This window comes from Marmota monax, unplaced genomic scaffold (genome assembly GCF_021218885.2).
Source record: "Marmota monax isolate L192 unplaced genomic scaffold, Marmota_monax_Labrador192_F-V1.1 WCK01_AAM20220418_F8-fsc00043, whole genome shotgun sequence".
In the NCBI taxonomy this organism is placed as follows: domain Eukaryota; kingdom Metazoa; phylum Chordata; class Mammalia; order Rodentia; family Sciuridae; genus Marmota; species Marmota monax.
In genome coordinates, this window is record NW_026691982.1 from 537,233 (window position 1) to 681,411 (window position 144,179).

Below are 144,179 nucleotides of genomic sequence, written 5' to 3' on the forward strand. Positions count from 1 at the left end.
GAAGGGCACCTGTCTGGGTTTCTAGCAGGTTAGTTCATTGTTTGAGAGCACAGGTTAGGAGTCAGACAGAAGTGATTCTAACATAAAACTCCTTTTTTTAATTAGCAGTAGAAGTTGGGAAAACTACTTGACTACAGTTTGAATAGTTTTATTTGTAATATAAATAAATGTAAAATAAATTATAAACTAAATAAATGTAAACCAATAGGTCTGATTGCTCCAGACATATTGCACTGGTCTGTTGACACTTGGGGCCATCTAATTATTTGGGTAGGACTGGTTTTGTACATTAGAGAGTGTTTAGTGGTCTCAAGGGCTTCTATTCAGTGGGTGCTACTAGCACCCCTTTTCCCTCAGTTCTGAAACTGTTGTAAACAACATTGTCAATATCCCCAGGAGGCGAAAGCAACCCTGGTTTTGAACTATTGGTCTATGAGAGCAATTTTAATTCCTTCTGATGGCTTTCAAACCTGGACAAGGTGGAAAGATTGGACTTTGTGAAAAATCAGGTGGACAAACAAGCTGGGAAATGAGTCATGCCCAGAAGGATGAAATGCCAAAGGACATACATGCACTGGCCAATTGTATATGGGGTTCCTTAGGGATGTGTGATTCCTGTTCTGTCTTAGCATACATTTAAAGATTCTGAACTGTAGACTTTGGCCCTAGAGCCTTCATATTGGATGTTCTTTTGCTGGAAGACTCCCTCCTGAGGACCAGTAGTAGCCCAGTCACCCTCTCTCGCTCCCCCATCTCCTTCCCCTTTCCTTGACCAACTTCTTTACAATGTTCTTATCTCAGCCAAACATTATCTCTTGAGTATCTTCCTTAGCTGGATACTGCTTCTTGGGTCCTGAGCCACTTAGTCATCTATTCCTTCCTCTAAACAAAAATTTCTTAAGAAATCTCATCTTGTTCATGCTTGTATTCCCAGGACCTAGCATAGTATTTATCACATAGTTAATAATCGCAAGGTATTTATTGAATAAACAATTGCTTAGCAGGAAATAACCAGACCTTGAGTAATCATATTTATATTTTGTTTAAAAATCTCTATATTTCAGCTACTACTTGGAGTCAAATACCACATTATATATAGAGCACTCTTGAAGTCATGGCTGTTTCCTTATAACCAAAGAAAGTGCTAACGGATTTGGAAGTAACCTGATTAGTACAAAAGAATTGAGGAATGAAGCTAAAATCCACTATACAATGTGAAAATTAACAAGGGTAAACCTCACTTTGAGTTGAATATTGTTCTGTTGTGCAGTTTTTCAAGTTTGTGCTTAGAAACAGTTTTCTACATTTTAGTCCCTGATATTTATTGTTCTGCTCTGTGGGCCTTTTGGTTTGTTTGTTTATTTTTTGTTGTTAGATCTATGTGTGCCCAGTTTGCCCTGAGGGAAAGGATGATACAGAATTCTCATCTGTCTCTGTTACTATGTATTACTACTCAGGATACATCAAGACAAATGCCATGTAAATAAATAAAACACTCCAGAAGCTTCAGCTCTCACTGTGTTAAGCAGCAGAAAAGAAAAAGCAAATGTTTTAAGTTTTAAGAGATAGACTGAATAAGATGCTGTCATTGTCTACAGTATGGAAGAAAAGGAGTATTCTTCCCAAGCATATGTGAGTTGGCATTGAGGATTAATAAAATGTTATTGGGTCTTGCTTTGTTGTATGTCTGTAACAATGCTTATTTAGTTTTATTGTAGCTTGGAAGTCTCAGTTCTGTTGGGCTGAGTGCACATATTCAGCCGTCAAGCAATAAAATTAATCTACTGAAAGGAGTATAATCTTTATTAGCTGGGGGTAGGCAAAGCTGTTTCATTTTCTATTGCCTCAAGGACTCATTTTGGTTAATCTCTTTCTGGTTTCTCCAATCATATGTAGTATAAGTAAAATCCAGTCAAATTTAGCTTCTAAACTCCACAAGAGGAAACCCAGTCACTCTCACACACTAGATTTTGAATTTTAGATAATAGTCCTTTTGCCCCTCAAACCTCCAAGTCTGGCTCTTCACCTGCCCTGGCTGTATCCCTGTCCCTAAGGTTTCAGAGATTGCACTGAATGTTTATGATAGTTTTCCATTATTCCTAATTTACTAAGAGCAAGACTCTGACTCTTGCCACCAAAAAGGCCTTATCTTAGCGATATTCTTTTTTCTTTCTTTCTTTTTCTTTTTTCTTTTGGTAACAGGGATTGAATTAAGGACACTTAGGCACAGAGTCACATCCCTGGCCCTTTTTATTTTTCATTTGAGACAAGATCTTGCTAAGTTGCTTAGGGCCTTGCTAAGTTGCTGAGGCTGGCCTCAAACTTGTGATCCTCCTGCCTTAGCCTCTGAGTCTTTCTAATTTGTAGCAAAGTGTAGATGCCAATTTTACCAGTAGCATTCCATTGGAGACATGAAGCTCTGATTAGATGAACACTTTCAAAGATAGGGCTCTTATCCTACTCTGTATTCATAGCTCATAGAGCAATGCATAATATAAATATTCCATAAAATGTGTTTTAATTAAATGAACATGGAGGACTAAATGAAAATTTGGTATAACTGTGACATTCATTTTGTGATTCTCCCAATTATTTCTATTAGTGAATCACTTTTACTTGTTTACTCATTTATTTACATCTTTAGATATACAGTACTTTATCTTGGTATTGAGAAGAAGCATGCATTTTGGCAGATAAATGGTAGATAAGGATACTTAAGTGAAAATTACTAAATACTCTCTTGACCTTTGTTTAGGGCATGGCCAAACAGCTGCTGGACAATTTTTAATGTTTTAAGAAAGTCTGGTTATCAATTCTTCGTTTTGTGCTTCCTTTTTGCTTTTCATTTCTGCAATTTTTTTTTCAGGTGACTGGATTGGAGGAACTTCATTGATGCACAACTGACTCATTCCAACTGGACTATAATGTGTTGTTATGTAAATTAGACAGGAGGAGAGCTGGTGTTCTCATTAAACTTCTAACTTAAAGACAAGTGTGGAGTTCTAAAAAAGAACATTATAGGCTACTGTCAAGTTCATGGTCTTTGAGTGTTTTCAGTTTCCATACACAGCTCAGGTGAAGTTGGATGTAAAATAAGCTGAATAGACTAGCTTTTCTTTCACCCAGATGGCAGGTCATATCTTCCACAGAGAATAGTCAGTAACAACCAGAGCTCCCCATGTCTGCAACAAAATCACCCCTTCTTTTAGCTCAATTGCCATGGTCCAGAGAATTGGTCCAATTTTCCTTTGATACAGATCCTCATTGAATAGTGCTATACTCATATAAATACTGACTTTTCTGTAGCTAGTTGTGGAAAAAATACTAGTAGAGTAGAAGGTAGACAAGGTCAGGGTGGAAAGACAGAATTGAACTTTATTTCCTGAAGTGTAAAATGTCATGAGACATTGATATTATCATCTACCTTGGTGCATTTGTTTGCTTTGACAAGTACTCAGGAAATGATGCATTAACATACTTTACCAATCTTGGAAAAGGTGAAAGATATCTAATGAGTTTTGAGTCATTTTGTCCATGAAATTCATAATCAAAGCCAAAAAAATTTTGGAGCTATAAGAAACTTTAGTAGTTATACAATAATTATTAATTTGTCATTAATATTAATATTTACTTCAATTCCATCTTATCCAAACATCTCACTTCATTTAATATGTGAGAAATAATGACTTCAAGATGAGTTAATATTAAAGTTAATTGAAAGTTAGTGGCTCTACTCAAACTTTCTGAGTATGTGACACTAATATTTCCTCAGGTTTCTTTGAGGTTTGTTGACAGATGACAAGTATACAAAATATATTCATATATTTACTTGAATTTGTAATATCAAATGTCCTTGAATCTTAGCATTTGCACCTTTGGGGATGAGTTCATTGCTCTGAGATCAGTACATGAATTAATTGTTGTAATTGGCATATTCATCAATGTTAGACACTTACTCTGGTCTCTAGAGATTTCTGTTGAAAAATAATTTTGTAGGAGATTGTGAAAAAACTTCACTGGAAATTGAATAATGGATAAATAGACCATTCAGAATATGCTCTCCCTTTATAATATTTAATGTCATTAAAAATAAGTTTTAAAGATTTTTGGCTGAAGAAGTATACAAGAGGATATTTATAAAAAAAACATTTGAACTAAAACATTTTATAAGGACATTAATTTCAAACACATGCACTGAACATTTATCTCAGACAAAATCTAGAATGGATATTTAGTTATTAAATACTTAAGTAATAATTCCTAGAATATCACATGGATTCTCCAGGATAATCATTTCAGACTAAACTTGTCTATCTTTCATGGGCTTACCTGACTGAAGAACTAGGAATGTATAGCATTTAAATGACAAATGTGTATAGGCATTAGCAAAACATTTGATTTTTTAAAAGAAGTTTTAATAAAAGAGACTAGCAAATTATGGACCAGATTTAAAACATTAAATATATTTGATAAGAGTTGAATAACTTTACTCAAAGAGTCTTCATGTATAATAATCTAATATCTATCGTGTATTAAGCACTTACTATGTGCCACCATTGTCCTAAATATATGCATTATCTTACTTCATTTTTAATGTAACCTATAAGAAATATGTTGTCATTTTACATAGAAGGAAACTACAGATTAGAGATTAAATAAATTTTTCCAAAATCACTCAAAAAGCAAAAAGTGAACAGAAGTTGTTCGACTCCAAGGCCCTACTCTCTGCCATTGAATTAATATCATGGAAGCAGAAGATTGACTAATGTTGCCCTTGACTTTGCTTAGTTCAGATGAACTTCTTTCTAGATTGAAATATGGAGGGCATGCCTTAATGACATATAATTATATAATTTTTACTTAACCTATTGGTATGAAACTATGGATTATTTGTATTACTGATAGTTTTGCTTATTCTATTAAGAATATTTTATTGGGCATTTAGCTTTAAATACCAGAACCATGCTGTAGAATAACATAAAATGGTATTATTAACATGAAATGAACAAGATGAAATTTAAGGACAATAAATGTAAGAACTAGCCTATGGGGCCAAGAAAACAAAGTAAAAACATGTGATAGAAACAATATGTATGTCACATATATTGAAAAAACTTGGAGGCTTTAGCTCACAGTAAACTCCAAGATATATAACCTTTTGAAATTGGTGCTTAGGGAACATCTGTGATCACAGGTTCATGAACAAAACCACAGAAAAACAAAGGGCATGGTGCCTGTCTGTGCATAGATCAGAGCACTTCTAGAATACTGTTTTAAGTTCTAGTTACCTTAAAGCAATCAGCAGCAGATGTCCACTTGAGATTGCTAAAAGTGTTGAAATCATGTGATAGAAAAAAAAAAAAAGAATGTTTGGTGGGTAGTGTGGGAAGAACTTTATAAATGGTTTTAATCACTAAAAATATTTTCAAGTTGAATACTTTCAAATATTAGTATACAAAGTATAAAGTTGGTGTGTATGAATGATTATTAAAGTAAAGCATTTTGTTTTAACATGGGAAAGATGCTTTTAATAGCCATAGCTATTTCAAGATGGCAGGTGCCATGGCCACCTCATTATGAAATGAATGTTTAGCCCTACAGATATTTAAGCAGATGAAGAACAAGCAAATTTCAAACATTTGGTAAAAAAAACAAGTTATCTCATCCTTGAGAAACCATTAATTTTATGGTAATCTACAACTTTGGATAGGGTGAATGGTGCTATATAATTTTGTAGACAATCTCAAAAGCAGCAAGAACAGACCAACTTCTATGTGTCTTTCTAAGCTGTTCAGCCTATTCAGTTTCTGGTGCAAAATATTTTGCATATTTAAAAATAGGGCTTTAGAAATATTTGCTCAGAATAACAGTGCCCTACCCTAATGAAAAATTCCTAGACTTTAGATAAATAGAGAAAACAGGTAACTTTGGAAAACATTTTGAAAAACATGGCCATGTCATATATCACCTAGTATCTTCTGATTTCCTTCTTTTTACTTTATCTTTTTCCAATTTCTGTCTGAAATGAATTGGTAACAACAACAACAACAACAACAAAACATCTGAAAGCGAATGTTGGGAAACATAGTTGTTTTCTTTCCATTTATACGACAGATAGCTTTTGGTATATTATCAAGTCTATGAATATCCATGAGAGTGATGTGTTTATGGTATTCTGAATGAGTGGGTGCTCTCCAGTGTGATTCAATTCTTTCTCCTCTTTGGGGAGCACACAGTACAAGCAAGCATTGGAGAAAAGTATCAAAAAGCGGTCTGTCTTTTGACTTTTTGACTTTTCCTTATTCCCTTGCAGCAACAATCATATTCCTCCTACCAGACTCTAGGACTTGAATATGCAATTACAGCCTGTTGTCTCCAGAGTAATTATAGTCCAATTTGACTTGTTGCACAGCCACATGACAAGAGTGCTGACTGTCAGGCAGGGTCAGAGATCAGCCATTACACCATGGTCGACAGGCCATGGCCTCTTTGGGAGTCTGTGGAAGGTTCTTCTCAGCTGTGGGGCAAGTCTGCAGCTGTCTGAGCATCTCTTCATATGACTTTGGATGAAAACGTGGACTGTTTCATGACACAAGTTCCCAGCATGCAGTTTGACTTCTTATTTTCTAATCAAAAACATGAAAATCATTCTGAAGTGAATGGAGCTATTTCTTTTGTTTTCCATAAAGAAGAATATATATATATATATATATATATATATATATATATATATGCCAACATAAAAATATTATATTAATTTTCTTTATAAAATTAAAATATAAAAATGCTACTTGAAAAACATTAATATTTTTCATTAGGATGGAAATTGATGTCTGTTAGATATGAGAATAATTTGGATACAAACAAATGAATTATATTCACAGACAGAAAATCTTTATATGTACTATAAAGAAAGAATCATAAAAACATTAGTAAAAAAGCTTATTGTATGTCAGTTAACCAAATCCTAAAAACAGGAATATTTCTTATATAATTTTTCTTCTGTTTTGACTAGTCTAGATTTAAATCTCTGATAAGATATCAATTCAGATATATTTCTAGAGAAAGATTTGCTGTTATGGGAAGATTCTTCATTCCCATTTTCAAATATTTGAAATATTTAACATAATTGATCTTCTACAAACTTTGGGGAGACTGCTGATGTAACTCATGGTAATTTATTTATTTTTTCCTGGTAATTTAAATGAATGACACTAGGAGAAAGTATAATTGAGAAGCTGCTCATCAAATTTGTAGATGTTACTAACTTAAGCAAGAGTGCCAATATTCTGGAAACCAGATGGTCCTGAGAACGCTTGTTAATCTAAAAAGGATGACATTTAGTAAGGGCCAATATAAAGTAGAAGGGAATAAAAAAAGCTTAAAGGCAAATATATTAGGGAATAATGACCTAAGAAATTTAGTAGTAGTACACTTAATAGGTATTGTAACTGAAATGATTTTATTAAATATGCTGGTGCAATATCATGATCTATCCAAGAAGACAGACACCAAGAAGTGTTTCTAACTGCTATATTCTACATAAGGAGAATGTTGTGCTTCATTTCTACCCCTCTGTTTTGTTATTTCATTCATGTCAGATAGCTGGAGTGCACTCAGAATTCAGGCCAGGATTTTAAACTCTAGAGAGCCAGGTGGTAATCAGAGAAAAGTCCTTTTCAGGTTACCAGGCTGAGGGAAAGACACTGAAACCAGGATGTAGCTTAATACTGAGCAAGCAAACAGGAAGTGGACAGTAAGAAGCATAGGCAGGCTGAGTTATGTTGCCATGGCAGAGTTGAGAAAGAGGAAATGAGACTCAAACTGTCAAACCAGAAAGGTCAGCACCTGGAGTGTGTCGGAAGCCCATAATCCAGTGCTTCGCCTGCAACAAGGGAATTTGAGACAGGACTATTTCAGAGTTCTGGTTGCATGCCCACCTTCACCTGATCCTGTATGTTAATGCTACACCATTTCCAACATTTTAAAAACGTACCTTTAATGAAGGTTTGCTATGTGCCAAGTCATGTTATAGGGCTTCATTCATTAATTTCTCCATTCATTCCTTTTTTAATTGATTTTATTTTTTTAAACACTCTACAGTGGAATGCATTACAATTCTTATTACACATATTCCATTCATTCTTTTAATCTATAAATATATATTGAGTTTCAAATTTGCCAGTTACTGTGATAATTACTAGGACACAATAGTGAGTTAAAACAAACATGGTCTTAGCTTTGAAGATATTAATGATACATTGGTACAACTGAAATAAGTATACATATAATTTAAAATGAGGCAAGTGCTATTAATAGAAAGGGGTGCAAAAATCATTAAGAATCATTGGGTACACAAAGGCTCCAAAATACAAACTAAAGGGGTGCACAACCTTTTCAATGAAATATTAGAAAATGTTTCACATCTAAGGAATGAGATAGAAGTTCAAACATAAGAGGCATATAGAACTCCACATATCAGAATCTCAATAGATGCTCTTCAAGACACATTAAAATGAAAATGTCTAATATACAGAATAAGAGTAGAATTTTAAAAGCTGCAAGAGAAAGGTAGCTAGTCCCATTTAGATGTAAACCAACATTTAGATTTCAACTGATTTCTCAACCCATATCTGAAAAGCCAGGAAAGCTTAAGATTAACACATACCAAGCTCTGAAAGAAAATTAGTGCCAACAAAGTTTACTATACCTAGCAAAATTACCCTTCAGAATTGAAGATGAAATGAACACCTTCCATGACAAACAGAAACCAGAATTAATAATCACAAAACCTATACTACAAAACATACTCAATAAAATATTTCATGAAGAAGAATTGAAAACCAGCATAGAGATGAATTACACTAGAAAGAATAGTCAATTAAAGGAAGTCCAAATGTGAACCAAACATGAGTAATAAAATGGCAGGAAATGAAAATTATCTCTCTATAATAACATACTGGAAAGCAGCATGGAGATTCATCAAGAACTAGGAATGGAACCACCATATGACTCAACTATCCCACACCTTGGTATATATCCAAAAGATTTAAAATCAACACACTACAGTGATGCAGCCACATCATGTTGACAGCAGCACAATTCACAATAGCCAAGCCTTGGAACCAACCTAGGTGTCCTCATCAGATGAATGGATAAAGAATATGTCGTACATATACATAAAGGAGAATTACTCAGCCATAAAGAATAATGAAATTATGATATTTGCCAGTAAATGGATGAAAGTGGAGACTATCATGCTAATGAAATAAGCCAGACACAAAATGTCAAAGTTTGAATGTTTTCTCTGATAGCTAGTACAAAATAAAAAGAAAAAAAAAGAGAGAGAGAAAGCAGGTAAGGAGGTGGGAATTTCATCAAAATAGAAGAAAAATTGGTAGACAAGATGAAGGAGATTAAGGTAGAGGGAGGAGGGACAGGATAAGGGATGAACAGTGGAGTGAATCTGATCTAACTTTCCTGTGTACATACATGTGTATACCATGGTGAATCTCATCATCGTGTATATCCACAAGGCACTAATTTAAAAAATACTCTAAATAAATAACAGATTAGTAGAGCAGAGGGAAGAGAACAGATGGAGGGAGAAAAGGCGAGAATGGAGAAATACTGGAGGCTAAATTAAAGCAATTATATTCCATGTTTTTATAATTATGCAAAAATATGCCCTAATGTAATATATAACTAAAATGAACCAATAAAAAAAGGGATGCTAGACACATAGGTTCCCCAACTTGGTCTGAAAAGTTCTGCAACAAGAAGGGTGAACTGGAAAGAACTGAGAGAAGAGGAGAAAATGGTACTCTGGACAGCGAACAGCTTTTGAAGGACCTGAGAGCCAGGGAGGTTTTAGAAAGAATCACACAAAAGGGGATGGAGATATGGAAAGAAGTCAGATAGCACAGGGCCTAGCAGGGTATCTTGAGGAGCAACAGGAAGCTGTTGAGGGTTTTCAAACACTGATATCACATCACCCAATATTTCTGAAGATCCCTTTGGCCATCTTCTGAAGAATGGATTGGAATGAATGTGTGAACTAATTGAGAGACCAATTGCTTGGACTGTTTAATAGGCAAGGGATGGAATTTCATTTAAGGTTCACAACCTGGTAGGATCTTCATTTTACAGAGGAGTAGACTTGCAGAGGTAAATCCTCGAAGTCACATGCCTGCCACATGAAAGACAAAACTCTTGTGTTACATCTTCCTGGTCACACACTCAGTGAAATAAGTCTCCTACAAATGTATTCCTGGAACAGAAGGTTAGTTTCCATGTAGATCAACTTATTGATTTATGCAAATAATATTTGTTGAGTGGCAGTTCTAGGCATAGGGGATATAATATTGGAGACATAAGACAATGGATCTTTTCGAATAAAGTTTACATTTTGGTGGATGAAAATGGCAACAGATTAACAAGCTAGCTACATAAATATCAAGGATAAAATGATAGCAAACAAAACAAAACAAAACCCAAAAACCCCCAAACAAACAAAAAACACACCCAGGCGTGTGATAGGCAATGACTTAATGGCTCCTTTTGTTTGATGGTACCAAGAAAAGCCTTCCTGAAACCAGAATAACACGAAGAAGCTGCTCTCCCAGGAGGCTGAGGGAAGAGTCTCTCAAGAAGAGGGGATCCCTGGGACAAAAGCTCTAAGGTGGGGACAGCATGGCAGGTTTGAGGGACAGAAGAACCTCAGAGTAGTTAAGTATCAGGGACAGCAGCACAAGATGCATTTGGAGAAATCATTAGGACTAAATTATGAGGGACCTTGTAGGTCAGGGGTTTAGATTTTATTCTGGTTGAATGAGAGTCCCTGGGAAAGTTATTAAAATCAACAAGGTGAAGAAGGCACGCTGGGATTTCAGTTTTAGATGATCACTCTGACTGCTAGGAGGAGGGTGGGAGGGAAGGAATAAAGGGACCCCAGCAGAAGGCTCTCTCACCTGCCATCCAGGTAAGAGATGAAGGTGGCACTGAGGAGGTGGCAACAATGGAATTGGCAAAAAGTGAACGTTTTAAACAAGTTAATGTTTCTTAGCTAGGGATGTGGCTCAAGCGGTAGCGTGCTCGCCTGGCATGCATGTGGCCCAGGTTCAATCCTCAACACCACATACAAACAAAGATGTTGTATCCGCCGAAAACTAAAAAATAAATATTAAAATTCTCTCTTTCTCTCTCTCTCTTTCTCAAAAAAGAAAAAAAGTTAATGTTTCTTAGATTGGTCAGCTTTTCATCACTGTGACCAAATTACTTGACAACAATTTAGAGGATGGAAGATTTATTTTGGCTCACAGATTTGGAGGGTTTAGTCGGTGGTTGGCCAACTCTGAGGTAGTAACATTGTAACATAAAGACATGACAGAAGAAAGATACTGCGAGTAATTCAACCATAACTAGAACCACATTGAACAGAAAGGTCAACCTGGCTCAGAAGACTTTTCCATATCTACCAGTATCAACTGGAGAGAAGGATGCCCCATATGCACCACAGAAGGAAAACATTTTGCTTACTTGGGGACAAAGAAAGCTAATACTCAGAAGGCCAAACAGGCACTTTGATGACTTGGACATCAGGAGGAATTGCTTATTTTCAGTCTCCAGAAAGTTCTATAGTGGAAGGAATTAAAAACCCATTTTACTGTCATATGTAGAATTCTAACATGGCTCCCATGACCTTTGTCACCCAGTGTTACTCCTAGAATTATGTTGTGTGACAAAGGGAACTTTGCAAATATAAGTAAAGTCCTGGTCTGTGGAGCTTCCTTAGAATAAGGAGCTCATCATTTGAGCTCTTGAAAAGCAGAGAGTTTTCTCCTGGTGGCTGAAGAGGAAGTTAGAGATATTCTAAGAATGAGAAACATTTGATGCAGTGTTTCTGGCTTGAAGAAGGAGGGGTCCACAGGGTGAAGAAGTGAAGAAGTCAGTCCTACAAGCATAGGAACTGAAGCTGACCAGTACTATGAATTGGTGTGGAAGTGTGTTCTTCAGATAACAGAATGCCCTTGGTTTTGATCTTGTGACTCTCTAAGCAGAGAATCTGAACATACCTACCTGGACTTCATACCTATAAAACCAAGAGGCAATGAATGGGTGGTGATATAAGCCAACAAGTTTGTGGGAATTCTATAACTCATTGTTAGAGAACTATACTCCTATGACATGCCAGGCACTGTAATAGCTGTTAGAAAGCATACAAGGAGAATTATTCATGGACCTTGCTTTCAGGGTGAGGCCTTGAATGGTTCAATCATTCATCTGTGTACAGAGAAGAGGTAGAACTGGGACCTGTCTTGAAGTTCAGCCAGAACTTTTCTTTTATGTAGCAACAGCCCCACTTCCTTCTTCCTCACTTCTCCTGTATGAAGCAACACATACCTGGAAGCTACATGACTGACAGACATGCAACCCTTAAATTCAATGTCTGTATCAATACAGAATCATTGGTGACTTAAGCTGGAATGTTGTATGATGAAAAATGTCTAACATTTGCTCAAGTTCATTTAAAAAAAATCCAAACTTTGCACAAATAAGTACAATATTATACAGATATAATAGCTCAGTGTTGTGTTCTTAATGTACAAATATAAGTATCAGCTGAGCAGATAGACCTGCTAGGGTCTTATTTAGTGTTTAATGGAGCATGGTACACCTGAGTTATGGTAATGTTCTTGTGTGCACTTATTTTAAATCAGTGAATATGTCTACTTCGAAATTATTTTTTAAAAGTGCCAACACAGAGCAATGAACTTTCTTATTAACAATATCATTTTGATAAGAAATATGTGCATATGGGAGTTAGAGAAACTTTTGTTGAAGGATGGTTCCAAAATGAGCAAACTTGGCGGTGCATATTGACTAACTCTTGTCTCTGATGTGTTAGTATTAGGTCTAACACACTGAGTGAAGGGACTACTTGAAATACTTTCAAACTCTCTGTCTGGAGGAAGCACTATCATATCACCATCAAGAAGTGACACAGACTTTTAACTGGTAGAATCAAGCCCCATTTAAGGGAATGCATATGTTCATGTTCTCCCTCTCCTTCCAGCAGACATAGCAACTATCTGCCAAATTTTTATGCCTTTTCCAAACTTGTCACAAAGAGGCAGCTCTCTAGTCAAAGATTACATTTCTTAGCCCTCCTTATATCCAACTGTGTCCATGTGACTTGTTCTCATCTACACACAATGTACCTCTGTTTTTTTTTTCTTCATCCGCTAACCATAAGCAGAGGATTCATATGCTTTAAGTGGACAGTGGAGCCACAAGATAGAGTCTGCATCCCCAGAGTACCCTGTGGAAGATAGCAGGCTGATCAGAGGTACCTATGTGGGGCTATTGGGAAGTGTCAAGTAAATTCATAGTGTTAAACTAAGGTGTGTGTGTGTGTGTGTGTGTAGCATAAACTGCTAATAATTCTGAAAATTTGACTATAATGATCTTTATAATCAGAAAGTTTTATACATATAATCAAAATTCTTTTCTAGAAGCATCAAGATGTCACTAGTACTTCAAACCCATGCTACAAACAGGTAGTCTAATCAAAATTATATCCAATTTAGCATTTTTTAAAAAGCCAAAAAATATATTTTAAAATATATTTTTAGTTGTAGATGAACACATTACCTTTATTTTATTTATTTACTTATTTTTATGTGGTGCTGAGGATTGAACCCAGTGCCTCACACATTCTAGGTAAGTACTCTACCACTGAACGACAACCCCAGCTCAAATTAACTTTATTGAATAAAGAAGTCTGTTCTGATTTGACAATGATCATAAGAATACTTTAGTTTGTAACAGCTGAAATATCAATATCTGATTGGAAGGAAGAGAGGAGGCAGTTTACATTTTCAGTGTAGAAAAAAATTCTAATTGCTACACATGTCTTGAAAAATTTCCAAAACAAAGTCAAGCCATATTTACTGTTCAGTGATTTTTTTTTAAAGGGATGAAAAGTGAGATTCAATGTATATACTGGTTACAACTAATACAACAGCTTGAAAAAATCATGAGACAGAGCATAAATATAAAAAGACATGATTTTCAAATCATAAAATCATATTATAGGAATCTGTTACAAGTGGAAAAATACATTAAAGCCAGCAGTGCGTTACACCAGTTCAAAACAGAACTCATAAGGCGAACAACACTGATGCAAGTTGAGGAAAACTGATTTTAGGAAGTACATCCAGACAGATACAACCACAAAGAAATGCCAAGAGTGACGATGTGGTCCACTCTGGGAGTTGGCAGTGCATCAAAGCTGGAGTGATGACTAGGTTAATGCTTAGGTTTTCTCCAGGAATTCCGTCAGCATGGTCTAGGCCTTGAGTGCCATGAACCCTTCAGGAGGCTTCTGGCCTTCTTGGGCAAATTTCTGCATTTGAGTTCCTGACATAAATTCAAAGTCTTCATGGCATTCAGAGTGATAGTAGTCCACGCGCTGCTTCTTGTTGCAAACTGCAACTCAAAAGGGAACGATTTCTAAGGAGGTTAGGCCAGGGGCCATTGTCAGCACTTTGGTGCCCTGGGTTGGATCATAAAGATCCTTCCCTGTTTCCGGATGAGGCATGCCAGCGGGGTCTCCTCCAACAATGTGCAACTTTGCTCCTGCAACCATCTGTGCTCTGCAATGCCACTGCACCTCAGTCAGCCCAGCATACATCTGGGAGATGGGAAGATGGCTCCCACTGTGCTTTCAGGATTCAGGACTCCTTCCTCTAGCACCACAGCATACTGCTTTATGCACCATATCAAAGGAACATCATTGTCCTTTGTCTAGCCACCAAAGGAGTGAAGGAGGAAGATGGGATGCCAGTAGTCCCTCTCTAGAAGTTGCTTATGAGTGTCTTGCATTGACAGAGCATGTCCATTGTGAACTGGGTGACTACACTGGTAAAAATGCAAAGACAGCATCAGGATTCATATCCCTAAACTTCTGCTTGAGCTCAGTAGGAGTAAGACAATATTGACCAAGACCATCATTCCAATAAATTCAGTCCAGGTTTTGAAGATCTCCCCCAATCAGCCAATCTCCTGGCTCCATAAAAATCTTAATGGAGGGGTGGCTCTTGGGTGTTGCTCCCCCCCCTTCTGGCACAGCACTCCTGTTTCCTGTGCTCAAAACACTCTGGATTGGGAAGAATTGCCACACCATGGTTCTCATACATCAGAGCAAATGCTCTCCAGCTGTCTAGCCTCTCCTTCTATTCTTGAGTAGCTGTCAGAACTATAGACACTGACGAGTTAATGACATCCCCACCCAGAAGACAATCAAAGTGAAGGCACTGTAAGTATTCTCTCATGAAGCCGTTCAGTGGGGTTGTGAAACCTTCAGCCAGAACCTGCACCCACTGCATATCCACTTTATTAGTTTTCAATGCTGGTAATATTTCTGCATCCGTTTTTGCCAGATGAAGTTTATTTTCTGGTACATATAGTTCTTTTACTCCACAAGAGGCATCCACAGGAACAATATCCTGTTCCTATAGAAGTTCCACAACTTGGTGGACACAGTCATTTACATCACAGGAGTCTGTTTTCAACACCAATTCAGGGGCTTCTGGTTTTTCATATTCAGAATCGATCCCAGTAAAACCTTTAATTTCTCCTACCTGTGCTTTTTTTTTTTTTTGTAGAGTTCTTTGACATCCCTCTGTTCATAGACATGCAGGAGAGCATCAACAAATACTTCAAAAAAGAGTAAAATTGCACCCTCATGGATTAGCCTTGCATTGTTTTGATCTTTTGTATAGGGTGATATAAAACTTGTGATGCACACTAAGCCAGCATCTGCCAACAGCTTAGCAACTTCTGTAATGAGCTGAACATTCTCTTCTCTGGCTTTGAAACTAAAGCCAAGATTTTTAAGACCTTGACGAATATTGTCACCATCCCAAGTGTAGCATGGAATGCCATGGCAAACCAAATACTCCTCCAAAGCCAGGCTCACCGTGGTCTTCCCTGCTTCAGACAGCCTGTTAATTTCCCACTCCAACTCAGGAACCAGAACAGCAGCCTATGTTTGCATTTTAATGGATCTGTTTGTTACAGTGTATGATTGTGCCTCATTCTTGTTAAGTACCAGGAGTTTAAAAGTTACTCAAAAATTTGTGCTAGCAGATCTCTTATCTGACTGATGAAATGTTTTGTGTCAATTTTTTTTCCTGCTCCTTTTTGCCTCACTGTGCTCCCCAAGATTCCACATAACGCCAACTGCATTTTAAAGCAATGACAGCAATGAAAAACACAAAACCATAAGTCATTGTCAAATACTCTATAAATGGAGACAGAGGAGGGGTTCAGATCTCGGTGCAACAAGGACAGAGGAGAAAGGTCAGTGATATATCATGTGGTGCAGGACTTCCCCCTTGAGCGATTTGCTAAGACTTGCTCCTATTGTATAAGCTTTTGTCTGATTAGAGACTTTTAATTCTAAGACTGAGCCTAAAGTTAAGATTGCAAATATTCAAGTCTCTCTAGAGCACTGGAGAGAAGGAAGAATGCATTGCAAGTGGATTTGGAGGAAAATTAATTTTTGCCATTCATGAAGACCAGGAACTAATATTAACAATTGTTTAACTTATGAAAAATTAATTAGATGACTTATAAATTATGTATGTGGGAAAAAGAAAATCTGTCAATGGGTGGTTTGAGGATTCAGAAGAGCACTTTAGTTGATAACAAAAGGTATTTTGTGCAGCAGGTCACTTTAGGGTGGGCTTTTGCTCTTCCTTTGTGCCTGACTATGGTGAATACAGAATTGTTCTTATGTAACTCCCTGGGGGTGGGAGAACCAGTCATGTCCATAGAGGGTTTATCATTATGTGTTTGTCTGCTGTTTAGAAACATTAAAAGCAGTAGGCAAAAATTAATGGGAAAGAGAACTGAAAAGATGTTGAAAGACAGATATCTGAATACTGAACTCATGTGCTTAGCAACACAGTACAATCTCATAATGAACCCTTCTTCCAGATCACTTGAGTAAACAATAAATAGCAACCCTGGATGTCTATGCCATACAGGTAATGTAAAGCAAATGGCTTAAATCCCAAATCAAGGTTAGAATTATTATTTTTTTTAATCTTGAAACAAAACGCATGTTCTTACTGAGTCTGACTTTTAAAGAAATATTTAATTAATGATGAAGAGAGAAATAAGCTATAATTCAGGAAATAGCTACTCTGAGTTAATGATGAACTTATTTTTTGTTCCCATATTTTAAAGTATGATTGATATTCTTAGTATAAATTAAATCATATTCTCCAATTAATATACAATACATGATTAAATATCATATGAAATAAATAAAATTCATGGTACTAGCTGATTGCTACAGCTTTTTTCCCTTTATTTCTTTCCTTAACATTGATAAAAAGATATATTATTTTCTGTACTTAAAGAAGATAGCTTAATCAACACTAAACTGTTGTGTCTCAAGTTAAATTTTAAAAAAATTAACAAGTTTGACTGGAAATTGCAGAGACTTTTAAAAGAAAGTACAAATGTACCTAAAGGATAGTCTAAAATCCGAATAATAATTTCCTTTATGTATTTCAGTAACCAGGTGGGCATTTATAATCCCAGCTGAGGGTGTTTCTTTTATACTAGGGAAGACTGACCAGGGTTTTGCTGCAATAAGGGGTGTAGATAGTATGCCAGTAATTTTTACAGTAATGCAACCCTTGAGGTTTTATCTTATACTTATGTTCACACAGAAGGAAAAAAGAAGCATAAAAAATTAATTTTAGCTTTATTACAAAGACACCAAATATTAACTCAAAACTAAGTGACTGAAATGTGTCCTTTATATCCTAGGCATTTTCAGTGTCAAATCTATAGAGACAAGTGCACCCAGAATAACGATCAGACTACTATCAAACTGAAGTTTAATTATGTTCACTCACATTTTCAAATTATTCCCAACAAATTACCTTGGGTAGGTGACACATCCATCAAGGCAAGTCTAATTTCATATTCACAGTAATGTACTTCTGTAAACTGCTCTAATAAGGTTTTAACTAAGTTTTGCTCTTGACCTCACTAAGCTGAAATATTGCAGGCTGTGTGTTTTGCAGTGTCTCCAATTAATTTCTGACCTTGGTGCTGCCTGGGCACAATGAGGCAAGTGAAGGGTGGAGATCAGATTTAATTTTGAATTTCCTGACTGCTACTGGTTTGTATCTCAACTTCAACAGTACTTAGACATGTTATTTTTGGTCAGTGACTTTTTATGTAGCACACTGGGCAAATGTAATTAAGTAGGCTAAGTTTTGTTCTCAGCTGTCCTCCAACTTCTTGCATGGGAACTTGGAGTTTCAACAGGAAACACCTGTATGGTAGTTGTATACCAAGCCTTCCCAGAGAATTAATATATAACATTGTTCCTGGGCCTCACTGCTCTTCCCCAAATAGAAAGGCTCAGCTGTATTTGCAGACTGTATTTTTAATTACTAGTGAAAATCCAAACTCTTAAAAGGGAGCCTTATTTTTTAAGCGTTTATTTTTTAGGCTTAGCAATATCAAGGGTCAGATACGTTATTCATATATTTCATTATTCAATATTAGACATATTTTTATTCAACTGACCTTCATTGAATGTCTACTCTGTGTAAGGATCGTGGAGGTACATAAAGAAATCAGACTTAGATCCAACTCCTAACAGATATTAGCAAGAAACATATTATAGTCTTGAATAAAACCCAGTTAATTCCTACTTAGAGATGACCCACAGACATTTGGATAAGATGTTGGATTTGTGAAAATAAATTGAAAGTGTGCTGTTAAATTCCTCTATGACATTATCATTTCAACAAAATAGTGAGACATTAAACATTAAAAAAAACTCAACAAAAAATCTGGAAATGAAAAACAAATGTAACAAAACTACACTTTGAATTTTATAGCTGAGCTCCTGGTGAAGTAGGAGAAATCCTCAGAGACAAACATACTCACAGGGTTGCTGCAACAGAAGTGGCAAGTCAAGCTGAACATGAGGCTGCAATTGCTCTGGTAAAATATGCACATTTATTTTACTCAGAGATTTGGCTTCTAATAGCCTAGTGGCCTCAGGAAGTGAGCTAAAGTAAGACATGACATTGGAACCAGTGTACTGGAGGGATCTATTGTGCCCCACGGATTACAGCAGAAGCAAATGCAATTATTATCCATAGAGACATGTTCAACCTAAACCTCACAGTATCCCCATGGATAAAACATCAAGGTATAATAGAAGATTAGGACTTGCATTCAAAATATACAAAGAACTGTTAAAACTCAACAATAAGAAAACAAACAATTAAATTTAAAATTGAAAAAAAAAACATCTAAGTACACACCTCAACAAAGAAAAAATACAGCTAGCAAAGAAGCTATGAAAAGATGCTTAATATTATCTATCTTTAGGAACTTGCAAATTAAAACAATAACAAACTATTCATTCAAAGAAAGGTGAATGGATTAAAAAACCTATGTATGATAGAATAATACTGATAAAAAGAAATAACCCATAACTATGAAATGATATGATAGAATCTTACATGCATATTACTAAATGGAGAAACCAATCTGAATCTATGATTCAAAATAAATGAGGTTTTGGAAAAGGCAAAAATAAAGAGATGGTTGTCAGAAGTTGGCATAGGAAGGGAAGAATAAGGGTAGAGCAGAGGGGATTTTTAGAGCAATGGAACTATAAATTACCATTATGATTTGGATATTAGGTGTTCCCCAGAAGCTCATGTGTGAGACAATGCAAGACCGTTCAGAGGTGAAATGATTGGGTTATGAGAGTCTTAACCCAATCAGTGAATTAATCTCCTCATAGGGATTAACTGAGTGGTAACTAAAGGCAGGTGGGTGCAGCTGGAAGACGTCAGTCTTTGGGGCCATGCGGTTGATACATTTTGTATCAGATGTATAAAGTCTCTCTCTGCGTCCTGATCTTTGTGTCTTGATCCACTTCCCTCTACCACATTCTTCAACATGATGTACAACATCACCTCCATCCCTGAACAATGGGGCTGGCTGTCTATGGACTGAGACCTCTGAAACTATGAGCCTCAAAATAAAATTTTCCTCCTCTAAAATTGTTATTTTCAGGACTTTTGGTCACAGCAGCAAAAAACTGACTAAAACAGATAATGTAATGTTGGAATATAATATAACACATTTATCAAAATCCACATAACTGGCTAACACAGAGTGAACCCTAAAGTCAATTACGGACTTTAGTTAATAATAATAATAATAATAATAATCATAATGTGTCAGCACTGGTTTATGGAGTGTAACAAATGTGTCACACTAATGTTCAATGTTAATAAGGGAAAAGTTTAGGAGTGGAGGGAGATAGGGGAAAGAAAATTGTACTTTCTGCTCAACTTTTCGTAAGTCTAAACTTTGATAAAAAATAAGTATCGATTTTTAAAGTTTATAAAATACATAAATAATCAATTAAAAAGGAGGCTCAATTAGAGTCATTAAAAAGAAAATCACAGGTTAGAAATGTCAAATAATTGGTATATTGCATATTAAATATAAAATTGGAGCATTTGAAATATTTGAAGAGCCCACCATTTTAAAGTGAGCAAGAAATAAGAAAATGAAAACAATAAAGAAAGAAAACCCCAGAAATATTTGAAAATTAACCAAATAAATATTCTAGAAAAAATATGATTGAAATTAAAAAATAAATAAGAACAGAATTTCTAGTGGCAGCCAAGATGGAGAAACAGGGACTACATTTACCTTTCTCCTGAAACACTTTAACACACACACACACACACACACACACACACACAGCAATGGTTTTTAAGACTCTAGATATCATGTATCAAGGGACAATAATATCTGGGAGAAGAGAAACAAGTATGGTGAGTTCTGTGATTTCCTGAGCTCACTGTCTTGAGAGAGTTTATAAGCCTTGATGAGGGGAGGGAAACCCAGACAGAACTTAGCAAACTTCCAGAGTTGAGGACACAGAGCAGATAGTTGTGGGGAAAACAGGTGAAGAGAGATCACAGGACAGAGAACGTGCAAGGAAAGAGCCGCCCAGTGAGAAAATTCTGGAGATCTGCAGGAGGTCACTGTTGAGTACTCTAGGTCACCCTGGGCTTTGTGGAAAATCAGTAGAGCCTGGAGCTCTTGACACTCAGAAATATTAGAAGTGATAGTGCCTGAAACTCATGGAGGCCTGGAAATGGAGTCTGTTCATACTAAAGAGATTGGAAAATTTCAAGATTTCTAAGGCCTTTAGTAAAGAGTGTCTCTTGCCTTGGCGTAGAGTAAATAGCTCTAGACCAAGCGCTGCTCCAGTCCCGCTCAACAAATCCTTAAGGCAAAACCAAAGTACTGGGCTATTTTCTAGTAATCTAACTACATCTTAAATAAAACTAACAAATATTTATAGGAATAAAAAAAACAACCTAACACAACAAGGTTAAATAAAAAGTGACTCAAATCCAACAAAATATTACCAGGCATGCAAAGAAATTAAAAAAAAAAATCCAATCCAAATAAGAAGATAAAGTCATCAATTGAAGCTAACTGGACACAGAGATTAGAATGAGCAGACAATAATTTAAAATCAGGGCTGGGGATGTGGCTCAAGCGGTAGCGCGCTCGCCTGGCATGCGTGCAGCCCGGGTTCGATCCTCAGCACCACATACAAAGATGTCGTGTCTGCCAAAAACTAAAGAATAAATGTTAAAAAAAAAAATTCTCTCTCTCTCCCCCCCTCTCTCTCCCTCTCTCTTTAAAAAAATAATAATTTAAAATCAAATATTATGGCTGTATTCCATATGTTCAAAAAGTAAAGAGGTACAAAAACAAACAAAAAAAGACCTAAATCAGCTTCTAGTGATGAATCTCAATTTGCTAAATTAAATATATGTACACTGGATACTATTAACAGGTGATTGGATGTTACAGAAGAAAATACCCATAAACTTAAACATAGAGCAACAAAAACTATTAATAATAGGACCCAGAAAGAAGATAATTTAAAAAAATAAATAAACAGTCTTAGGAGCCTCTGGTCAACTTGAAGTGACCTAGTATATTGTAGTATATAACTAGAATTCTTAAAGAAGAAGATAAAATGGAATATGGAAAAAAATATACATTGAAAACTATAAAACATTGCTGAGAGAATTTAGAGACCTAATAAATAAATGTATAGCTATATTGTGTTCTTAACTATAACTCGATAAGATGCAAATTGATTTCTAGATTGAACAGAATCCAAATAAAATTTCTTACAAACTCTTTTGAAGAAATGGACAAAGTGATTCTAAATTTACTATGGAAATGCAAAAGATTTATAGTAGCTTGAGTGACTTTGAAAAAGAACAAAGTTGGAGTACTAAGACTACCTGATTTTTAGACTCCGGATAAAGCTAAATAAATCAATACAATGTTGCATTAAGATACAGCTGACCAATGGAAACTAACATGGAGTCCAGAAATAAAGCCACATGTATATGGACAATTGATTTTGGCATAGGTGATTCAATGGAAAAAGAATGTTTTTTTTTTCAACAAGTGTTATTACACCAACTGGATATCTATATGCAAAAAAAGAAAAGGAAAGGAAAAGAAACTGGCTTTGTTCCATATCTCACACCATAAACAATACTTAAAATGGGTCTCAGATTAAATGTAAATGTAATTATAAAACTATTAGAAGAACACATAAGAAAAAGCCTTTATGACCTTGGCTTAATAAAAAAAATTCTTAATTAAAACACCTAACGCACACTCTATAAAAAATAATAAATTGAACTTAATTAATATTGAAAATATCTAATCATTGAAGGTACCATGAAGAAAATGAAAAAATAAGCTATCATCTGAAAAAAAAACTTTTGCAAATCATATCTTATAATAAATTTGTAACCAAAATATATCAAGAACTTTGAAAATTTATTTAAAAAATTATCCATTTAAAAATTTGACAAAACATTTGAAGGTACATTTCACCAAAGAATATGTACAAATGACAAATACACATGTATAAAGATGCTCAACATTAGTTCTCAGGTAAATGTAACTTAAACCACAGTAACATTCTACTACATGCCTATTAAAAAGGCCAATTTTGTTTTAAAAACTAATCATATCAAAAGTATATGCAAGGATGTATAGAAATGAGAATATAACAATATTGATAACATTTTGAGTCTCTTAAAATGATAAGCATATTCAGATCATATTATCTGTGTTAGTCTGCTTCTCATCACTGTGCAGAAGTACCTGACAAGGATGAATTAGAGCAGAAAAGTTTATTTGGGGCTCAAGGTTTCAGTTCCTGGTTGGCCTTATTGCTGTAGGTCCAAGGTGACGCAAAGCATCCATGGAAGAGTGTGGCAGAGTAAAGTAGCTCAGGAGAGGGTGGTCTGGAAGCATCTTGGGGAAAGGGGCTACAGGGAAGATGCATCCATCCAGAATGTGCTCCCAGTGACCCACCTCCACCAGCCATGCCCCATCTGCCTACAGTTACCATCCAGGCAGTCCAAACTAGGATAAACTGACTAGATTACAGCTCTTATAATTCAATCATTTCACATTTGAATATCTCCACATTAACACAGGACATTTGGGATGACTTCTCATATCCAAACCATAATATATCATCTACCCTTTGAAAGCTTATGTCCATATAAAACTTGCAGGTTAATTTGTATGACAGCTTTGCTTGCAATAGTTAGAAATTGGAAATAACCCATCCCACTTTGTGAATGGAAGAACAAATTGTTGGAATGGAATACTACTCAGAAATAAAAAGAAATAAACTATTGATCTATGCTGCCACATGGATTACCTTAAAAGTAATTATGGCAGGTGGGGGAAGCTAGACTATAACAGTACATATATTAAGACTCTATGGATATAGAAAAATTGGTTTACATGAGAATAATCATAAGTCATCATAGGTAATCATAAGTAATCATAAGTATCATAGGTAATCATAAGTTTCTGTTTTATAAAACAATACCAAAAACAATAAGCCAGGTGCAGTGGCGCATTTCTGTAATCCCAGTGGTTCAGGAGGCTAAGGCAGGAGGACGGAGAGTTCAAAGCCAGCCTTACCAACTTAGTGAGGCCCTAAGCAACTTAGCAAGACCCTGTATCCAAATAAAATATACAAAGGGGCTGGGGGGATGTGGCTTAGTTGTAAGCACCTCTGGGTTCAATCCCTGGTAGGAAAAAACAAAACAAAACAAAAACAAAATAATAATACTAACATATCTAAATTGAAGAGTAAGAAATAAAATAGAATTAAAATACTGGAAACAAATAACATACAAGAATGAATATAAGTTAATACCAGTATGGTCAAGTTCTTTTTCCCAGTATATTTAAAACAGTTATATATGGAGGAGGCAAAGAATTGGATTGAACTAAGTTTGAAGTTTTTCAATGAAAGCATGTCCAAGAGTGAGAGGCACACGTGAGTGGGGGTGTATAATGGGAAGTTATAATTAGAGATTATAAGAAATTAGAAACATAAGTTGAAAACATGGAAATTAAGATTTAAGGGAAATAAGTCTCATTGATCTTGTAGAGCATCTCAATGTAGTCAAAGAATAATTAAAACTTGGTGGTAGAAATAGTGAGTGGGAAGATGGACAGTATTAGTCAAGGAGTTCAACAGTCACTCCTGAGACCATGGAAGATGTACAGTTATTGGAATGTCAAGCTTTAGGATAGAACTTTGGAGGAGAGAAGACAAAGAACTGAGAGCTTAGGTGTTTGAAAAACCGTTCATATTGATATTGAAATCACTAAGAATTGAACACAATCATTTAGGACAGAGTGACAGTGATCTGCTAAAATAAACTTTTAACAAATGTCAGGAAGATCCCAGAAGCTTGTGGATATATGAGTAACAAACCTTATTGTATCAAGAGCTTAAAAAATGAAGCTTTTGAAAAATTTTAATTTCTTCTAATAAGTTATATGTGATAGCAGAATATATTTTGATTCCTTGTACATAAACGAGGCACAACCTTTCATTTCTCTGATTGGGCATGGTGTAGAGTCACACCACATGTGCACTCATACATGTACCTAGGTAATGATGTTTCATCTCATTCCACCATCTTTCCTACCCCAGGTCCCTTCCTATCCCTCCCTCCCCTTTTCCTAATCAAAGTCCTTCCATTCTCCCCATGCCCCCACATCTGATTATGGGTCAGCATCCACTTATAAGAGAGAATTTTTGGCTTTCGTTTTTTTGGAATTGGCTTACTTCACTTAGCATGATATTCTCCAACTCCATCCATTTACCTGCAAATATCATAATTTTATTCTCCTTTAATGCTGAGTAATATTCCATTGTGTATATGTACCACAGATTCTTTCTCCATTCATCTATTGAAGGGCATCTAGTTTGCATCTATAGTTTAGCAATTGTAAATTGTTCTGCTATAAACATTGAAGCAGCTGCATTCATGTAGTATGCTGTTTTTAAGTCTTTAGGGTATAGATTGAGGAGTGGGATAGCTGGGTCAAACAGTGGTTCCATTCCAAGTTTTCTAAGGAATCTCCATACTGCTTTCCATAGTGGTTGCACAAATTTGCAGTCCCACCAGCAATGTATGAGTGTACCTTTTTCCTCACATCCTTGCCAACACTTATTGTTGCTTGTATTCTTGATAACTGCCATTCTGACTGGAGTGAGGTGAAATCTCAGTGTAGTTTTGATTTGTATTTCTCTAATTGCTAGAGATATTGAAACTTTTTTTCATATAGTTGTTGATCGATTGTGTTTCTTCTTCTGAGAAGTGTCTGTGCAGTTCCTTAGCCCATTTATTGATTGAATTGTTAGTTATTTTGGTGTTAAGTTTTCTGAGACCTTTACAATGAAGACTACAGAACACTAAAGAAATAAATTGAAGAAGACCTTAGAAGATGGGAAGACCTCCCATGCTATTGGATAGGCAGAATAAATATTATCAAAATGGCCATTCTAACCAAAGCACTATACAGATTTAATCAATTGCAATTAAAATACTGACATCATTCCTTACAGAAATAGAAAAGGCAATCATGAAATTCATTTGGAAAAATAAGAGACCCAGAATAGCCAAAGCAATCCTTAGCAAGAAGGGTGAAGCAGGAAGTGTCACAATATCAGACCTTAAACTATAGTACAAAGTTATAGTAACAAAAACAGCATGGTATTGTCACTGAAATAGACTTGTAGACCAATGGTACAGAATAGAAGACATAGAGACAAACCCACATAAATACGGTTATCTCATACTAGACAAAGGCACCAAAAACATACGTTGTAGAAAAGATAGCCTCTTCAGGGCTGGGGCTGTCACTCAGTGGTAGAGCACTTGTCTAGCCCATGTGAGGTACTGGGTTCGATCCTCAGCACCACATAAAAATAAACAAATACAATAAAAAGATAGCCTCTTTAACAAATGGTGCTGGGAAAACTGGAAATCAATACACAGCAAAATAAAATGAAACCCCTATCTCTCACCCTGCACAAGACTCAAAGTGGATCAAGGACCTAGGAATTAGAACAGAGACCCTGCACCTAATAGAAGAAAACACAGGCCCAAATCTTCACCATGTTGGATTAGGCTCCAACTTTCTTAACAAGACTCCTAAAGTGCAAGAAATAAAATCAAGAATCAATAAGTGGGATGGATTCAAACTAAAAAGTTTCTTCTCTGCAAAAGAGACAATCAATGAGGTGAAGAAAGAGCTTATATTTTGGAAGCAAATTTTTGCTACACACATCAGATAGAGCACTCATCTCCAGGCCATATAAAAAAAATAAAGTTTTTAAGTAGTAAGGAAGGGCAAGCATTTGGAAATGGCAATGACCGGGAAGAGGTAATTCTCACCACTGGGTCCAAAGGCAAGAGGATGATAGGAAGGAACAAAGCTCCACTTGAGTGGGCTGCCAGGGAGGAGGATCTTGGGGGACAACCAGGTATCCCCCAGAAAAGAAGGTGAAAGGAACATTCTGAAGAGAGGTTGACCACGTAGAGAATTTCAGAGATGTCAGACTCTGAGTTCCAAGAAATGTTGACAATATGGTTTAGGAAGAAATCTTGTTTATCTGTGGACTATGAATAGATTTTGTTTTGTAAACTGTGTACTAAGGCAGATGTTTATATGTAGATGGTGTTTGCAGTTGACTTCCTATTCAATAAAGACATTTCTTTGTGGTAATATCACTGACAACATCACAGATCTCATTTTGTTCTTCTAGTATAACGTCTATGTGTATTAATAAATAGCTAGTATCTTTAGTCTGGCTAAGTCATAGGTCATAAATATACCACTGGGTAGAGAACAGAAGTCTCACAACATAATTAGCACAGGTCAGTGGGGAACAGGCATTCACCATAACTGGCCAGAACACTCATTTCCACAGTTTCCTGCTGGTCTGGTTAAATAAGGATCTCTATATTGATATTTCTCAATCCTCGGAGTAGCATATGTTCATTATGATTGGCTGCAAGGTGTAATTCTCTTTTCAGCAAATCCTAGTTCCCCATTGCCTCACTTGACACCATGCAGGGTGCCCTGCAGGTGCAGAGGAAGTGAAGGGGTGGCGTTAGGATTGAGTCCACTCTGCCAGATCACTGCTTCCTCCTCTTTTCCGGAGATTTGGAAGACAAAGGGAACTGCCAGTGCCAGGAGCTAGCTCTCGCATCAACAGCCCACCATTCATACAGGTGGCCTCGATTGTGCTCCAGCTGCAGCCCTGGCTGGGTCACTCCTTCTCAAACATCTTCTGTATTGTCTTTCCATGCAAGAATATTCATATGGGATGATTTTCTAGTTATGAAGATAAGGATCACACTATCTTGTGTATGTGTGATCAGTAAACTCCTAAAATCCCTGCATTAAATAACTTAAACACTAGAGCTTATGCCATGTTCGAACTCAGTATCGTTTAGCCTTTGTCCAAATAAAGGATTTAAAAATCCCAGTTATGATACACTCCAAATTTTGGTATGACTAGACTAAGCCAGTATATGAAAAAAATTTAAGAATTCTTATTTCAATTATGTCCTTATGAAACTTTTAAATTTATAAGTAATACAGTTAAATTTTCACAGTGCTTCTTTTCTGTTTTTATTAGGCCTATGTAATCAGTGCCTATCACTATGACCAGCTGTGTTATTCAAATTGATAAAACATGCTAATATTTTTCTTTTCCTAAGTATAATATTCATTTGTTGTTGTTTGTCAGCTTTCACCTTATGTCTCTATGTGCTTCTTTGGGGAGGGAAAAAAAATGGTAAATTTTAAGAGGTTGATTTCCCTAAATCAAAGTTTTGTTCAAAAAGTATATAGTTATAAAAATTACGTTAGTGTTGCAGAAAGTCTTTACCTAGTTTTTATAGTCAATGAATACAGTTGTTTACATCCAAAGCACTCAATAAATATGTTCCCCAGGAGTGCTCAAATATCTGATGCTCTGGTTTCCTTCTGATAATCCACATAGCATGGTCTAAATAATTGTGTCTGGATCACCAGTAGATTACCACCTACTCAGTGAAAGAGGCAATGTTCTCCAAAGTGCCGTATCAGGCCTTCCATGAGGGACCCCCCCTGCCTGTCCACCTGCTACTGGATCTCATCTTCTAGCTCTTCACCTGCTTGCCCTGATCACAAGGACTGCCTTGCTTTTCCCAGACATGCTACACACTCAAATCCTTTGCCAAAGCTGTCCTTGTGATCAGGGATGCTCTTTCTCAGATATCCTGGGCTTCTCACTTCCTTTAAGCCTTTGTTTAAAATCTCGCTTGCACAGGAAGCCCTCTTAAACCACTCTGTATATACTACTTCTCTTCAAACTCTCTTTCCTTCTTATTCTGCCTCTGTTTCCTTCATTCACTTGCCGCCACCAGATACACTGCACAAGTATTTGTGTATTTGTCTGTCTCATAGCACCAAGATGCAATATCCATTATGTCAATACTACAATATAATATTCACTGACTTCAAATGGAAAAGAACATCTATTAATACATGAACAGCAGGGAATCCTTTTCTAAGTACACTGCTCATCCAAATTTGTTTAAAGTGGTTCAATATTCTTTTTCAATTGCTGTATCCTGGCAACATGGAAAGGATATTTAGTGTTATGAATAATCTATGAAGGGATAATTGCAAATATTCAAGGTTAAGTCAGTAAGGCATGGACTTAATTTTATTTAGTTTTTAATATACCATTCGATTTTTTTGAAAGCAAAATGATGTCTTTTTGAAAAATAAAAACCATGTTAAATCTACAATATCTAAATAAAACATAAAGATATTTTAGGCTGTCATCAGGAAACTTCTCAGATTGTTTTTATATATATTGCCAGTATAATTTAAATACTGAGTTTGTTTTTATGGAAGTTAATGCATGAATCCAAAAAACCAAATTACCAATTGGTGGAGTAGGAGTGAGAGACAGAGTTAATTAAAGTTTCATCTAATGTTATACAGCATTCATTAACTGAAGTCTAGATTGAAAATCCAAGTAAAGATTGCTGGAAATAAAGGTGAAAGTGGGATAGTTTGTTAGTTTTGAGAGGCTTTTTTTTGTTGTTGTTGGTAGTTGTCCAATAAGAGACAATCAGAGTTAAAAGTATATTCACTGTATACAATCTTAAAAGTATATTCTGGGAAAAAATTAGAACAATCAGAATATAATATAGTCATTGAAAATACATGTATAAAAGTTAGTGAGGGTGTGTAAGTTAAGATAGGTAAACAACATTTTCATAAATACTTAAACTCACTGAATTCGTTTAATTCCCTATGGCAATTTCTCTATCAGTGAAGCTAGATGTGTTTATTTTATTAATTTCATCAAGTAACTAACTTCTAATTTTCATTAACATCACATGCAATTTTTCTTCTATTTCTTTGGTTTCTACTCTTATTCTTTCATTCTTTTTAACTTTGGGTTTATGCTGTTCTTTTTTCTAGTTTTTTTCAGTTGAATATTACAGAAAAAGAAAAGTGTGTCAGACTGCTGTTACTATAACAAATACCTGAGACAATCAACTTTTAAAGAGAAAAATATTTATTTTGATGCATAGTTTTGGAGTTTTCAGTCCATGAATGATTGGTCTTGTTGCTGTTGGTCCTGCAGCATTGGCAGTGCATCATGGCAGAAGGTCCATGGTGGAGCAAAGCCACTTACACACTCATTGCCAGGATGCAAAAGAGAAAAAGAGGGGTCCCAAAATTTTTTTATCCTTGGTCATGTGACATCTAGAAACACTCCATTGCAAGTCGCAAGACTGAACCTAATGTCTCTGGGTTGGAACACATTCTTAAGTCAGTACAAGGTCTCTTGTCACATGACATGGGTATAGGGAGAGAAGGAGAACCCACTGATTATACAGCAATCAATCAAAACCTCAATACAACAACATGCAGCTTGGTTGGGGAGAACAAAAGCTTGATGATACCAAGAAAATAAATTTAATATATGCTTAAATGAAGGACATTTTGTATCCAATTTAAAAAATCACTGGACTTTATATATTGCTGTCATCCTAAGTGTCCTTCCTCCTTCTTGTTTTAGAAGTCCCCTTGAAACACACATCAAAAGTTTAATTTTACCTCTTGTAAAATTAGATTTTCATCCCAAAGCCACATGTGTGAATTTGGTGGTGAAGAAAACACCATTAAATCACTATCTGTAATTGGATGTAGGGAACTAGTGGTTATCCCATTGTTAGAAAGAAATATCTTAGATTCTGTCTGATATTAATATTGATAATTTGGCTTTTGTTTCTTGATGCTTATCAGGTGGTACTCCTTTCTTTCTCTTTTTTTCTAACTTTTTAAGGCATTTCATTTTAGAAGTGTATTCATTTTTATAATCTGCTTCTTAATTATAAAATTTAATATACCAATTTTTATTGTACCTACTTATTTATTTAGAATTCTATCTACTAATCATTTTTTCTTCATTTTCTCTTTCCCTTCTTTGTCCTTGTATGTTGATTTATTTGTTTGTTTCCTTTCTTCTTTCTTGTTTTCTATTAGATTGGTAATATTTTTCTTGTCTAGTCCCTCTACAATTTTGGAATTCATATGTTGTATTTCTATTTTATTTTCACATGCATGTATTTCACCATAATTTTCTCTGAGAATTTATACCATATTTCCTGTTTTTCCTTGAATAAAATAAAACATTGCATTGAACTTCTCTCCTGTTCTGTATCCTCATTACCATCAGGTTGGCATGCCTTTAGATGTAATCTGCCTCTACTACTTTGGGGGATTTTTTTCTTTGTTCTTGATAGCCTGCATCTCCACCCTGGTATATCTAAACACGACTTTACTTTTATTTAACCCACACATGGGCTAAGGGCTCATATCTTTCTTCAAAATTAAAACCTTTAGTTACTTGCCCTCTTGATATTGTTTTCAAGCTATTCCCCATATTTTCTTTTTTTGGAGTGCCAATTATTATGTGGTGAGTCCTCTCAATCTATTAACTGTTTAACTCTTTTCCATGTTTAATCTCTTTATCCCTCGGCAGTGTTCTGGCAGAATGTCTCAGTATTTTTTCCTTCTTCACTGATTATCTCTATTTCTGGAAACAATCTGGAGAGTTTCTGCTTTTTTTTAAATTTCAATTACTGTGTTATTTGTCATATTTTTGCTTCATCATTTTTGTTTTTACTGTTCATTTTGTTGTTGTTTTATATTTTCTTCTTTTTTCCCATGGTCTTGTTCCTTTATATGTGTTCTTGAGGATCCTTAACACATGTACTTGAAATTGATTTTCATATTGCTCTAGTATATTTTTATTTTATCTATGCTATATTCTTCTCATGGCAGTTAAATTGGAATTCTTCATAAATTTTGGAATACGGGTTTCCAGATTCATCTTGACTAGAAATCTGTCATGCTCTACATGTGACTGGGCGCCTCTCTCCTGCACTGATTATAGAAATACCGCAATTCTAGCTGCCAATAATTAATGACATAGTCATTGCTCTCATTTTTGAGTCTTATCTATTTCCTCTTAGTGATGCAGTTTTATAAAAGCTCTAATTATTGGTTCACAGAAATGGTGAGTGCCACTGTTCTGACAGTCCATTCATGTCAGGGAGAATCATACTGTAACTATTCTTTCAGGCTTTGACTTCTAGCTTAGTCCCATCTCCTTTGGGGCACTTTTTGTTTTTAATCCCTAAACTGCCAACAGTCTCAATCTGCTTCTACTTCTAGAACCAGGAAACCTTATCTACTTCTGTGTATTTCTTTTCTATATTTGATCAAGAACATGCATATCTTATCATTGAGAGTGATTTTAGGTATTTTCTTTAATTTTGCTTCATTTAAAATTTCTATATGAGATCGGTGTGAGCTTATAATACATAGACTAGACATTGTTCATTTGGGGTAAAATGCAAATGGCAGATATTAAGCTAGTTTAATTAAGCTAGTTTATCCTCTGTATATTACAGTATTATAGTTGTTTGTTATTTTTTTCCCCCACATTGCTCTTATTTAGGCAAGCGACACAAGGGCCCTTGTATAAAGAATGAAGTAGAGTTTGATGATATTTCTGTATGTGATAAAAACAGGATATCGTTTTTTAAAAATATTGAATTTATTGTATATGCTCTGTTTAACACCAGTATTTGTTTGCTGAACTTAATAACATTTTATTTAATTTTATTTGTTGACAACCCGGGCTTAAAGTCTCATTGTTGCCTAAAGATCAGATGTTCTTAATATAACATTCAGGGCGCTGGACAAAAATAAGCTTTGAATGCCTTAAACCCTGGTTCTAAAAGATTAAGAATCTTTCATTCAACGAGTACTTTTCTTTCTTCAAATGTTCATGTGACAGATAGCTTATCAATGTGTATTGTATGTTACAAATGAACTTGTCAGTAAAGGAATTATAGATATCTGGGCACCAGAGATAACTTAACCTCGGGGCCCATTTCCCATGCCCCACCCCTGGATAATGTGCAGTTTTCTTAGAAAAAAAAGTTTTTTTCATTATTATTAGAAAATGATTATAATAGTAATTAGTTCCAAAATTATTAAGATTTTACATATCTAAAGGTTGATTATGTTTTTTTGCTGAAGAGATACATGTTTAACATGTACAATATAAGAGATTGCCCTTGTGCTTCTGTTGTGAGAATAACGTGTTTGAGGACAGGATTGTCATGGAAATCTAAGGAGCATGACTTGGAAAGCCCTCTGAAGAGACCTGAAGGTAAAATGTCTGACAAATTCTTAACTGCATTGGGCAGAAGCAAACATTGACCCAGAGCAACTTCATATATACTATTTTAAAACATTGCTTGTTTTTCTGAAGTTGACAGTTAACATTTTGCATAGCATGTGAACCAACTTTTTCTTTAAACAAGATTTCAAACTGTTAAACAGTTGTCATTATTGTACAGAAAAATTTCCAACAAAATCCTGGGAAAAAGTAATGCATGGAGATAAGATAGAAGAAAATAATTTACCATGACTGAAATTAAATCAAATTAGGAAACTTTTATTTCATTCAATGAGCCCACGAGAAGAATAAAAGAGGACAGTCTCAAAATGTCCAAAGTTCTGTGCATGCCATGCTCATCAGGGAAAAACTGTGGGAAGAAAAGATATGAGAACCAGAAAAGGGAGCTTAGGATTTCAGACCTCCTAATCATAATGACTGCTCCATAATTTCTGAGTGAAAGCGGGGGGGGGAGCTCAAAGCTATTTTGTAATACATTTTTCATATAATATAGAAAAGCATCAATTACCCATAGCCAAGATTGTGGAGAGGGATGCAGAGATTACATGCAGATGAATCCCCTACTTCCTTCCCTTATGCAACGTGATAAGATATTATGAGGTCTAGACACAACGAACTTGGGACATCAAAAATAGGTTCTCAGAAGGTTAAAACAGAATAATAGGTCAAGCCACAGACTGTGTGGGCCAGTATCAGTGAAAATTGAGTTGAGGAGGTGGTTGCTTCAGTCCTAAGTGGCTATGATCAATGAGTTTGGCTTAGAAAGCAATGAGCCCATTTTATGAACACTAAAATCATGCACCAATCACAACCAAATATATGAAAGGAAAAATGGCCAACAAACTTGTTTTCTTTTGGAGGGGTGGGGGGAGCGTGGTACTCAGAATTGAACTCAGGGGCACTCACCCACTGAGCCACAACCCAAGCCCTTTTTGTATTTTATTTAGAAACAGGATCTCACTGAGTTACTTAGTGCTTTGCCATTGCTGAGGCTGACTTTGAACTTGTGATACTTCTGCCTCAGCCTCCAGAGCTGCTGGGATTGCAGACATGCACCACCGCACCTGGTAACAGACTTATTTTTGAGAGGCAAAGGGGTTATTGTTTAAATCCAAGCTAGATGCAAATCGAAATGTTATCTTTCCTAAAAGGGAAAGGATTTAAAATAAAATTGATAATAAAAATAAAGATTTTTATATCAGACATGAAATAACTCTCAGATAAATGAAATAATTTTCCAACAAATATAGATTTTAAAAAATTCTTCTGGTGCAATGGTGCACTCCTACAATTCCAGCCACTTGAGAGACTGAGGCAGGGTGATCTCAAGTTTGAGACCAAACTCAGAAACTTTGGAAGATCCTAAGAAACTTACAGAGACTCTGTCTCAAAATAAAAAATAAAAAAGGCTGGGGATGTAGTTCAGTGATTGAGTGCCCCTGACTTCAATCTGTAGTACCAAAACAAATAAAAATCATAAACAATTCACAACCAATTGCATGAAATCTTTGACTACCTGAACAGCATGTATATAAAACATCCATGAAAAATTTGTGGACACCTGCCACTCAAAAGTAATTTTGAAAATAATTATGTGTTTTAGTCTGTCTTCTTTGTTATAACAAAATACCAGAGATCGGATAATGTATGAAGAATAGAATTTTATCTGGCTCCTGTTTCTGGAGGCCAGGACTTTAAAGATCATAACTCTGGCATGAGCCAACACCTGGTTAGGGCCTTCTTCCTCCATCATAACCTGGAGGACACCACATGGTGAGCAGGAAGCAGGTGTCTGCTCTGAGATCTCTTCCTTTTCTTTTCATTTTTTTAAAAATTATTTTCATTTTTTAGTTGTAGGTAGACACAGTATCTTTATCTATTTATTTTTATGTGGTGCTAAGGATCGAACCCAGTGCCTCACACATGCAAGGCAGGCACTCTACCACTGAGCTACAGCCCCAGCCCTCTTCCTTTTCTCATAAAACCATCAGTGCCACCATGGGCCAGGGGAGACATCCTAATGACTTTATCTAATCCTGATCACCTTTCAAAGACTCCTTCTCCGACTCCTCTAAATACTACCAACATATGAATTTAGAGATTAAATTTCCAATACATGAAATATGGAAGACACAGTTAAACTATATCACTATAAAATAACTTAGATTCTGTTAATTAGAAAGTCAGTGGGCTTGTTTTAATAGCTAAGGATGTGGGGTTTGTCAGCTCACAGTATTACAATTTTTTTCTGGTGGTAGGGACCAGTCCTAAGGCCTCACACATGCTAGGCTGGTGCTCTACCATTAAGTGACATCCCCAGCTCAAAAAATTTTAAATAAGTATCTTTTATTATATACAAAACTTTCTTTGTTTAAATATTGCCTCCTTCTCCCTTTAATGGCCTATTCTTACCAAGGCACTATAGGTAAGGGAGTACAGTATCATGGCGAAAAATCACAGGCTCTACAGACTGACCACTGCTGTTGGGACATTCAGCAAGGCCCTTAGCTGCTCTGTGTCTACTCTGTAAAATGAAGCTAATGATACCAGATTCAGTTTGTAAATATTTAAAGTTTTAATATACTTTAAAATACACTTAAGGTGATGAGTACACTTTAAATAAATAAGAGCTGCAAACAGAATTGAATGTTACCTGACATGATTTTTTAGTTTTTATGAATATTTTTGAGTATACCATTGGTTGCAATATTGCTGTGAAGTAGACATTGTTGCTTCTAGTTTGCAAATATGGGATCTGAGCAAAAGAGGTTGCTCGAGGCCCCAGAGAGTCCAGGATACAACCCACTGTGCTTCACTCACCCTTGTCAATTGACTTGAGCAGTGCCCAGGAAGAAGGCTATTCATCAGAAGAGACCACCAGCTTGTTTCATATTATTTCTCATTACTGATGCTCCTCAACTTACCCTGATTACATTCTGATAAACCCATTGTGAATTGAAAACATCATAAGTTGAAAATGTACTTATTTAGTCTATTGAGTACCATCATAGCTTAGCTACACAGCCCACTGCAGAGGAACAGCTGCTCCCCTTGTGATGACATGGCGGACTGGGAGCTGAAGCTCACTGCCTCTTCCCACTATGGTCGGTAGCATATATCACTAGCCTGGAAAAAGATCAAACTTCAAAATTCAGAATGTGATTTCTACTGAATGCATGTGGGGTTTGCACCATCATAAAGTGGGAAAATAAAATAAAAAGTCAGACCATCCTAAGTCAGACACCATCTGTACATTGAACACAGCGTTAGTCAGTGGCTAAGGAAGAGACTCAATCTCTGCCAAGAGGATCGGGGTAGCCTGGCCATTGCTGTGGGTAAGTGGAGCCTCAGACCTGACACCCACAGGGACAAGCAAAGGAGTGACTGTTGATAATTAAATTCTCTGTAACACTTGCTCTTGTTTGGGTTCTTAGAAACAAATCACAGACACTATGAACAGAATGTAAATCGGCCTTTGTGGTTTTGCTCTCTACTATAATTAGATGCTCGATCTTAATGCAGAATTCTGTTTATATGAGACGTGCCAATCTATACTCTGGAAACTGCTTCTTCAATTCTCTGTGCTCCTTTTGTTGGAAAGACTTGGAAAAGAGATACTTTACAATGCTGATAACTCCTGTGTTGAATCCCTAAATCCTGGAGTCCTCAAATTATAAAATTATAAAAAGGGATAAAAGCACAGTGTAAGAACATTAGCAAATGGAACAGAAATTCAGTCAGTGGGGTTTTGTTGTTGTTGTTTTCTTACTAGGGATTGAACCTAGGGATGCTGTAATACTAAACTATAGTTTTAATACAGAGTCTCTTTAAGTTGCTGAGGTTCTCACTAAGTTGCTGAGGCTGGCCTCAAATGTATGATCCTCCTGTCTTAGCCTCATGAGTTGCTGGTTTTACAGGTGTGTGCTTGCTTAGTAAGTGTTGTAAAATTTCCTAAAGGATAAAAATCCTAAGGAAGCTTTGCTTTGATTTACAGTCATGAAACACTGACAGCACAAATGAAAAAAAAAAGTAATTTTCTTACTTAATAAATACAGTATCTTTTGAGGAAACAATTTGTTTCAAAATTTGAGGTATATAAAGGAGGGAGATAAAAAGAGATACACATGAAATGCTGGGAATCTTTCTCTAGGAGATAGACAAAGGAGGTCAGAGGGGTTGCTTTCAGAGGGAAGTGATAAAGAGATGAAGGTCCAGGGAACCATAAAGAAGGAAACAGTGGGAGAATAAACTGATAGCATTGTCACAGAGACTTATCAAAGCCTGGAAAGCAATGTTTTCAATGTGAGTTGGAATTAGAAGAGAGAGATGCTAAATTTTGCTTGGCTGCCCAAATCTATTCTGGTTTCGTATGCCAGAATCTACTTCCTTGAAAAAGATAGGATGCGTTTCCAGCAGGTGTTCTGAAAGGTTTCTTTGCAATACAAAGGTGCAGAAGTAGAACACATGTCTATCTGTAAGCAACCTGCTGAATTGTAGAAATTTATGTATGTATTCATGCACAAATAGTAAAATTTAGAGAGCAATAATTTAAAAATGTTAGCTTTAAAGACAGTATCACAGCCCACATGGTACTGCTAAAATATCAAGAGTAATATTGGCCCTGTGTTTTATTGTTTTATGCTCTTTTTTTTTTCAGGGGTGGGAGGGAGTACCAGGCATTGAACTCAGGGGCACTCGCCCTCTGAGCCACATCCTCAGCCCTATTTTGTATTTGATTTAGAGATAGGGTCTCACTGAGTTGCGTAGGGTCTTGATTTTGCTGAGGCTGGCTTTGAACTTAAGATCCTCATGCCTCAACCTCCTGAGCCACTGGGATTACAGACATGTGCCACTGCCCCTGGCTTATTTCATGTATTTACAATAAGATTTGTTTAAAAAGAAAAAAGAAAAGAAAGAAAGAAAGAGAGAGAGAGAAAGAAAGAGAGAGAGAAAGAAGAAAATTCAAACTTCAGGAAGATTGATTTTTAAATGTAGATAAAATGGATACTTTTACAGAAAAATAGTCCTTATTCAAATTGACTAGATGGTTTCACAGACTTCTTGCTTCATCCTCCAAAGGGCATTTTACAAATTATTTAATCGCAAAGCTCCTTAATTATTCCAGTTCAGAGAAAAGGATGCAAACTCTTTTGCCCGTACAATTTGACAGATTCTTAAAAAAAAAAAAAAGGAAGAAATGAAAACTGACTTCCAATCTAATTTACTAATAACTGTGTAAAAATCTTACTATCAAATAACACATTTTTAAAATATCTACACATCATGACCAAGTAAAATTTATTCTAAGAATTCAAGAGTGGTTAAATATTAGAAAATCCATTAATAAAATCTAACACATTAATAAAGTTAGAATAAAAAAAGTCTTAGGGTCATATCTTCTCTTCATACATGTAGAAAAGACATTTGGCAAAATATAAGACCTATCATGTTTTAGGAAAATAAAGGGCCCAATAAAGTTTTAATGATGCATAAATACTTAATATAGCAATATATTTTATATATACCCCATATCAATAGCCATCATCTTATATTTCATGGGGGAACACATTTTACAAAATCCAGAACAAGAGCAGGTGCACATTCTGATCACAGATAAAAAGTTAATATCTGGAATACATAAAAGCTTCTAAAATATCAAGGTAAAAGGCCAATAACTCTACAAAAATTGAGCTAGAATTATCTGTAGTTCTATGATAATTTGAGGTTACAATGATATTAAATTAAAAGAATTTTCTATAATTTTAAAATGAGCTACAGAAGATGAGAAGTGAGAGCTGGCAGAGTAACAAGTTGTGTTTCAAAAGTTGTGAATCATGTGAAAAGATGCTGTGTCTCACTCACAATGAGAAAAATAGAGCTTCAGAGCAAGACTGTTATTCCATTTCTCATGCGTTAGTTTGAAAATTTTTCCAATTGTTAAGTCCTCTGTTTAAGAAATTATAAGTAAACATGCAATCACATTTATAAGTGGTGAGATTGCAAAACTATAAAAGGGACTTTAGCAATATTAAGAATCATTGCATATTAATGTCATCCTCTGACCAAGTAACACTAACTCCAAGACTCAATCAAAAATATAAAAAGGCTTGTGTTAAAGCAATTTTATTTAGTGCTAGAGAGAAAAGCATATATACCTAGGAGTCTGATAGAATAAAATATGATGGACCCAAACAAAAGAAGTATTATGCAACCATAAAATGGAATAAGAATATCTCTATATACTATAATGAAGTACACACACACACACACACACACATCCATATTAGGTTTAGAGACTGGCCAGTTTGGATTGGAGCAGGAGGATGAACAGATATATGAGAAGATCCACAGAAGAAAAAGCATTTGCTATGGCAGATGGAGAATTCAGAATTAGCTTTATTTGATTAGTTTATATGGCAAGAACAACAAACCGAGCTACAAAAGCAAATAGAATCATAGTAACTTGCTGGCAGTTTAATCCATGGTGTTTGTATTTACATAAGCATATTAATGTAAGGTTCAGTTATGTAATGAAATGTGATATAACTAAAATGGGAAGACACAATGTAATGTAAAGAGGGCAAGTTCTTAATATGCAAAGTCAAAAGCCAACTAATCAAGAAATAATACTGGAAACCTTTACTATGGGCATGGGAAAGCTGCTATGGAAGACTTTTGCCTCCACTGAGTTGGTCTGAGTTATGTAAGCTTCTCAGCACTATGTGAATTTATCAAAAAAAATCAAGCCAATGCATTGCATGGATTTAACAAATAGAAAAGGATTTTTAAAAAGATGCTGAGAAGCAAACCCTTGAGGTCTTTTAAAATTGAAGTGCATTGGTGTCCACATGGCCCCTGACCTGGAGAATGAGACAAATGCCAAAGGACTTTAAGTGGCATCAATGAAGCATGGAGACTTCAGAGCTCATTCTAAAAGGTAAGTTTGTAAAGAAAGGGAGAAGTGCTGTTTGCCACTTTGTGAAGATTCTCTATTAGTTGATATTTTTCCCTCTGGCTTTAGATAGTTCAATGTCTCTATGGTGACTTGTTACTTTTTTTTTTTTTTTTGCAAGAACCAACTTAAGAAATTCGAAGTAATGCAAAGTACATACATTATTAATTTTATTACCCTGTCAATAAGATCCCATTTTGCTTTCCCCACCCTACTTAAAAAAAATCATTTTCCCAATTCCTCTATGTGACTTATATACTCTTTACTCTGAAACCCTTTTCTTTTTGAAATTCTTTGAAAAATTATAGCCTCTTGCCAATAACTTTTAAATTACACAACTGTTGTTTGCAATTGAGGAACTATACCAGTATTTTGAGAACTTAAAATCAATATATAAGAAAAATGCTTTTATAACTTTATTTCAATTCCACAAGTAATTTAGAGTAAAAAGCAATAAGGATGTTGGTAGTTTAGTACCCAAGTGTATTCCAGTTGCTAGGATTATGTAAAGGCACATAATCTATCACTTCATTTCTCTAATCTCTTTTGGAGAAATGAAGATGAACTATCCTCTGAACGTAAAGACTTGGAATAGTCTTTTCCTTTCACTGAAGAACCTTTTTCCTTACTTCTTTCACTGCTTTCCAGAGTGATTGCCCCAATTTGCAGTCCCTCCAACAATGTATGAGTGAGCCTTTTCCCCTACATCCTCACCAATATTTACTTGTATTCTTGATAATTGCCATTCTGACTGGAGTGAGGTGGAATCTCAGTGTAGTTTTATTTTGCATTTTTCTAATTGCTAGAGATGTTGAATATTTTTTCTTATATAAGTTGACTGTGAAAGAAAAGAAAAAAAAAGAAAAGAAAACTGCATAGTCACCCAACAATAATTTGCACCAGAGATATCTCATTGAATTGGCAGTGAGTTGGCTTGAAGGCCACACTACAGGCTGGAGCATTCTTCCATCTGGGTGTTGGACTTTCAGCAATTTCGTGGCCCTGATGGTATCAGAACATAATACACCAAAGTATGACACTTGGGCATGCTGGATATTTTGAGCTTAAGGAAATAAGTGCCTCAGAAGTAAGCTACTTCCCCCAGTTCTCCCTGGAAATGGGTCATAGAAACTAGAACTTCTCTTCTTGAAAGCAAACCATAAAACCCAGAAGTGTTTCTCTCCGGTGCTCCCCTTTGTCTTCTAAAGCCCCTCTGTGTCCCCAGGGGAAGGAGTGCTATAGGGAGAGGCTGAGGAGAATCTGATCAAACAGGCCTTGCTTGAGTTTCTCCTGTTTGTTATTGTCAGATCGCATCCTTTCTGTCCAATCATATTTCTACACAGCTGCCATTTTAAGCATTAAAAATACACTTCTCCTTGGGTTTCTTGCTCTTCATTTCTGAAAGTGCTCATGTTAGTCAGTTTTTCGTTGCTATGAACAAAATATCTGCCAAGAACAACTTAGAGGAGGAAAGACTTATTTTTTATTTTTAATTCTTTTTAGTTATTAATGACAGTAGAGTCTATTTTGACATACTGATAAAAACATGGAGTACATCTTATTCTAATTAGGATCCCAGTGTGGTGGCTGTACACAGTGTAGAAATTCACTGTGGTGTATTCATATAAGTACATAGGAAAGTTATGTCAGAGTCATTCCACTGTTTTTCCTATTCCTAATCCCCTTTCTTTCCTTCATTCTCTTTGTCTAATCCACTGAACTATTACTCTTCCTCTCTCTCCCTCTTATTGTGTGTTAGCATTCACACATCAGAAAGACCATTTGAACTTTGTTTTGGGGGGTTGGGCTTATTTCACTTAGCATAGTAGTCTTCAAATCCTTCTATTTACTGGCAAATATCATAAAGTCATTCTTCTTTATGGCTGAGTAACATTCCATTGTGTACATATACCACATTTTCTTTATCCTTTCATCTGTTGAAGGGCATCTAGGTTGACTACATAGCTTAGCAATAGTAAATTGTGCTACTATAATCATTGATGTGGCTGTGTCACTGTGGTATGCTATTTTTAACTCCTTTGAATGTATACTGAGGAATGGTGTAACTGAGTCAAATGGTGGTTCCATTCCTAGTTTTTTGAGGTTATCTCCATACTGCTTTCCAGAGTGGTTACACAAATTTGCAGTGCCAACAGCAATGTATTAGTGAACCTTTTTCCCCCACATCCTCACCAACACTTATTGTTACTTGTATTCTTGATAGTTGCTATTCTGACTGGAGTGAGGTGAAATCTCAGTGTAGTTTTATTTTGAATTTCTCTAGTTGCTAGAGATGTTGAACTTTTTTTCATATATGTGTTGACTGTTCATATTACAAATACCTCATACTAGACAAAGGTGCCAAAAACATATATTGGAGAAAAGATAGCCTCTTCAACAAATGGTACTGGGAAAACTGGAAATCCATATGTAATAGAGTGAAATTTAACCATTATTTTTCATGGTGGATCAAAAACTCAACTCAAAGTGGATCAAAGACATAGGTGTTAGTCTAGAAACCCTGCATCTATTCAAATAAAATGTAGCCCCAACACTCCAACATGTCTGCTTAGGGAACCCACTTTCTCAAACAAGACTCCTAATATACAAGAAGTAAGATAAAAAATAAGTGGGATGGTATCAAACTGAAAATCTTCTTCACAGAAGGAAACAATCAAGAGAATGAAGGGAGAGCCTATAGAATGGGAGAGAAATCTTTATCACCAGCATCTTAGATAAGGTACTAATTTCCAGAATATATAAATAATTCAAAAAGCTTAACACACACACACACACACACACATACACAAAATGACCCAATCAATAAAAATTGGGCAAAGGAACTAGACAGACATTTCTCAAAAGAAAGGTTTATTTCACTCATGGTTTCAGAGGTCTTAGTCCATGGTTGGCTGGCTCCAAGACAGAAACATCATGGCAGAAAGGCATAGTAGAGGAAAACTCAGCTCTTGGAAACTGGGAAGTGGAGATAGTATTACCTCTTTACCTCTACAGTTCTGAGACTAACACCTGTCACATGTTGAATTAATTATGTCAGATGATTGAATAGATGTCACCTCAGTATTTGCCAATATCTTGACTCCTTAAGTATATAACCTGTTCTTCTAAATATTCCCCACATACCACCCTGAAAGTCACAGAGTAGCAATCCTTTTGGAGAAACACCTGTCAAGGCTAAAAGGGCCTGATGGCAAATGTTTCTCATTCACGTAAGAGTGAACTTCACCAAGTTCAATGAACTTTAGCCTCACCGAAGTTTCTAATTAAATTCAATTAACTAAAATTTTTCACTTTCCTTACTAGTCTGGTGCTCATAGTCACTGTGATATTTGTGATACGATACCCATGAGTTCATAGCCACAGACTTGGGAAGATTTTACATGCCCAGGGCATGGCCCAGAGGCAGGGGTGTTTACTTCAGCCAGTAACAAACATGACAAATGATGTGTCATCCTGACAACTCACTATTGGTCACTGAAAATGCTGGCTGAGTATCAGCTCCAAACCCAATTCCCACAGGTCCCTTGCCAAATTATTTAAATAAACTTGGGCAAGTTTATAACCTTAGCTTTGGCTGAAAATTATCTTTCTATTGGCCTTCGAAATACGTTTCAGAGCATTTGAGGGCGAACTGTCCTCTCCTATGTTTAAAATGTACTTTTGAGTCTTTTTGAAATACCTTTGTTGAAATATAATTCACATATTATACAATACACCCAAGGTTTTTAGCACTATCATAGTTGTGAAATCATTATCACAATGATTTTTAAAACATTTCATCATTCCCGAAAGAAGCTCTGTACCCCATAATAATCACCCTCAATCATCTCACCTCCTCCAAACTTCAGCAAACTAATGATTTTTCTAGAACCTTCTTTGGGGCCTGTTTTGTTGTTATTTGTTGGCTATTTCTGCTTAATGACATACTAGATCATTGTAGCGGCACCTATTTCTCTTGCAGTGTGAAAACTTTGGTTGCTTTGCTCTTCTGAGAGGGTGCAGTGTGGACATAATTACCTAGAGGGACATGGGTGTCACTGGGCTATTTTTTTTTCTTGTGTACAGTTGGGGATGGAGCCCAGAGTCATGCACATTCCAGGCAAGCACTTTACCATTGAGCTCCTCGTCTATTCTTGGGACAGCTCTCTTCCAGTGCCTCCTATTCCTGATCTTTTGCTTTTGGTATCATATTTACCTGTGAGGCTCCATCAATTACCAGCTGATTTCTCTACTGTTTTTGGCACTGCCTTGGGGCATAGATTGCTCTGTATAACCCTCCCTTAGTATCTGTCTATGGGGGACTGGTTCTAGGATCCCTGGCAGACTTTCAAGTCCCTATGTAAAATGGCATAATGTTTGCATATAACTTAATCCTTCTAATACTTTAAGTTAATCTCTAGGTGTTATAATACCTAATACAATGTAAATACTATGCATAGAATTGTTGTACTGTATTATTTTGGAATACTGACATATGTGCAGTACAGACACAGTATTTTTTTCTGAATGTTTTTGGTTATATCCATGGGTGTGAAACCAATGGTTACAGAGGGCAGACTGTACTCTGATCAGGTGAGTGTAGTTCCAGAGAACAGTCTTTGAAGTTTGCTCTGACACTAGAAGGGCATTTCATAGCCATCTTTTTCTCTGTTTCTGTCTGGTGAACTCTCTGGCCTGTGGTTAACTTTTTGCTCTTTATAAAGAAATACTATTCACAAACTCCCTTGGGCTTGAACTTCACCATACTCTGTTCAAATAAAGTTAATTCCTTTAGAGAGCTCTTCATATGTCTCTTTCCTTATGGACCTCATCTCTACTTGAGCAAGGTGGCAGGATGAGTTAGCCTCTGGCTCTCTGGTCTTTTGAGCCTGACTCTCCTGGTGTAGAACTTCTACCCTGTGATTGAGCTGATGTGAGGGTAATCAAAATCCCAGTATTCTTGCCTGCCATATATGGAGTGGACCGTCCAGACTGAGTAACAGGTGAGCAACATTCACCCAGAAGTGAGCCTTCTGTACTTGGGGTGAGGGTGGGGAGGATGGAGCATGGTGAGCACCCCCCACAATAAAGTATAGTAATCTTTAATTGGGACCTGAAGGTAAAGGGAATCTTGGCTACACCTCCCTGAATTGGAGCTTCTATCAGGCTGAAGAGGGGAAGGGTGGGAAGGATGAGGAAGGGGATGGGGGTAGGGGTTGGGGTTTAAATGTCAGACACTGTTCTTATTGTGTTTTAGTAGATTTTCTTGAATAAATGTTTCCTCCTTCACCATTTGGATAATTTCTGGACACTTCACTTTTTTTTTTTTTTATTAAACTGCTATTCACTGTGTTTATTTGTTTGGCTGGAGAGGGTCAGCAGGGGCTGGAGAAGGTCAGCAAGGCTCCTCAGGATGTCATCCCAGCAGTGGAATGCTGATCCCTGTCAAGTCTTTCCTTCCAGTGTTCCTTCTTGTTGTTGATTAGACTCCACATATGACTGATGCTGGACCCAGGGGCAAAAGAATTTACTGTTTCTTTAAAGTCATTCAAGTGGTGCAAATTATTCTCTCTTTATTATTTTTTTAATAGATGAAGAGAAACTACTATTAAAGGAATTTTGTGGATAGTAAATAAGAAAATTGCAAAGAAATGAATATAAATAATAATTTTTAGTGTACTAATTCTAGAACCACTTGGAACATTTAAAATTATTTTTAAAATTCTAAGGTGTTTAACTCTTTCTGTATAAAAACAATGTTTGATTTCCATAGCTTCAGCCTCAAAGTTGGAAGAAAAATATCATAGCTGTCTATTGTTTCTCCTTCCAACATAGTCCAAAGTAGAAAATCCTAGAAGGGTTAGGATATGATTAACATCTTAAAGAGCCATTAAAATATAACTTTCAAAGTTTTGCATGTAAAATAATTATATTAGTTAATTTTATATTTCAGGTATTGTGAAAATTAGAAGCTTAATGAATTTCACATATTAAATTTCAAAAACCTGGTACCTTTCTCATAACAGATATTCAGTAATTGTTGGTTTACTTTCTTTCCAGTGCTTTCTATAGAAACTCTCTGAAACATGAGATATACTTCTTTGTTGCCCTGAGATTATTCTAAATCCATTTAGCTGAGGTCACAATTGAAGGCAACCAATTTCCTTGCCATTTTATAATGTTACCTGTGTAGAAGTTCGTCTTGCCTTGATGAAAATAAGACAGAATTTATAACTCTGTCCCTTTCTCTTGAATCTGCATAAAATTTTTAGGGCAATCTTGCTTTAAATTTCAAGATGCCTGATTGTCTCTCATCAATGATTATTCAATATGAATTTACAGTGGCACTTCTTGTTAGAATACTTACATATGCACAGATCCATTCAGTCATTTATTCAACCAGTCAAGTATATGTCAGGTGATGAATCTAATGTGAATAAGACACAGAGCTTACTCTGAGGATCTCCCAGCCTATGGGGGAAGCTAAGTACTGTGGCCTGTGCTGTGGAAGAGACATTTGTTAAGCAACAGGGAAAGAAGAGGACTTAGGCCATATAAGAGATTGAGAAGTTAAAAAAAAATCCTCCTTTTCTTATTTTAAGGATCAATTCCTAATTTACTGTTTATTTAAAGGAGAATATAAGTTACATTTGCAAGAGCCCTTATAATCTAGAAGATCATACTGTTCAAAATGGAGAAAAAAATTACAATATGCTTTTAATCCAATCACCAAGACTTCTAATCTATTTCTAAAATTGTCCTATTTCTGCTTATCTCTGTGGTCGTTATGTTAATTCAATTGACTGTTATCTGTCACCTTGGCTACTTTAATAGCTTCCCTACTGGTCTCTTACCTCTCTTCTAGGACTCCTTCAATACATTGATTTCATTGTGGAGAAAATAAATCTTAACAATGAAATCTTGTACATGTAATTACTCTGTTTAAAATACTTTCATGGCTTCCTTTTTAAAAATCAAGATAAAATCCTAACATTCAACCCTTGACTATGGACCTCAAGATCTTGTATGATATGATATCTTCTATCTCACCAATCAATCATATCTAGAGCCATTCAGCCCTTCATTTCCTCTACTTTGGTCACATTGGTTTCCTTTTAGTTCTTTGACTATACTTCTTCTCCCTGTCTTAGTGCCTTTGTCAACACTCTGTCAGGAAACACCTCTTGCCCAGTGGCCAGCTAACTCCCATTAGTTCACAAATCGCTTGCATATGTATCACTTCTTCATTGGCAAATCCTCCAAAATAGCTGAGCTCCCCCAGAAGATGTTCTGTTAGTTCCACCATAGTACTTATCACAACTGTAGTTAGTTAGTGGTTTATTATTTGAATTCCCCATTCAAAAATATGCAAACAATAGTTGTTGAGTGAATGAGTCCAGCATCTATATCGCTAGCTTTATCTCTTCCTTAGGGCTTCAGAGCTTTCCCCCCTTCTTTCCTGAATATATTCTCCAAATGTTCCTAGTCTTATAGGCCCAATTTCAACTAATAGTCTCATCATCTGCATTGTCATCCAAACCAGAATCAAGGGAGCCATCCTCCAATCTTCTTTCCTCTTCATTTCCATAGCATAACAATCTGCACATCCTGCTAGTTCAGTTGACAGGGCATCTACTGCATCTATATATTTTCACTATCCTCACAACCATGTTTAAGTTCTGCCTAACTTGTCCTCTTTTCTGCATATCAGTTTTAAAGGACTTGTTTGTTTGTTTTTCAGTGACTTATTTGGTTGAAAAATGACCTATCAAACCACGTATCCTTTTATAATTCCATTTTGACATTGGATCAACAAAAACAGATACTATTTGGACAGCTTTTGTTTCCAGCTCATAATCAAAGAATTTTCCTCAATGGAAAATTTTGAGGCTATTTTGATGAAATCCATTTCAAGATAATGACTTCTTTGGGGCCAGAAAACCAAGGTTTTTCCTTTCAAATACAAATGATTCTAGAGTTAATTTCCAGACACAAGTTTCTAGTCAGTTTCTACTCCCAATTTTCCTGGATATTATTTCATTTTAGAATGGTTTAAAATGAACAACAACAAAAACCTCATGAGAGACTGAACATAACACACAGACGGTGGCGAGACTATATATTAACTTGAACTCGGATCCGCAAACTCTATAACCAAACAACAGCTTCTGGTGGCGATCAGCCGGAGTCAGGACTTGCTCAATAATTATCAGCTTCTCTAATTTTTTTCCCCTGCTTTCAGTTCAAGATCAACCAGAGAAAGCCAAATATATTCCCCAAGATACTTACATAGGATGCTCTGTTTTTAGTTTACTTGCCTCCAAAACTTGCAATCAGAGCACATACCTTTTTTTCCTTAGTTTTCCCACTCCCTCTCTTGCCCTGAGTCTCTGCAAAATACAAGTGATGGTGGCTGACTTATTACCAGGGCAAGTTCCCAATAAATAGCCTTTATTTTTTCTAATATGGGGAGTCTTCATGTATTTCCATACTTGAAGGATACAGTAATCTTAAGTCTACCTGATCTACCTACATATATCTTATTTCAGCTGTAAAAAATCTTGATTTCAACAAGAAGAGGGAGGATTTTACTTGAAACAGTATGCTATGTTTGGAGTCTGGCTGGACAGGCTGAGGCCAGAGGGGCTCGTATCCTGAAGGTCTGGTCACTTCCTAGGAGATTTGTGAGGCCCAGAGTCCCTTGTGTAAATTTCCTCTGCCCTGGCATTCTCTAATGAACTGAAGGGAACACCCATCCTCAGATAAGGCAAGTAAATAGTCCATTGTTTGCTCTAAATTTAAAGTATCTTAAGAGCTTTTATAGGTACTCTTATCTTCTTAATATTTCTAAGATGGATCCTAACCTTCAAGGGTGGGAAATATAAACATGGACATTGTGCTTCCAAAAGGTCTTAAGGAGGAGGAGTTAGAAGCAGGGCAAGCTTTATTGGGAGGTAAAATGGCCCAAGGCTTAAGCATAGGCCAGAATGTTTTTAATGACAGTTGGAATTTCCCCAAACTTCTGGCCATAGTACTGCTTTGGGTAGAAGTGAACTGAAAGAGAGGATTCAATTTCTGAATGGAAACTACAGTATCATTTTAAAAGTAATCCAAAACATAAAGATTCTAACAGATGGCAAGTGTCAGTCTAATTGCCACATGGATATTGATTATATGAGGACCATTTGAAATCTGTAAGGCCTCTCACATTCTGATAGGGCCTGACAGCATTAGGATAGTTGAGATTGGCTGGGTTTCCTCAGGAAATCAGGGCGGAGTAGGTGGTAAAAGTCAGCCTCAGAGGCTGCAGGCAACTGAAGGGTCCTGACAAAAATGCATTGTTTTCCATTTACTCATTAGTTGGGTGGAAAGTTTGCAATGCTTTTTTGAACTTGCAGGGAGTGGTTCTCATTAACCTCTGTGATGCTGTTAATTTTTGTTGTCTTATTAGGTTCCTTTGTCTTCTTATTTGATCTTAATATTAGCCTCTCTTTGTCACTACAGATAGTATTTTCATGCTTGCTTAATCATTTGAGTTGGATATCTATCTTTCTTAGACTATCAGCCTTTAAACATTCCTATTTGCATACTGAAAACAGACACTGAGAAATTTCTGCTCTACTTAAGGAGAAATAATATTTGACCAAAATCTTTTATAATGTTAAGATAGCTTCAGAACTTTAGTTCTAAATTGTAGTAAATTAAATTCAAGCAAAACCATTTAGAGCCTGCTATGGGTGACATACTCAGGTGAGTGGTTGTAGAGATTGCCACCTATTATGTATGCTGAAAATCACAAAATTGTGCAGTGTTATCAGTGATGTCAGGGTTGTAAAGACCAACTGCTATGGAAGCCAAGACATTACTAAAATTAATGTCTTCATTACTAACCCATTCCCAAACCCTCTGGGGAAAAGGGTTAAATTGGGCCTTAATGCATGGTCAGATTTTGAAAGGTAGTGATGGGGAGTAGTACATCCATGATAGGAAGTTAGAGAAATGGTGGGGAACGGAATTATAAATCAAGAGGAAGAATTTGAGCCAAAGCAGAGGGATAGAAAGGATCTGGGCAAGTTTGGAAAATAAACAGTTGTCCAAATTCTCCAAATTCTACATGAATGCTGGGAAGGGGACTATTAGGCCAGGGAGGTAGGTTGGGCTCAGATTATCACTGGAATGCCATGTTAGGATTTAATGTCACATTCTAGACATGAAAAAAAAGTCAAGAAGATTTTTGTGCAGAGAAGCACAATGGGATTTATCCAGCATAGAAATACCTTTTTATGTTTTAGGAAGACTATGCTGTATTCAGACTAAATTTTTGATAGATACACAGGAGAGATTTTGGTAGATATGCAGTAATTTATGACTAGTGACTAGAATGTAGTCAGGAGAAAATGAGGTAAATCAACATAGATGCAAAGAACTTGCAGGCTTGTGAATACACTGATTTTCTTTATTTGCTAGTTCACATCACAAGATTATGTATAATGCCTTATACCTGTGCTTTTAAAAAAATACTTGAAACATAACATTTTACTTTTAGCATTTGTTCATATTTCTGATGAATTGGTGAATATTGACTATATGAAAATATAAAATACATAAATATAAAAATCTTAGGGCTTTTGGCACTCAAATTTCCCAGTGCTCATGCCATTTCACATGCCCCAGAAATTGAGTAAGAAAAAGGGAGAAGTTTTCTTGTGCTCAAGTAAAATGAAGAGAAAAATTGGACTTGGAATGAGCCCTAGGTTAAATAATTTTAAAATCAAGTGTAAGGAAATGCTTTGAGATAGAATAATGGAAATATTAAAGAAAAAAAGTAATTCAGTGTGGTTCATATAGATAATTGTGGTGTCATCAAAATACTGAGTTTCTCTGAATCACTAGGCAAGATGGTGGTGCTGTGGGCTGTCCTTCTTCACTTTCTTTGTCCGGCCTTCCTCACTGGTCAAACTGGATTCTTTTGAAGTGTAAAGGGAGCGTTGTATCATGTGAGTTTTTGAGCATTACTGAATAATCTGTTCTCCTGTTGAGTAATTAAAGGCATAAGGCCTTTCACAGATACACTTCATTCAGGTCTCTGGGAAGTCCTCTACTTGAAAGGAGCTTAGAATATTAAAACCACAGAACAGTTTATAAAAGATGTATTTAAAACGTCCCTGGCTAGAGTGATATGGAGATGTTATGATTCTGATGTTGGGTTCTCACAGTTGCTAAGGACATCCCTTTATTCTCTCCACTGAGCTTGGCTGTCTTTTCAGTCATTTTCTCCCAGCTCCCTGAGCCATATGGCAAAGCATAGGCTAGGTACTTCGTATATTTGAACTTTGAAACAGGGTTACCTCTCTCACTTGCTGCCTCCATTATATCTGCCTTTACTCTTTTGTTCATCCTTGAATAAATCTATTAAATGCAATGCAATTAAGAAAGCCACCTTTTATTTACATATTTTAGTCCCAGCCTCAATGGGTATTAAAAAAATGATTGATGGGAAAATCTCTGTACCATCCACGGTATAATTTTGCTATGAATCTAAAACTGCTCTTAAAAAAAGTCTATTACAATTGTTAACAAACATTGTAGCATTTTATTTATCTATGATATATAGTTTTCATTTTATGACTTCGATGGAAATCATCCAGTAAACTAATATTCATGGCTATATATATATCACCATCTGTCAGAGGATGTTCTGGGAACCAAATTTCATGAGCATTTGTCTTATGTGGTACTTAAAAGGCAAATGGACTCTTTCAGTGATCTGCCAACATCACTTAACAATGATGGCAATTTAGTGTTTTTCTTTCTAGTAATGTATAGAACAATAGGCTAGGAAATAAAATGTAATTTATAAAAAATATGAGGTAGGGATTTCTTAAACTACTTAAAAAATAATAACAAAATTCAGCTATTGGCAAGAAAGGTCCACCTGAATCGGTCAAATTCTGTTATTTTTCTAATTATGTCACTGTAGTTAAAATTACAAATATCTTTGAAGAGATAAAGTGCTAAGTAGAATTAAATCCTGGTAATGATAAAACACTGTACTATTTATGTATCTAGCAGAGCAAGTACAACTGAAGAATTGAAAAGAGACATCAGATGATTTACTGGTTTAGAGCTGATTTTAAATTGCATGAAAAGTTGTGGTGAAAAATAAACACGATTGAGAGAAGGAGGAGCATTATTTTTGTTTTGTGTTTTTATTGTCTACTTGAGAAAGACTCAGATAATTACAAAATGTTTAGACCTCACCAATTTCAATTCTACCTTGTGATGAAAAGATGGCAAGTCATTGAAAGATGTTCATCCACTTTCTATTTTTAATGTTAAGCTTAATCAGAGGCTATATTGTGTTTCAAATGCAAAGGGGATAAAGAATCATATCATATATTCATTTCTTCATATAAAAGACTATTATGCTGTAAAAAGATTTCATCCTGTAAGATAGCATAGACGTTAGGAACTGAAAAGACTCATGAGGTCATCTGCTGGTCTCTACACTGAGGATGGCATTGTTTGGCACAATATACTCTTCAGTGTTTTCTAATTTCAAAATATTCTGAAAGACATAAATTCCAGCAAAAATATCTTGTAACCCTGGAGTTGTGAAGTAAATCAAAGTGATGGGAGATTGGATGACTTCTCAAAGCTCCATCTCTGCTCTAGAACTCTATTAATGTATGAAGAAATCACTAGAAAAGCAATTGTTAAATCAAGGACCATAAAACTCTGCTGCAGCAGAAAATTGAACTGGAGAAGGCAATGTGGAAATCACCTGGAGTCAGAAGAAACTCAAGATGTAGAAGACATGTCCTAGGGATAAACATTGCAGTTCCTTGGAGGAAATTAAAATAAAAAAAGAACAGTGGAATATGAAAGGAATTCTATAGGTATTATTGGGAGGGAGCAGGAGAGCAAAAGATACCTTCAAAAGGTTGAGAAGATAGGCTTAAATTTCCCTTTTAATTCCTCCCTCTACTCATTGGTGGTTGTTTAATTTCCAGATTGTGTTAGTTAGCTTTGTATTACTATGACCAAAATATCCATCAAGAACAACTGAACAGAGGAAAAGTTTATTTTGGCTCACAGTTTCAGAGGTTTAGTCCATGGTTAACTGAGTCCATTTCTCTGGGCCCAAGGTGAGGCAGAACATCATCATGGAAGGGCATGGAGCAGGAAGCTACTAATCTACTTATGGTGGCCAGGAAGTCAGGTGAGGGGTTAGGATGTAGGGAAGTTGAACCCTTCCAGGGCACAACCCTCCAGACATACCCCACCTGTGTACAGTTACCATCCAGATAGTCCATTTAAACTAAGAAAGACTGATTGGGTTATAACTCTCACAAGCTAATCATCTCATCTCTCAACATTCCTGAGGGGCTTTTGGGAGACACATCATACCCAAATTATATATAACATGCATTTATGGATTTTCCTAAATTCCTCCTGTTATTGTTTTTCAGGTTTTTACCATTGTGATTGGAAAGAATAGTTGATGTGATTTCAATCATCGTAAATATTTTAAGACTATTTGTGGACTTATATATCATCTATCTTAGAGAATGTTCTATTGTGTGCTTGAGAAGAATGTGTATTCTGCTGCTTTTGGAGGAACTGTTCTATAAATGTCTGTTAGGGCTGAAGTGCTATGTTTTTATTCTTGGCATTTACCATAAACAGACATTATATTTCTTTTTTTTAAAACGTTGATTTATTAGTTTATTATGGAAATTTTAATAAAAGATATGAGAGCTCCCTCCTCAATAATAGGTATTTTCTCAGAAGGTCTTTAAGATGTTTAAGTTTCTCTATACACATTAGCTATTATACAAATATAGAATGTTTATAAAAGTTACTGGGTAAAGTACTTTACCTAGAGTTTTACAACATTGTAGCAGAAACAGGGCAAGCTGCCTGTGTCCCCAGTGTGTTCCATTGTCTCTTTTATTTTTTTTATTATTTTTTTAAATTTTTTATTGTTGGTTGTTCAAAACATTACATAGTTCTTGATATATCATATTTCACAATTTGATTCAAGTGGGTTATGAGCTCCCATTTTTACCCCATATACAGATTGCATAATCACATCAGTTACACATCCATTGATTTACATATTGCCATACTAGTGTCTGTTGTGTTCTGCTGCCTTTCCTATCCTCTACTATCCCCCCTCCCCTCCCCTCCCCTCCCCTCTTCTCTCTCTGCCCCCTCTACTGTCATTCATTTGTCCCCTTGTATTATTTTTCCCTTTCCCCTCACTTCCTCTTGTATGTACTTTTGTATAACCCTGAGGGTCTCCTTCCATTTCCATGCAATTTCCCTTCTCTCTCCGTTTCCCTCCAACCTCTCATCCCTGTTTAATGTTAATCTTCTTCTCATGCTCTTCGACCCTACTCTGTTCTTAGTTACTCTCCTTATATCAAAGAAGACATTTGGCATTTGTTTTTTTAGGGATTGGCTAGCTTCACTTAGCATAATCTGCTCTAATGCCATCCATTTCCCTGCAAATTCTATGATTTTGTCATTTTTTAATGCAGAGTAATACTCCATTGTGTATAAATGCCACATTTTTTTTATCCATTTGTCTATTGAAGGGCATCTAGGTTGGTTCCACAGTCTTGCTATTGTGAATTGTGCTGCTATGAACATCATGTAGCAGTGTCCCTGTAGCATGCTCTTTTTAGGTCTTTAGGGAATAGACCTAGAAGGGGAATAGCTGGGTCAAATGGTGGCTCCATTCCCAGCTTTCCAAGAAATCTCCATACTGCTTTCCAAATTGGCTGCACCAATTTGCAGTCCCACCAGCAATGTACAAGTGTACCCTTTTCCCCACATCCTCGCCAGCACTTGTTGTTGTTTGACTTCATAATGGCTGCCAATCTTACTGGAGTGAGATGGTATCTTAGGGTGGTTTTGATTTGCATTTCTCTGACTGCTAGAGATGGTGAGCATTTTTTCATGTACTTGTTGATTGATTGTATGTCCTCCTCTGAGAAGTGTCTGTTCAGGTCCTTGGCCCATTTGTTGATTGGGTTGTTTGTTCTCTTATTGTCTAATTTTTGGAGTTCTTTGTATACTCTGGATATTAGGGCTCTATCTGAAGTGTGAGGAGTAAAGATTTGTTCCCAGGATGTAGGCTCCCTATTTACCTCTCTTATTGTTTCTTTTGCTGAGAAAAAACTTTTTAGTTTGAGTAAGTCCCATTTGTTGATTCTAGTTATTAACTTTTGTGCTATGGGTGTCCTATTGAGGAATTTGGAGCCCGACCCCACCGACTGTAGATCGTAGCCAACTTTTTCTTCTATCAGACGGAGTGTCTCTGATTTGATATCAAGCTCCTTGATCCACTTTGAATTAACTTTTGTGCATGGCGGGAGAAAGGGATTCAGTTTCATTTTGTTGCATATGGATTTCCAGTTTTCCCAGCACCATTTGTTGAAGATGCTATCCTTCCTCCATTGCATGCTTTTAGCCCCTTTATCAAATATAAGATAGTTGTAGTTTTGTGGATTGGTTTCTGTGTCCTCTATTCTGTACCATTGGTCCACCCGCCTGTTTTGGTACCAGTACCATGCTGTTTTTGTTACTATTGCTCTGTAGTATAGTTTGAAGTCTAGTATCGCTATACCGCCTGATTCAAACTTCCTGCTTAGCATTGTTTTTGCTATTCTGGGTCTTTTATTTTTCCATATGAATTTCATGATTGCTTTCTCTATTTCTACAAGAAATGCCGTTGGGATTTTGATTGGCATTGCATTAAACCTATAGAGAACTTTTGGTAATATCGCCATTTTGATGATGTTAGTTCTGCCTATCCATGAACAGGGTATATTTTTCCATCTTCTAAGATCTTCTTCTATTTCTCTCTTTAGGGTTCTGTAGTTTTCATTGTATAAGTCTTTCACCTCTTTTGTTAGGTTGATTCCCAAGTATTTTATTTTTTTTGAAGATATTGTGAATGGAGTGGTTGTCCTCATTTCCATTTCAGAGGATTTGTCGCTGATATACAGGAATGCCTTTGATTTATGCATGTTGATTTTATATCCTGCCACTTTGCTGAATTCATTTATTAGCTCTAATAGTTTCTTTGTAGACCCTTTTGGGTCTGCTAGGTATAGAATCATGTCATCTGCAAATAGTGATAATTTAAGTTCTTCTTTTCCTATTTTGATGCCTTTAATTTCTTTCGTCTGTCTAATTGCTCTGGCCAGTGTTTCGAGAACTATGTTGAACAGAAGTGGTGAGAGAGGGCATCCCTGTCTTGTTCCAGATTTTAGAGGGAATGCCTTCAATTTTTCTCCATTCAGAATGATGCTAGCCTGAGGCTTAGCATAGATTGCTTTTACAATATTGAGGTATGTTCCTGTTATCCCTAGTTTTTCTAGAGTTTTGAACATAAAGGGATGCTGTACTTTGTCGAATGCTTTTTCTGCATCTATCGAGATGATCATATGGTTCTTATTTTTAAGTCTATTGATATGGTGAATAACATTTATTGATTTCCGTATATTGAACCAGCCTTGCATCCCAGGGATGAATCCTACTTGATCATGGTGCACAATTTTTTTGATATGTTTTTGTATCCGAGTGGCCAGAATTTTATTGAGGATTTTTGCATCTAGGTTCATTAGAGATATTGGTCTGTAGTTTTCTTTCTTTGAAGTGTCTTTGTCTGGTTTAGATATCAGGGTGATGTTGGCCTCGTAGAATGAATTTGGAAGTTCTCCCTCTTTTTCTATTTCCTGAAGTAGCTTGAAAAGTATTGGTATTAGTTCCTCTTTAAAGGTTTTGTAAAACTCTGCTGTATACCCATCCGGTCCTGGGCTTTTCTTAGTTGGTAGTCTTTTGATGGTTTCTTCTATTTCCTCAATTGATATTGGTCTGTTTAGGTTGTCTATATCTTCCTGACTCAATCTGGGCAGATCATATGACTTCAGAAATTTATCTATGCCTTCACTATCTTCTAATTTATTGGAGTATAAGGATTCAAAATAATTTTTGATTATCTTCTGTATTTCTGAAGTGTCTGTTGTGATATTGCCTTTTTCATCCTGTATGCTAGTAATTTGAGTTCTCTCTCTTCTTCTCTTTGCTAGCATGGCTAAGGGTCTGTTGATTTTGTTTATTTTTTCAAAGAACCAACTTTTAGTTTTGTCAATTTTTTCAATTGTTTCTTTTGTTTCGATTTCATTAATTTCAGCTCTGATTTTCATTATTTCTTGCCTTCTACTTCTTTTGCTGTTGTTTTGCTCTTCTTTTTCTAGGATTTTGAGATGAAGTATGAGATCATTTATTTGTTGGTTTTTTCTTTTTTTAAGGAATGAACTCCACGCAATGAATTTTCCTCTTAGAACTGCTTTCAATGTGTCCCATAGATTCCGATATGTTGTGTCTGTGTTTTCATTTATCTCTAAGAATTTTTTAATTTCCTCCTTGATGTCTTCTATAACCCATTGATCATTCAGTAACCTATTGTTCATTCTCCAAGTCATGTATGCTTTTTCCTTCCTTCTTTTATCGTTGATTTTCAGTTCCATTCCATTATGATCAGATAAGATGCATGGTATTATCTCTACTCCTTTATATTGTCTAAGAGTTGCCCTGTGACATAATATGTGATCTATTTTTGAGAAGGATCCATGTGCTGCTGAGAAAAAAGTGTAACTGCTTGATGTTGGGTAGTATATTCTATATATGTCAATTAAGTCTAGGTTATTAATTGTGTTATTGAGTTCTATAGTTTCCTTATTCAACTTTTGTTTGGAAGATCTGTCCAGTGGCGAGAGAGGTGTGTTGAAGTCTCCCATGATTATTGTATGGTGGTCTATTAGACTCTTGAACTTGAGAAGAGTTTGTTTGATGAACATAGCTGCACCATTGTTAGGGGCATAGATATTTATGATTGTTATGTCTTGTTGGTGTATGGTTCCCTTGAGCAGTATGTAGTGTCCCTCTTTATCTCTTTTGATTAACTTGGGCTTGAAATCTATTTTATTTGATATGAGTATGGACACACCTGCTTGTTTCCGAAGTCCATATGAGTGATATGATTTTTCCCAACCTTTCACCTTCAGCCTATGTATGTCTTTTCCTATCAAATGCGTCTCCTGTAGGCAGCATATTGTTGGGTCTTGTTTTGTGATCCATTCTACTAGCCTGTGTCTCTTAATTGGTGAGTTTAAGCCATTAACATTTAGGGTTATTATTGAGATATGGGTTGTTCTTCCAGCCATATATGTTTATTTATGTTACTAAACATGGTTTATTTTTCCTCTTTGATTATTTTCCCCCCTTTACTGTCCTGCCTCCCACTGTTGGTATTCATTGTTATTTTCCATTTCCTCCTCCTGTAATGTTTTGCCGAGGATGTTTTGAAGAGATGGTTTTCTAGCTGCAAATTCTTTTAACTTTTGTTTATCGTGGAAGGTTTTAATTTCATCTTCCATCCTGAAGCTTAATTTCACTGGATACACAATTCTTGGTTGGAACCCATTTTCTTTCAGTGTTTGAAATATGTTATTCCAGGATCTTCTAGCTTTCAGAGTCTGTGTTGAAAGATCAGCTGTTATCCTGATTGGCTTACCCCTAAATGTAATCTGCTTCCTTTCTCTTGTAGCTTTTAAAATTCTCTCCTTATTCTGTATGTTGGGCATCTTCATTATAATGTGTCTAGGTGTGGATCTCTTATGATTTTGCACATTCGGCGTCCTGTAGGCTTCTAGGATTTGGGATTCTGTCTCATTCTTCAAGTCTGGGAAGTTTTCTCGTATTATTTCATTGAATAGATTCCTCATTCCTTTGGTTTGAAACTCTGTCCCTTCCTGTATCCCAATGACTCTTAAATTTGGTCTCTTGATGTTATCCCATATTTCTTGGATGTTCTGCTCATGGTTTCTTAACAGTCTTGCTGAGCTGTCTATGTTCTTTTCAAGTTGAAATACTTTATCTTCATTGTCTGATGTTCTATCTTCTAAGTGTTCTACTCTGCTGGTAGTATTCTCAATTGAGTTTTTAAGTTGGTTTATTGCTTCCTGCATTTCTAGGATTTCTGTTTGTTTGTTTTTTATAACCTCTATCTCCCTGTATAGTTGATCTTTTGCTTCTTGGATTTGTTTATGTAATTCATTGTTGAAGTGATCTTTCATTGTCTGATTTTGCTGTCTGATGTCTTCCTTGAGACTCCAGATCATCTGAAGCATGTATATCCTGAATTCTTTATCTGACATTCCATCTGCTGCAGCTATTACCTCTTCTAACGTTGAGTTGACCTGCATTGCTTGTGGTCCTTTCTTTCCTTGTCTCTTCATACTGTTCGCGTTCCTTTCTGCTTGGTGAAACTGTTGTGCTATTGAATTTTCCCCCTATATATTTATATTGGTCTTGTATAGTTGCAAAGTCTCCCTTGCAGGCGCGGGCGGTGGCTCTGCCCCTCCTCCAATTGGGGCAATGTGCCTACCACGCTGGCAGGCCGCTGGGCCTGTTCTGCCGGTTGGTAGCAGGTCCGCCTACCTTGCAGGCGCGGGCGGCGGCTCTGTCCCTCTGCGGGCTGCTGGGCTTGTTCTGTCGGTGGTCGCAGTTCTGCCTACTTTGCAGGCGCAGGCAGCGGCACTGCCCCTCTGCAGGCCTCTGGGGCTGTTCTGCCGGTGGGTCGCAAGTCTGCCTACCTTGCAGGCGCGGGGGGGGGCGGCTCTACCCTTCCGCAGGCCACTGGGCCTGTTCTGTCGGTTGCAGGTCTGGCCTGTTCTGTTGGTGGTCACAGTTCCACCTACCTTGCAGGCGCGGGGGGGAGGGGGCGGCTCTGCCTCTCAGCAGGCCGCTGCTCCTGTTCTGCCAGTGGGTCGCATGCCCGCCTACCTTGCAGGAGTGGTTGGCAGCTCTGCCCCTCCGCGGGCCACTGGGACTTTTCAGTTGGTGGTCACAGTTCCGTCTACCTTGCCGGTGGCGCGGGGGGAGGGGGCGGCTCTGCCCCTCAGCAGGCCTCTGGGCCTGTTCTGTGGGTGGTCACAGTTCCGTGTACCTTGCCAGTGGCGTGGGGGGAGGGGGCAGCTCTGCCTCTCAGCAGGCCGCTGCTCCTGTTTTGCTGGCGGGTCGCAGGCCCGCCTATCTTGCAGGAGTGGTTGGCAGCTCTGCCCCTCCGCGGGCCACTTGGCCTTTTCTGTCGGTGGTCACAGTTCCGCCTACCTTGCCGGCGTGGGGGGAGGGGGTGGCTCTGCCTCTCAGCAGGCTGCTGCTCCTGTTGTGCTGGTGGGTCGCAGGCCCGCCTACCTTGCAGGAGTGGTTGGCAGCTCTGCCCCTCCACGGGCCACTGTGCCTTTTCTGTCGGTGGTCACAGTTCCGCCTACCTGGCAGGCGCTGGGAGTGTGGGGGCGGCTCTGCTCCTCAGCAGGCCGCTGGGCCTGTTCTCCAGACATTATATTTCTTAAATGTCTTTCTTTTCTTTGTGTTTTTTAAGCTCCAAAGGAGCAGGAAATTTGTCTTTTTATTTCTCTTCTGTATAGCCTAGAACAGTGGTTAGAACATATGAAGCATTCAGTGAGCAAATGAATTAATAAACAAAGAACTAGAACTAAAAGACCAACCTAAATTCACAAAATTTAATCTCTAATACTTTAATTTAAACTCAGTGTTCTTTCTATCATGTCAAAGATGTCACAGTATTTATTTATGTACTTTATTTAAACCTTTCTTGGGGCATGGGAAAAACCCATAATCAGTAGTATTATTGAGAATTGAAACTCAAACCTGATATGGCTTCAAGTGATATGGCCTCAAGTGACTGTGTTCCATTTGCAGTGCCTAGATCCTAAACATCTACTAAGAAATGAGGTTGAAGTGGTCTATGGAATGTATTGTTTACATCTGAGTAATTCTAGCACATATTATTTTGGAACTGAAGCTATGGGAGCAATATCTATGGATGTCAAGATAACCTAAAAAAGTTGTTAGATAGTAACATCATTAGCAGATGTCACCTGTAACCTGGTGCAAAGGAAGGGATTTTACCTTCAAACTCCAGTCCTAAATATAATAGATTTTTTACTGGTGATATACGATAAGTTATCTGGATTTATAATTCATCTACAAAGTAATTCAAACAATTCCCTTATATCTGGCTTTTCACCATGAAAATATGCTGTTAGGATTGAAACAGTTGATGCTTTGCTCACATAAAATATGAAATCAGGAGAATAAAAAACCAGCAATACTCAGCTACATATCCCAGTTCCTGAAAATGGTGATTCACACTCTTGGGTGCAGAGTTGGGACTTAAGTACCTTTTCTGATTCTCACAAGGCACTAAAATACATAATCAACTAATGCATTGTGTACAAATCCAACTTTGCTCATCCCAAGGGTAACCTTTCTCCCTCCCTGAATAATTTTACTATGGTCGCTTTTTCCCCTTTTTGGAAAATTCATTTCTCCCCTTTCCAAGCATTTACGTCAGTGAGCTTATTTCTCAAATCCTGAAGTCCAGAGTCTAAGATTTGGCAGGAAAAAGATGATCCTTTTTGAGTCATTAGGTTAAATACAAGGATTTTTGCACATTCTAATGGAATCAATATATAAGCGTCATACATGTATTTCAATATTTCATTTTACCATTTAAAGAGAGAAGTTGTGTTAGATGTAAGAGGAAGAGATGTTATATTGCACTGGTTTATGACTAAGTCAAATCCATATCCTCCCTTTAAATAAAATATATTATATCATCATTTGACAAGATGTGAAGACAGAAGGATATGTATCAAGTGAGTTTGTTAGCATATTATAGTAAAGTACACTGGCACATAAATAATTTATAAGAGAAAATTTACAGAACTCATACTGAGAAAACTCAACTGATCTTCTTTGGATACTATAAGGAAAACAGAGTCAAAAGACAAAATGTAAATTGCAAAAGCTCTTGAGCTTCTATATAATTCTACTACAGTTTATAGTTCTCTGCACACAAAGAGAAATACAAGCCATTTGGAATAGGCATATTAAAAATATATATACACAGACATATCCATTTGCATATACATATAATATGCATACACAAATATATACATATATGTGTATATACAATTTGGCTTATGTATTTTATGTTCTACAATAAAATACATATGATAATCACAAAAAGTTGCATTTTATTGAGAAATTGCTAGGCTACATATACACAAAAATTTTAAACTTAGAGACTTAATTCACATAACTAGTAAATGGATCCCAGAGGACATCAAGTTTACTCCAAAGAGCCGAATAGCTAGTATTCCATTTATTGTTCACTAAGTATATAACAAGAAGCTCTTAGTCTTGAAAACAAGTCCATGAGGTAGGCACTATTAATGTTAGCAGCCTTGATTTACGGATGAACAGACCAAGGCTTAATATGAGCAGTTGTGCCAAAGGTTGCACAAGTGGCCTGTGGTTCATTTCAAATTTGAGTCCAATTCTGTCAGAATTCCGGCACTTTTAGAACATTTTTGTGTAGAGATTCTTCTGTTTCCTTCCAATTACCAGGATGGCTGCAAAGATTAAGAGATGAGGTTGGGGATGTGAGGATGGGGATGGGGCATTGCAGCCCCAGGGAGACTTCTATGCTGGCCTTACTGTTCCATGCACTCCCCCTGCAGCACCTTCCTGAAATTACCGCTGATGCTGCCCAGGGAAGCAGTTTAGAAGCTGGGAATGAACATTTCTGTGAATTATCATTTCTTTTCCCAAAGGCCAGGGTCAAACAGGGTTAAATAATTAATTAGAGAAAACAGAATGCATGAAATTACCCTTTTAATTCCACATGCATTGGCCACTGAAAGCTAACCGACTCACCCTCATTGTGCTTTCTTTTTTATATTTGCTTAAAGATTGTATTACAAAAGTTATTGCTCCAATCACTTAGCCAAATTTGTGGGAGTGCCAACCATCATATTCCATGAGGAAATTCTTATCTCTGATGTCATCTTTGGGAGAGTTTATGTGAAAATCAGTGTCAGGCTCTGCAACTTTCCTTTTCTCCATGCTTAAAAAATAGAGCACTCTCTGCTTTGCATGAAGGTCTATTAGTATGTTTTTGCATAAGGAAGAAAAAGTTTGCTCTAGTGTTTTATTTCCTCACTCTTTGACATTATTTTTAACGTGTTCTCATCAAAGTCATGACAGAGTGCCAACTGCCAATCTACTTACTCTTCACTCTTTCCTTACTAACTAAATGCTGGTTTTAAATTGATTGTGGGACTACTTGGAATATAGCTGAAAACTCAGGCAACTTGGGGCTGCTGTACCCATCTACTTTAGACTGCCAAGAGTAGATGTGTTGAGAAAGACTTCCAGGAAGAATCCTTAAAGAAACTGTACAGTTCAGCTTCTCATTACTATAATGAATTTCCTGACATGCACTATGAAGAAGAGATTCATTTAGCTCACAGTTTGGGGGATGCAAGAGCAGGGTGCCTGCTGTTCTCAGCTATATCACATCATGATGGGATCACAAACAGGAGCAAACAAGTAATTACATCCTGAACTAGGAGCAGACAGAGAAGAGGAATTGATGTCTCACAATCTCTTCTGAGGTCAAGCCTTCAATGACCTAAGGAACTCCCTCTAGGCTCCACCTCTTAAAGGTCCATACCACATCCCAGTACCCACACTGGGGACCAAGTCTTTAATCACAATGAACCATTGAGGGCACAAACCATAGTCAAACCACATCAGGGACTTAGAAACAATTTCATTTTGCCTTCTTTTATTTTTCTTTCTGCTCTTTGAAATGTGGGTGAATGGATGGAGCTTCATTATCTGTCCTAGATCATGTGGCTATCTTGAGTATGGAAGGAATACACCAAAAATGTCAGAGCAGAAAAACAGGAGAGCCTGGGCATTCCATGACTTTCATGGAGCTGCTATACAAGCTAGGACATTCTAGCCATGGTTTTCTTGTACATGAGAAAATAAATCCTTGAGTATTTGAACCACTGTTATTCCTAACTGCTTTAAGATCTTAAAAATAAAAATAACTATAACTTTTAGAGGGAGGACCCTAGTACACTATACTGGTTTTGTTTTAAATAACCAACTGCATAAGCCCCATAATAGCCTTATGCAATAGCTAATAAAATCTCCATTTCAAAATTATAGACAAAAGCCCCAGGAAAATCATGGTGAGTATTTAATTAAACTAAGGTTACACAGCAAGTAAAACAAACAAACAACAACAACAATGAAAAACAGAGCCATGATTTAAACTCAAATCTGTATAATTAGATTCTATTTTCTATTCTTTTTCCTCTTACTCTACTTACTACACAGGGTAATTTGTTCATATATCTACTCTTCCTTTCTTCATTTGAATCTTCCCTGACTTTTCTGAGTTTGAGTCATTTAACTCTAAGCCTAGCGGTGTGCCTAGCTATAAAATAGGACTATTAATAGTGCTTATGGTTAGGAGATGGAATACATTGATTTGTGAGAAACACTTATCAAAGTGACTTATGCATATAATGTTCTCAGTGAATATTTTTATTGTGTAACTTCATCACAGTAGCATTGTATTTATTTATATGCCTGTCTGTCTTAATTTAGAGATGTAAGGGTCTTGGTAGCAGGAAATATACTTGTGTGATCTCTTTGTCCTCCATAGATTAGAACAGTGCTTTGCAACTTTGTGAATGCTCTATAAATTTTAGTTAAATTACTTGAAACATGTTTTTTTTGGGGGGGAGGGGGAGGACACATACTTTACTTGATGGTTATTTAAACTTTATGGCTATTTAGGTATGTTTATTATCATTTTCATGATCCAGATGAATAACTAAGCTTGAAGAATATAGTTATCCTGAGTGAAAAAGAGGTTCATTGTCAGTCATTCTCTAATTTTAAATTATTCATTAATGGGATTTAGCCATAAAAGCAGTAACTTACAATATTTTGAGATATAAAAACTGTTTCCTGGCTAATATTAACCATTTTGAAATATTTACTCCAAATTATATTTTAATTTCATCATTTACTTATAAGAAATAAAGAAAGGGGGTGCGCCGGAACCTGGAGGAAGGATTTCCATCGCATGAGGATCGGCTACGGGGACTCAAACGCGAGAGGTTTGTTGCACGGAGGGTAACACTGCTTATTAAGCAAATCGCCCCGCGGCTAGAGTCTGCAAGGCGCGCTGGGATAGAGACGCAGGGTTACAGCGCTGCAGTTTCTGCCAGACGTGCAAGCACCGCACTCAGGGCTGAATTCTGGGTTCGAGACGGGGGAAGGAAGCGGTCCATCTCGGTTCTCCACACCGGTCAGACCACAGAGGAGGCCAGCAGCCACCATGTTGGTAAACTGACGTCACCACACCTGTTTTTGACTGACCGCAGCTCATTCAGCCATAGAACAGGTAATTTCAGGCTGCAATTCGCCTGCGGCTTGCAGACAGATTGCTAGGGTTCAGCGCCTGGGGGCTTCTTAAAATCTGATCTTATCGGAGTGAACACGGAGCGCGGGGCGGCCGAGTTCCGGCTCCCGGAACCGTCCCGGAACCGCCCTGGCTCAGGGCTGCGGAGCCTGCGGAGGCTGCTTCTTGGACCCTGCTACTATCAGAGCAAACACGAAGCACCAAGAAGCCGAATTCCAGCTCCCGGAACTGAGCCCGCGGGGACTGCTTCTTGGAGCTTACACTTATAGGAGCTTACACCGAGCACAGAGCGGCCGAGTTCCGGCTCCCGGAACCGTCCCGGAACCGCCCTGGCTCAGGGCTGCGGAGCCCACGGAGGCTGCTTCTTGGACCCTGCTACTATCAGAGCATACACCAAGCACTAAGCAGCCGAATTCCAGCTCCCGGAACTGAGCCCGCGGGGGCTGCTTCTTGGAGCTTACACTTATAGGAGCTTACACCGAGCACGGAGCGGCCGAGTTCCGGCTCCCGGAACTTCCCTGGACCGGGGCTAGGAGCCCGCGGAAACTGTGTCTCGGTCCGGGTCCTGCTGAGGGCAGGTCAGGACTCACCCATTGCTTGGGTTGCCCGGCAAGGGGAACGAAATGCTGCCATTCGCATAGGATACCAACATGGCAGAGAGCTGATGTCAGCAGAAAGCGGTGGAGGAGAGATCTTCATCAATACCAGCGGTGACATAAGCAGTTGGTCTCCTGGTAAGGGGGGTGAGGCTCAGTCACCCGAGTCTCCTCAATTTGTCCTCGAGCCAGAGGGAAGGAGCCGGGCCGCCGCCAGCCCCCGGAGCAGGCCCAGCGGCTCGCCAGCGTGGTGACCGCGTGACCCCAATTGGAGAGGGGGCGGAGCGGAGCCGCCACCCACACCCGCCAGGTGGGCAGACCCACGACCCAGTAGTACATGGGCGTGGTAGGAGGGGCAGGGCAGAGCCGCCCTTCGCGCTTGCAAGGTAAACAGACCTGTGACAGCCTGGCGGGTCAGGCCCAGTGGCCTGCCAGTGTGGTACACACGTCACCCCAACTCGAGTAGGGGCAGAGCAGATCCTTATCCCACGCCCGGATCAGGCCCTGCCGGTGTGGTGGTCACGTGACCCCAATTGGAGTGGGGGTGGAGCGGAACCGCCACCCGTGCCCGCAGGGTGAGCAGACCAGTGATCAACCTGCAGATCAGGCCCAGGGGTCCGCAGGCGTGGTAGGAGGGGCAGGGCAGATCCGCCGCCCGTGCCTTCAAGGTAGGCAGACCTACAACAGACCGGCGGATCAGGCCCAGGAGCCTGCCGGCGTGGTACAAACACCACCCTAATTAGAGTAGTGACAGAGCAGAGTCGCCTCCCTTGCCAGGAACAGACCCAGCATCCTGCAGGCGGGGTAGTCACGACACCCCAATTGGAGTAGGGGCAAAGCAGAGCCTCCACCCGTGCCCGAAAGGTGGGCAGATCTGCGACCGACCAGCGGGACAGGCCCAGTGGCCTGCTGGTACGACAGACACGTCACCCCAATTGGAGTAGGGGCAGAACAGAGCCGCCACCAGCTCCCAGAACAGGCCCAGTGACCTGCCGGCGTGGTAGCCACGACACCCCAATTGGAATAAGGAGAGAGCAGAGCCGCCGCCCGCACCTGCAGGAAAGATACGCAAGCAGTATGAAAAGACAAGGAAAGAAAGGACCACAAGCAATGCAGGTCAACGCAACTTTAGAAGAGGTAACAGCTGCAGCAGATGGAATGTCAGATAAATAATTCAGGATATACATGCTTCAGATGATCTGGAGTATCAAGGAAGACATTAAACAGCAAAATCAGACAATGAAAGATCACTTCGACAACGAATTACGCAAACAAATCCAGGAAGCAAAGGATCAACTATACAGGGAGATAGAGGTTATAAAAAACAAGCAATCAGAAATCCTAGAAATGCAGGAAGCAATAAACCAACTTAAAAACTCAATGGAGAATACTACCAACAGAGTAGAACACTTAGAAGATAGAACATCAGACAATGAAGACAAAGTATTTCAACTGGAAAAGAACATAGACAGCTCAGCAAGACTGTTAAGAAACCATGAGCAGAACATCCAAGAAATATGGGATAACATTAAGAGACCAAACTTAAGAGTCATTGGGATACAGGAAGGTACAGAGCTCCAAACCAAAGGAATGAGCAGTCTATTCCATGAAATAATACAAGAAAACTTCCCAGACTTGAAGAATGAGACAGAATCCCAAATCCTAGAAGCCTACAGGACGCCGAATGTGCAAAATCATAAGAGATCCACACCTAGACACATTATAATGAAGATGCCCAACATACAGAATAAGGAGAGAATTTTAAAAGCTACAAGAGAAAGGAAGCAGATTACATTTAGGGGCAAGCCAATCAGGATAACAGCTGATCTTTCAACACAGACTCTGAAAGCTAGAAGATCCTGGAATAACATATTTCAAACACTGAAAGATAATGGGTTCCAACCAAGAATTGTGTATCCAGCGAAATTAAGCTTCAGGATGGAGAATGAAATTAAAACCTTCCACGATAAACAAAAGTTTAAAGAATTCGCAGCTAGAAAACCATCTCTTCAAAACATCCTAGCCAAAGTATTACAGGAAGAGGAAATGGAAAATAACAATGAAAACCAACAGTGGGAGGTAGGACAGTAAAGGGGGGGGGAAACAATCAAAGAGGAAAACAAACAATGTTTAGTAACAGAAATAAACAAATATGGCTGGAAGAACAACCCATATCTCAATAATAACCCTAAATGTTAATGGCTTAAACTCACCAATTAAGAGACACAGGCTAGTAGAATGGATCACAAAACAAGACCCAACAATATGCTGCCTACAGGAGACGCATTTGATAGGAAAAGACATACATAGGCTGAAGGTGAAAGGTTGGGAAAAATCATATCACTCATATGGACTTCGGAAACAAGCAGGCGTGTCCATACTCATATCAAATAAAATAGATTTCAAGCCAAAGTTAATCAAAAGAGATAAAGAGGGACACTACATACTGCTTAAGGGAACCATACACCAACAAGACATAACAATCATAAATATTTATGCCCCAAACAATGGTGCAGCTATGTTCGTCAAACAAACTCTTCTCAAGTTCAAGAGTCTAATAGACCACCACACCATAATCATGGGAGACTTCAACACACCTCTCTCGCCACTGGACAGATCTTCCAAACAAAAGTTGAATAAGGAAACTATAGAACTCAATAACACTATTAATAACCTAGACCTAATTGACATATATAGAGTATACCACCCAACATCAAGCAGTTACACTTTTTTCTCAGCAGCACATGGATCCTTCTCAAAAATAGATCATATATTATGTCACAGGGCAACTCTTAGACAATATAAAGGAGTAGAGATATTACCATGCATCTTATCTGATCATAATGGAATGAAACTGAAAATCAACGATAAAAGAAGGAAGGAAAAAGCATACATCACTTGGAGAATGAACAATAGGTTACTGAATGATCAATGGGTTATAGAAGACATCAAGGAGGAAATTAAAAAATTCTTAGAGATAAATGAAAACACAGACACAACATATCGGAATCTATGGGACACATTGAAAGCAGTTCTAAGAGGAAAATTCATTGCTTGGAGTTCATTCCTTAAAAAAAGAAAAAACCAACAAATAAATGATCTCATACTTCACCTCAAAATCCTTGAAAAAGAAGAGCAAAACAACAGCAAAAGAAGTAGAAGGCAAGAAATAATTAAAATCAGAGCTGAAATTAATGAAATCGAAACAAAAGAAACAATTGAAAAAATTGACAAAACTAAAAGTTGGTTCTTTGAAAAAATAAACAAAATCGACAGACCCTTAGCGATGCTAGTGAAGAGAAGAAGAGAGAGAACTCAAATTACTAGCATACGGGATGAAAAAGGCAATATCACAACAGACACTTCAGAAATACAGAAGATAATCAAAAACTATTTTGAATCCTTATACTCCAATAAATTAGAAGATAGTGAAGGCATAGATAAATTTCTTAAGTCATATGATCTGCCCAGATTGAGTCAGGAGGATATAGAAAACCTAAACAGACCAATATCAATTGAGGAGATAGAAGAAACCATCAAAAGACTACCAACTAAGAAAAGCCCAGGTCCCGATGGGTATACAGCAGAATTTTACAAAACCTTTAAAGAAGAACTAATACCAATACTTTTCAAGCTACTTCAGGAAATAGAAAAGGAGGGAGAACTTCCAAATTCATTCTATGAGGCCAACATCACCCTGATACCTAAACCAGACAAAGACACTTCAAAGAAAGAAAACTACAGACCAATATCTCTAATGAACCTAGATGCAAAAATCCTCAATAAAATTCTGGCCACTCGGATACAAAAACATATAAAAAAAATTGTACACCATGATCAAGTAGGATTCATCCCTGGGATGCAAGGCTGGTTCAATATACGGAAATCAATAAATGTTATTCACCACATCAATAGACTTAAAAATAAGAACCATATGATCATCTCCATAGATGCGGAAAAAGCATTTGACAAAGTACAGCATCCCTTTATGTTCAAAACTCTAGAAAAACTAGGGATAACAGGAACATACCTCAATATTGTAAAAGCAATCTATGCTAAGCCTCAGGCTAGCATTATTCTGAATGGAGAAAAACTGAAGGCATTCCCTCTAAAATCTGGAACAAGACAGGGATGCCCTCTCTCTCCACTTCTCTTCAACATAGTTCTCGAAACACTGGCCAGAGCAATTAGACAGACGAAAGAAATTAAAGGCATCAAAATAGGAAAAGAAGAAATTAAATTATCACTATTTGCAGATGATATGATTCTATATCTAGCAGACCCAAAAGGCTCTACAAAGAAACTATTAGAGCTAATAAATGAATTCAGCAAAGTGGCAGGATATAAAATCAACATGCATAAATCAAAGGCATTCCTGTATATCAGCGACAAATCCTCTGAAATGGAAATGAGGACAACCACTCCATTCAAAATATCTTCAAAAAAAATAAAATACTTGGGAATCAACCTAACAAAAGAGGTGAAAGACTTATACAATGAAAACTACAGAACCCTAAAGAGAGAAATAGAAGAAGATCTTAGAAGATGGAAAAATATACCCTGTTCATGGATAGGCAGAACTAACATCATCAAAATGGCGATATTACCAAAAGTTCTCTATAGGTTTAATGCAATGCCAATCAAAATCCCAATGGCATTTCTTGTAGAAATAGAGAAAGCAATCATGAAATTCATATGGAAAAATAAAAGACCCAGAATAGCAAAAACAATGCTAAGCAAGAAGTGTGAATCAGGCGGTATAGCGATACCAGACTTCAAACTATACTACAGAGCAATAGTAACAAAAACAGCATGGTACTGGTACCAAAACAGGCGTGTGGACCAATGGTACAGAATAGAGGACACAGAAACCAATCCACAAAACTACAACTATCTTATATTTGATAAAGGGGCTAAAAGCATGCAATGGAGGAAGGATAGCATCTTCAACAAATGGTGCTGGGAAAACTGGAAATCCATATGCAACAAAATGAAACTGAATCCCTTTCTCTCGCCATGCACAAAAGTGAATTCAAAATGGATCAAGGAACTTGATATCAAATCAGAGACGCGCCGTCTGATAGAAGAAAAAGTTGGCTACGATCTACAGTCGGTGGGGTCGGGCTCCAAATTCCTCAATAGGACACCCATAGCACAAAAGTTAATAACTAGAATCAACAAATGGGACTTACTCAAACTAAGAAGTTTTTTCTCAGCAAAAGAAACAATAAGAGAGGTAAATAGGGAGCCTACATCCTGGGAACAAATCTTTACTCCTCACACTTCAGATAGAGCCCTAATATCCAGAGTATACAAAGAACTCCAAAAATTAGACAATAAGAGAACAAACAACCCAATCAACAAATGGGCCAAGGACCTGAACAGACACTTCACAGAGGAGGACATACAGTCAATCAACAAGTACATGAAAAAATGCTCAACATCTCTAGCTGTCAGAGAAATGCAAATCAAAACCACCCTAAGATACCATCTCACTCCAGTAAGATTGGCAGCCATTAGGAAGTCAAACAACAACAAGTGCTGGCGAGGATGTGGGGAAAAGGGTACACTTGTACATTGCTGGTGGGACTGCAGATTGGTGCAGCCAATTTGGAAAGCAGTATGGAGATTTCTTGGAAAGCTGGGAATGGAGCCACCATTTGACCCAGCTATTCCCCTTCTTGGTCTATTCCCTAAAGACCTAAAAAGAGCATGCTACAGGGACACTGCTACATCGATGTTCATAGCAGCACAGTTCACAATAGCAAGACTGTGGAACCAACCTAGATGCCCTTCAATAGACGAATGGATAAAAAAAATGTGGCATTTATACACAATGGAGTATTACTCTGCATTAAAAAATGACAAAATCATAGAATTTACAGGGAAATGGATGGCATTAGAGCAGATTATGCTAAGTGAAGCTAGCCAATCCCTAAAAAACAAATGCCAAATGTCTTCTTTGATATAAGGAAAGTAACTAAGAACAGAGTAGGGACGAAGAACAGGAGAAGAAGATTAACATTTAACAGGGATGAGAGGTGGGAGGGAAAGGGAGAGAGAAGGTAAATTGCACGGTAATGGAAGGAGACCCTCAGGGTTATACAGTGGAGGGGGTAGAGAGAGAGGAGGGGAGGGGAGAGGAGGGGAGGGGAGGGGAGAGGTGGGGAGGGGGGAGGGTGGATGATGGGAAAGGCAGTGGAGCACAACAGACACTAGTATGGCAATTTGTAAATCAATGGATGTGTAACTGATGTGAATCTGCAATCTGTGTATGGGGTGAAGGTGGGAGTTCATAACCCACTAGAATCAAAGTGTGGAATATGATATATCAAGAAATTTGTAATGTTTTGAACAACCCACAATAAAAAATTAAAAAAAAAAAAAAAGTCTACAAAAATAAAGTAAAAAAAATTTTAAAAGTGGACAAAAAGTCATAACAGATACTTCACCAAAAAATAGCAAATGAAGATCTACAAATATGATCAACATTACCTTTGTCATCAGAATTGCAAATGTAAGCAGCAGTGAGATGCCACTACACACTTAATAGCATGGCTAAAATACAAGACACAGACAACATCAAATGCTGTCAAGAGTGTGGAGCAAGAGGAACTCTCATTCATTGCTACTGGAAATGCAAAATGACCTAGCTGTTTGGAAGACAATTTGATGGTTTCTTACAAAACAAAATAAACTCTTACCATGTGATTCACCAATTTGCTCCTTAGTATTTGTCCAAATTAGTTGAAAACTTATATCCACACAAATAAGCATGAATGTTTAGAACAGCTTTATTCATAATTGCCAAGACTTGGATGCAATCAAGGTATCCTTCAATCAATGATGGTTAAACAAAATGAGGTATATCTATGCAATAGAACCTTACACAGCAATGGGAGGAGGGGAGCCCTGGAGATGTAGAGAGACACGGAGGAACTGCATGAGGCCCTGGGTTCGATCCTCAGCACCACATAAAAATAAGTAAAATAGAGAGAGCGTGGTGAGAAACGGGAGTGTGGCCTGCTCCCCCGGGCCCTCTGGGACCCCCGGCCCCAGGCCGGCGGGTGCGCTGGGGGGCCCAAGGACAGGACGCGGCCTCTCCTGCAGATCCCCGGAGCTCCTGCTGCGAGTGCCCACTGGCTGGCCCTGGCTGTGAAGGACCGGTGAACCTGCCACCCAGATGGATGACCTGATGGCGGCGGCGACCTGTCGGGCCCCGGACCCCGAGGGCTGCCGGGTCTCCTGGCTCAATCGTGCCCATCCCAGCTGAAGCCGCCACCTGGGACGTGGCGCCTTTGGGTGGCTGCGGGCGTGGCATGGCGAGAAGAATGGCGGCCGCCCAAACGCCGCGGAGGCCGGCAGGGGCTTCAAGGTCCCAAGAAGGAGGATGGACGCCTGAAAGCTCGACCACGCATTGGACAGCGGAGCCTCACAGACCAGGGCTCTCCGTGAGCGCTCAGTGCCGGCTCCTCGAGACCGCACCTTGTCTCGGCCAACAAAGACCGGAACCGTCCTGGAAGGTGAGCGAAGCCCCGGAAGACAACGACGGGTGGAACGGTTAGCGGCCTCGGGCGGTTGGTGTTCGTTCTACCAAAGAGAGAAACGGTAGTCACAAGCCGCATCTACCCAGTTTGAAACGCCCGCCACCCTTTGGGGAGATTTCCTGGCCCTTTGTAAAAGGCCTGTGTATATAATATGAAAAAGCTGCTCTGAACTTGCCCCCCAACCTTTTAAAACTTGTGCTGCATCTGGGCATTCTAAATGTAAAGAGGATGCCTGACGCATGATAGAGTTAGAAAATAACGTCTTGTAAATGTCCGTTTGTTTGAAAAAATCAGAAATGTTTTCTGGAAGTGACTTTGAAATGAATTTGTTAGACCACCTCTAGGAGCGACACTTGTCCACGTTTGTTCAGTGGGTTGTTGGACATGGAGAAGACTGACCGTGAGAAGGAGGTCCTGTGCCAGACTGGTTTTACGTAAAAGACATTTTTCATATAATAACCATTGTTTTGCGTGTGCATTTTATTACTCATTAGTGTATATATAGTTGAAAATGCTAAATATATTTTTTTAAATATCTAGGTTTTCTAGATGTTCTAAAGTGCCTGATATATGTTAAAAGTAGAAGTGGTAAAATATATGACACATTTTGCAAAAAAAAAAAAAAAAGAAAGAAAGAAATATGCTGTTATTTATATTTAACAATAAAATACAAGAAAATCTTTGTTTTGTCCATGCAAAGCCATTTTAAAACTAACAAACTCATCCATTATACTCAAAGCTCAAAGTTGATGCCAAAGTGCGTCAAACTAGTTCTTTCTTCAAAAGCATGTTTCATAAGTGTATCTATCACAAAACATAAATAACTCAACAAAATTTGCAGAAATATTTATTTTTATTTTAGACATACTTCAACAGGACAATCTTAGAACCAAATGTGAAATATTTTTTTAAGAACTTAAAAGCAAAATGTAGTTCAATGTCCCTTGGGATCTCACATTTCAGGGAAGAATCCTCCAGAGTTATCTTCTGTTATTTGTAAAAGTAACATGTGAACTTTGAGAGAGGTGATATCTTTTAGCCACAGAAATTTCAACACTGAGAGAATGAACTTGAATTCAAACCAATTAAAACATAATTAATTTTATTTGGCAAGATAAATGTATTTTGGGGAAGTAAACAAACAAAATGTTATTTTATATCATTCTTTATAACTATCAGAGACTGTGACAATTTGATCATCAACAACAGAATTTTTCCCAAAGACTCATTTTTTTTATAGTCAGAAGAAAAGAGAGAATTCTCTATAGTGCTCTATAGGAATTGGTGCTTTTATATATGATAGTTACAAAATATTGTCTTGGTATGCCCCTAAATCAGACTTGTTTATGGAGGCTTTTTGTAGTTAAATTATTCCATGATTGGCACAACATTTTGAAAATAATAATTTGATGTTTTGCATTCTTTTCTCCCTCAAATCATCTTCCTTGGAGTCTGTTATATTATATATTAAGGGAAGCAAAGAAAAACTGCTTCCAATAGAAGGAGATGCTAGGATAATAAACAGTGGCCTCTATCACTGCAGAGGCCGCAGAACCCATCTCAACAATGCAGGTCCCCAGTGCTCATCCACAGAGACCTTACATCTTCCTTTTGTCAGATGAGGTTTAAGGGACTTCCAAGACAATTTCTTTTGGGAGGAGAGAGGGTAGTAGGAAAATGGTAGAGAGCAAAAAGAATAAAATCTGTCTTTGCAAATACTTTGGCTCAACTATTTTAAGGACATCTTTTAAACCGATCAATCCTTTATGCATAAGGCCAAGAAATACCTAAGATAATTTCCCTATGTTTTCTCCCCTGACTTAGTTTCATTCTGGAATTTCAATTCAGATATTTTTATATCTTTCCTATCTTCTTTAGTGTGCTATGTTTTCCTCTTCTTTCTTGAACATGTGAAATAAAGTTGTAATGACATATAGTAACTCTCATAATGCCTTTGTCTACAAAGTCTGTCATCTGTTTCTATCAACAATTTTTCTACTTACACTGCTTTCCTGTGTTTGCATATTTGGTGATCTTCTATTAGTTATAGACATTGTATATTTCATCTGACGCGGTACTGGATGTTCATCTGGGTTTGCATGCACACCCATGTGAGTGTTAGCTGATATTGTCAACCTGCAATTGGGGGCACAGTTAAGTGACTTGGAAAGAATAATTGTTATGGTCTAAAATAAGCGATATAGTTTTATAAGAGATAAGTCATAGATTATTAGTAAGTTATATTAATGAGTAATAGGCTATAGATTAATAGACTTAAATCAATAAATAGAAAATAATATAAATAATATACACTCAGGAAGACCAGAGAGCTCCAACTGCTTCCCCCTTCCCTGCCCCAAGTCCTGGAAACTTTTCCAGGAAGGAGCTTGCTACAGTCACCTTTGATTTTCCTTTTTATTTTGGTGATCAACTGTCCCACCCTGCGTAATGTCGACCATTTGAAAATTCCTGCTTCATATTATTTTGCGTTTGTTTTTCTAGTTACCTAAGAAGGCAGAAAGGTAAATCTGGTTATTTTGACTCCATCTTAGCCATAAATGGAAATCTCTTTTTTATCAATATGAAAAAAATATATAAATATTTTATCTGGGTAATTTTGAAAATTGTCATATAAAACTACATATAATAGAATTACTCATAATCTCCAATTATTTGTTAATACCCACCAATATTCATTTAGCCAACATTTATTAAATACTTACTGTCTGATATTGTGCTGGGAACTGAATGTTATTGAGATAAAAAGGGAATTCTAACCGTGTTCACTCTCTTATAAGATTCTAGTATTTTAACTATTATTCCTCAAAAATAAATTCCCACTTTATTTTTATATAATTAGAGATTTCATCATTAGTATGGATTAATCTACATAATATCATATGTTATAATTCATTTTGCTCATTTCCAAAGTTATTTTCTCTTCAGTTATAGTTGGTCCTGCCTATGCTAATGAAACATTTAATTTTTACAAATTTTCATCAAGTAATTACTCATTATTGTTGAAAATCCAGGGATAAGGGAATAATATGTTTAAGTATTTGCAGAAAATGGTAAAAATAAGAGAAAAACTAATAAGAATAAAACTTATATGTTAACTTTAAAAACATGGATCAGTTGGGAAGAGTGGAAAATTGTACCTATTAAATTAAGTTTGGGCATTAATAGAGGGATCTCCATGTTGGAATGGGCTTTCCTACCAATACCAGGACCTCTACCTACTCAGTGTCTCCCAATTATTTTACCTCCTGAAATATTTTCTTTCTAAAGTTATCTGTCTTTTTGCTATAATTACTCAAAAATTACAGCGTATCTTTGTTTTTTTTAAAAAATAAATTTAGAAGATCATATACATTTAAAAAAAATCACCTGTAATCTCATACTCTGAAGTCATCACCATGACTTGGTTTTTAAATAATAGGATTTAAATAGAATGGTTTTAGGTTAACATACAAATTGAACAGAGAGTATATAAAAGTTCTCACCCATCCCCTCTGTTTCCTTTTTAAAATGTTTTTATTTGTGCATTATAGTTATGCATAATAGTTGGGTCCAGTTTCCTTTTTTAAACAACCAGTTGTCTATTTATTTGCAAGGACTGAACCAGGCTCCTTATGTCATGTAATTCCTTACACAAGCCAAAAATGATTCTGATATTTTTTCCTTTTGATGGCATGGAAGGTTTTGCCATTCATCAGAGTGGTTTGGGGATACGTGAGGGAGGGTTTCAGAGAGAATGAATTTCATTTTGGATGTCCTGAATTTAAGTGACTTTGAATAATCCAGAAAGGTGTGAAGGTGACAGGGGAGGTATGAATCTGGGCCCCAGAAGCAAGACGTGGGATACAAATATAAAGTAGCAAGGCACCTGTGTGTAATAATGTAAACTGTGGCTGAGAAAGAGATTATCTCAGGAGAACAGGAACAATGGTCCCTTCTTATGACATATTTGCATTAAAAAAATAGCATGCAGAATGTGATGATCAAAGCTAATATATTTATAAGTAATATAAATATTTATAAGTAATATAAATATTTGTAAGTACTCTATATACTAGAATATATAAGTGTTATATATTCCTGTAAATACTTACTATATGTTTATGTAATTGTGATATGTAAGTACAGTATGTGTCTATGTCATACTATACTGTATACAAGTACTATAATTATTACAAACATTACTTAATAGTTTCCTTACCCCATTTTAACAGTTCCTGATTAATTTATTGACTATTACTTCATAGACCAGTTTTTCATTGTTTTCAATATATTGATGCCATTCTAGTTTTGTAAAACAATGCAACAATATTATATTCCTTTTATAGTCTAAATATCCTGTAGATAATCCTTTCATATGGATATTTGAAAATTTGTAATTTGAGAGATGTGGTATTCTTCAAAGATTTACCCTGAACTCAGTCACTGATATACTTTAAGAAATGAATTCTTAATGTCCTTAACTTGCATTCTTTTGTGTTGGTGTCTATAGTACATAGTCTTTGCTGTGTTTTTGTTTTCCCTTTTTGACCAGCTTAAGGTGATTTGTAATTTACTGTTTCTTTTCCTTTTGTCTTCTTGTATACATCTTGTATATTTCAGTTCATATATGAATATTTCTTCAAACATACAAATTTGTAGACCTAGTAGCACTGACTTTAATTCTTAAAATATTGTTATTTATACTTTTTAAAAATTTTTTGAAAAAATGGACTTTAATGGCTATGGACAACATCCAAAATATTATCTAGAATTTTTCAGTTAAGTCAGAAGCAAAATGAGTAAAATAGATCTTATAAAAGAGGATCTCACATACCTGAATTATGCAATTCAATTTATCATGACTTGATAAAGTTTCTGATAAAGCTATGGAGCAGGTTGGGTAATGTATATGTTGATGAATTAGTTGATTGAATCAAACTCCCATGATGCTTAAAGACACACTGGCCATTTTAAGAGTTGTTGTCTGGTAATTTAGTCTCCAGACACAGTGCCTAGCAGATAAAAGATCAATAAATAAATGAATGATGAGTGAGTAAGTTGCTTGTGTGCAGTGCCTGCTTTCTGGAATTATTTCTGACCTACTTTTGAATTAGCTGCTAATACATGGACTTCTTTTGAACAGTCTCAAAGTTAAGAATAATGCTTGACCGATCATGCTTCTTTTATGAAATGTGTATTCGGTTCCTATGCCTATTTATTAATTGGGTTGTTTGGTTTTTTGGTGTTAAGTTTTTTTACTTCTTTATATATCCTAGAGATTAATGCTGTATCTGAGGTACAGTTAGCAAAGATTTTCTCCCATTCTGTAGGCTATCTCTTCATGTTCTTGATTGTTTCCTTTGCTGTGAAGAAGCTTTTTAGTCTGATTTCATCCCATTTGTTGATTCTTGATTTTACTTTGGGTGTTTTAGGAGTCTTGTTGAGGAAGTCAGTTCCTCGGCTGACATGATGTACATTTGGCCCTACTTTTTCTTCTCTTAGGTGTAGGGTCTGTGGTCTAATGTCTAAGTCCTTCATCTACTTTGGTTGAGTTTTGTGCAGGATAAGAGGTAGGGGTTTAATTTTATTTTGCTACATATAGATTTCTAAGCAGTTAGAGAAATGCAAATTAAAATTTCACTGAGATTTCATCTCCAATCAGAATGACAAGTATCAAGCAACAATAAATGTTGGCAAGGATGTGGGGGAAAAGGTACACTCATACATTGCTGGTGGAACTGCAAATTGGTGCAAATACCCTGAAAAGCAGTATGGAGTTTCCTCAGAAAATCTGGAATGGAACCATCATTTGATCCAATTATCCCACTCCTTGGCATATACCCAGAGGACTTAAAAATCGGCATATTACAGTGACACAGTCACATCAAGGTTCATAGAATATCAATTCACAATTGCTAAATTATGGAACCAGGGCTGGGGATGTAGCTCAAGCAGTAGCGCGCTTGCCTGGCATGCACGGGGCGCTGGGTTCAATCCTCAGCACCACATAAAAATTATAAATAAATAAATAAATAAATAAATTATGGAACCAAACTAGGTACTCTTCGATAGATGAATGGATAAAGAAAATGTGGTATATATACACAATGGAATATTACTCTGCCAGAAAGAAGAATGAAATTATGGCATTTGCTAATGGATAGAACCAGAGAATACCATGCTAAGTGAAATAAACCAGTCCCCCAAATTCAAAGGCTGTATATTCTTTCTGATATGTGGTTGCTAACTCACAATAAGGGTGAGAGGATAGGGAAGAATAGAAGTACTTTAGATTAGACAAAGTGGAATGAAGGAAAGGGAGGGGTGTGGGAATAGGAAAGACAGTAGAATGAATTGGACGTTACTTTCCTATATGCATATGTGAATACATGACCAATGTAATTCCATAGTATGTACAACTAGAAGAATGGGAAGTTGTATTACATATATGTATAATATGTCAAAATACATTCTTCTATCAAACATAACTAATAAGAACAAATAAAAAAAGAAGAAAGAATAATGCTTGAAATTTCAAATATGTTTCATAAATCCTCAGAGTATGTTAATATTGTAGCATAGAATATAATTACTGGGTGCTAGGGGGAAAATTGTATTTAGATAGTGGAGAATATTCAGCCAAATTTTGAATTTAACGTTATTTTACTTTTCAAAAGGTTGAGATACAGTCTTTCAGATAGGGCCATGATTTCCAAGTAAATAAACTTCATTCCCAAACATATGCTTCCCATTCTTTTCATGAATAGTACTAAGTGCAGGCATTATTTTGGAAGCTGTCCTCTATGACTTTTTTCTTAATTACTCTTTTTATTCTATCTTTCATTGTGTATTATCTTTAAAAATTAATGTAGTTTTTAAGTGGTTAAGAATTTTCAATGACAGGATTCTAAACATTTTAATTATCTTTTTAATGTACTTGTCTAAAAGAAGGTACCTCCTAACTTTAAATATAGTTTTAAATTAAGGAAGAGGAAACAAAGTTTGAACTAAATATCTTTTATTAAGTTAATTTTGGTTTGACAGCCTGCAGCTATTATCTAATTATAGAATGCTTCCTAAAAGAGAAACTCATTAGTATGTGACATACTAAGGTACATTCTTCATGTTCAGCGCTCCTGTGAAAGGAATCTTTCCAGTAGAGATATACACAGTGTTTTGAACTCACAAGTGCTTTAAATTCACTCAGCTTGCATATTTAACTACAGAAGTGTTTCTTTCAAAGTAAACTGGCAAATCTACCTTTTTTCTTTTTTCTTTCTTTCTTTCTTTCTTTCTTCCTTCCTTCCTTCCTTTCATATTTTTTTTTAAACTGGGGATTGAACACAGAGGCATTTTGCCACTGATCTACATCCCCAGCCCTTTTTATTTATTACTTTGATACAGAATCTTGCTAAATTGCAGAGGGTCTGGTTAAATTGCTGTCCTGGTTTAGATATGAGGTTTCTCCCAAAAGCTCATGTGTAAGACAATGAAAGGAAGTTTAGAGGTTAAATGGTTGGGTTATGAGAGCCTTAACCTAATCCCTAATTGTAGTATGTTAATCCACTTAGATGGATTAAGTAGGTGATAACTGTTGGCAAGTAGGATGTGGCTGGAGGAGGTGTGTCCCTGGGGGTGTGCCTTTGGGGTTATATTTTATTCCTGGTGAGCAACTCTATCTGCTTTCTGATTGTTCTGTTCTGAGCTACTTGTCTCCTCCACACCCTTCTGCCATGATATTCTTCTGCCTCACCTTGAGCCCCAAACAATGAAGTCAGCAATCTGTGGACTGAGACCTCTAAAACCATGAGACCCACATAAACTTTCCCTCCTTTAAAATTGTTCTTGTCAGGCGCCCTAAACATACATCAGAGAAAAGATGGCCTCTTCGGGAAACTGGAAATCCATATGTAGCAAAATGAAATTAAACCCCTCTCTCTCACCCTTGCACAAGCCTGAACTCAAAGTGGATCAAGGACGTAGGCAGGAGATCAGAGACCCTACTCCTAATAGAAGAAAAAGCAGACCCGACTTTTCGCCATGTCAGCCTAGGAACTGTCTTCCTGAACAAGACTCCTAAAACACAAGAAGTAAAATCAAGAATCAACAAATGGGATGGAATCAGACTAAAAAGCTTCTTCACAGCAAAGGAAACAATCAAGAACATGAGGAGAGAGCCTACAGAATTGGAGAACATCTTTGCTAACTGCACCTCAGATAGAGGATTAATCTCCAGATTATAAATATATAAAGAACTCAAAAAACACCAAAACCCAAACAACCCTGTTAATAAAGGGCAAAGGACCTCAACAGGCACTTCATAGAAGAAGAAATATGATCAATCTACAAATATATAAAAAATATTCAACATCTCTAGCAATTAGAGAAATGCAAATTAAAATCACTTTTTATTCTCTTACCTTATCTTAATTTTAAATGACTTTTTAATTTTATAAATATCAAAATCAAGTGTATACTACCTTAAAATTCCTTTAAAAGGGAGTCAAACAGAAAAGTCAAAACAATCTAAAATAAATTCCATATAAATGTCATGGTCTCCCAAAATAAAACATAAGTAATAAATAAATTTTTAAAAAATTGTTGTGAGTTCCTTTGGTCACAGCAATGAAAAATCTGGCTAAAACAGTTGCTGAGGCTGATCTCAAACTCCTGCCTCAGGCTCACCAAGTCACTGAGATTATAGTGATGCACCACAGCACCCAGTTCCAAAGCTTCACTTAAATACAAATTTTAAACTTCAAACAAATGTAGCACCAATAGGTTAGTCATGTAGTTGGAGCTTCCATGGGATTTAGAAATACATGAAATATCTTAACAGTAAAAAGTATACATTATATTCACATATGTCTTAATAGGCTATGAAGCAGATTAAAATGATAATGTATTAAGTCTCTATGATTTTATAGGAGATATTAATTTATGTTTAAAAGTATGCCAAGCCAGGCATGGTGGCACATGCCTGTAAACCCAGGAACTTGGGAGGCTGAGGCATGAGGATTGAGAGTTCAAAGCCAGCCTCAACAATTTAGCGAGGCACTTAGTAACTCAATGAGACCCTGTCTCTAATTAAAATACAAAAAAGGGATGAGTATGTGGCTCATTGGTTAAGTGTCCCTGGATTCAATCCTCAGTATCAAAAAAAAAAAGTATGCCAAGATACTTCTACTTCCAGGAAAATGAAGACTTATTTTTCTTATTCCTTCCATTAAGTATGATTGAAAATTTTGGACAAGTATAAAACAAACACAAGAGGACTTTGAAAGGCAGAAAGGTCTATTTGGACTCCAGGACCTGAGGCCTGATACAGTCTTGTTTCTATGATGTTCTTTCTGCCTCATGTTTTCCAGACTTGGAACTGAAACAGACAATTCCAATAGGTTATGTACCGTGTGGTTCCACCTAAAACTTTCTTGAAATGACAGAGGTACTCATTAGTGGTTGCCAGGATCTAAGGAGGGTTTGGAAGGGGACAGAGGAGCTAGTGTGGCTATGAGAGAGCATTGTAGTTACTTTTTAATGAACCAGTTTGACTGGGTTAAGGGATGTTCAAGTGGTGAAGCCTTTTATCTTGGTGTGTCTGTGAAGATGCTTCTGAAATAGATTAGCGTTTGATCAGTAGACAGTAAGGACAATCCATCCTCCTCACTGTGGACAGACACCACCCAATTCATTGATAGCTCTGACTCTGATAGCACCCATAGAACAAAAAGGTGGACAAAGGATGAATTCTTTCTGTTTTGGAGCTGCAACATTCATCTTCATTTGCCTTTGATCATCTGAATTCTTGGTTCTCTGACCTTTGGCTTCCCACTAAATTACTAATCTCCTGGTTTCCAACTTCCAGATAGCATATTGTGGAACTTCTGGAGCTCTGGAATTTGGAATCTCATGATCAATTCCTATAATTTGTCTCCTCCCCTCCCTCTCTTTACACACACACACACACACACACACACACAATTGGTTCTATTTCTCTGGAAATAATGGAAATGTACTACAATTTGTTACTATTGGGAGAAACTATGTAGTAAGTACAGGAGATCTCACTGTGTTATTTCCTACAATTGCACATGAGTCTGTATTTATATTAAAATTAAATATTGTAATATGCCAAAATTTAACATATTTCTTGAATGGAATCAGATACCAAAATTTCTAGCACAAAGAAAAATTTCCCACTTCTACTGATTCCTTTACGTTTCTCTTTTATGAACTTTCAAACAAATACCTCCAAGGTTTTCCCTATATTTGAAGTGCATGGGAGATAGGCAGAGATTTGGGGGTCTTAGAAACTAGGAAGACTATATTTTAAGATCACTCATTCAATTTTATTTAAGACTTAGGACACACTATCTGGCCAAATTCTTTGGGACATTTTTCAAATCCTGAGTCTCAGCTGTTCATCTTTCCTTCCAGAATTAGTTTGGAGCAGTCTGTGAAAGGCACACAGAGAGTCAGCTATTACAATAAGGATGGAGGAGAAGATAATGCAGTAAAAAATCCAAGCTGTTTTATTTTTGTCTGTTTGTTTTTGAGCCAGAGCAGTGGGTAAAATTGAAGAAGAATTTACTCTCAGTTTTCTTGTATCTTGGGGCACTACAAGGAATTACATAGCTTTTATTATGAAATAAAATTGATGATAAATGAGTATGTTAGGTTATAGAGAGACAAAAACTTTATACTAGGAATGAATTTTGAGAGTCATTTATTGGGCAGCTCTAATTTAGTGAACCTTAATCATAAAGTTAATCTTTTTTAAAACCAATAAACAAACAAAGAAACATAAACAAAATAAAATGCTGAAAATGTTCCTAGAGAGTAGATTTGAGGTGTTCTTCCCACAGACACATGAAAGGTAACTGTGAGGTCATGGAAATGTTAGTGCTCTTGACTATAGCAGCATTAAGTTTTATACCTTAAGTGTATACAATAAAAATAAATTAACAAATAAACTAGGAAAAACACTAAAAAAAAACATAAATAAGTGACAAGGCTATAACATTAATTCTGGCCCATGGGATTCTTCTCATTGTGGATACAGTAGAGAAGGTCCAGACTGAGTCCCAGATTCAGGGTATCAGTTTTCTGGTTGTAACCTGGACTCACATCTCAGACCATATGCTGGACTCTGTCCTTCCTGTCACCTCCACAGCACAGTGCTTCCCCTAAATATGAGGTCCTCTTCATAGATCTCCTGCTTTCATATATCCCTCATACCAGTTCTTTTTAACACTGGGTCCTTCTGGAGTCATCATTGTCTTACGAATTTCCAGATACCCAGGTTATGTCCACCTCCATAATTCCAACTAGTAGAGTTTCTATAGCACCAGTGCATGAGACCTAAAAATATATTGTATTATTTTTCCATGCATATAAATTTTATATTCCCAATTAAATCCTATATGTGTTGGGAGAAGGATATATACACTAGTATTAGTCTACTTTCTATTACTATAATGAAATACCTGAGATTGAATACTTTATAAGGAAAAGCAGCTTATCGTTTTGGAAGCTATAAGTCCATACAGCATGGTGCTAGCTCTTAGAAAGGCTCCCTGTCATTGTGCACACACAAGAGGGAGAAACTCCATTGTGAAACAGAAAGCCAGAGATAAAAGAGATTCACTATTTTATCACAACTTTTGAGAGGGAACTAACCAGGATCCCATACAAACATATCAATTCCTTCTGAGGGTAGTGCCCAATGATCCAATCACCTTGCACTAGGACCCATGTCATAAAGATTGAACCTCCTAACTTTGCTACCCTGTAAACCAAGCCTCCAATAGAAGAAACCTTGGGGACAAACTCAACCCAAGTCAAGTCACAGAAACACTTGTCTACTGAACTATCTCTGCTTATAGATACAGACTCTGGAGTAAGTCTAAATGAATTCCTTGCTCTGCCATTTGCTAATTATGCAAAAGAAAAACTGTTCTTGGAAAAATTGCTTAATTTTTCAATGTCTTTGTGCCTCATCTGTGTGGATGGATGTAGGAATAATTGGTCCTATACCTCAGAATTGAATAAACCTAAACATGCACAGCTCAGCACAGCACCTAGTCCATTGTGAAGTCTCAATGAGGATTACCTATTATCATCTCTTCTCCGCATTAGTCAGCAGGGTGTGGAAGAATCTTTATTAAGCTTTATGTAATTAAAGGTATATCATAGAGATGGAGGCTGTTCACCCAAACATATGTTCTTTTTTTCTTTCTGGGTCTTCAGCTGAACCCTATTTTTCTATTTTTTTTTTTTTCTGGGATTGAGCATTTACCAATAGAATGTAGAGGCGGTGACTAGTGCCATTTCAGGCCTGACTCATCAAAATTTCCCAATTGTCATTTATGCTTCAGAAATGACTGGAACTGAGATGATATGAGACATGCCTAGAAGCTACGTATTACAGGTGGCAGAAACATTATCATCTTAGTTACCACAACAAAGTGATTATTTTAGTCAGCTTTTTCACTGCTGTGACTTAAAAGAACTGACAAAAACAATTTTAGGAGGAAAAGTGTATTCTGGGACTCATGGTTTCAGAAGTCTCAGTCCATAGACAGCCAGCTCCAGACCTTGGGGCTTAAGATGAGTACATCATGGTGGAAGGGTTTGATGGAGAGAAATGGCTCACATGATGGTCAGGAAGCAGAGAGACTAAGCCCAGATCATCAAATATAGACCCCAAAGGCATGCCCTTAATGACCTACTTCCTCCAACCACACTCTAACTGCCTTCAGTTACCACCCAGTTAATCTCTATAAGGGGATTGATTTACCAATTGGGTTAAGACTCTAATAACCCAATCATTTCACCTATAAACGTTCTTGCATTGTCTCACACATTAATTTTTAAGGGACACCTAATGTCTAAACCCTAAGAGTTACTGTTCACCTGGTTACCTATATCATGTTGAAAAAATAAACTGCCATGTAGTAAATCCATAATGCACATCTTGGATCTATTTGTTATAGCAGCTGAAGAAGCAGCTTGGCATAACTAAATGCCTCTCTCTTGGGATATCCATCTATTTGTCCTCTTATTTGGGCCTTGTATTTAGACAACTGCTTGTACCCTCTATCCATGACATCTTTCTATGCAAGGCAAATCTCATAGTATTCTAGTTGTATTTGAGTTTAACTCTATTAAATATGATCACCTAATTTGTATTTTTTGTTGTACAACCTCTGTTTTAAGTCAAAGCAACTCAAAGCTCAAACACTACCTCCAAAATTTGTTTAGCATTTCTCAAATTACTTGATGGTAAGAGAAACGTATGTATATGTATATGTACTTGTATGTTTGTGACTTGGTCATGAGGTTTTTTTAATACAAAGTAGTAGAGAAGTGTGTGTGTATGTGTGTGTATAATACAAAGTAGTAAAGAAGTATGTGTGTGTGTATCTGTGTGTGAGTGAGTGTATGGAGAGAGGGAGAGAGAGAGAGAGAGAGAGAGAGAGAGAGAAAACATAAGTCTCCTAGCACAGAGTTGGATGAATTCAATAAAATGTAAATTTGCAGATGAAGAATAAAAACTATGCTATCTTCCCTCATCTCCCCTAGCTGAAGTGTTCTCTGAGATAACAGAAGATCGTAGATTGGACGAGGCAGGTGCTCCAGAATATTCTCTGTTCTTGAAAGCAAACTTACTTGCTTATTTATTTCTCTTGATGCTCTACTTTGTTCCTTCAATAGGCTTGGGTTTATTTGAGGTGGTGGGAATATAAAGAAGCATCAGTGCATGTGATATCCTCAGGGAAGTTGTGGGTACATCTACTCATTTTGGGATTTCACTGAAGAAACTGCCTAAAAGTCAATTTATGGAGCATTTCTATCTGGGTTTGAGATTTTGAAATAAGAAAGAAGTGTAGAAAAAGCCCTCGGAATCATGCACAGTGAGCAAAAGTAAGTTCTTCTCAGAAAAACAGAAACAAAAAGCTTGGGTTAGCATCAGAAGTGGATCTTTCCTTAAGAGATAGAAATTTGGGATCCCATCCAGCCCCACTGTGGTTTGGGAACTGAACTCGCTGTCCCTTAGAAGTGGAGTTACATGAGTTGTTTCTGTGAGCACCTGCAGTATAATGAAGTGGCCCTAGGACTGCTGCCAATGACTCAGTCCTACCATGTTGGGGTAAACCATGCACTCTGTGGCTGCAAATTCTGGGATGGCTGCCATGGTGTGAACAGGACAGTATCTTGGTCCAAAGGTGTGTTCTGTTGCTTGTGCTTTTTGGAAGATGAACCATCAGCAGCCACCAAAGCAAAGGTTGAGCAACAGCTTCCCTCTTTTTCCCAACTTCCCTTCAGAGCAGCTCCACCCAAATTTTGCAGATGGTAGTATTTGTGGGATGACTTTGCACATGGCCACATCAGGGCAAATTTGTGCATTCATGAGTTCCTGTTTGGTAGCTGACGGTGCTGAGGAGAAAGAGAAGCGTCCTGATAGTAAGGACAAATCTAGAAACAAAGCATGACTTTGCTAATTTTTTGAGGGTTGACCGCAGTTTCACAGTTTGTCCTTCATTTGGTTAGTATTCTCCATATGACACAGCAATTTTCAGCCATCTAAACATTGTTTTAGAATTTCTAGTGCCATTTAAAATTGCTAAAATCATAAGACTAAAGCTTGATGTCTCCTGATCTGGAGACAAGTCAAGTACTAGCTGCAGAGGAACTTTTTAAAAAATTCAGCAACTTGGTCATGAGGTTTTTATAATACAAAGTGGTAGAGAAGTGTGTGTGTGTGTGTGTGTATGGAGACAGAGAGAGAGAGAGAGAGAGAGAGAGAGAGAGAGAGAGAGAGAGAAAGAGTGGCAATCTTGTTTACAACCTAAGTTTGGATGTGCATTTCTTCTTTAATAATCCTTTCAATTTTCTCCTTGGGAATTGTCTGAAGGAAATAAAAACAATCCCACAAAATATGATGTATAAGCATGTGCATCTCAACACTTTTTGTAAGAGTTCTCAAGGGGTAAAAATCTAAGATGCCTACAATACAATACTGGTTAAAATAATCATATTAGATTTATGAAATAAAAGGTTTAGGATCAATGTAGCCTAATAGCTCTTTGCAAAAATCAATTTTTAGAAGCATTTTAAATGGAGAAAATGGTAGCAAACCAAAACTATATATGAAATGGTAAAATGTTATAAACACATAATAGAATGTTTATAAAAATATAATTGTATAAAGGTTCTTTATGTTATCAAAGAAAATGTTATCCCAGTGGTAGCAATGCTTATCACTTCATGGTAGGATTATAGATTTTCTTCCTTGTATACAGTGTGTGTGTTCGTGAACATGGTACTTCTGCCATAATGATAAAGTTATATTAAAATATTATAGATTTCAGGGTAAGGGGGAAGCCTTAAGCTATAGAACACAAGCTCTTCCACCCAGTAAGTAACAAAGTGAATCAAATATCAATGAATAAAAGCATAAAGTTTACCCAACAGCCAAACAAGAAAAGGGGAACAACCACATGCCATCAAGTTTAAAGTAGGGTAGTAGAGTCAAAATCACAGTCTGGCCTGGAGCTGAGTGCAGTGACTCCTCTCTTCACCCCAATCCAGTAGCATACAACAGTTGAATCAACAGAATGCTCAGCATTCTCATTGAATCTGTCGCCATGACCACCAGACTAGATAGAAACAAGTGAATTAAAGATTCTTGGATGAGAAAATTATTTTGGGAGGAGTCAAGGACAAATCCGATAGAGATTTGTCAGCAACAGAGCCAACGGAAATGAACCAAAAAAAAACCTCTGGAGAGGCTCGAGATTTTCCAGGACTTCTTGATGAATTTTGGAAAAAATTTAAAGCCCCAATAGACTTCCTTTCAGTACTCAGATCTTTTTCCAATGATGTAAAATGATACGTACACGACATTTAAGAAAATCCCCAAAGAGAGAGCCAGGCTGGTGACCTACCTCTTCATTTCCACTTTGCTCCTGCAATGCTTTCCAGTAACTTCAGGCTACAGAAAAGCAAAGTAATGATTCAGCTCAGACTTCAAGGTGGCCAGGTAGTTTAGAAGGAAAAACAAGTTCTAAATTCAGGAGGGTGGGTATCAAGAAAGAAACTAACATAAAACCTAGATATAGATTTGGATAGAGTTACTCATATCAGCCAGAAAGTAGATGCAGATTACACTACATTAAAAAAAAAGAAGAAGAAGAATTAGAAGAAGAAGGAAGGAAGGAAGGAAGGAAGGAAGGAAGGAAGGAAGGAAGGAAGGAAGAAGGAAGGAAGGAAGGAAATCCCATAGGACAAATTCTGGAAAAATATGTACTCTGAGGATCAAATACAATTTCCTTTCAAGAAAATTTTAGTAATAGTTTAAATAATTTAGTAATAGTTTAAGTTGAAAAATAAAAGGTGTTTTTGGTGAACTGAGTATATAACAACAGTATTACAGAAATATTATATGAAAAACACCATGAAACAGAATAGTGGTTGAATACCAAATTGCTGTTCTAGAAAGAATTAAAATAAACAGAGAGATTGTTAAGGAAAAAGACAAAAGTTAGGAAGAGGATGATTAATTTAAAGTCAAAGATAATTCAAAATTTCGGTAAATGAAATATAAACAACATTCAAAGGAACTATAGAATAAGATTTTTTTCTCCCTGAAATGCACAGAGAACTAAATCTGTAAGATTTGAATAAAGATAGTATGTTTTAGGAAACTTACATAATCATTGTTATCATCATCAGGCAACTTACACTGAACAAAATTTTATTTAATTTGTTGAACTTCAAGGATAGAGAAACTTTCAGGCATTAGACAAATAAATCAAGTCATTTAAGAGTAAAAGTAAAAAATAGGCAGTGGTTTGGTTTCTTAATGATAACAATCAATTCCAGAAGACAATGGAAATTTCCACCCCACGTTCTCTGGCCAGGGACTTCTTAACAGTGAAATGAAGATATCTGACAGAGATTTTACTTTTGTGTAGCATTTAGAGAATGTATAAACCAATGGTACCAACATGGATTGTCGGGTAGAGATAGACTTAAAGAAACAACTAAATTTTTCTATAAAGCCATCACATTCATTTCATGTTCTTATATTAATTTGATTATTCTTTTCCCTCCATAACCTACTGCTGTATTCATAATAAGCTTGAGCAGAACTATTTAACACAGAAATCAGCTGATTGTTGGCAAGATCCAGTTCTTCCTCAGGTCAACCATTTTCCATAAAATGTGAATGGTAATATAATATATAGGTTTTATGTTCTGAGGTGACTCTCACTCAGTTTTCCAGTACTGATATTTGATCATCAATATCAGTATTGTAATAAGACTTACTTACATGGAGTAGTTGAATCTTGCCAACAATATCAGTATTCAACTATATATCACAGTATGACCACTGTACAATTCATTACAGGATAAAATCATTAAGAAAAAGAGGCATTTTCTTTGCCTTCTGAACAGAATCTACATAATAGAGGACAGCATATTATATAATAGGTAGTTATATAATAGAGGCTATTTATCTCATAAGCTTACACTGAGACTGATTTTCACTGTAAGCTGTACTATAGATGGGCCTAGGGAAAACACAAGCAGTATTTAGCAAACTATTCTAGAGATTCAGGCAGTGATAGTATATTGATGTAAATTACAAGTGCCTTTAGAAAATTTCCACAATCTCAGAGGGCTATAGGTTCCTATAGTTTCATATGCATATTGGCCATTTGTACATACTCTTTTGAAAATGCCTATTCAAGTTTTTACTATTTTAAAATCATATTAGTTTGCTTTTGCTCTTGAGTTGTTTTGAGGTCCTTATATATTCTGGATGTTAATCCCTCATCAGATGCAGGTTGGTCATCTCTTCAACACTGTTGATTATTTTCTTTGCTGTGCAGAAGCCTTTTACCTGGATGTAATGCCATTTGGATGTGACACATTTGTCTTTTTTCATTTTGTTGCCGGTGTATATGAAAAAACGTTCATAATCGCTAATCATCAGAGAAATGTAAATCAAAACCACAGAAGTTACTACTTCACTTCGGTTAGAATAGTTACAATCAAAAAGACAAAAGATCACAATGCTTTCCACAAGCATGTGGAAAAAAAGGAAACCCTTGTCTACTAGTGTAAATTGCTATAACCATCATGGAAAGCAGTATGGAATTTCCTCCAAAATTAAAAATGGAACTACAGTGTGATACATCAATCCCTCTATTGAATATATAGCCACAGGAAATAAAATCAGTATATTAAAGAGACCTACACTCCCATGAAGCAGTATTCACACTAGCCAAGATATGGAATCAGCCTAGGTACGCATCAATAGATGAGTGGATAAATAAAATGTGATATATTCAGGAATTAAAAAGAATAAACTCCTGTCATTTGTGACATCATGAATAAACCTGGAGGACATTATATAAGTGAAATAAGCCAGACACAAGAAGACAAATGCTTCATAATCTCACTCACAGTGGAATTTGAAAGCTGATCCCATAGAAGTAGAGTTGGCAGAGGCAATGAGGAGAGGTTGGTCAACAGGTACGGTGTTACAGTTAAATAGGAAGAATAAATTCTGGTTTTCTATCACATAGAAAGATGATTATAGTTAAGAACAATGTATTATGTATTTTAAATACAAAATTTTGAATGTTCTTACCACAAAGAAATAATAAATGTATAAGGCGATGGATACTGTAATTACCCTGATTCAGTCATTACACAATATTTACACTGTCCCTCACAAATATGTACAATTACTATGTGCGAATTAAAAATAAAACTTAAGAAAATTAAATATAGGGCTGAGGGTGTAGTTACGTGCTAGAATGCTAGATACTTAGCACGGGTGAGGCCTAAATTCAGTCTTTAAAACTCCAACTCCCACACAAATAGAAACCATAAATATAAACATAAACGAAGGTTACCATAGGAGTTGCACGTTAGCCCACAGACAGGCAGAGGGCCATCACCCCGTTGCCACTTCAGCCTCCATCTGTATTAATGTACTCAAGATTCAACTGGGTGGGCGCACAGGCCCTTTCTTAATGTTCAGTATTAACATTATCCAGCATTATCTGCTACATCTGCCTGACTCACTTTCCTGGAGCCTCCTTATCTTTCCAGGCTGGCTCCTGTCATCCTTCGCCTTCCTCTTGGAATAGTACTTTCTTTAATCTACTTATTCTGGTTAAATTTTTCTTCCTTGTGAATTCTACTACTCAATAAAAACAAACCCAGCTTGTTCCAGGATACCCAGACTGCTACTTACTTACCCCTCTTCTGGCCATTTTATGCCTTAAGGGCCAGTGTTGTTTACCATTGTGTCTGAGTGCAGTTAGAATACATGCTTTACACCCACACTAGAGTGAGATGTGTGGTCATCACACCTTGATGTAATTGAGTTTGAGTTTGCCAGAAGTCCATCATAACCTTCCTTGTCTCAGAGTGGGATATGCCTTAAGGGTTCCACCAGGTGAAGCTCACTGCTTTAATCCCTGGAGGAACTCTTGCTGGATGTATTAACCAGCCTCAGTTTGTCATGTGAATCATCTTAGCACTCAAGCAGTCATTCATTGTTTGCTTTTTAGTTTCTGACATTTATCTGATATTATTGTCATAGACATAGTGTATGGTAGCACTCAAGACCTGCACCGAGTCCAAATCCCTTCTGACAAATTATGACAGTAAGCCAGTGAATTTAGATAACCTTGTAGCAATACAGTAAACGTCAATTGAGATCCTTCTCATTTGAAGGTAAACCATATTTGGCTCATTTTTGAGATTATGGTAAAGAAGAAAGCATTTACAAGATCAGTCACTGAGGACCAGTCTCCTTTATCCTGTTGTATTTCTTGTGTGATTGAAACCATGTCCAGAATTGCTGAGGCTACAAGAGGGACAACTTTATCAAAGCCTTGATAAGCTACTGTTAGGCTCCCTGAGCCATCTGCCTCTTTCACAGGCTGTTCAGGACTATTGTTCAGAGAATTCCTTGGTTTCAGGGCTGTAGCTTCTAGCATATCATTAATTAAAGTGGATATCTCTTTTTGCCTACCAGGTATCCTATATTGTTTTAAATTAATCACCTGTGTGGGCTCAGGGAGTTCTAGTGGTTCCCATTTAGCATGTCCAATTAAGACTAGCCCAAGGGCAGCCTTACATGTCTTCTGCATCACCATATTAGGTAGGGGAAACAATTCCCAATTAGGCATAATATCATCTCAGTAACATATTCAGGTAAAGGAGACCACCTCACATAAAGTTTGTTCAAAAATCCCAATTTTCAAACTTTCCCCTTAATCCTGTCAACTGGTGTATATAAAGGACACTGGTGAATAGAGATGGAGTGGTACAAAGGTAATTTCAGACAGGTTTTCAGTGAAGGGACTACTTTCCTATGGAATTGGGGCATGGTATCCTCCTAGCCTGCCGCCCCACACTTCGGGAATTTTCATGGAGACTTCATCTCCTACAGATGATCAGTTATTAATTCAATTTCTAGATCCACTTTGCCTCTGAAGGATGGACAAAAGAAGATCAAAAATTCCATGTTTCTAACCAGAGTATAGCCTGTTTGGTGACCAGCCCTGAACCAGGAGACCACCAAGAGCCTCCTTCTTAGACCAAAATACTATCCTATTACCCAGGAAATTCCAAGGGATTTAGAAGCTCTAGGTCAGGAACTGGGTCAAAGAACAAATATTAGCAGAAAGATGGTTCTAGCAACCCTATCACTCAGGAGATTATAAGGGTGTTTTAGTCAGCTTTTTTGCTGCTGAGACTAAATGACCAACCAGAATAGTTTTAGAGGAGAAAACATTTATTTGAGGTCTCACATTTTCAGAGGTCTCAGACCATAGACAGCTGTCTCTATTCCTCAGGTCTCCAGGTGAGACAGGACATAATGGCAGAAGAGTGTGGTAAAGGGAAGCGGCTCACATGATGATCAGAGGTAGAGACTCCACTCTCCATAAACAAAGGACGTGCCCCAAAGGCACTTCCTCAATGACCCATCTCCTTTAGCCACACCCTATTCACCTTCAGTTACCACCCAGTTAATCCCATCAGGGGATTAATTCACTGATTGGGTTAAGACTCTCATAACCCAATTATTTCTCCTCTAAACCTTCTTGCATTGTCTCACAAATGAGCTTTGGGGGGACACTTCAGATCCAAACCACAACAGAATATTAGGAGTTCTATGTCAGAAATGGGGAGCATAGACCAATATTTCACTTTGGGTTTCTTAATACTAACTATTAATTCTGGAAAACAATGGAAAATTTTCCACCAAATTTGGAGGAAGAATATGTGACTTCAAAATAGATGTTTGACATGAGGAAAGCAACTTACTTTATTGACATTTTACTTTCCAATGTAATTGATTAAGATTTCAAACCTTAAAGAACTGACAAAATAAAAGGCTGAATGAGGTTTTTCTGTTGCCGTAGAATTAAGACAGGAATGCAAAATGAAAAACAAGAATTGTTAGAGATCCCACTGTCAAGAGCGAAAGCAGTTCCTTGCTCCAGCCAGCAGTGACCAAGTGGCAGCAAAACCAACACAGTCTCTAGCAGACAACCATCTTTGACTTCTCAAGACAGTGGAGAGGAATGTGAAAAGAGAATGGCCCTGGGACCATGGGCCTTGAGGGGAGTTTAGTATTAGAAACTATGAAACCCGAGAAGGGTTCTCCTCTTGTGTGATAGGGAGTCCTCCTTCCAAATTGTAGAATTCAGGCTGTCTACAAAGAGGTTGAAACTGGTTTCTACTCTCCAGCTGGAAGCTTGCTGAGTCATGAAATCTTCAAGGCCATCATGTCACCCTGGTTGAGTAGAATGGAAAAGGTGAAGAAGGTTAGCCTTATTTGGAGTTGCAGATTTTTGCACCAAAGTCCTGGTGACTGTTGTTTGTTAGCAGAGATTTTAGGAGATTCAATGCTTATCCACCATACTAGCATTGGCAGTACCCTTTCTTGGGTAGGAAAGGATTCCCACCCCTGCCACTCCATAACAACACTAATAAATACCCGTAGTTCTTGTGGTGCCATAGAAAAGACAACCAACTGACTTCAGAGGAGAAAGCTGAAGCTTCAAAGTTAACTGAGAGGTCATCACACAGCAAAGACAATGCTTACTAAGAGAAAAGAACCAAAGCAAGATGGGTGGTGTTACAGACAGACAGGAAGCAGTGAGCTTGAGGTCATCTCTGAAAAACCCAGTGGTTAAGCAACCCTCCATTCAATCTCTGGTACTAGAAGAGAAAAAAAAAGGAGAAGAAAAAAAGAAAAAAAGAAATGAAAACCACATCCATGATCTCTATTGAGACAGCACATCACCAGAGGCCACCAGCACCCATGGAACCACAGCACATCAGAAAATACCAGAGACGCTGCTACAGCACTGAAGACTGTTGCCTCCTCTTTCTTCTTTCTTCTTCCCCCACCAGCCTCAGCTTCTCTGCTCACCTCCTCCTCCACCATTACCACTTCCACTACCATTTAGGGTCCTCCTCCCCCTCCCTTTTCTTTTACTCCTCCTCTCCTTTCTTCTCTTTGATATGGGTATACTAGAAAGAAAGAATGTCAAAAAGGCTGTGTGAGATGTTGAACAGAGGTTTGCAAGTGGAGGGCATGGGGGAAGATGGTAAAAAGGCAGGACAGATCCCTGGGGTGCTGGGCGAGAGTCTTATGGTGGAAGGCTGCCAAGCTAGGCTGAATGTTTAGACTCCAGCTGTATGAGCAGGTGTTCCCACATTGGATGCTGTTTACATCTAACGGAGGACCATTTAATCCTTAAAGAGATTCGGGCCTAAGATTCTCTTTTAAAAGTTAATATACCTATCATTAGTCTCCATTCCTAGTAAAAGGATTTAAAGCAACCCTTTTTAAAGAAAATAGGAAAGTTGTGGGAAATTCCAATGAAAAATGATAATTTCTGAGCAAACATGGTAGTACACAAATATTTTCCCTAAAATTATACATGACAGGATATAGCACTGTTTAGATGGCTGCATTTTTTTAATTTGGTTTTTGAAAAATTCTGCATATTCTATCATAATTTTTTTTGTAACTAGCAATAAAGATATTTCTCTATATGCAATAAATTAGATGATCCCAGAATTCACTTTGGGCCCAAAGAGGGACAATATGGCATATTCTAGATCAGGAATATACCCTATGGCTATATAGACAGAATAAAATGGGAGGCTCAGGAAAGTATCTGGATCAAAATGCCAAAGAATTTAACCAAATGCTATATTATGTGAGAATCAAATAAAAAGATATTTTTTTCTGATCTGAATTATTTGAATTTACTACACAAAATGACAAACAGAAAAAAAAAGAGAAAAAAAAAACAATAAAACCATTCTCAGTTTATATGCAGATTTTATTAGCATCTCTTTACTCTAGCTCAATCTAGAGTACATACTATGTCATATTGTACATACTTTAACCTCAAAGAAAAAATAAAATTTACATGTAATTCAGATATCTTTTCTTATGAGCTAGAAAGACCAAGATAAAATAAAATAAAATCCCTTCCATTACACTCCTGAATGGAGTCAGCATGTTAAGCATGGAACCATGTGTCCCTTTCTTAGTCACAGAGAACTAGCACTGCTGGGTTATCAGTTGGACAACGGTTGTGTCACCAGTATAGGACTAGAACTTCAGAGATAGCTGGGAAAGTGAGGAAGTTTGACGAACAGAACAAGAGGAAAGGGTTTGAGCTCCCTAGTGCAACCTGAGTTCTTACAGGTTCAGATAAAGGTGATATGTGTATCTGTATTCTTATCTCAGAAACATAGAAGAGATAGACTGTCAATCATGTCTGTCTACAACCACAGATTTTATTTAGGAAAAATAAAGCAAAACCAGAAAAACCAAACCCAAAAATAAAAATAAAATAACTTAGAGGCATCCTGACACAACAAAGCCTTTTTTTTTTTAATTCTCTTTGTTACTCTAATTACATAATGTAGACAGCTCTCCAAGAGACTCCCTAGCCCTCAGCCATAAACCCTGCTGATTTTAGGGAAGTGATTAATTTAAATCTGTAACTTTCCTCATTCCCTTTTAAATGGCCTTTGAAGCACTTTCCTGAGGAAGCTTAAGAGCTCTTACAACTCCCCTTGCTGGCAGCAAATAGGAACTGCAGCTTTCGTAGAGTCTGTTTATCTGGAAGGTAGCAGCTGAACACAGCATCAGCTTCTTATTTTCAAAACACGACTCCTTCCTTTTCTGATTTCTAAAAAAGTTTGAACCACAGATTAAAAAAACATGAAAAATAATAATAAAATCTCCTGGAAATACTATTCCCTACAAGTTAGACCAACAATGAATCTTGTGTTAATGTGTTTAATACACTAGTAAAGCTTGGAAAATTTATATTTCTGAAATCTGACCCCAGAAATGACTAATGCTCTTTTAGACTTTTTTTTTTTTTTAGGCCATATCTCTGCTTGCTGCTGTTCTCTCTACAGACCCTATCTTTGTGGCATAGACAGGAGGTTTGCCTTCAGGTGGACTTCTCCCATGCACTTCCCAGCCTTCTCACTGTTCCTGCACATGGGCAGCTGTGATGTGTCACTTAAAGTCCACACACAGAGGAGGCTGCCCATGACCCCCAGCTGCCTCCTCTGCCACTGGGGGCATGCAGATGGTCCAGATGGTAGTGTTCCTCAGCCTCACGAGACCTAAGCTGAGCAGAGTGTCTCAGGGTCTGTCTTAGTATTGGGTGACAGTTACTTTCATAACCTAAATGCTAGTTCTTCTACCACTATTTCTTAACTAAAATAATAATAATAATAATAATAATAATAATTCTAAAATCTTTCTTACCTTTATCATCCAAAATCTGATTGAATGAAAATTCTATTTCATTTTGTTCAATTTGAAGTTTTATAGTAACTTTAGTTATTTTTTAGAAACAAATAATTTTTCAACTTCACATAATCTTCTTAATATCCCTTTACTTTTTCATCAACTTCTGGCAATACTTCTTATCTATCTCCCACTTTAAAGATGAGGGAATGAGTACTTTGGTCTTTCTCTGCAAGGGATCTCTTCCTCCTCAAAGTCCAACTTGCAGTACACTTTACAGATGATTAACACTGACAACTTTTCCAGTAATCCTTGCCAAATCTTCCATGCCCTGTCAATACCCAATGATAAGATTTCAAAATCAACAGCTAATATTTACACTATCCCGCTCATACTCACATTATTCAATGATGGGTCCAGTTGTTCATTCAAATCACTTTGTGCTCCCTAAGCCTGTTGCCTTCGATTCTTGGTCACTTTAAGAAAACTCTTTTAAAGTCAGCTCAGTTCTTCTTTAAAATCCTGCATCAATTATTAAGTTCATGTCACATTTAATTTGCTTTTTATCTAGACAATGAATTTCATGACCAAGATTTTCTATTTGTTTTCTTTGAGATTTTTAATTGCCTTTTTTTTTTAACTTGTGCTGGCCCTATTCGTTATATCCTGTTTCTCCCCCCTTGTTTTTCTTATGCATGTTCTAATCACACTATGAAAATACTAGAGTCCTTCTGAATATCTTTATTTTCTTCAGGGTCTGTGTTCTGGTTGTTATTTCTTTCTTGCCACTGGCTTTCCTCTCATGCTAGGTGATACTTGGCTATCCATTCCAGGCTCTTATAGAAGAAAGGTACCTGAAGTGAATATTCTCTGCTTGTGGGTTTTCAACTGAAGTTCCAGCCTTCCAAGGAATACAGTTGGCATTGCTGTGTGGGGCTGAGCCAACCTAAGTGGATGGCTGTGATCCCTGCTCAACTCTGTGCATATAGGTACAGTCCCACCCTTTCTGTGAGAGGAGGGAACAATGACCACAACTTTATTTTCCCACCTGAACAAGCCTGTTTTTGTAACACTAGGGCTAAGAGGCTTCACTTCAGGGGAAGGGAGAACCAGCTCTCTAAATTTCAGGATGAGAAATATTTTCAGTGGTTGGGGAAGTAACAACAACAAAAAAGCCATCCTTAGAGGGAGTGGCTAATTCCCGGGGCTCATCTTGGGGTGTGCACACAGACTATCCATAAAAATCTATTGACTCCCTGTTTCAACTTCATTTCCCTTTCTTAACCTCAGTCATCTGCTAATTCTGAACTCAGGGTCTCTTGTGGGTTCTACTAGACAGACATTCCTCCTGCTATCTTATTCTAGGCTGGCTTTATTCATTTTAAAGATTCACTTCCATCCTCTCTTTCTGAAAATTTTTGAAATGTTTGTACATTGATTACAACTTTTCCAGCTATCACCTTGCTCTCTGAGCTCTTTGGGGGCACATCCTTTTCAAACATTATACCTACTGTGTCTCAGTCCCACTCCCATTGGTGTTCCACAGAAGTGAAACAGAGGTGTCAAACATGTTGTCTTTCATTTCTCAGAGATAACACATTGCTTAGAATACCTAAGTAAAGAATTTCTAGGCTCCTGTAGGAGTATCCACATGAAGGTAAGAAGTAGAGGTTGCTATTGGAGGAGCCCAGTGACACAAAGGCAATGAACTCTAAGTGGCAATAGGTACTGATCATATTTTCAGCCTCATGAAAAGAAGTGAACCAAGCTGATTTGGGACCAAAGGAACTTTTTTGTGTGGCATTTTTATTCATTCCTAGTCTTTTAACTGCATCTGTTTCAGTGTTTCTTTGTTTCTTTTATTTCAAACTTGCTTCTAAACACTAGGTTTTCTGACTTGGTGTCTTAAGAACATTGTTTCTTTTCCCCACATCTTTCTTTGTGGTGTTTCCACAAGAGAATTTAACTACAATTTTTGTATTTTCACCACCATCATCATCATTGTTATTGTTACTTAAAGGATTGGATTTTTCCGCCAGTTCCTATTTCTAACCTCTGAAAATCCCTTTGGATTTTTAATCTGCGATTCCCAGTGTTTGCCAATTTAGGACCATCTGCAAATTAGTTAATGTGCAGTTTAGCCTTTCTTTGAAATCAGTAATTAAGATGTAAAGTAAAACTGAGCCCAAGACTAATTCCCTGGGCTTCCCACTGGTACCTCTCCTGGGCGCCATCACTCTTCATCGCCACCTCTGGTTTATCGTCTTCCAGCCAAATCTCAAGCTATTTCACTGGGTATATAATTAAGTTGATTTATGACAGTCACCAGATTAATGTCTACTTTGTAAAATGTTGTCTGAGATATATATATATTTGACATAGCTTTGTATTTACATATGTTGAAACATTTCATCCAAAGAACAGAATATTTTCAGGCTGGTTAACCCTGACATTTTCTGTTAGATGATTGCTTAATCTGGAGACATACTCAGAGAACCTTTTAATATTAATTCTACATTTAACTGCAGCCAAAGTTCAGCATCTAGAATATAATTACAATTCAGTGATCCTTTTCTTCTTTGTTCTTTATGACTTTAAAATAATTTTCTGGTACCTTTCTACTTCTTTAAAATAACAACAACAACAACAACAAAATCTTCTATTTTAGTAAATTTATTCACTTATTCCCTGTCTAGCATTAGAAGAATATTTCATTTTCAGGTCTTAGGCATTTTCTGTTAGCTGCCAATTATCTGTGTTTCAGACTGACATTCGGATAATTAAATATTCAGGTGCACTGATCTTGCCACCAAGGGTTTTATGAGCATTTGAGAAATTTGTTTAAGTTTAATTGGGAAATTAAGCCATGGGGCAATGTTACTGCAAAACTATACTGCTGTGCTCTGAGTACCTAGACTAATCTAGGTCAGAAAAGCACAATAGGACATGCAAACACCCCAAAGAACGCAAAATTGTGCTTTCAATGACTGCAAAATTTCGAGATTCTGTAATTTTCCCATTCTGGGACTTTGTCTTCCTTTGGTGTTTAAACCAGGCTCTTGTTCATAACCTAAATCTTCTTAATGATTTCTACCCCTGCCTCTGCCCTCTGGTTCTTTTCTCCTTTCGGAACTTACAAAGTATTTTATTACTTGTGTGTTTGCAAAACATAATGCTCTTTTCTCTGTAGTATCAGATAACATTCCTAGCACTCTGAATTAGACTCTGGTTTCTCTGTTTCTGGGAAATGCATTCAGACAGCAGTAAACACTTTTATTTCACTATAAATACACAAAGTTTATGATGTATATGGGACTGTGGAATGATTGATTGTTTCTTCCCAGATGATCCCTAGCTACCTTCTGGCAGAGAAGACTAAATGAATGGGCCTTTATCACCTTGTATTTTCTTTACTAACTTTGCCTTGTTTGTTCCTTAGTGTGATTGAAAATTAGCAAAAGGTAAAGGAAAAGAAAGATAAAGGGAAGGAGTAGAAAGGAGAGGACAGAGGAATAGAAAGAGGGAGGGAGGAAGAGAGAAAAAAAAGAGAGTATCTGAACATATTTCTCATCTTGAATTAAAAAAAAAAAAAAAAAAAAAAAAAAAAACAGAACCTCCCGGATTCTTCTCAAGGAAAAATTTCCAAGCTACATAGTCACAGTTCCTCTGCTTTACTTTTTTGTAAGTAGAGCCATTAATGAAGACTCGTAAAATGCCTTAATAGGCAATTTTTGTGTATAAGACTCTTTCAATCATGACCTTATAAGAGGATAAAGAAGTATTAGCTTCACTTTTTAAGTATAAACCTTTGAACCAGGAGTTTGACTAAAAAAGAATTCTGTCAATGATGTTCCAAGTTGAGCTCTTTGTTGTCAATTGGGCAGCTACTTGTCTCCCACAGATTGCATGAGCTTCTGTTGTCTTGACTTTTGTTTATTATTGTATTCTTGTCTCTGAGTCTATGCTAGTCTTTTCTTCTAACTGCTATTTTGCATCGATAGTGACTTAGAGTAAAGTGTTTTTAGACCTAAACTAAAATGTGTAAGAATACTTAGACTGCTTTTTTTGTTTCTCCATACATATCATATACATCCAGGTGCATATATATCCATTAAGATATGAAATACATAATCTTAATATTATTTGTGTCATATCAGGATCATTTTCATTCTGTGTACATCCTCTCACTTCTTGGTTAAATCTTTTTATAATTTCTCATTTTTTTAGACAAAATGATAGACTGATTAGAGATGTTAGCAGTGGAGATAGCATTGGGGAAAGCAGTGTTAATAGCTAGATAGAATTAATTTGCCTAATAAAGAGCCATTATTTCCCATCAGATGGTTTGGGGCACAGAACTATGACTGTAAAGACTTTTGGACCAATGACATCAAAACAAACTACGATCTCACATGCATCTTAGTTTGATACACTATTAAGAAGACATACTTTTTGAAACTATATGAAAATTTGGGAATCAACTGTTCTACCCTTTCAATCAAGAATAAGATAACTGAAGTTTGGAGAAGTAAATTTCTTAGCTAAAGCAGTACAGAGTGCTAGTAGCAGCTGCAGGGCTAAAATTGGGGTTAGACAGAGTTCTTTTGTTTTACCTCAATGAGACTGTGACTTTATACCTGGGTAACTGAAGTGCTAAAGAAGATACAGCTTTGCCTTTTGAGAGGAAATACCTATAGGTCCCGGCCAGCCACAATACAAACTTCGGGAAACACAAAAATGGGAAAAAAGCATTTGTTTTATACTTATGAATTACAAAGCAATGGGTAGATTGACAATTATTGGAAGTCTTTAGCTCAGAGATAAATTATCAGGATATAAGCACAAAAATATACAACTGATGTTTGATATTAAAATTAGCTATACAGAATCCACTATTTAAAAAGGGAAACAACTTAAAACATTAAAACAGTTTCCAAATATTCTCATCCTTTGCACTGCATACAGTTTAACGACCTTAAAATCTGAAAATTATGTTTTAAGAAATATCTGTTCTTCCACTGAAGAGGGTATTTAAGTATAGAAGGGTCAACCATCATGGATGCCATTAGATGGCAGCATTGCACAAAACTATTGTTTCCATTTAAAGAAGAAAAAGATTCTTTTTAAATAACCAAAAAAAAAAAAAAAAAAAGTTAGTTTACAATACAGGTTGTATATATACAATAAAGATTTATTTATTGGTAGTAAGTTTTTAAAGTTAAAAAATAAAATGCAAATTGGAGATTCTGATACATGCAAAAGAGAACCTAGAATTGAAAAATTGAGAAAAAGCAATAAGAACATGAACATATATGACAAATAAAAGATCCATCTCAGGAGAATGATCAGGACTTTTGTCTGCCATGCACGGTCTGTTACTACAGGTTGGCACAGGTTACACTGCAAAGTTTGATAAAAAAAATATTTTTTGGGGGGGGCCAAGATTGTTTTACAGAAACAAATAATCCTGAAAGTCAAATTTAATATCATTCTATGATGTGTTCTCTGAATTAAAAAAAAAACATATATACCAGCTATCATCAGATGAATGGAGGTTGATAATTTTGAGGTCTTAAGAGCTGTGCATTTACCTAAGTATTATTTTGTGTGATAATGACTTACCATGTAAAAATACCTCTTTAATGAAAAGATTGAAGTTTAATAAATCTATTTTCAAAATAATGCAGTTTATTTTTCAAGACAGATGTTACCCTATACAAAATTTGAATATAATATATGGAATGTAATTAGCATTTTTTATTTTCTCCTGTATGATATTAGTAAGAAGACAAAATTAAGACTACCTTCAGACTTTTTACATTACAAAACCTTTGTATAAAATATGACAGCCTGCACACCTAAGTAGTCATTCTATGCTGACAGAAGAATACAGAAGTTTTCTAAGTAGGAATGTAGAAGCTAGGAAGACTGCAAGACTCTACTTTTATTTTAAATTGACCCATGGCATATGTAAGGTTTGAAGAACACAACATAACTCTCCACCTTAACACTTTCCACTCCCCCATTCCTTCTTTTGTGTGACTAGCTTCTCATATAATGAGAGAAAAGTAGCCTATGGGGACCAGCTCAGTTCCGTGACATGTTTTAACAAGGTGAGATCCTCATTTATGCCAAGGACTTTTTGGCGCCTCAGTCATATCCTTTTAGAAACGTGGTTTGTCCAGTATCCAGATCTACAGTAGTGCAGACTCTGCTGCCAAATTCTAGCCACTGTAGTTGTCTAGATGACTCCATTGAGTATTTTAGTTCACACCCATAGACTTTGTTATATTGAAAGTATTTGATATCATTTGTGTATATGGAGATTTTTGAAGCTAAAAGCCTTCCCCACTCTTCCAGAAGAAACACACAGAGAAGTTGCCCTGTGTCCAGGATGCCTGATTCTTTCATGCTCCAGGGCATATTGTTATCACCAGCTGCAGTCAGGGGGAAAAAAGCATCCCCACCCCTGTGATGTAATACTGTACAATTAGGCACATAATGTGGATTTTATGCTTTTCTCTGAAACATCTGGCATGTACTACTCTCTAAAAGCAAAGCTTGGAGAGCCAGACCTCCTGTAGCATTTTAATATCAATGTGCCTTTTCACATATTAGTTGTCTAATGTTTGTGCCAGTTTTTGAAAACACCACATCCTAAATATCACCTCTTGAACGAGTGTCAATTCAAAATGCCTGCCAGGGGGTGATGTGTTTGTAGGGGGGAACTAATATCTTCCCTAATCTAAATACCAAATGAATTTTAGATTGTCATTCTAGCCCAGCATTAGCATTGGCCCTTGGGAAAATCATTGTTTATGTATTCATTTCAGATTCTCAGAATTAAGAATCGATCTATTTAAACCTTGTTGCTAACATTACATCTGCATTTCTGACATATTAGGAAAATATGTATAGTTATTACATTTGTCCACAGAGAAAAAAAAAGTTAGCAATAAAAAAGTTTTAAATAAATTATCTCTAAGATCTCAGGGAAAAAATGAAGTCACTTGGGGAAAAGGCAAAATATTATTTAGAAATCCTTGTGCACAAAACCCGTTTCACTGAAACCCATGATCTCCTCCAGGCAGGGAAAGATGAGTTAAAGTAACTACTCTAGCAAAATAGGCTGGTCTTACTTGTTAAGCCACCTTCATAGGATTCCTCTTTTCTCATATAATCCATCTGGGAACAAAAAACTGATTAAAAGAAAAAGCGAAAAAGAAACACAAGTGACACAAAATTAAAACTAAATAAAAGGAGAGAAGAAAAAATATATGTGATTCACATTCAGAGATTTTAATAAAATAGTAAAATGTTCGTAAAACACAAGTGTAGATGCAAAATCACTTGTATTCATTTATAAAAATTGTTAGTTGCATTAGACGTTTCTTTTAGTTATGTTTTTAAATTTTAAAAAAAGCAATTATGAAATTCTTTTAACTAACTGTAACACTAGTGGACTCTAACATTAAAGATTGTAACAAAAAATATTATGTTACATAGGCAATTGTCCACACCCCTAATTTCCTTAATTAATACATTTAATAAAGATTATCAGGTTACTAATTTCAACATGGAAATGTTTAGGTTGATTCTGAGCATTAGTCTTAGTGCCTTGGAGCCATTTCGGTAGTAATATCAGAGACCCCACCATTGCTCTTGAACTCACAGGGCCTTGGTTTCCTCATTTATGAGGTTACAAAGAGATGGTTTCTAAGGGAATATCCAGATCTGAAATATGGAGTCTGTGGATTTTAATATCATATTCTATAATTGCATGGTAAATGCCTTACTATACAAGAATGTTAAATTTGTTATTTGTACATTTTTGTGATTGTACACACCATAATGGGTCTGGATAAATATAAAAAAGCAATGGCCACAACATCATAATATGAAACATGTTAGAAACAGATGGCACTGTGGATATCTTTAAGTAGAAAGACAGATGGAGCAGGACTTAGACTCTAACCCTGGAAGCTTTGAAGGGGTTGAATGACAGGACTTATTTTTTCCTCTCATTTAAAGAGCAATTTGGTACAAGAATGAGGAGTACTGTTTCAACTCTATGAAGCAGTATATGGACAGAAAAATAACTGAGTTCCGGCAAGATGGCGGACTGGCCTACAGTGAAGCAGTGCTACTACATTTTGTGAAATGCTGTCTAATATAAAACAATATTGTTTCCTAAAACATAAAGATGAATTATAAAAACAGTAAAATCCCTAGACACAGAGTCAATGGGGGTAACTATAGATAAAACATAAGCATAGGAACTAGGATTTTGGTCTCAGGGATATGAGTTCAGGAGGAAAGGAAGAGTGAGTCTCTGGCTTCCATCAAGCATGGAGTACAGAGTCAGAAGCCTGGAAGGAATGAGCTGTCAGGTCAAAGTCAGCACAAATGTATACATTTCCCATTGAATTCTGGATTTTGGAATCCTATGAAGACTGCCCCTTTCTTAAAGAACAGCTCTGGGAAGAATTAAGAAAGCTTATTCATAGATGAACAAATAAATCTCTCAGGAGAAATAAAAAACTCAAGTCCAAATCCATACACCCATGTTGTGTGTGATTCCCAGACAGAGAAATTAATGGAAAACACCAGTGAAATCTCTGGGGCATTTTGCAAAAGCAAATATAGGGACTCTTCTATAATGTAGAGAATACAAGAACCCCGTGGGTGGTGACTATAAACAACAACAACAACAATAAAATACCAACTGGAGATAAGTTCACAAGAGTCTGGCAGGGATGTTGGCCAAAGAACACAACACTTAGGTAGGAGGAATCAATTCAAGATATGTATTGTAAAATATGGTGACTGTAGTTAATAACAAAGTAATACATAATTGAAAATCACAGAGAGGAGATTTTAATTGTTCTCACCAAAAAGACAAAAACATGATAAAGATATAAGGTGATGCATATGCTAATTAGCACATTTAGCTATTCTGCAATGTAGATATATTTCAAAACATTATGTTGTATATCATAAGTATATACATTTTTTAATTTGTCAGTTAAATAACAATAAAAGATGAGCTCACAATAACATTTTTAGCCACATAAGGAAATGACAATCATAAGAAAAACTCAGCAGAAGAACAATTGCCTTCAGAAATCGAAAATCAAACTGTTAGTATAAAATAAGTATGTGTGAACAATATGTAAATCAGGAGGATGGGAATACAGATTATTATTTTCTATTTAATACTTTCATCTGGTCTATAAAATGTTTGACAAATAACTGATTTATTTTGGACAAGAAAACTGTCATGAAGGATTCCATTTTGCTGCATTCAATATACTAATAATTGGAAAAAATCCAGGTTGCTGAAGGTCAAAGGTAATACAAATGGATAAATTTCCCATTGAATTCTAGGTTTTGGAATGCTGTGGGCAATTCTCTATTTTGGTTTGTAAAACACTAATTTTTAGTACTTGAATAAGCCTTCTATTACTTTTTCCCCTCCCTGATCAATACTCTGGAAATACTTAAGTAACAATAGAAATAATTATTTTCCTAACTCAGTGTCACGTGCCACTAAAATTTCTATCCCTTTTTCCTGACCTCAATATAAAGGGTGTGGCAGTCTCAATTGTGAGATATTTTTATTACTGTAATATATTATCTTAATTTGATGATTAAGATATATGGTAATTCGTTAGTATCTGAGGTTGAAGGCATAAGACAGGCAAATTACATTAGGAAGCATAATTTTGAGCAAAAAGTAATCATATATCGTCCTTGTATGTCTGCAGGAGTACAAATAACCTTTCTTATTCTTTAAAAAAGTCAGCTTGGAGCCCGGGGAGAGGGGGCACACTCATCTCTCATCAAGGGGAGGGGGCAGGGCTAACAAGGAGCTGCCTTCAAAGATGGTTGAAAACCCAGAGGGAGTTTCATCACAGGTTTTTGGCATTGGAAGATCTTTGAAGATTTTTGGATTTTCGCTTAACAGGTGGTCTCCGCGCCTGCTGTTCTCTCTGCTGATCTGAAGCCGCATAGCCCAGCATGAAGCCTACCTGCTTGGATTTCTGGAGGTAAGACCCCAGGAACCTTTATTTATTTATTTTACATCCAATGATTGCTTTTCTTATAGGAGGGTTACAATTTCCCTTCCCTTCTTCCCCACCCACTACCAACTAGCACCCCAGGCTTTGAGCATCAATACCTGCCCCTCAATTATATCAGATAGGGAAAGGCCGAAAGGAAAAGTAGTAGGACGGAAAGTGTCCACTAGATGGCAGACTTGATTAAGAAGAATCGAGTGTTGAGGCGGTGAACTCCGGGTACCAAATCCGATGGGAGCAGAGAAGGTGCCTTAAGAATTGGCGCCTCTTCATTTTCCCTGGTAGCTCTTCTGACCTGCCCCCGCCCCGGCCCCCCAGGTGTTCTGCGCCGAGGGTGGCAGCGTTGTTTTTACATTCCGCAAGGAAGTGGCACTTTAGGGAGTGACATCTGCCACTTAGCCTGTTAAGCACTTTGTAATGCTGTCACTGCAGGCCAGGGATGCCTCTGAAGGTTTAGTTTGGGAGGTGGCAACCTCCAAAAGACAGAACGTCCCACCCACACAGAAAGCCAGACACCTGTTGTTTAATGTCCCAAATGGAATACTGGTATCGTTCCTGATTTTGAGAGAATGTGCTGTCCACAAACTCTAAATCCTCTGGCATGATAAACTGGCCCAACCCAAGAAATAGAAATTGGACAGATTATCAATTCTATTTTCAATTCGTACGGGCAAGTTATTTATTGTGTCATCAGCATCTATCAGATTTACAGAGTACCTCAAGATAGAAACAAATATTATGAAAACTTTATTTAGTATGCAGAATGGACCCTATGTTTTGTTCAGCTCTAACATGTTCTCTAACATGCACCCTTTAAATTTGCTTGCTTCATGGAGCCAGTGCAATTTATCAGCAGTTTGGGGCTATTTAGGAAACACTCATATACTTTTTTCTTTTGTAGATAGCCTTTGTGTGACAAGCACTGGGATTCCAAGTGACCACTGAAGAAGTTACAGAATGTTCACCATCAGGAATGAAGCTACAGGACTTCGGTTCATTTTCTCACAACACCTAAGACTCAGCTGCTCTTGGTTTCATTTTTTTCAGCACAGAAATTGAGGCATAGAGGAGGTAAGAATCTTGTAAAAATCACGTAGCTGGTAACTAAAATGTAGAATTTGGATAGAATGACTCAGGACAATTTCAATTTCCCATTAGAAGTTTCTTTATTGCACAATAAGTTTCATTATTTTCTCAGTTGAATTTGAACATTGTAAACACTACAACTCTATTCTACTTAGTGCTTGCATATAGGATTTTATATCTTACACTTTATAAGAAATGCCATATCTTATATCTTGCTCTCCTTGATTTATAAGTAAGTAGACACCAAATCTACACATATTCTGATAGCAGCTAATCTTACACTAGGGACTCTCAATTGATTTAATCAATTGTGATCTAGAACATATACTTACCTTTTCCAGACAAACATGGAATGATGGGTCAGTCTATTTGATATACAAAACTTAAGGATGAAAATGAAACTGACATAGTGGTTATGTGACCACAGCCTAATAATAGTCCATTGTTTTTTACTTTTGCAGTTATATAAATCATTGATACTATAATTTCTGTATGTGCTGGTGGGATATGCTGTGTGATTAACCTTATTTTAGATCTTTCTTTTTTACTAACAACTGAAGAGGAATCAAGAACTGTCATTCTTGCCCACCTTTTGTTATCTTTTGCAAAAATTTCAGATTTGGAGAAAAGTTGCACAACTTGGGAGTTTTCATGAACCCTCCAACCAGCTTCCTCTCATGTCTACCTGCTACTTAAATGGTACATTTATCAAAACTGAGATATTTACTGGTAAAATGCTATTTACTGAAGACTTTATGCAGATTTTGCTAATTTTCCCCCCAATGTCTTTTCTTGTTCCAGTCCAGTCTAGGAGACCTTGATGCAGATCCCACCCTTCTCTTTTTATGTAGTTAATGTTGAAATGTGATGACGGTGGATTAATTCCTCCAGTTCTGCTTCTCCTTTGCTTGGAGATGAACCACTCTACAGCCCAGAATAGAATGCAAATATTTCTCATTGCTGTTGTGCCAAGTGGGAACCCTGTTTGTGCAGACCTAGGTAGGCCAGGATGTTTCAGGTGGGTTAGTACTATGAAAAAAAATGAAGTAATTACGCCTACAGTTTTCTAAAGTGGAGCTGGGAAACTGAGGACGTGTGCTAACACTTACATCACAGAATATTCCAATAGACTTGGATAAGCAACTGAAGTCAGTATCCCCACTGGCCTTCAACAGCATTCAGCTGGTAGTTAACTAACCAGTCAGAATGAGTTTGCAATTTAGGATTTCTGCCCAGCCAATTAATTGCCTGTGAAAACAATTACTGTGTTAATCCCCTATGAAAATTCTCTCTTGTTTGGGCATGGTGGCTCATGCCTGTAATCCCAGGGACTCAGGAGTCTGAAGCAGGAGGATCTCAAGTTGGAGGCTGGACTCAGCAATTTAGTGAGATCCTGTCTCAAAATAAAAAATAAAGGGGCATAGGGGTATAGCATAGGGGAGTATGCTCCTGGGTCCAATCCTCAGTTATTCCCTTCTCACTGCCCCCCACCCCCAAAAAATCTCTAAACAAAAAGCACTCCTGTGAATATTTGCCTTAAATAACACTATTCAGGGCTGCTCTGATTCAGTGTACCTGTCCTCCCCTGCCCATTTTGTTTTCCAACTAAATGCTATTTCCTTTGTCCTCCAGGTCAATCTTTTTTTTTTTTTTTTTTAAGTTAACAGTACCTCAAGCTCATTCCCAACTTTTCTGTTCCTTACTTCACTGAGCTACTTTAAAAAGAGGCTTTTTTCTTCATTTCTCCTGTTAAAAAAAAAAAATCTCCAAGCAATGCTTTGTCATTGCAGAGATACAAATGGATTTTTAAAGACTCATTTTTGAGACTTTTCCTTTTCATTTCTTAGTTTATCCAATGAGCAAGTCACTGCTTCTTTGGGAAGATTCCTGGGGAGGTCTCCACACCATCAGGAGTCTGTGATACATGAAATCTGGGTATCCCTGATCAGGTCATTGCATTTTCTTTCCTCACTAATTTCCCAGCATCATGAGTCATTCAGTATCAACACAAAACATTTTGCAATTCTCTATCGTTCATACAAAATAATTGTTAGCTTTCCTAGAAAAAGAATTTTAATGTAAATTTTTAAACAGGCGTTTTAATGTAAGTTTCCAAAAGGGATCAAAAGACAATCACTTTTAACTCCATATTTAACAGGAGAGATCTTTACGCACTGACAACCACTTATAAACAATACACTCAAGACCGTCACTTGGGTGATATGAAGAGGTTACATTTTTTATTATTATAATTTTCAGTGGAACTAATGAGGCTGCCTATACATGATTGAAAAATAACTTTCTGGTTTCTCAGCTGCCAGCTCTGTGCTTGGGTTATGCCCATGACAGTCACACAGATAGGAAGCGTATATTAAAACCAGAATCAAAGGCAGCAGGAGTGGGAATCAGCCTACATTAATGAACCGTTGAAGCCTCTCTCTGGCTCGGATGAACACTAAATCACCGGTTAGATCTCTGGTGATTTCCCACTTGAGAGATGTGAAGGGAAAGGCACATTCAGAGTAACACCAAAGCCACAGCGACTTGTCAAAATACTTTCTAACATACAGGTTTAAAAATTACTCAAAAAATGATCTCAATAGAGCTACTGGAAATATTCCCATGAAGCATCTGATTTGGCAGTGGCCCTTAAAAGGGCAAGCCACTGCATGTGAGGCATCAGGATTCACCTGACATGCCTTCCCTGACAGTATCAACCACTTTGGTCACAGTTAGCAAGAGTTCTTTCATGACTCAATGTGAAGAGGAGAACTAAGTGACATGGAATTATTGGTCTTTTCTCAAATTGACAAGATAATTACGTTAACTATTCTCTCTTTCACTTGTGAATACCTGCACTGCAGTTAACCCATCAATTATATCATTATTAAATAAACTAGACATGCCAAGTGTTGGGCTAATTTCTGGCACAAATGAAGAGACTTGGAGCAGACCTTGATGCTAATGTTTTTTTTTTTATACTTGGAGTTTGCATTATGGAAACAAAGTTTGCCCTCTTTCTTTTGTCCCTTGTAAATAAGCTGTACCTTATTTTAAATTAAGTTGATAATGCAGAGTGAGCAGCTGTTCTCTTTTGTTTAGGAGATGCATAGTTGTTGCAATGTAATTAAGTGTTTTCTTGGATATGTGTTTCTGTGCATTATGTGGTATAGGAGCAGGAGATTAGTGAAACTCATAATCCTTACATTTTTTTTTAGGAAATACTTGAGGCAAGAAGAAAATGGATAAGAGGGAGAAAAATAAATAAAATAGGGCAGGATGAAAAAATATTATATTAGCCAGCACGGTGGCACATGCCTGTAATACCCGGGCTTGGGAAGATGAGACAGGAGGATCATGAGTTCAAAGCCAGCCTCAGCAAAAGCAAGGTGCTAAGCAACTCAGTGAGACCCTGTCTCTAAGTAAAAAATAGAGCTGGAAATGTGGTTCAGTGGTTGAGTGCTCCTGAGTTCACTCCCTGGTACCATTACCTCCAAAAAATATTATATTAGTTTTTATTTTGCTAAAATAAATTTTGGTTTATTTAGTGCATTTTCCCATATTCACTAGCTATGCTTTGGGATCAATCACATTTATGTTTAGAAGATATGTAACACTTGGAGTAGATGATAACTAGCTTCCCTAGCAGCTGTAAAAATTCAGTGTAGGGTCAATAAGGGCTTAGTATGTTAGTTAAGACTTCATGGCAAATGTGAAATCTGGACAGGATTTTGAAGAGTAGGTTTTGTTTTAGAAAGTGTGGGAGAAACAGCAAAATAATTCTAAGAGGATAAATTATGAGAATAAGATTCTGGAGTTAAAGAGCTGAAGATACGTGTTGGGAATAATGGTGGACCTACTTTATGTGGGAATGTGGGGAGACTTCATCTTAGATGCAATGGGAAGATCCAGAGGCCTAGAGTGCAGAAAAGGCATGATTAAAATTCTAGTTCAAGAGATTGATTTAGAATAAATATGATGAGGTAAATATGGGGAGTAATTACCTTCAGGATGACAAGTTGGAAAGTTTTGCAGTGGTGTGTTTGTGTAACCAAAGGGTCTGAAATACAGAGGGGAAGGTGGAGATTTAAGGAAAGAGAAGAATATGAGAGGAGATTCAAAGTTGAAATTGTCAGGATAAGACTTTATGCCTAATTAGATTTGGGTAATCAGATAGAGAAGTGAGTTGATAATAATATGAATGCTGAGACTCCAAGATAAAGTAATAGTGATCAAATAGTTCAAAATGAAACCAGGAATATGTGCATTGCATAGCTGTAGTGAGAAATGAATAAAAATACATGAAGGTGCTTCAAAACTGTAGAGTCATATAAAGATATAACCTCATTAGAGAAAAGGAAGTCTGAATAGCACTCAACAGAGTGAGCAGGAGATGAACTCTGTGTAAGGAGTAGTGCATTTATAGTGATCCAAGTGGAGGTGGTTAAGAGTACAGTTCTCGCTGGTGACACATGCCTGTAATCCCAGTAGCGTGGGAGACTGAAGCAGGAGGATCAGGAGTTCAAAGCCAGCCTCAGCAACTTAGCAAGGCCCTTAGCAACTTAGCTAGACCCTGTTTCTAAATAAAAATACCAAACGGGATGGGGATGTGGCTCAGTAGTTAAGTGCCCCTGGGTTCAATCCTTGGTAGAAAAAAAAAAAGCCATTTTCAAGTACCTCCAAGGCATAAACATGAGCTGGGTGCATGTAAAACACACATATGCTTTTACTCACACATTTCATTTAACACAATCATTATACTGGGTATAGAGCCTTCACTTTAGAGATGAGAAACATGACAATAAGAGATTTTTAGTGAAATAAGATCTCAAAATTAATAAACAGTGAAGTTGACTTTCTAATTTCAAGGCTGGTAATCTTTTAACTAAGCCATCTGTACCTTACTTACTCTTAGCATAGCCACAGACTTGAGAAACTCAACTTTGGGCATCTCAGTTTTTCTGAACCTTGGCTCGTATACTATAAAGTGGAAATGATAATATTTAACTTACACAGTTGTTATGAGGATAAAGAAATGTGAAAGGATTGTGAAACCCCATAGGTATTGAACAATATTAATTTTTAGTGTATAATGATTGACACCAATTTAATGTTTTCATGGAAAGGCCGGAGAGAAATGGTTGAAGTATGGCAGGCATTCTTGAATTATCTGACTTAAAATTTCCAAAACTAATTTTTATTGGACAAATCAATCTCAAGTATTTCCTCCATTTGGTTTATTTATGCCAAGTAATACAACAGAGTTGCTGTCTTTTCTGGCTAGATGAAAACTTAAGAATTATTTAAAATTTACTACAAAACTCCTTTATCTCCAATCTTAAAATTTCTTGAATATATTTCACCAACATAGGTCTTTCCTAACGACCATATATCCATGCGGAACTAAGGGTAAAACTTATTTTAAAGCCCTGAAAATAATTAAAAACATGTCTAGGCTTTCAAAATTAAGGTTATCTTTTTGTTCCATAACATCATATTTGTCTTCTGTGAGAACCACCCACATTCAATAGCCATCTGTATATTAGTGCAAGAATGATAATGACAACTGATAGAACATAAGAGCTGAGTCCATGCTCACCTATCAGAGCAAAATCAAAACAAACTGCATAGTGACACAAATCCAGATCTGAAGCTTCCTGCTCCTTATACTAGGTTTAAGTTAATGAAACAATCATTAGAACACACAAAACTCTTCCTTTTTAATTTGACAAATTCAGTGGTGATGTGAGTTAATTGAACCACTGGTGTGATAATAAGATGCAGTTGGTGTGATTTATCAGATAATGACATGGTTATAGGCAATGCTTCCATGGAAAACAATGGCTATTACCATTTCCTGAAGAGAGCAGGTAAATATAAACTGCCCAAGTCAGAAAAGATGAGGGGTCCATTGTGTGTTTTATCCAAGTGCACCTTTCAGGACAGTCACTTAAGAGGTACACCCACTAATTTTGCTCCTTATTTTTCCATATTCCACTAACAATATCAGTATTGAACTTTGTAGGCTTTTCCATAATCTTAGCCTATTTAGCTAAATATTGAAGTGAAAAACTCGTATGTCTCCAAGAGCTTTGTGTTCTAATGTTGATAATTACAGGGTCATCTTGGGTTTTTCTTTTCATGTTGCATTATCTTGCAGAGATATTTTCACAAGTTGTTATTCTAGCAGAATAATCCTCTAGGGTTCTTCAGCTTGAGAAGCAAAGCCTACGCTTTTTCTTATGCGATTCAGAGAGAATATTACATACTACCCACCTTCTAGTGGGGAGAAAGAAATACATGATCACAAAGTTCCTTGATTTGAAAGAAAAAAAAATAAGAATGGCATTTACATTGTTATATTTCTTTATAGCTTTCATGGCTCTAAGATAAATCAATCAATGTCATGGATTCCTGAGGTATAGTTATTTGGACTTATGATTTGTTTCTGCTACATAGGGACACTAGGATATACTTCTATATATTCACACCATAAAAATTACATCCAGGCTCCAGAATGAGCTTGTGCCCATGCTGAGAAGTTCATATCTTTAAATACCAAAGACATAACTATTTTTCATTAATCTTATATTAATCTATTGGACTTACTATTTTTTAAATTAAATTTCTATACATTTTGGCAAGTTTTTAAATATATACATATATCTGTTAATTTAATTTAATTCTGAAGGAGGCATGATCAATCCCAGTTTTAAAGACAAAGTAAGATGTGGGGTAATCATATAAATTATTATACAAAAAGAAACACTTCTGAGAGGGAAAGAGAATGTTGTTGTTAATTAATCCAAGACAAGTATAAATCAGGACTGTCCTGGAATTGGAAAATATGGCCAACCTGGGAGAGAGGCTACCAAGGAAATATAATAGGAAAGTGGCAGAGCCAGAATATTGTTCCTGGCCTTTAGGACTTAACTTCTTCCAATGCTTCTTCCCAATAGATTTGTGAATTTTTCTCATCTACTAATTAGATATGATTAGAAGGGAAAATGTCAGGGATCCCTGCCTGTAAAACATCAGTTCCAAATCAGGTACCATATCTTGTTTATCTAAAGTGAAACTTCAGGTCTTCAATAAATTCTTGTGTATCTGAACTAAATCATACTACTGACAGGTCCCCAATTAGATGCATTCTTTTTTTTTTTAATTTTTTATTGTTGGCTGTTCAAAACACTACATAGTTCTTGATATATCATATTTCACAATTTGATTCAAGTGGGTTATGAGCTCCCATTTTTACCCCATATACAGATTGCAGAATCACATCAGTTACACATCCATTGATTTACATATTGCCATACTAGTGTCTGTTGTATTCTGCTGCCTTTCCTATCCTCTACTATCCCCCCTCCCCTCCCCTCCCCTCTTCTCTCTCTGCCCCCTCTACTGACATTCGTTTGTCCCCCTTATATTATTTTTCCCCTTCCCCTCAATTCCTCTTGTATGTACTTTTGTATAACTCTGAGGGTCTCCTTCCATTTCCATGCATTTTCCCTTCTCTCTCCCTTTCCCTCCCACCTCTCATCCCTGTTTAATGTTAATCTTTTTCTCATGCTCTTCGACCCTACTCTGTTCTTAGTTACTCTCCTTATATCAAAGAAGACATTTGGCATTTGTTTTTTAGGGATTGGCTAGCTTCACTTAGCATAATCTGCTCTAATGCCATCCATTTCCCTGTAAATTCTATGATTTTGTCATTTTTTAATGCAGAGTAATACTCCATTGTGTATAAATGCCACATTTTTTTTATCCATTCATCCATTGAAGGGCATCTAGGTTGGTTCCACAGTCTAGCTATTGTGAATTCTGCTGCTATGAACATCGATGTAGCAGTGTCCCTGTAGCATGCTCTTTTTAGGTCTTTAGGGAACAGACCGAGAAGGGGAATAGCTGGGTCAAATGGTGGCTCCATTCCCAGCTTTCCAAGAAATCTCCATACTGCTTTCCAAATTGGCTGCACCAATTTGCAGTCCCACCAGCAATGTACAAGTGTACCCTTTTCCCCACATCCTCGCCAGCACTTGTTGTATGTACTTTTGTATAACTTTTGTATAACTTGTTGACTTCATAATGGCTGCCAGTCTAACTGGAGTGAGGTGGTATCTTAGGGTGGTTTTGATTTGCATTTCTCTGACTGCTAGAGATGGTGAGCATTTTTTCATGTACTTGTTGATTGATTGTATGTCCTCCTCTGAGACGTGTCTGTTCAGGTCCTTGGCCCATTTGTTGATTGGGTTGTTTGTTCTCTTATTGTCTAATTTTTTGAGTTCTTTGTATACTCTGGATATTAGGGCTCTATCTGAAGTGTGAGGAGTAAAGATTTGTTCCCAGGATGTAGGCTCTCTATTTACCTCTCTTATTGTTTCTTTTGCTGAGAAAAAACTTTTTAGTTTGAGTAAGTCCCATTTGTTGATTCTAGTTATTAACTTTTGTGCTATGGGTGTCCTGTTGAGGAATTTGGAGCCCGACCCCACAGTATGTAGATCGTAGCCAACTTTTTCTTCTATCAGACGGCGTGTCTCTGATTTGATATCAAGCTCCTTGATCCATTTTGAATTCACTTTTGTGCATGGCGAGAGAAAGGGATTCAGTTTCATTTTGTTGCATATGGATTTCCAGTTTTCCCAGCACCATTTGTTGAAGATGCTATCCTTCCTCCATTGCATGCTTTTAGCCCCTTTATCAAATATAAGGTAGTTGTAGTTTTGTGGATTGGTTTCTGTGTCCTCTATTCTGTACCATTGGTCCACCCGCCTGTTTTGGTACCAGTACCATGCTGTTTTTGTTACTATTGCTCTGTAGTATAGTTTGAAGTCTAGTATCGCTATACCGCCTGATTCACACTTCCTGCTTAGCATTGTTTTTGCTATTCTGGGTCTTTTATTTTTCCATATGAATTTCATGATTGCTTTCTCTATTTCTACAAGAAATGCCGTTGGGATTTTGATTGGCATTGCATTAAACCTATAGAGAACTTTTGGTAATATCGCCATTTTGATGATGTTAGTTCTGCCTATCCATGAACAGGGTATATTTTTCCATCTTCTAAGATCTTCTTCTATTTCTCTCTTTAGGGTTCTGTAGTTTTCGTTGTATAAGTCTTTCACCTCTTTTGTTAGGTTGATTCCCAAGTATTTTATTTTTTTTGACGATATTGTGAATGGAGTGGTTGTCCTCATTTCCATTTCAGAGGATTTGTCGCTGATATACAGGAATGCCTTTGATTTATGCGTGTTGATTTTATATCCTGCCACTTTGCTGAATTCATTTATTAGCTCTAATAGTTTCTTTGTAGACCCTTTTGGGTCTGCTAGGTATAGAATCATGTCATCTGCAAATAGTGATAATTTAAGTTCTTCTTTTCCTATTTTGGTGCCTTTAATTTCTTTCGTCTGTCTAATTGCTCTGGCCAGTGTTTCGAGAACTATGTTGAACAGAAGTGGAGAGAGAGGGCATCCCTGTCTTGTTCCAGATTTTAGAGGGAATGCCTTCAATTTTTCTCCATTCAGAATGATGCTAGCCTGAGGCTTAGCATAGATTGCTTTTACAATATTGAGGTATGTTCCTGTTATCCCTAGTTTTTCTAGAGTTTTGAACATAAAGGGATGCTGTACTTTGTCGAATGCTTTTTCTGCATCTATCGAGATGATCATATGGTTCTTATTTTTAAGTCTATTGATGTGATGAATAACATTTATTGATTTCCGTATATTGAACCAGCCTTGCATCCCAGGGATGAATCCTACTTGATCATGGTGCACAATTTTTTTGATATGTTTTTGTATCCGAGTGGCCAGAATTTTATTGAGGATTTTTGCATCTAGGTTCATTAGAGATATTGGTCTGTAGTTTTCTTTCTTTGAAGTGTCTTTGTCTGGTTTAGGTATCAGGGTGATGTTGGCCTCGTAGAATGAATTTGGAAGTTCTCCCTCTTTTTCTATTTCCCGAAGTAGCTTGAAAAGTATTGGTATTAGTTCCTCTTTAAAGGTTTTGTAAAACTCTGCTGTATACCCATCCGGTACTGGGCTTTTCTTAGTTGGTAGTCTTTTGATGGTTTCTTCTATTTCGTCAATTGATATTGGTCTATTTAGGTTGTCTATATCCTCCTGACTCAATCTGGGCAGATCATATGACTTAAGAAATTTATCTATGCCTTCACTATCTTCTAATTTATTGGAGTATAAGGATTCAAAATAATTTCTAATTATCTTCTGTATTTCTGAAGTGTCTGTTGTGATATTGCCTCTTTCATCCCGTATGTTAGTAATTTGAGTTCTCTCTCTTCTTCTCTTCGCTAGCATGGCTAAGGGTCTGTCGATTTTGTTTATTTTTTCAAAGAACCAACTTTTAGTTTTGTCAATTTTTTCAATTGTTTCTTTTGTTTCGATTTCATTAATTTCAGCTCTGATTTTAATTATTTCTTGCCTTCTACTTCTTTTGCTGTTGTTTTGCTCTTCTTTTTGTAGGATTATGAGATGAAGTATGAGATCATTTATTTGTTGGTTTTTTCTTTTTTTAAGGAATGAACTCCAAGCAATGAATTTTCCTCTTAGAACTGCTTTCAATGTGTCCCATAGATTCCGATATGTTGTGTCTGTGTTTTCATTAATCTCTAAGAATTTTTTAATTTCTTCCTTGATGTCTTCTATAACCCATTGATCATTCAGTAACCTATTGTTCATTCTCCAAGTGATGTATTCTTTTCCCTTCCTTCTTTTATCGTTGATTTTCAGTTCCATTCCATTATGATCAGATAGGATGCATGGTATTATCTCTACTCCTTTATATTGTCCAAGAGTTTCCCTGTGACATAATATATGATCTATTTTTGAGAAGGATCCATGTGCTGCTGAGAAAAAAGTGTAACTGCTTGATGTTGGGTGGTATATTCTATATATGTCAATTAAGTCTAGGTTATTAATTGTGTTATTGAGTTCTATAATTTCCTTATTCAACTTTTGTTTGGAAGATCTGTCCAGTGGTGATAGAGGTGTGTTGAAGTCTCCCATGATTATTGTATGGTGGTCTATTAGACTCTTGAACTTGAGAAGAGTTTGTTTGACGAACATAGCTGCACCATTGTTTGGGGCATATATATTTATGATTGTTATGTCTTGTTGGTGTATGGTTCCCTTGAGCAGTATGTAGTGTCCCTCTTTATCCCTTTTGATTAACTTTGGCTTGAAATCTATTTTATTTGATATGAGTATGGATCCCCCTGCTTGTTTCCGAAGTCCATATGAGTGATATGTTTTTTCCCAACCTTTCACCTTCAGCCTATGTATGTCTTTTCCTATCAAATGCGTCTCCTGTGGGCAGCATATTCTTGGGTCTTGTTTTGTGATCCATTCTACTAGCCTGTGTCTCTTGATTGGTGAGTTTAAGCCATTAACATTTAGGGTTATTATTGAGATATGGGTTGTTCTTCCAGCCATATTTGTTTATTTATGTTACTAAACATGGTTTGTTTTCCTCTTTGATTATTTTCCCCCCTTTAGTGTCCTACCTCCCACTGTTGGTTTTCATTGTTATTTTCCATTTCCTCTTCCTGTAATGCTTTGGCAAGGATGTTTTGAAGAGATGGTTTTCTAGCTGCAAATTCTTTTAACTTTTGTTTATCGTGGAAGGTTTTAATTTCATCTTCCATCCTGAAGCTTAATTTCGCTGGAAACACAATTCTTGGTTGGAACCCATTTTCTTTCAGTGTTTGAAATATGTTATTCCAGGATCTTCTAGCTTTCAGAGTCTGTGTTGAAAGATCAGCTGTTATCCTGATTGGCTTACCCCTAAATGTGATCTACTTCCTTTCTCTTGTAGCTTTTAAAATTCTGTCCTTATTCTGTATGTTGGGCATCTTCATTATAATGTGTCTAGGTGTGGGTCTCTTATGATTTTGCACATTCGGCATCCTGTAGGCTTCTAGGATTTGGGGTTCTGTCTCATTCTTCAAGTCTGGGAAGTTTTCTCGTATTATTTCATTGAATAGATTGCTCATTCCTTTGGTTTGAAACTCTGTCCCTTCCTGTATCCCAATGACTCTTAAATTTGGTCTCTTGATGTTATCCCATATTTCTTGGATGTTCTGCTCATGGTTTCTTAACAGTCTTGCTGAGCTCTCTATGTTCTTTTCAAGTTGAAATACTTTATCTTCATTGTCTGATGTTCTGTCTTCTAAGTGTTCTACTCTGCTGGTAGTATTCTCAATTGAGTTTTGAAGTTGGCTTATTGCTTCCTGCATTAGGATTTCTGTTTGTTTGTTTTTTATAACCTCTATTTCCCTGTATAGTTGATCTTTTGCTTCTTGGATTTGTTTATGTAATTCATTGTTGAAGTGATCTTTCATTGTCTGATTTTGCTGTCTGATGTCTTCCTTGAGACTCCAGATCATCTGAAGCATGTATATCCTGAATTCTTTATCTGACATTCCATCTGCTGCAGCTATTACCTCTTCTAACGTTGAGTTGACCTGCAATGCTTGTGGCCCTTTCTTTCCTTGTCTCTTCATACTGTTCGCGTTCCTTTCTACTTGGTGAAACTGTTGTGCTATTGAATTTTTCCCCTATATATTTATATTGGTCTTGTATAGTTGCAAAGTCTCCCTCGCAGGCGCAGGCGGCGGCTCTGCCCCTCCTCCAATTGGGGCAATGTGCCTACCACGCCGGCAGGCCGCTGGGCCTGCTCTTCCGGTCGGTAGCAGGTCCGCCGACCTTGCAGGCGCAGGCGGCGGCTCTGTCCCTCTGCGGGCCGCTAGGCTTGTTCTGTCGGTGGTCGTAGTTCTGTCTACTTTGCAGGCGCAGGCAGCGGCACTGCCCCTCTGCAGGCCTCTGGGGCTCTACTGCCAGTGGGTTGCAGGTCCGCCTACCTTGTAGGCGCTGGGGGGGGGCGGCTCTACCCTTCCTCAGGCCACTGGGCCTGTTCTGTCTCTCGGTTGCAGGTCTGGCCTGTTCTGATGGTGGTCACAGTTCCGTCTACCTTGCAGGCGTGGGGGGGAGGGGCGGCTCTGCCTCTCAGCAGGCCGCTGCTCCTCTTCTGCCGGTGGGTCGCAGGCCCGCCTACCTTGCAGGAGTGATTGGAAGCTCTGCCCCTCCACGGGCCACTGGGCCTTTTCTGTCAGTGGTCACAGTTCCGCCTACCTGGCAGGCGCGGGGGGTGGGGGGCGGCTCTGCCCCTCAGCAGGCCGCTGGGCCTGCTCTGTGCGTGGTCACAGTTCCCTCTACCTTGCCGGTGCAGGGGGAGGGGGCGGCTCTGCCTCTCAGCAGGCCGCTGCTCCTCTTCTGCCGGTGGGTCGCAGGCCCGCCTACCTTGCAGGAGTGATTGGAAGCTCTGTCCCGCCGCGGGCCACTGGGCCTTTTCTGTCCGTGGTCACAGTTCCCCTACCTGGCAGGCACGGGGGGTGGGGGGCGGCTCTGCCCCTCAGCAGGCCGCTGGGCCTGCTCTGTGCATGGTCACAGTTCCCTCTACTTTGCCGGCGCAGGGGGAGGGGCTAGATGCATTCTTTAGATGATAAGGAGTTTTCCAGAGTCAGTGACGACGATGACGACGACTACTACTACTACTACACACACACACACACACACACACACACAGGGATACTCAGTCAACTATTCCTTCCTTCTTTCTTAATCTTAGTTTACAACAATCCACAGAGGAAGTTTAATGATTTCTTCAAATAGTCCTGCCAGCTTTTACTTTGTTCATTTTCACGTCTTTACTGGTAGCACAGATGGGAAACATTTTATTTTTGTAGGATCTTTGGTACAGGAGAAAATTTTAATTTAGTTAACCACATTTAATTATTAAATATACCATCTGCATGTGAGGAGCTGCTAAGAGAAGTGACTTAATAAGAGGATATAGGAAATATTAAGGAAAAGAAATCAGACATTGTAATCATGATACTCTGAATAAAAACCAAGGTCTACCATTAAAAACCTTTGTGACCTTAGTCAAGTAATTTCACTCTCTAGGCTTCAGATTGCCCATCTGTAAAGCAGATAAGTTAGGGTAGATGATAATAATATTTTAAAATTGTTTTAATATTCTGTCATTTTATAAACCAGATACACTTGTTGCTGTGATATAGTTCTCACAGAAAAGATAAAAGGAAATTTTCATTGGTTCCATTCTTATGTTCTTTCACCTTTAGAATATCACCTGCATCCTGAATGTTGTTCCCTTTCTAAAAGAAAGAAGATTCTTCAACTTTAAATTTCTATTTTACTATCATATTAATAAGAGCTATAAATAAAGGTTAAAATGAGAAAGAATTATAGCTTGGAAAAGTTTTTACTTCCAATCCTATTTAAATGTTAGAAAGTATTTCTGGAGATTTTGCTGCATCATCAGGTTATCAAGATGACAGATGTCCATTTAATGTTTAATTCTATCATTTTGCCATTGGTACTTCACCCACTATTCTGTTCCCTAATGATTTACTTTACATTTAACCTGGGCACATTATGCAGCCGTGGGACTGTAGGTATATTTCTTACCCTATCAGTGCTTGTTTGTGCATCTGCAAAATGGGGATGACAACACCTACTTCTGATCTTAGAAAAAGGGTGGAATTTCATGTTAAGCATTGCATGCAAATAAAGCATTCTGACCACTTTTAAATAAAATTAGGCAGTCACTCTGTAGCACATAATTTATGAATCAGAACGCTGCTTCTTATTTCCAAATTATTATTTCTTCTTATTCCAGGTCTTATTTCTTGCAGAGAGTGTTGCGTTTGTTCACTTTCAGATAAAAGAGCATTACAGAGAACTTGAAGTGTGCACTCCTGAAGTGTTGAAGTTATTTTCTACATTATTTCTCAGAAGGTATATTTACATTCACAATAATTTTCTGTTGTTAACCATGTTATTATCCTTTGTTCACAAGATTAGAGGACACAGAAATACTGGTTGAGACTTTAATTTCTTTATCATATTTAGTTTAAGCTGTATTTGTTTTAAAAAAGTGATTTATCTATAAATGAATTTGTAAGTTTTCATTGAATAAATATAAAAGTCATTTTGAGAATTAATATAATTGTTTTGGGCACTATTGGCAGTAAGAGAAGTATACCTTTTTAAATTTTGACACTTCGTGTTTTTCTTTGTTTTTGTGATAAATTATTAGGTAGCCTAAGAAGTAAGGAGCAAGAAAAATATGATAATGAAGGTGTTATGAATAAGATATTAGGTATCCCACAAAAGCTCATGTGTGAGCCAATGCAAGAAAGTTTAGAGGTGGAATGATTGGGTTATGAGGGCCTTAACCCAATCAGTGCATTAATCCCCTAATAGGGATTAACTGGGTGGTAATTGTAGGCAGGTACAAAGTGGTAAGAGTAGGTGGGTCACTGAGGGCATGCTTTCAGGGTTTATATCTTTGTCTATGGTGAGGAAAGTCTCTCTCCTCTCTCCTCCTTCTCCTCTTCCTCCTCCTTCCTCCCCCCCCCCCCTGGTTCCATGTCCTGAGCTGCTTTCCTTCTTCACACTCTTCTGTCATGATGTACTACCTCATCTCTAGCCCAGAGCAATGGTGTCAGCAATCTATGGACTGAGACCTCTGAAACCATAAGCCCCCAAATAAAATTTTCCCCATCTAATTATTCTTATTAGGTCTTTTGGTCAAAGCAGCAAAAAGCTGACTAAAACAGAAAGCATTAGAGTTTAAACTTCCAAAGGAAAAGGGAATTAATTCTCTCTTGCTCATTTTCTGTCTCTCAAAATTTTTAAGTCAATGTCTTACAGAGATTAAGTGTTCAGATTACACACAGTGTTTGATGTTTCAAGTAAGAAATTTTATAGATCATAAAATTAATTTTAGGTTTGTGGTGAATTAAAATACTTTGGCATATAATTTATACTTCAATTAGAAAAATTCTAATTCTCAGAAGCTTCAAAGTCAGACAACTTTGAAAATATCCAATTGATCAGACTACAGATGATTCAGTAACTCTCAACATAAAACACTGAAAGACATGTTTAACACAAAGTTGGTAATCTGTGATTCTTACTGCAAGTCAACGTAGTTTAAACAATGAGAAAGAAGTAAGGCATTGATAATCTTAAAGTTTCCACACAATGCAGAACTATTTTGTCAGTATTCAATCAATATTCATGAGTAAGAAATGGTTCTGGCATGTGACAGGAGATAAATAAATGGTATGGCCATTATTATTAGGCATCTTTTCAAAGGTGTATTTTAAAATGGGGATATAGCTCACTGGTAGAGTGCTTGCCTAGCATGTGTGAGGTACTTCATTCCCCAGCACTGAAAATAGAAAGTAACCATGATTGTAAATAATAGAAAAAAATTAGTGAAAAAACATATTCGTTTTTATTTTGTGCATCTATTACATCTCCACTGCCTGCAAATGCTATTTGCAAGTTCAAATGCTTTCTATTGAAATAAGGCTGACAATGTGGTACTAAGTACCAGTGTAGTAAAACTGATGTGGTTTTGAGCAGTATGTCAGACAAATGAACAGTGCCAGGAACAGCCTCCAAGCAGATGCATTAAATCACAAATTGACTAAAGCATTTTTCTGTCATCATGAGTCTATGTTCAGCTGGTTGGTAGGCTGGCTTCTACCTATAGAATTTTATTAATCAACCAGGCTGGCCTTGCTGGGAATGTGAGAGGCACCGCTCGTTGTGTTATGTTGTATGGATAGTATTTACATGATTTGTTCTTATCTCTAGTGGTCTGAGGAAAGATTATGTTTCCAGTCTTTAGTACACATAAGAGAACATGAAATAAATATATTGGGGACTTTACCGCACTGTCAGCATGGGACTCAGACCTGCGATCTGGCTTCTGAAGGTTGAGGTTATGTAGCAGCTTACACCAGAGAAACCTTACACCTGCCAGAAGATCCATAAAGGTGATATAGAGCTATAGAGATCAACACTCCAAAAGAATGTTTCTATATTGCAATGTGGTCTAGAATTTTATACACACACAACACACACACACACACACACACAAAATTAGAAAGTGAGATCCAGGTGGTATCTCATTTAGGAAGATCTCTCTTTAGGAAGAACTGGAGACAAGGGAAAAAAATTATCTTACCTGTAAATTTGAAATGTGAATTATATTCTCTGCATTGATTCCTTTTATTAGTATTTTTTCTTTAACAAAAACAGGAGATAAAAATGCAATTAGAATGTAAAATAGACAGACAAATGAAGATATAGAATACAAATTATATTAAAGTCCTAAAATATACGTAAGAATTTAGAATTTATAATAAATATATACATATACAAATTTAGAATTTATATGAAAGAACTAAAGTATATGTGGGAAGTTGCATGCAATTCAGATCAGTGGAGTAAAGATGGAATATTTTAACAAATGTCACTAGAGAAAATGGAAGCTGCTGAGAAAAAAGACAAAGTTGGATCCTTAACTAAAGGAGACTGAGCATCAACATAAATAAATGAAAGATTTAAATGTGAAAGGGGAAACTATAGAGGTATTAGAAGAATACCTCTTGGTTTATTCTTTTATTATTATGGGTAGAAAAAAATCTTTCCAACTATGATCAATAATCCAAAAGCTATAAAGGAAAAAATTAATAACTTCTTTTTTTATTAGGGCTTTATAGTTATACATAATAGTTGGATTCATCCCAACAAGCTCATACATTGTTGTGGTTTAGATGTGGTATCCCCCAAAAGTTCACATGTGAGACAATGCAAGAAGGTTCAGAGAAGAAAAAATTGGGTTGTGAGACCCTTAACCCAAACAGTGAATTAATCCCCTAATAGGGATTAACTGAATGGTCATTGAAGGGGTAGGGTATGGCTGGAGGAGGCAGGAATTTGGTGTATACATCTGTATCTGGCCAGTAGAGTCTCTCTCTCTCTCTCTCTCTCTCTCTCTCTCTCTCTCTCTCTCTCTGTCTCTCTCTCTCTGTCTCTCTCTCTGTCCTTTCTGATCATGATGTGAGCTGCCTCCCTCTGCCACACCATTCCATCATGATGTTCAGCCTTACTTTGAGCCCTGAGGAACGAAGCCAGTCTTCTATGGACTAAGACCTCTGAAACTGTGAGCCCTCAAATAAACTTTTCCAATTCCACAGTTGTTCTGGTCAGATCCTTTAGTCACAACAGTGAAAAAGCTAACTAAAACATACATGCATGGAAATTGATTTCAATTCATGATAACTCTTGCTACATAAAAACAAAATTGTGTTTCAAAGACAAAAACCAAACCAAACAAAACCTCCATATGTGAAGTTAGAAGGTAAATGTCAAATTAAGGAAACATTTGCAACTCATACAGATCAAAGGCTTAGTCTTTATAATATCTCAAAAACTACTAGAGATTGAGCTTAAATAGACCAAAACCCCCATAGCACAAATGGGCAAGGGATATATGTAGTTCACAGAAAAAGAAATATAACTAGCTTTAAAAATGTGAGAAGAAACCTCACTCATAACAAGCAATATGTGAATTGAAATTAGATAGTTTTTCTCACTTATCAGATTGACAAAAATTTTTTAAAAATTGTTAACAACTTTCTATTGATGAAACTATGGAGAAACAGACACTGTTAGACATTCTGGGAAAGAGCAAAGGATGGCCAGCTCTATGGAGGGAAATGAGCCACAGCTATCAAAATTACAGATGTATTTCCTCGTTAGTTCAGATAGCCTGCTTTTCAGAATACAGCTTACAGATACACTAAACAACCTAACTGACACAATTACAAGGTTAATCACTGTGAAATTGCTTATAATAACAAATGACTGGAAACAAGCCAGGAAATTGATTATATAGGCTTTGTTACATCCACAAATTGGAATACAGATGCTTCTGAGTTATGATGGGTTTACATCCTGATAAATCTATTGTAGATTGAAAATATCATAAGTCAAAAATGCATTTAATGCACCTAACCTACCAATCATCATAGCTTTGTAGTCCAGTATACTGTAGAGTATCAGATATTCTCTTCATGATTCTGTGACTGACTGTGAGCTGTGGTTTGCTGCCACTGACTAGCATTTAGGGAGAATATTGAACCAAATATCACTAGCTCAGTAAAGATCAGAATTCAAAATGTGAATTATGCTTTTTATTGGATGTGCTTGGCTTTTGTAACATTGTAAAGTATAAAAATCTAAGTTGAACCATTCCAAGTTGGGGACTATTCACTCTATTGCTGTAAAGAAGAGCTGGTGGTATCTATGCATACAAAATGAGAGAGATACAATGATACATCTTTAGATGGAAAAGCAAGGTTAGACAAATAGCATGCTGCCTTTGGTATGTGAAAAGGAGGAGGGATATGAATACATCATATTAACATACGCATGAAAACATTCTGGGGCTAAAAAAGATCATTTCCGAGGAAGTTGAGAAAGACTAGGAAGAAGAGGTAGGAACATGAAAAATAGTACCTGTTAATAGTCAAATAATCTGAAAAAAAAAAAAAGAAAAACAACTAGAAAATCATAGGGTTTAAAAATTTTGGAGATGCACATTAACATGGCTATATTTAAGGTGAAAATATCTTGAAGGTTATCTACCAAAATGTGCTGATGTTTTGAGTATTTTGTGTAATGCATTAAAGCAATTATTAAATATTTGGTAGGGTATAAAATTAAAGTATTTTACATAAATTCATTGCAGTTTTATTCTATATGATTCTATCTTAGGCACAATTTTTAAAATATTATGTAGGGAATTTTTAATCAGTTGACCATTTCATTTTAATCATTGGAGGAGGAGGATTTGACCTTTTTCCAAAGTACAAGAAGATCTTGAGAACTGCTGAACATTGAGGAACACTTTGGATTAAATCCACTCTTTCATTTATTTATTTCTCAACACATACTGAGGACTTTCTATAAGACAGCAAAAGCCAGAAGTACCAAGAAAATGTAATGCCAAACCTTAAAGTATTCCATGATACAACAGATATTCAAATGCATAAAAAGCTAACTAAATATAATGTTCCACAAACTTGAAGCATTTTTTAAAAACGAGAATGGCAAGGTAACTTGCCCATAACCAGAAATAATTTATTTTTAAAAGCAACACATCAGAGAGGTCTTTCATGTCTAGTTTTGTCCACTCTGGACCCTGAAGTCTTGATACTAAGAGTGGCCAGGGACCACCGTGCAGGTACTAATTTCTGGAAGACACATGAATAGTGATTGCTGATGCAAATTGACTACGTGGGAATAAACTGAGACTCTACCATTCAATAGTTGGGTGAGAAAGATGGTAGCGACACCGACATGACCCATGTGCCAAAGTATATCTTGCATATGAAAATAATCCTGAAGACCCAGGGGTATATGGCTGAAAAAGACAACCCTCCACTGGAGAATCAGGAAAAAGCCTGATCTGCCTATTTCCTAAACGTTTTGCTTTCTTTTTCCTCCATCTCTAATGAAACCATCCTCAACAACTGTTCTAAGAATCCATGTGTACATAAATACATGCAGAAATTTAAAGAAAGTGAAAAATGAACATGAATATTATTAAGAAAATTAAAAAGACAAGATGAGTTTTGACTAAGTACTAAAAACAAGCACCAAGTTTCATATATTGACTGCTATGAATATTGAGGATGTAAAAAATAGGTATACTGTATAGCTGGAGGTACAGGAAGTATGATATAATTAATGAATTTTATTTCATCATTGATTTTTACAGAATTTACAATAAGAGCTTATCTAAAATTTGAATCTGATTAAATTCAATCAAGGAACACTTATTCGATACCTAATGACCTATACTGTGTAAACTCAGGTGATATGCAAGGTGGCCAAAAAGCAGGATATAGTCCCTCCTGTCAGTGAAATGTAATCAAGATAGAGAGACAGAGGTTGGACAATTAATAAGGCAACTGAAGATGAGTGTAAGAGTTATGGGTGTGAAAAGAGCATGGTGGAACACGATGCTATAATGCTCTATATGGCATATAACAAAACTTCACAAAATTGCCAAATAAGCTAGGCCTTGAGGAATAATTGACATCCCAGAGGCAAAAAAGAAAAAAAAAATGCTAGGAGAGGATCTGCTAGGATGAAGAAGGAAGTGTGAAAATGGGAAAAACATTGCATGTTTGGAGTCTGGGAATAGCCTGGAGTAGGAGAAACATGGGATGTAGGAAATGAGAGTAGAAAATCAGTATGGAAGCAAGTTGTGAATAGATATATGTTGTGAATAATAATTCAGATACACTAAAGGATTTGAAACAATTCCAAGACCAATAGAACTTTATTCTTGAACTGGATTGAAGAGGGTTACCATTAGCTTTAGATCTTTAGCACTAGAGTGAAGGTGAACTGCTTGATCAGCATGGAGGCCAGGCCAGGAGTCCACTCAAGACCCAAAGTCTGAATAAGAACAGTGGAAATGGAAATAAAAGGGAAGAATAAAATATGAAATTCAGTAACAACTCTTTAAAGTTTATCTCAGTATAGAACTTTCACTTTTTAAGAAACAATTCTGATTTCATGAATTGAATTTTAAGTTCTGTGATTGAAACAAAAAAGGTCATTTCATAGTTATGTGCTTGGTACATAGATGCCTAATAAATATTTATTCTAAAGTTTGATTGACTTTTTAACCATAGTATTTCCTTTATTTGAATTATGTAAGTTATAGATATCTTTAAGAAAACACTAATTTTATAGGGCTCAAGGGTTTTAATGAGTACAATGTTAAGCTCTAGGCCAGAGGTCAGCATCTTCTACTAATGATTTGGAATGTATTGTCATATGCTTGTATGCAATCTCTATATCTTTTTTGGTGAAATATATATTCAAATATTTTGCCTACATTTAAGTTTTTAATGTTGAGTTTCCAGAGTTCTTTGCATATTTTAGATATAAGTTCTTTAACAGATACATGTTTTACAAAGACATCCTCCAAGTCATTGACTTGTCTTTTCATTTTTCTTAACAATATCTTGAACTATTGTGGTTTAAAATGTCGTCAGAACTAGTATTATGATGGGTTTCCTACTTTATATAGTTTTAAAAATGGAAAATCAACTAATGAGAATAATAAAACCTTTTATTTATGAACATTTAAAATGAACATTATGGGAAGTAGCAAATTATTTTTTATCAAGTTTTATCTTCAGTCTGAACCTTAATCATTACAATAAGCCTGGACTCACAGATATTCTCGACCATATATTTAATTTTGAAGAACTTTAAATCTTTGAGAAGTGACAAAGGAAACCGACACATCTATGAAATAGGACATCAATCTGCCTGCCTTGGCTTTCGAAGCACAGTAAAAGGGAACATTTTCAAATAGTGAGCTGTCTCTTTTATTTATTGATGTTCTGCTAGAAATAAGACTATAGTAAAATGCTTTCTCCATATCTTTCTTGCTCTATGAAAACAGGGTTACAGATCAATTGATTTACCATCACAATTGATTAGGTACCTTCCCTACTATCTCTATTGTGACACAGACATGCAGTCATATAGATCTTTCATTAGGAAAGTCATTGAAAAGCTAAGGTTCACTGTGTGCTTAAATGGTTTGTAGCCTACTCATTAAGCCATTAACCAACCATTATTATTGCTTAACCTCAAACCTTACAGATAAAATAAGTTGCCACCATTTTATCTTCCAAGTGCACTTTTGCAAAGTAAAAAAGTACATAATTTTGTTGCAACCTGACTTAAATATTTGAAGACGAGCCAAGAATTTCAGGTGTCTAAGCTATTTAACGTAAGGTTTATATGTGTATTCCTTTAGAAACATACCTCAAAACAAAAAGAGTGGAAGAAGATTAACACAAAGAATTTATTACAATGTGTTACTGAAAATTGCTTTTTTGTCCCCTATTTTAATATTTTTGCATGTTATCACTACTATCAGTAACATTCATTTCCATAAGAAATTTTCTTTGTGATGTCCTCTGCCAATAGAAGTACAAACAAATGAGAACTCTCCAAAGAAAAGTTAAACATTTTTAGATGATTTGATATGTTTGAACTCAAACTTTAAGGTCGAGTGAGTGAATGATCTTTCTTATATAACATCTAACAATCCTCTTGAAACAAAGTCAGAGAAATTTTAATGATTCTCAGCATCAATAATATAAACAACATTTTATACACTTTATACAGAGTATGAAGTAAACAAAGAAACCTACCCAAATATTTGCGTTTGCCACATTGCTAATATGCCATCAAGTCAACTATAGTGAATGTATAGTTTTTTGAATATAACTTTTTTTTCAAAAATGTATTTTTAGGTAGCTCTTTCCAAAGGAAGCTCAACTTCATTGAAAAAATCATACACTTCTTTGAAGTCTAGAAGAAAACAATGTGAGCACTAGAACACGAACCCCGTAAATTTAATAGTGTATATGCAAGAAAGGGTGTGAAGAAAATAGAATGTGTGTAATTAGGGAAAGATATAAATAGAGCTTACAGTTCACATAAAAGAGTATCACAAAACCCAGGGGACACTGCACAGTAGGTAAGTAAATGTAAATGACCTTTACCAATGAATCTAGGAAAGGAAAGAAATTGATATATATCTAGCAACTATATGAAATATTGCCACCCAGTGTCAGTTTGGTCAGATCAGGGCTGAATATCATTTAATTTTTCAATATCTCACTGCTTAAACCTTTAGCATTTCTTGGGTCATAACAATTAAGTGCAGGGTCATGTGACATCTCACTGATGAATGGAGGTTAGTTACATATAATATCATTACTTCCAGAAAATTCATGCATGCCGTTTACAAAATAACATACAAACTCATAATCAACCTAAAGGGCCAGCTCTGCGAAACCTAAAACATCTGATTGTGGTTTGCATTTATTAAAATCATTTATAACGATTCAGCCTACTCCATGGGCAGCCAGGAGCCTGAGCTGGTCTCTTTTAGGCAGGTGAATGTGATAAGCATGGTGTTTAGTGCCTTGGGCCATACTTTTGTGAGGCATTTTAATTATTTTCAATACTCAGTGAGGACAATGACACATGTCCAAAGAATCATGCAAATATCCCTTTGCTGAAAATATATCCTATACCCAGAGGCACTGAAGAAGGTGAAATGAACTTTGGAAGAGTTAAGAGTCTGGGCACAGTAGTATGAAAGAGCTGGATGCAAGGACACAAGGCTTAAAGTGCGGTTAGCCTGCTTACTCTCTGTCCACACAGCAACTGAAATCTCCTGCCCCTTATCCAGAAAGATGTATCTTGGGATTCTGTTTGTGGAACAGAAGGAGGGAAAGCAACAGAAGTGACAAAGGTATTTTTCTTTGTTCAATAAAGCTGACATCTAAGACTAGACCACCCACATGAATCTGAAGACAGGGCTGCCTTTTCTTTATTTTTAAGTAAGATTGAGTCAAAAGAATTATGCCTCAAAGTCAATGCAGGGAGTTCTTTTCTAGGTCAGTGTTAGAGAAAAAGCAACCCGTTGGAGGGGTGTTAGTCTTAGTGTTGGCTCCCAGACCTCTTTGGAACATTCATATTGTTCAGGATATGTGATAAACTGCTAAGTCCGGCTCCAAGGTTCTCCCAAGGCATCCTAGTCCAGGAGCAGAAACTCCATGCTATAAGTTCCCAGCAAACTAGGAGAGCATGAGGGACATGGATTGTGGTGAGTGTCCTGTGGAGGAAATCCAGGAGTGTGGTGTCCTTTTACAGTAGCTTTTCCCTAGAGGGTAAGACATTGTAACCCAATGTCCTAAGTGGGACTTGAGGGCAATGTTGCGTTTGGGGGCCACAGGCAGTGAGGGACCAGACCTGACCTCTTTCCCCACAAGATTAGTCTCCTTATGTTTTATATCCAGTTGAGGGGCTCTAAACTGTGTAGGTTTGGGGAGGCTAACTTTGGTCATCTGGCAGTTCTAAGGTGTGTCTAGTTAAGAGTACCTTTAGAAAACTGATTTGGCCTTGAAACATGGAGGAATGAATAAATATTTTCGGTATTTGGTGTGGCTGTTCAGGGAATTTTTGATCAAAGCAACTTTATAATTCCCCAAAGCTGCCTCTGGAGGTTAATGGCATATTGATGCAGAACTGAATGGTTTCTTCAGTTGCTGAGCCTTAGACTGTCTATTCAGCATCTTGCAGCCCATTGTTATTGGGGTAGGTCTGGCATTTTGAGATGAGCAATAGGCACACAAATTTTATTATGGACTTTCCCATACCCAAATAAGAAATCTGGTACAATAGATTTCTTTACATACAGACAGTGACCTAAATTCAAAATAAAAAAAAATTATCTATCTACCTATCTGCCATTTATCTATCATCTATTGTCTAGGTATCTATCTGTCATCTATCAATCATTGATTATCGATCTTTCATCTATGTATCTATGTATATATCTATGAGGTATGTATCCATTGATCTTCTCCCACATCTTCCTATCTTAGGGATATCTTAAGGCAGCAATTTAAGCAATTCTCATAAACACAAATAATAATAGTAGATCTACTTCCTCCTTTTTATTTATTTAAAGAAGAATTTCAAGTTGAATTCTCACCTAAGGGAAGTTTAATAAAGAAGAGGGTTTTTTTCCTATTCCAGAAAATTATTGTCACCTATTTAAAATTTTTTAAACATAATATTTTCTAAATAGTGTCTGCAATTAGGAAGACTGCATAATTTACTATGGGCTGCAATGTTTTCAGTTTTCTGAGAAGAATATTTTCGTGAAGTGCAGTTATTATAAAATCATGTGGTATAAAACAGAATCTCTTCATGCTAACTTTGTATTAATAATTAATTGGGAGAAAAGTATTTCATCATGATAAATGAGAGATTGTAAGGAAGGAATGATGCCATTTTGTAGCAGAAATGTTCAATATGGGACACTGTATTAAATTTTACAGTTCAAGTACAAAGACACCAAAACATGTTAAAATTTGAATTGATTATTTTGCCTACAATACTGGTACTAGAGTTAATAATTAGAATTTTGCCAAGATAATTATTAAAATAAAGGGGAAGCAAGGAAAAAGTGTTTAGTGGAAATATGAAAACAATTTTTTCTAAGAATAAAGCTGTAAAGGCAAAGCAATGTGAAATGAGACAAAGTAAAGGCTATGCTGTTGGCTTACTGTGACAAGGATATTATTCTAATCAAAGTTAGGTCTGTGGTCAGTGAGGACATTATTTTAATAGCAAGATAACATGGATTTTAACTTCACTAATTCACTAAATTAAGGTCTAATGGCTAAATTAACAGTAATTATTGACCTTCAGAACAGAGATGACTGTGATGGTACAAAATACTGAAGATAGTCAACAAGACCCAATTTCATAGTTCTACAAATGCAGGTATTTAGTTTGAATAATCTTCTAATAAAGGAGTTTTCAAGGACTATAATTCATATTAAAAACTGCTTTACAAATTAACTACAGAATAGCTTCTAAAGAACACTAACAAAATATATGTAAAATGTAGAAATGTAAGAAAAATGGCATAATAAACACCCATATACCAGCATCCTGCTTAAAGAAAATAGCACTATTGTTACCTATCATAAAAAATGTTCTGATTTTCTCCTGGCCCCTTTCTATTCCAATTAACCAGTGTTCTGAACCTGTGTTTATCTGCATAGTTTTTTCATATTTATTTATATCTCTAAAGCATATTTTGTTTTTAATAAAAATCACTTCATAAACTAGAATTATGCGTTTGCTTGTTTTTTTTCTGTGTGTGTTTTCTCAAGATTCATTCAATAACTTATTAATTTTCACTACTATACAATGTTCAATTGTAAGGTTATACTATCATTTGCCCATTAAAGTTGGTGGACATTTAGTTTAGTTTCTATTATAGCATATGATATGATATGATATGATATGACACATTTATGTAATTTTATGAACATGACATTCCCAACCATGTCTGCTGGGACCCATATATGCAAGACGGAGTTACAAGTTATGTATGTACAGAATCAGCTTTACTAGTTTTCACCAAATTATTTAGTAAAGTAGTCCCAATGATTTGCACAATGTGATGAGTTCAACTGCTTCCTCTTATTTCTATGCACACAGGTAAACTGCACTTAGCAGTCTCCTTTTTAGTTCCAGGAAGCCATGTGCCTAAGTGTTTTGCAAAGGGATTTAAACAGCAGAAATTGTGCCTCCCAAGCTTGGCCTAGAAAATCCTTCCATATGTCATCTCCCTGAACTCTTTCCTTCTTTTTGCTGGCTGACAAGAGACCACCCCAGGATTGTCTTAGATGCCACATATTGAAGATGACAGAGCTCTGTACAAGATTAAAAGAAACTGGGTCCCTGCCACTTGACAATTGGGACATCTATTTTGGTTTTATGTAAACAAGAAAAACATTTCTAGTTTCTGGATCATTATATAGTTGTTGCATTTGCTTGTTATGCAATTAGTCGACTCTGATAGATGTGCACCCCCCTCGCAAGGGAGGGTCTCTGAAAGCCCTCAAACTGTAAAATTGCATAACTCTCAGCTATGTGGGGAGTGTGGTTAGAGTTGGCATTTTTCCTTAACCCTAGCGGGGCATCCTTTTATATTCTAGCAGCACATTTGGATTCCCTATCTGTGAATTGTTTAAGACTTCATCCATTCTTAGGTGGAGGTATTTGCCATTTTCTTATTGATTTGTGGGAGTTTTCTGTATTCTAACAGAATACTTTCTTACTTATGTGTGCTATAAATATCTTTCCTCTGTCTGCAGCTTGTCTTTTTCCTCTCTGTGGTGACATTGGATTAAAAAAAAAGAATTTTCACTCTTTAATGTGATAATATTTATCCATCTGTTCCTTTATTATTTGTACTTTTTTCCTATTGAAGAATTAGTTGCCTTACAGTCATAAAGGTTTCAATGTATATTGTCTCCTAATAGTGTTATAATTCTAATAAAATCACCTATTAGTCCAATCGGAATTAATGTTTAATTTTTAAATTTTTGTATGGTGATCACCCAATGTTGGAGCTCAGTTTTGAAAATTTCTCCTTTTCCTCCCCACGTGAACTGGTCAGTTCATGTGGCTTTTTTTTTTTTATCCCCCTGTGGACTTTTTTAGGTGCTCTATTCTGTTCTATTGTCAAATACTCCCTTCTAGAGCAATACTACTTTAATTTAATTGTGATGACTTTTGAATAAGTCTTGATATCTGGTAAACAAAGTCCTTTTATTTATTTTTCTATTTTGTGAAAGTCTTGCCTTCTTGGTATGTTTCTCTTCCAAAAACATAGAATAGATTTAGCTAGTGGCATAAAAATTTACCCGTTGGAATTGTTATTGCAAAAATATTATAATAACAATTGCATTGAATCTATAGATGAATTAGGGAATAATGAATCTTGTAATTGGTGAGTGTGTTATATTTCTTTGTTTAGATGTTTTATGATGCCTTTCTGAAAGCTTTTTTGTTTACTCAATTGAGATCTTACAGATCTTTTGGTAGATTTATCATGATACACTTTATATTATCTTTTAAACCCAGATTTATTAAGGTATAATTGACAAATATTATGTCTTTTTAGATGTATGATGTTTTGATATATGTATACATTATGAAATTATTAAATTAAGCCAACTAACACATCCATCTCCTTACATACTTGTTATTTGTAATGGTAAGAACATTTCTACTCTCTTGGCAATTTTTAAAGTATACTATACATTAGTATCAACTGTAGTCACCATGATAAACAAATGGATTTCTAGAACTTATTTCTCCCAACTGAAACTTTGTACCTTGATCACCATTATACCTTTTAATGCTAGTGTAAATTATTGTCTTTATTGTCATATTCTTAAATATTTATTACTGTTGTATAGGACTGCTACTAAATTGTGTATCTTTTTAAGAAAAAAAATCAGTAAGTTGTCTTTTTTCTAAGACTGATAATTGATCTGCAAGTTCTTTTGTGTTTTCTATGTAATTTGTATCATATTCAAATAAGAATGACTTTGATTTTTTCCTTTCCAAATGTTACACATTTCAACTCTTTTTTGCTTTTCTATTCTGGCTGGGGTTTCTACTGTAAAGTTGAATAGAAATGCTGAAATTGGGCACATTGTTTTCTCCTTGGAACTGTTTTCACTGTTTCACAATCAACTATGAAGATTACTATAGAACTTTGCTTTGGCAGATATTAATTAAGTCATTCCTGGTTTGCAACAACTGAACGCTGAATTTTCATGAATTTTTCTGTGTTTTGTTTCTGGCCATTTTTGCTCCAAATAGGATGCCTCTGATGAGCAGTTTGGGGTTGGCAGAAACTGTCAGATTTGCACAGTAGTCTGAAGTTCTCCTTGCAAAATCTTGCCTTCTCTCCCCACTTTCTTTCCCCAGGTTTCAGATCTGCACCAGGATCTGAGGGAGACTTTTGCTGCTCACTCTCCCTTCCTCTCTTTATTCTTCCGTGGGTGTTAACACCCCCAAAGTGCTCCCCTACTAGCCCCACATAAACCTCTGGCACTCCCAGCTCAGTCTTAGCATGAGCTTTTCAGAAGACAAAAGCTGACACACAACAGTAAAAATAATTTATTCTACATTCTTTCATTATTTAAAAACATGTTGTGTTTTTTTTTTTTTACCTCTGAAATCATATACATGTAATTTTGTATCCTGGCTTTCATTTTCTAGGTTATTACAAAAGGTTAATAAAGATTCTGCCTGCATAATAGTCTACTATGAAGACGTGTAATAATTTGCTGAAAATTTCCTTTTATATCAGATATTACATTGTTTCTGACTTTTTCATCTGGCAAACAATGCTATATTTTGGATGATTTTCTTTGCTATGGCTTGATGCTAAGAGTTTATATATTAAAGACATATCTTTTCATTTCACCTCAATAGGTACTCATGGAGCACTGTTCCAGGCACTGGTTTTTTTTACTTGGATTCAATAATGAAGGTTCAGTGGTAGAAAGAGACATTAATTGCAGATGGTCCTCACTTGTCATGATAGTGTGGAATCCAAAAACTGGCTCACACACTGGAAATATGCAAAATGATCTTCATAATCTATGAGAAAAATTATGACTGTTCTATGATCTTTAACCATTTTTGTCCTGATTTTTAAAAACCTCTTATTTGTTAAAATGCATAGTAAACAACAAAATAATAAAATGAACATTTCTTTAGCACACTATAATTTCTTTTTTTAAAATCTTTTTTTAGTTGTAGATGGACACAATATCTTTATTTATTTATTTTTTTAATGTGGTGCTGAGGATTGAACCCAGTGACTCATGCATGTGAGGCCAGTGCTCAACCACTGAGCTACAGCCCCAGCCCCCAGCACACGATAATTTAAAAACATTAGAAACACCAAGAATTAAAATAATTTTTTTATTTCTTAATTTTTTCTTTTTACTTTTTTTGTACTTGGGATTGAACCCAGGGGCGTTTAACCACTGAGACACATCCTCTGCACTTTTAGAAAATATCTTATTTAGATAGAGGGTCTGTCTAAGTTGTTTAATAACTTGCTAAATTACTGGGTCTGGCTTCCAATTCACGATCCTTCTGCTTTAGCCTCCCTCCCTTGCTGCTGGGATTATACGTATGCGACACTGTGCCCGGCCAATTTTATTTCTTTGTAAAAACTTCATAAGAGTAGTTTGAATAGTGCTGGCCACCTTCTCCTCCTACAAATCATAATATTAAGAAAACATTTTATGGATGACTTGGTAAATTGTCATTCTTTCTAAGTCTGGGTCACCTTCCAACACTTTTTTATTGTTTTGAATTTTCCTAATTTCGTAAAGTTATCTGTAAGGGTTCCGTTAATGTCCTTTCTTTCTTTCTCTCCCTCCCTCCCTCCCTCCCTCCCTCCTTTCTTTCTTCCTTCCTTTCTTTCTCCCTCCCTCCCTCCCTCTTTCTCTCTCTCTCTTTCTTTCTTTCTTCCTTTCTTTCTCCCTCCCTCCCTCTTTCTCTCTTTCTCTCTATTTCCTTCCTTCCTTCCTTCCTTCCTTCTTTCCTTCTTTCTTTCTTTCTTTCTTTCTTTCTTTCTTTCTTTCTTTCTTTCTTTCTTTCTTTCTTTCTTTCTTTCTCCCATTGGGAAACTGCTTATCCTTTTCCTCACCTCCTCATTTCCTCATCTATGTGGATTTATTCATCATCTCTAGGTTCTTCTGGAAGAAGTTTCTCCAACAGTGGCAGTATCAAGTCCTCAAGGTCACGGTTTTCTAAAACTCTATTTGTGTACAATTCAAATTTCACTGATACTATTTAACTAAATCAGAGAAACTAAAGTCTTTCTATGTAGGAACAATACAATATGAATACTATTTTTATATAATTAAAGTATGATAATCACCTTGCTATGAAGAATTATATATTATTTTGGGCACAAAGATAATGTGCAAGGTAAATAAATTCTAACAATATGTTTTACAACTCAACATCTATACAATATAGTATTGTGTACTTAAATATATGTTAAGAGGGAAGATCTTTTTTGTGTTATTACCACAACACACACACACACATGCACACACACACACAGTCACAAACACAGGAAGGACACGGAAACTGGAAGTGATTTCATCCCTTTCTTTCTAAGTTAATCATTGATGGACACGTATATTATTTTCAATTCTTATTGGGGCATTTTGTATTTTCTTTCCTTTTTTTTTTTTACTTTTAGTACTGGGGTTTGAACCAAGGGACACTCAACCACTGAGCCTCCTTTTTTTGTATTTAAATATAGAGTCAGGATCTCACTGAATTTTCTAGGGCCTCCCTAAGTTGCTGAGGCCCTTTTAAACTCATGATCCTTCCTCCTGTCTCAGCCTCCTGAGCTGCTGGGATTATAGGCATGCACTATGCGCCTGGCTAAAGCATGGTTTTTCAGGCCAAGGTAGGGTTGGGGGAGGTAGAGGATGTCAGATTAATATAGAAGCAACTAAGTTTGAGCCACCTGTGGGGAAGTGAGATGTTGATGTCCTGATGGCTGAAAACTCAATCAAGAGCTATAAGATTTAAAAGCCATTGGAACACAAATAGCAATTAAAAGCCTGGGATTGGATTTTCTCTCCCTAGGAGTTTGATGAGAATGAAGGTAGTATAGGATTAAGACAGAGTGCTGAAGAACTTAGGAACACCATAATCTAATCAAAGGTATTTAGATAAGGACAAGAATCTACAAAGGATATTTTGTGTATTCTGAATTACAACGGCTAAGTGCCAGTTTTTCTTAGTGAAAAATAATGTCAATAGTTACATCTAAGGAGCGATATATTTTTTTTGTATTGATCCTACTTTTTTAAACAGATAATTAAAAAACTCAAATTCTTTCTTTTAGTTCACATTTTCTCTTTTTATTTTTCATTGGGCTTTATATTTCATTTAATCATTTAGTCATCCTTTACACATGACAGTAGAATCTATTTTGGCATAATTATAAAAGCATGGAATATATCTTGTTCTAATTCAGTCCCCAGTACTTCTCCTTATCTCTTCCCTCTATTTGTCTTTTTGCCATTTTCCCATAGTTGTTTTTTAAAATTAATTTCTTGTGGATGTACACTGTGGTAAATTCATAGATGTACACAGCAAAGTTATGTCTGACTTATTCCACTGACTTTCCTTTGTTCTTCTTCCTCCCTTCCCTTCATTCCTCATTGTCCAATCCACTGAACTTCTCTCCAATTCTTAATTTTCACTTAAATACTTCCATTACTTTAAATTCCTCATCATGTGGATGATGTGCTAGAAATAACAAGTGTGTGTCTACCTCCTTGTTGTTACTTAGAGCTTTGCTTATCTGATATAGCAGCTTCTGGCTCTTTTCCTAAACATTTACTTTTCAGAAAATGTGCTTTTAGCAATGCTTAATCAATTCCTTTTCAATTTGATTTCTCAAATGGTTGTATTTATTCATTTGTTATTTTTATTTTTTATTAGAGTAGTGTTGTTATACATAGTAGTTGGGTTTATTTTGACAAAATCATACATGCATGGAATTTGATTTACTCCCTCTCAGTACCCCCATCCTCCCTAACTTTCCCACTCTTCCTCTCTTTTCCATCTCCTTCCTCCATTGATCTTTCTGTTTTTTAAAAAAGGTTCTTTTTAGTTATACATAACATTAGGATTCATTTGGGCATAATTATAAAGGCATGAAATATAATTTGCTTTAATTCAGCCCCTAGTACTTCCCCTTTCCCTCCTCCCTCCCCTGTTTTTTTTCCTCCATTGATCTTTCTGCTCAAATGGCTGTGTTTAAACATCACCACTTACATAAATTTGTCCATGGTAAAATATTAGAATATATTCTCAAATTTGATTCCAAGGTGAACTTAATGAACATTTTTTAAAAAGTGTTGATATAATAATGGCACATTTATGTAAATGGTTAATAAAATTTATATGATGCAAATGACAAGCAATATATTAAACATAATTTAGAATAATTATAGTAGGAGGAAAGCTAGTCACCCATGATAGGGAAAATACATTAGTAGTGGGTAACAAGGTGTATATGCATTTTAAAGATTTGGATTATATTATTATATCTAACTTTATAAGCAATGAGTAGATATGTCCTATTAGCATTTAATTTTCCTGGGAAATGTGCTCTTGGTTTTTGTTGTTTATTGATGTAGTTCACTGGAAAAATCTCTATCATGCATGTTGCCTGAATTATAGGGTATGAAGTGGAATGTCTGATGATAGCTCTGAAAAATGACAATATGGCATTTGTTGCAGTTAATTCAAGGACATATGTGAACTCTCTTGTTATGCTTGTGTAATGGGTATTTTTAGAAAAGAAAGAACTTCAGGAAGATCTCAATACTTCAAGTAAAAGCAAACGAATATCTTATTCAGAATTCTGGCTGTAGCTAACTGCCTGACTTCAAGCTAAATCCTAAGATGTGAGATGCCAAATTACAGCACAGTACTCAGGGTGTGCCATACACAGAGGACTCAGTGGCAGCCACAGCTGCTTACTGTCAGTTTGAGCAGTCAGCTCTGTTCTTCTCCACCGTACTATTTGGAAATGTCATATTGTGCTGCCACACTTTGATAGCAGCCTTCTCTGCTTCCTTTATCTTTATTAGCCGCTTTTGTCCCTCCTTTGCAATTCCTACACATTGTTTTTATAACCTAATTCCATACCTTATTTGTTACTTAAATAGCATCCAATTCTTCTAGAGCTGCCACCAGGAAACATTCCATTTCTTTTCTTTTCAACCATTTCAGCAGGCATCTAAATTCCCTTTGTAAAAATTTCTTTATCAAATACATTTATTTTGTAGCTTCTTCCTCCACTACTGTCCTCTATGGCTTAGGCTCATATCTTAGCAAAATGTAAACACAAACAAAATCCCCATTGTCAAAAAAAATGCTGGTAAAGAATTCAAGGGATCAGCTAGTTCTAGTTCTACCTCCTTTTGAGCACATGGGCAAGTCTCCTT

At 36.7% G+C, this 144,179-nt stretch overlaps 1 pseudogene; it reads right to left on the minus strand.

The window, feature by feature from the left end:
* Positions 1-14,317: 14,317 nt before the first annotated feature.
* Positions 14,318-87,980, minus strand: LOC124095140 (bifunctional 3'-phosphoadenosine 5'-phosphosulfate synthase 1-like; annotated as a pseudogene).
* Between the last annotated feature and the right edge of the window lie 56,199 nt (positions 87,981-144,179).